The sequence below is a fragment of the Haemaphysalis longicornis genome, unplaced genomic scaffold, assembly GCF_048455015.1.
Source record: "Haemaphysalis longicornis isolate Haplotype H1 unplaced genomic scaffold, Haemaphysalis longicornis Haplotype H1 scaffold_7, whole genome shotgun sequence".
In the NCBI taxonomy this organism is placed as follows: domain Eukaryota; kingdom Metazoa; phylum Arthropoda; class Arachnida; order Ixodida; family Ixodidae; genus Haemaphysalis; species Haemaphysalis longicornis.
In genome coordinates, this window is record NW_027526422.1 from 193,284,812 (window position 1) to 193,411,115 (window position 126,304).

The 126,304-nt window shown below is 45.1% G+C and overlaps 1 protein-coding gene and 2 long non-coding RNA genes across 3 annotated transcripts; 2 read left to right on the forward strand and 1 right to left on the reverse strand.

The window, feature by feature from the left end:
* Positions 1-24,283: 24,283 nt before the first annotated feature.
* LOC144145664 (uncharacterized) lies at positions 24,284-27,571 on the reverse strand. The gene is made up of 3 exons (XR_013317564.1): positions 27,500-27,571; positions 26,286-26,351; positions 24,284-24,473 (listed from the first exon to the last, which is right to left on the reverse strand). It is a non-coding gene; the product is annotated as an uncharacterized LOC144145664 (long non-coding RNA).
* Positions 27,572-50,190: 22,619 nt separating this feature from the next.
* On the forward strand, positions 50,191-53,495 carry LOC144145665 (uncharacterized). Its single transcript, XR_013317565.1, has 3 exons — positions 50,191-50,322; positions 50,875-50,940; positions 53,305-53,495. It is a non-coding gene; the product is annotated as an uncharacterized LOC144145665 (long non-coding RNA).
* Positions 53,496-61,140: 7,645 nt separating this feature from the next.
* LOC144146730 (uncharacterized) lies at positions 61,141-77,899 on the forward strand. Its single transcript, XM_077678658.1, has 2 exons — positions 61,141-61,465; positions 77,696-77,899. The coding sequence occupies exons 1-2, from the start codon at positions 61,184-61,186 to the stop codon at positions 77,897-77,899; spliced, it is 486 nt and encodes a 161-aa protein (XP_077534784.1). The 5' UTR covers positions 61,141-61,183.
* The last annotated feature ends 48,405 nt before the right edge of the window (positions 77,900-126,304 follow it).

Consider the following 126,304-nt stretch of genomic DNA (forward strand, 5'->3'; position numbering starts at 1 on the left):
CTAGAGGGCACCCCGACCTTTCCACGTTCACGAATGCGGACCAAATCGTGGCGACAATGTTAAATTTTTATCTGTTTTTGTATCGTCTCTCGTTTGCTGCGTCACATTACCCATACTTCCAAAATTCCTCATCCGCCCCGCGTGGCTGCCCCGGCACCTGGCACGACCTTCGCAAAGTGGCGTTAGGAAAAAACTGAGTGCACCGGAGCGTGCGCCTCGTTAAGAGCAGGCGACGTCATCCAGCCTTTTGCCACCTGCGTATCAACTGCTTTTGTCGCCGTAGTCTTCGGCGTGGCGGAGCCGTTGGGGCCCGCCGGTTGCTTCTGCACTTTTCCAGTCGAACCGGGGGCCGTCATGTTTCCGCGTTACGCTCAGGATCCATTGTGCTTGAGAATTCCGGGAAGAAGTCTGACACGTGAATCCCTGGGTGGGTCGGACGGAGGCGATGCAAGCGTGCTTGACTCGGGCGGCGGCGGCGACGTCTTGGCGCCCACAAATGTCGAGGGTGACAGTCTTGGGTTGCCTCTCGCCGTCGGAGCAATGTGCATAGACTCGCTATTCGTGCTACCTCTTTCCTGATATCCAAACCGACCCTGTTAAGTCACAACATGGCCTTTTACAGCACCCATACTAAATCTCTATAGTGCATTTGTTTTTGCTAACCAAATTTATATTCACTCTTCCCTGTTAGCTTACCATTTTCAATTCGCGGTTTTTCCAAGTTACAACCTAACTTTAAAATCTAACCACCATCATCATCATCAATGAAGAATGAAAAGGCCGCTGCTGCTGCACTACGGAACATAGTTGGCATAACAACCGTACGCTACACTAACCCCAAACCACTCGTCCGACAAACTCTTCATAGTACATGGCAAGCAGACTAGAGTCAAGAAATATACGGCAAGCTGCATGTAACGAAGCCACGCTTAGGACGATACCACACTGGTATGCGCTATTGATACACGGCAGTCGCCTTAGTCAAATTACGGACAGGCCACACACGTGCCGCACACTGCCTCACAGGTTTTTCAAACCACTGTAGAGCGCATGTAGAATCCACCTACCCGTAATCCTTATCATCATTCACTGCAAGTCAAACACACCCCATAACTATACAGACAACACATTCCACTACATGCTACATCCATCATCCTTTTCAGGTGACGACCCCATGGCTTCGCGTATGAGTACTTTTATTTCCTTAGCCATGTTAAATGTCTACCTCTCATTTCTTACTACGCATAGGAACAACCAAGTTCTCTACACCGGCACTCTTCACTGTTTGTAATTTATTTTACTTTCCTTTTTTCAGGCTGATTTCAAAGTTTCAGTCTCTTTTTTTAAAAAGTTTTGTTTTGCTGCTCTTAGCTCTTCTTGGTCTTGAGCCATGAAGCAGCAACCATCATCATCATTATCGTCATCATCATTTTCGAGATTACATTTTGAGGGTCAATTTTTGTACAAGTCGCAAAGATATGATCCCATGGTTGTCGTTCGAAGACCAGTATACGCCTCGAGCGCGGCCTGTAGGGGCGCACCTGAAATCCCCCTAGCGGCCCGTTTCTAGAGCAGCCGCAGGAGGCTCCGGCCCGCTCCCCCCCTTCGCCGTTGATTGGAGGCTCGTTCAAGACTGCGATTTACCTTTTGTACGCTTTCTAAATACAGACTAATGTAAAGCAGGCACTCTGTTTGCAAGCGTGGTGTGTTTAGGAGAGTATAAACGTTTAGAGAGAGTAAATGTTTATTGAAAAAGGAGAAGAGGTCGGCCTGAGAAATTGATCTTGGGCCTGCTACTTCCCTCTGGGGGGAGGGTACTGGGGACAGAAAGAGAAAGGAATGAATATGGAAGGTATGGGGAATGACAATGAAAGCTACAAATGAACTATGTACAAGCAGTAACCCAATCCTCATAAACGTCAATAAACGTCTCACGTACAACGGGGCGCTGAATCAGATGACAACAGTTCACTTTTAAGGACATGACTATCATCCATAAAAAAAAACTGCTCAGACATTATTTCGCAGTCTGTTCAATTTTGTCACAACCTAGAGGCGAGAATCCAAAGAGGAGTCACCAAGAAATGTTAGCAGGGCTTTAACGGCTAGGCTTTGGTTCCTGTTGTCAGCCACGTGCCCAAAATCTTTTGTTCGGACAGAGGGCGAGTGTCCAAGCGTAGTAAAGCTGTCTCAAGGTTCATTCGCTCCCTCGAGTACTTTGGACAAGCACTAAGCAAATGTTCGATAGTCTCAGGACAACCGCACAGAAGGCAGTCTGGGCTGTCCTCTCGCCCGATTGTGTGAAGATACTTCCGAGTCAATGCTACTCCAAGACGCAGCCTGTGTAGCAATGTCTCTTGACTTCGACGAAGACGAGGAGCATGACTGACCCAGAACGTCCGCTCTGGATCGAGCTTGTGAAGGCGTTCATGTCGATTCTGCGGGTCCGACGAATGCAAGGCTGCGGCTTGTTTACGCGCTCCGTAGAGTATCGCGTTAGCATCCTGCCTTGTGATGGGTATAGACAGGAGAGTTCCATTGTGGTGTGCCTGCTGTGCTTCTGCATCCGCCAACTCATTTCCAGCGATGCCACAGTGACTTGGTATCCACTGAAACACCACCGTGTGGCCCTTTTCATTCAACTCTTTAAACAGGATAGCGACATCAGTGGTCAGCTGATCGTACGCGCCTCTCTTCATTGGGTACCTTAGTACCTGCAGCGCTGGTTTGCAGTCGCAAAAGATAATCCACTGCTGTGGCCTTTCACAAGAAATGGTGCGGAGCGCTTCGCGTAAGCCGACCAGTTCTGCTGCGGTAGACGACGTCCTGTAAGCAATCTTGAAACGTTTGGTCAGGTCCTTCCCAGGCATACCCACTGCCGCTGCCGACGAAGACGCCGTGACCGAGCCGTCAACAAAAACATGCGACGCCTCTCCGTACATTTCACTGATGTAAAATAGTGAAAGTTGTCTTAGGACCGAAGACGCCATGTGGGATTTTTTACCGATTCCAGGAAGCGACAACCGCACCTGTAGATCAGGTACAATCCATAGAGGCACTTCTGATATTTTGGCGACTGCAAATCTGAAGGGAATCAAATGTTGCTGTGCCGAAATACTTCGGGAGTAGTTTGAATTCGGCCGGTACCTGAAAACACTCGACAGTGGATGGCACTCATGTCTTGTCAGATGTCGGAGGTGCACACGAAGCGGTTCTTGCGCGAGGTAGACTTGAATTGGGCAGACTCGCGCTTCTGCGATCGTTCCACGTGTTGATGTGCATCGAGGCAACCCCAAACAGATTCGTAGGGCTTGTGCCTGTAGAGCGCCTGGTAAAGGCGCAACAGCGATGAAACCGATGGGCCCCATGATTTCCCTGCCATGTGTTGAAGGACGTGGGTGAAACTTTGTAATTTCCTTCTTAGTGCCGAGACATGTTTTGACCATGACAGATCTCTATCAATTGTCACGCCGAGAAATTTATGATGCGTGACACATGGAATAACAGCTCCTTCGATCTTTACAGGGTAGCATATCATGGGTTTTCGGTTAAATGCCAATGTTGCACTTTTTGACGTTGAAATTTCAAGTCCTTGGCGACGTAGGTACGTCAAAGTGGGAGATACTGCTTTCTGAAGCCGTGCTTGCACGTGAAGTCGCGTTACACCTGATGTCCAAATGCAAATATCATCCGCATAGGCAGATACTGATACTGTTTTAGGGAGCACTTTAGTGATTCCTATGAGAGCCATGGTAAATAGCGTAGGGCTGAGGACTCCTCCTTGTGGCACGCCGCGCGTGACGGGGTGATCGGATGTCACTCCATCAAGTGTGGACATAAAAACCATCCGTCCGCGGAGATAGCTTGCTATCCACTGATGCAACCGTCCTCCAATACCAATGGACTCAAGGGCATCCAGAATGGCATCATGGGACACATTATCAAATGCTCCCTTAATGTCCAGGAACACGGCAGCTGTAAGACGACGGCGGTGTTTCTCGTTCTCGACGGTAGTCACAAGGTCAATAACGCTGTCCATTGAGGAACGTCCTTTGCGAAAGCCTGTCATGGCGTCTGGGTACAAGCCACGCTTCTCCAGAAACCATTCCAGACGAGCGAGCACCATACGCTCCATCACTTTGCTGACACAGCTAGCCAATGCCACTGGCCTGTAGGACGAAATGTCTCGTGGAGACTTGCCACGTTTAGGACACGATTTTAGTGTGGTACATTCGGTCTGTAAGAGCGCCAGGTGTGTGTCACAGGCCAGCGTCCCGAAGCCCGCATATGCAAGGAGCTGATTGCAATTCCGCTGCCCTGAAATTTAGTGGCAGTCTCTGCGTAAGCAGTGTTTCCTCCGATGGTCATGTTGCGGTCATACACTATGATGTAAATCGGCTTTATGCGCTTACATATTCTAGCGGAAGTTACGATTGCCAATAGCACATATCAGATATTGATCAGTACCCTGGATAAGCCAATGCAGCATAAATTTTCCAAACATTCTACGAAATACGTACGATAGATAATGTAAAATTGTACTAGGGAGTCAGTAAATGGCGGCAAATTTAATGCTGGGTCGTCTTGTTGCGAGGTCAGCGCTGGCAGGTCATGTTACATTGGTCCTCCACGAGAAGCGCGGAGGTGGGCTTATAGAGTAATCCGCGTCCGCGACTACACTCTTCGAAACATTGTCATATGACACAAAGAGACAAAAGAATCCAACATAAACCGAAATCAGGGCCTCATCAGACACCACACTCTTCCAACGAGCCCGTGTGTGCGAGATTTTGGCGCACGTTAAGGAACTCCAGGTGGTCAAAATTAACGTGGAGGTCTTCATTACGGCAGCGCCTAATCGCCTCCGTTGCGTCGGCCAGTTAAACCTTACAATCAATCAATCAACTCTTCCAACGACACCTTCTATCGCTGCTGAACTGCCTACCTTGTATTCTTCAAAAAATCCGTCCGCCAAGTGATCAGCCGTTGGATGAAGGCGAAAAGCAAACGGAAAGTGAATATGCAGCTGGTGTCATTGATTGATAAAAAGTTCACTCATTTATTTCGCTCCGCATATTTGTAAACAATCAATACTTGAGCGCCCCCCCCCCTCCTACAGCCCCCCACCACCCCCTGTGTCCCAAAATATCTGCGAATTTCGTATCTAGTTGGTCTGGTAAATACTAACTTGCTTAAACAAACGTCTTTAGCATTTCCGAAGCTCTGCTAGTTTTCTCTATTTTTTCATTTCCGTACGACTATTCAATTTATTTTTTACTTGCAGACCATTATTTTTACGTGGTTTGTTAACTTGTATTTTGGTTCTTGCGAGTGGACACATATTTAACTATGGACAGCCCCTGAGTGTACTTAACATTTTCGCGTTGCTTATATTACTAGAAAATGCTCAAGTTATTGTCAGTTATTGGGTTATCACATCCCGGAAGCGCATTTTTCTACGACGTACATATTTGAAGCAAAGCCGTATTTGTTCTCTGCGCTGCAAAACGAACCAACCTCTCACTACGCCAATATCAGGTCTAAACGAGGCGACAATAAATAGAATTCAGTTGTGCTGACACCTTCGTAGGTGACAATGTTGATATGTTGCTCCCGTCGCCGACGCCCGCAAGAGCGTCCAAGAAGCGCACAAAACCTCCTCCCCGGGTTTTTTGGCGTTCGAGCGCTCTACCAAGAGGCAGCTGTTTTTTTAGTGCCCTAAAAGTGCAATTTGCTTACAGACGTCACCATAACAAGTTGTTTGGTGCGCGGAAATGCAAAGAAGAGCGAAAGAGAACCAAAACGTTTGATGAACACCTATCAGCTACGTAGCGCTAATCCCGATAACGCCACGGAGAAGCGGCGACAGGCGGCGCAGCGATCGCGAAGCTCGAGGCGTACAGGTTGGATATTTCATCTGTTGTTATTTTTTGCAGCAGCAGCAGCAGCTGTTTGGAGTGTAAGATTACCCAGCTTTAATCTCCATTCTTTCTTAATGGTTTTTGTTTTTTGTTTTAAATTAGTTATTGTGTCCTTGCGTGGGTTATGGTGTGGTTTTATATTGGATTTCTATAGAATTATCAGTTCCGATAAATATTATACCCCTTTAATCACGTGACCGATTAACCCTTCGCCTTGGGGGATCTTCCGTCTGTTGAATCCCCAAGCCATTAGTGAGGATATACCCTACATGAAACGTCCACTCATAAAAACCCTTGTATCCACGAATCAAACCCACAATTCATTCGGACTGCGCAGGAATAACCACAATGAAACATTCACGAGACACAAAATTACAAATTTGTGCACCTTGTTTGAGGCATCCCTCATTCTCCACAAGGGGACACAAAAAAAGGCTTGTGAGCTTTATTCAAGGCCAACTAATCACCCGCACCACTGGAGTTCCAATAAACTGCCTAATAATAGATTTGTAATGGATCCTAAGAAAACTTCCAACGACGTTTTTCATGCTCGCGTAGTACTAAAAATTTTTTCAAATAAGGCACAGAATATAGAAAAATACGCTTCTGTACTAGACAAATAGAAACAGGACGTTATCACGTACTGTGTCATTCTAGCAAAAATGTTAATAAGACCTCTTCTGCTAGAATTTGCAAATGCAACAATTTTTATTTAAACTTGTTCTTAGGACCTCCAATCATTGCCGAACATTTTATTTTAGCAGTCAGCCCTCTGTACACTGCTACTCCGAGGGAGTGTCTTCGGCGCGTGCCATGGCTTCTTCTGCGCGGCCACCACCGACTGCACCTCCAAGAGCAGCACCAGGGGCTGCCAACATGGCTGCAATCGTAAGAGAAGAAAATTGAGAGGCAGCTCGTTAAGTACACTTTCCTTTTACAATTGGAGTTTTCACTTTCGCTTCCTAGTTTCTACTTTGTTGTATCGGCGTAGATGTGCTCAACCTTCGCAACCACTGAAAATGCCAGTTTGCGGCATCAGCACCTCACATGGAGCACTGGCATCCCGCCCATATCTACTAAATTCAGCCTCATGAAGTCGTTCTCTTTCGGACTGCATTGTTCTTGCTGCCAATTCCTATGTCTAATTTCAACTGCTTATAACAAAAATACGTGGCTTTAAAACGGCATAGTTGTCGATTAAAAACTCTAAACTAGGACATTGTTTAAAATGTTTAGGTCCGTCTGTGCTTTCGAGAGCAGCTGACCGAAATTTCTTTGTGCTCAATTACGAAAAAACATCATGGATTGAAAACCACGTCCCCCGGATTCATGTCCATGCGAAGCCGCCAAGGCCATGGTACCCTAATATTTTGCGGAGCCTACCAACGGTTGTTTGCGTGGCGACCACTGGGACCTCTTCTTGCAATTGGTATATATGTTTCGCCCACCTACGGGAATGCTACCGTCTGTCAAACACCCAAAACAGATGTTTTCCTAGGATTACCTACGTTAAATTTTCTGCATAAATGGAAGAACGTTTTGTAAACGTGTACACATTAAACCGACTAAAAAAAACACGAGAGCTACAACATCACATCGCTGACTAACACATCCCTCTCCCGCAGCCCCCACACGTCAAGAATGCCCATTTCATTTTTGTCTTCACATGTGATCCCTTTCTTAATATTTCGCTGCTACGAAAATGAAGTGTGCCACAAACGCTACTAGTCATCATCACTGCGCCCGACGGCACTACACGGCGAAGGCCCCTCCCACTGACCTCCAAGAGATGCTTTGCTGCGGTGCTTCACTCCACGGGTTACCCTGAATTTCTTTCACGCACTGTGGGTATGTATACCCATCTGAGTACTAAGGCACACAGATGAAAATTTTAAGATTATAAAAACACTGTGTAATTACCCAGAATGGTTGCAACCACGACAACAATGTGGACTCCAAAGTTGTGGAACATGTCGGTACTAGTTGCTGAAATAAAAATTGAGTTAACGGCATTAAACCCGATTTGGCGATGTTGTGAAGTGCAGCCTGTTTGAAAGGTGCTGCGCACATACCTCTATAAACCGGAATATTTAGCTTCAAATCTTCGATTACGGTTGCACAGTGAGGAAATCATCAAAATAAAGGTGGTGCTAATATTGGAGCACATACTAGAGATTCTGGTCCGGCCGTTTAAACAATCGTATAGAAAAATTGCGTCCATACTGCTAGGCTAACATGGCCTTTCTTACGATCTGGCTGGTATTTCAAGGGCTCAAGGACCTAGACCGCTGAAGAGTCGGTATATTCGCAATTATCTAACAAAAATACCACAAACACAGAAACTTTAAATATCAGGATAAATAATTTCAATTACAAACAAAACAAAGAAGGTAGGTAAAATAGCTACATATTAAATTCAATACTATTGAAATATTGGGTATATGAGTTGCTATGTGAGGCATGTCGGGAAATAATTACCATAAAGCCAATATTTCATAGCAGTAACTATCACTACCACATCAAGTCATAGCTTACCGCAAGAACTTCAAGGAGAAGGCTCAGCGCGTCTTCGAAATGAAGGCTCGGAGTTGAAAAAGAGTTAGTCACTCCACCGTCCTTTTATATGACGCAAAGCAATGTCTATGTGTCTTTTCCTTTCATTCTGACTGACAGCGTGTATCTCTTTGTGGGCACAACGCTGTATAGTTTCAATTAAATTGCTACAAAAAAACAATGGAGGGTTAGCAGACTAATAAAAAGCCAAAAGTACACGACGTAGTTTACATAATAATATATTTATAAAAAGCTGCACGTACGTCCATTGTCGCAAAAAGTTAATATTGGCTACGGATAACAGAAAAACCATGTATCTGAATCATCTTCAAACGATCATTCTGCAATATGCCCTGCTATAACAAGATGGCCCTTCAGCGATATTCAAGAAATTCAGCCGCAGTTCAGAACCTTTTGGCAAATACAGCGTATCACGTATCATTTTTTTTATTTTCCGCTGGGTATCCGGAACTTCGGGGTCTAATTTAGTGTCTACGAGAACACTACTTGAAGAAAGACAGTGTTGTGCACCTGAACTTTATTCCTTCTTCAAATGGCATATAAGGTAAACAGGAAGAACACGCGTTCCTAAAATTCGCAGCTTTATTGAACCTGTATCAGCAATTTTGAAATTCCGATCCCATTGTTCTTTCGCGCAACAGGAGGACTTCCTGTAGCTGAGACGGCTGCCCTGCGACATCCTCTAATAATATGTAAAACTCTGTTACCTGAATAAAGAAGCGAAATGTATATTACATTGCATTAGTGATTCCTCAGAAAAACAGAGTTTGAACAAATTCACAGTAATGATTCATAGGATAAAAGATTGAGCAAGAAATTGCTCACCTTCAATAACGTATCCGAAGAATCCCTCACTCGTTGACTAAAATAATTTTGGTCGTTTGAAATCATTCCTAGATTTCAGGGGCCAGCCTATAGACAATTCGGTATTCCGTATCGGGGAGGAGGAATTGTCTACTCGCATATCTTCATGAGCCCAGAATGCATCATACGAAACAAAGCAGCAAAGGACGTCCAGAAACCGCTTGCAGTATGGCGTAAGCAAGCTGATATCACATGTACCTTGAAAGTAGGTGGTCCTCATTTGTTGGTGTGAGTAGTGTTTACGTCAGTTAACCCAAGACGCGCGCCGCAGGAATAGATTTGGGTCGCGGCCGCGGTTGATACATTTTTGAATTAAAAGCGTGTAGAATTTTTTGGGTATCCTCTCGTTCCAATGTCGCGCTTTGACCCTCATGGTCCTTATAATGCTTTCGGTTTTTAATGGCAACATATTGCGTAGAGCGGCTTGTCCGCAATTCACTAGCAGAAAACACATCCTAGCACTGGTTTTTATTTTACAAGACATCTGAATTTTGTATATCATAGCAGATGTCTGAATAATGCAGTTATGGGGATATTTAAGATAGGCTTCCGCACCAGTACTACAGCTTTTTCAATGCCTAAGCAGTATACTGGCGCGTGTCAACGTTGGCATTGTTCCGTAACATCTATTCAGCGCGCACGGGTTTTTCTATAATTCGTATGCTAAAGAGGAGTGTTCAAATGTTGTAATGAAGTTTTAAAACAAATTGGAAGTGATTCGTGGAACAAAAAGTGCCCCGAGAAAGAAGATCCAGCCAGAAAATAGATCAGCAAAGCTGCATGTGTAAAACATCGTAGTAGGTTAGTTGCGTTTTATACAGTTGCATTTTTTTGTTTATTGTACTGCAAATCCGAATTATGGACTTATAGATGCCGGTAAGGTTCGATGTGCAGGGAAATGCAGAAATCTTATACAGTCAACCTTACCATAATTACAACCTCAAAATGACGCAGTATCCAAATGGCCCCGTGAGAGACAAACCGTGGTATGAATACTAAACCGTGGTATGAATACTAAATATGAATACTAAAAGACTAGCGAACACTATCGTCTGGTATGCTGAACAACTGTACATCAGTATTTTTTTTGTTTTCAGAATATCGGAGAACACATGACTGATACTACGTTTTATACATAGTCCAGATTTGCGATCAGAAAACTGTAGCTACATTGCTCTACAATACACATCATTATCTAGGCTCAAAGCTTGGGTTATGTATAATGCAGTTCGTTCACGTTTCGATTGGTCTAGTTATTTGATACCGACAAGATGGGAGTTTTCCAACGCTCCTGTAACTTTTGCGGCACTCTCATGTTCGACTTTAGGCCTCTGGAATGTGGCGCCCGCTTCGTCTTCTGATATTTGCAGATTTGTTAAAAAAGCAGTCGTTGCAGAAAAGAAGACAGATATACTCAAGCTTACCCTAAATAAACCTCAGCTACTTTCAGTGGTCCGATCACGACAGCAAAAGAAACAATTCGACGAATTTATGATTCTGACACCCTATATTTGTCATGGTGTTTTTATGCGTTTTAGAGTTTAATAATTAATACAAAAACACAAGTGGTTCTATATGTCAACATCCTTCTGAATACCAAAAAAACTAAAAAATGTGAACTATATAGTTACGATTCAGTGTAAAATGAATAAATATTTAAGGTACACGCGATATTGAGAAGCATTATCGTCGCCTTTGTAAGCAGAAAACTTAAACGTATGAACTCAAACACCCTTGGTAATTTTATTATTGTTTATCTGCTGTTTGTTTATTACCTTCACCATCAGCCAAAGGTTGACTGCGGACATGTGCGATCACGTTAGAATTTGGTATACCGTAGTAGTTGTTCAAATCTTGGCAAGAGCAATAAATGCATCACAAAATATTCCATTTGAAAATCAATCGCCTGTTTCTCTCTGTGTGGCTAGTGAGAAGTTTTGAATTTCGAACTTCTTAATAAAACAGGTGTACCACAAGAGTGCATGCATGCACATGATTGCAAGAAATTCACTCAGTTTGCATTGAAGCAGGAAAATGTTAAAATAATTCTTTATAAATTTATATTGTTTTCTATATTTAATCACGTATATATTCCTTATCTTTTATTTCTCAGAACGAAATACTTGGTTGCATAAAATGGTTTAAAATTCTTGGATATTTATGGCAATATAAAATGTGACATTTGCTCCAAAGTGACTTTAAATGTACAAATCTCAGAGGTCCAATCCAATAATTTTATGCGTTTTTTTGTGGGAACATAACGGTTCTTGGAATTGGGTTCTTCATGGCCTAATAATGCGACCGGCGGAGTAGGCACAAGGTTCGTAAGGGAGACTTCGTAGCTAAAACTGAACCGTGGTTCCAACTGTGAACTTTTTGTTTTAACTATAGCTACAACTGATACTGCCTGGGTTGGGAGACAGAGCGTTGTGCTATAGTTCTATCACTTGAATGTTTCGTTTTTAATAAAAGAGGCTCCAATGTGAAAATCTTTTGTTAGCAATATACGTTTGGGGCTTAGAGTACTACGCAATTACGTGCGCAATTTCTTGCATTGTTTAGGACTTTTTTAAAACATGTAAGTACAGCTTGCGTTCACTGGACTTTCTGAAGGTTATGTTGCAGAGCCTTTTATTTTAGTGTCACTTTTCAGTTCAGAAAAAGGTTTTCTAGATAAAACGCGCGAAATGGGGCATATATAAAAATTAGTCATTACGACATTGTATCTCTGAATCTCTGAGATGCGGAAGTATTTGCAGGTTTCAAAATGATAGTTCGGTGACTAGAATCCAAATATAGGACCCCGAAACACGTTTTCTATGAAACCAAACGTTAGGTGCCATTTTAAAATTGCCAATGTACGCTTAGGTACTAAAAGCGGCACAGTGGAGTTCCTGGAGTTCATTCGCAATAGCCCGATTATTACAAAATTACACCATCTTCCTGTGGGGAACCCTGATAAGGATGCGAAGCATCATGGGGGTTCCGTGTGGTTCCATTGTGTTGCTGTTGTTGAGTGATCCGGCGTTTAGTAGCGCCAGAGTGAATTCCGCGTCCGGGTCCACAACGGTGGCAAAGGGACGCATGTACTGTTGCGTGACGGTGAGTAGGCGGTGATTCTCGAGGCGCCCAAACTCGTCCATCATGTTCTTGTCGATGTTGTCGTCTCTGTGGTAGAATCGGTAGTCTCTGTCACCGTTGTTGAGGAAAAGGTTGTTGACGTTGGTGCACCACCTGAGAGTAACGTACACGCCCTCCTCGTCGCAGCTTTGTCTTCTTGTTCTTCTTCTTCAGCGGTTCCCCTACGGGACGATGACGAGGGTGGTTTAACGCGAAGCTATCTTGTGATGGATTCTTTCGTTGGCCAATTTCTAGGGGCATCCTGCCAAATTCGTCATCACCGGTGATTGGCCAGGCATGCGCAGGGGGGGTGCGGACGGCGGACAACAACGACAACGATATAGACGGAGGCACACAGCACAGCCCCGACCATGAGATGCTCCACATTTAATAAAATATCACTCAGGTCATTGAATTGTCGCCTCTATTTCAAAAGATTGGTCAACAGCCGGGGCCGGGCCTGTGTTGTCTAGAATTGTAGTGAACGTTGTGTACGACTGCGCTCCCACAGATTCTAAAGACGATGGCAGGGCAAGTTTCCCTTTCAAGGTGGCATTGAAGAGCGATCATGGGTACTGGGCCTTCACAAAATTCAATTTCAGGTGTAACCTGGCGTTGACAATTTTTTTATTCGGCATTCGTTTAATTGAAATTCCAAAGTTGATTGAAAAGCCAGAAAAAGTTCACGGGATAATGAGAAGTGTCAGACCAGTCCTTTCTTTTTGCTGATACAAAACATTCATTTAAGTCGGTAAAGTATTACATCATTTATTGTCTGGACAGGAAACAGCGGCTGCATTTTTTTACTTTTATTTTACACTAAGATCCAGCCAGAGGTACTCTTAAAGGGTTTTTTTCAGGGCACACAACGCCATCTCTGTGACCTGCAATGGCGGGTAAACGTAACTCCTATCTTCACGCTGGTACCACACAAATTATATTTCAGTGTTAAATGGCGAGTAATATATGTTAAGCTCAAAATCCTTCGTCCAAGGCACAAAAAATTTGGGAGGCCGACAGACAATAGCCGACGGACGGCCCACCAACAATGGCCGACGCCTGAAAAGCTCGATGCTGCCTTCTTGAACGGCTAGAGAAGCGTAGTATTGACATGTACACCGCGCGTCGAAAAAACGCTCATAGTGCGGCCGGTAACGAGGTGCAAAACCAGACGGGAATGCTGAAAACTCAATGTACGTTTGTCACACATTTACATGTCTTCGCTGAATGCCACTATTGCTTGGGGATGCTTACACGGGTGTCTGTTGGTCATACTAAAAGAAACAAAAAAGTCATGAAAGGAGAGTAGCGCGTGGGAAAATCGGACACTCATAATTTTTTCATCCCTACATCCCATAAAGTGCGAAACTTGACGTTGATTGCACAAAATTGGTATACTTAAAAGTACGCATACAGGTTAGTGTTCCGGATGAAATTGAAGAATAAAAACAGGCAAGAAGTTTAGGGAAATAACTGAACTTTTACAGATTTTTTTAACACAATATTGTTTCCTTTGGGAGTGAATTGGACAGAAATAAAGGTGGAAGAATATACGAGGAAATAATAGTGACGAAACCTAAAGAAATGAGGGGGACATAACATATCTCTTAAAATGGGAAATCCATAACACCGCTTATGTGGAACAAGAAAACCCCTAGTGCGAGACGTTTGTTTAAAGAAGGAAACAGTTGGCTTCAACTTATATTCCCAGGCATTCTGCCTAGCTGTGTTTTTATTATTTGCACTCTACTTTCCTCGGCATGTTGAAGACTTACGCAACCTTCCGTAGGGTGCAACTGTTAACAAGTAGTTCAATGACTGATTGATTTGTGATTTGATTGTAGGGTTTAACGCGCCGACGGAACGCAGGCGATGAGGCGCGCCGTAGTGGAGGGCTCCGGATTAATTTTGACCGCCTGGGGATCTTTAACGTGCGCCGAAATCTCGTACACACGGGCGTTTTTGCTTTTCGCCTCCACCAGAAAAGCGACCGCCACGGCCGGGAATCGAACCCGCGACCTCGTGCTCAGCAGCGCAACGCCTTAGCCACTGAGCCACCGCGGCGGGTATTCAATGACTGGTCGTAAACTGGAAACGTTTCCAATAGATGCGACACCTAAGAGTGTCGGGCCCACTTTTCTAACTAGTTTATTACATTTGCACAATTTGCATTATAGATGCATGTACGCATTATTCAGACTTGAAGCCAGTTGTCTCCAGGTTATGTTTCTTTGCTGTATCCAAGAAGCAGCTCAGTGGCTAATGAGCCGCACCACTGAGCATTAAGTTGCAGTTTTACTCCAGGCAATGACAGGGGCTGTTTTATAAACACCAAAAAGCTGTTCAGCAAGATTTTTGACGGGCTTGTTGGTCTTATCTTAAAGTGTGGTCTGTAGGGTTGACGCTGAATATGTTCTTTCTTGGCGTTTCGCACATGTATGTTGGGCGCCTGCGCCAATTTGTCTTATATTTGGGGGTGTAAGCCCTTGAATAAATTAGTTGTTATTTGCGCTCGTCCTGTTGTGTACTATTCGTGTCGTCGTTCCGCGCAATCCTCACGGCTTGTCAAAAAGCTGTGGCCATGGGGTTATGTAAAAACCAAATTCAGAGAGATACAATTATGCCCAGTTGCGTGAAATATTTCGCACGCACGACATTCTTTTGAAGCTGGGTAATTCTCGACATCGCATGCTCTGTTATGATCATGCGCTCATATTTAGCCCCAATGTTGCTATCAGGACAGGGGTGTATGTGTGCCGGGTTATCTTCGAGTTATAAGCATGCGGGGATGTCGGCTGGTGGTGGGTATAACTGAAGCGTGCGCGTGCCTTTAAACTCACAGTGCGGCACTTTTGTCTTTCTTTGCGTCTCCTTTTGAAGCGTACTTCCGTAAGCGACCATGAAGCACAGCTGCCGCAGGGCTACATCTTCATATTGAACGGCAGTAGAAAGCACATGCAGGTCCCTGTCATGTGAATGATTATTCCCTATTTCCCATTGTCAATGAGCATCGACTCTTCTGGTTGCAACTTTTTTGCTTTGCATTGGTGACTCTCAGAGACATGGCAAGTGGCCATTTCAGCAATATATATATGCACTCCACTCTGGGTCATCATCATAATCATCATCACAACCTATCTGCGCCCACTGCAGGGCAAAGGCCTCTCCCATTATTCTCCAATCACCCCGGTCCTGTGCCAACTGTGACCAAATTATCCCTGCAAATTTCTTGATCTCATCCACCCATCGAACTTTCTACCGCCCCCTGCTACGCTTGCCTTCTCTAGGGACCCACTCCGTTACCATTAATAACCAACGGTTGTTTTGCCTGCGCATTACATGCCCTGTCCACGTACATTTCTTCTTATTAATTTTTACTAGTATGTCCTTAACACACGTTTGTTCCCTGACCCACTCCGCTCTCTTTTTGTCCCTTAATGTTACACCTATCATTTTCCGCTCCACTGCCCTCTGAGTCGTTCTCAATTTAAGTTGAACCCTCTTGTGAGCCTCTAGGTTTCTGCCCCGTAGGTGAGTACCGGTAAGATGCAGCTGTCATACACTTTCTTCTTCAGGGACAATGGTAGGCTGCTATTCATTATCTGAGAATGTCTGCCGTATACACTCCACCCTTTTCTGGTCCTTCTAATTATCTCTGCTTCATGGTTGGGGTCCGGGGTCACAACTTGGCCTAAGTAGATATATTCTTTTACCACTTCCACTACCTTGCCCCCTATCCCAAACTGTTGTGCAGTCTCGAGGTTATTATTCTTTACTTTATTTTTCTGGATATTAATTTTCAGGCCGACGTTTCTACTCCGTTCGACTAGTGCGGAAAGCATGCTTTGCAATTTGTCGCATTGCAAAGCATGCCTTAACCCTTACTCCCACCTGTTCCCAATCCAACGTTCTGAATACTTCTTGTAAACATGCTCTGAATAACATTGAAGAGATTGTGTCTCCTTGTCTGACGCCCTTCCTTATAGGTATTTTACTGCTCTCCTTATGGAGGATAATGGTAGCTGTGGACCCATTGTAGATATTCTCTAGTATTTTTATTTATTGCTCATCTACCCCCTGGTTCCCTAATGCCTGAATAACTTCTAGTATTTCCACCGAGTAAAATGCTTTCTCATAATCTATGAAGGCTATATATAGGGGTTCAGAATACTCAGCGCACTTCTCTATCACCTGATTGATCGTGTGAGTGTGGTCCATTCTTAAATAACATTTACGGAACCTTACTTGTTCTTTAGGTTGATTGAAATCTAAGGTTACAGAAATTCTGTTAGCGATTACCTTGGTAAGTACGTCGTAGACGACTGACAGTAAGCTGATCGGCCTGTAATTTTTCAGGTCCTTCAAGTCACCTTCCTTATGGATTAGGATGATGTTCGCGTACTTCCAAGATTCCTGTACGCTTGCGGTAATTAGGCATTGCGTATACAGGTTTGCCAGTTTTTCAAGTACGATTTCTCCGCCATCGTTCAAGAGGTCGTCCGGTCTCTGATCCTTACCAGGTGCTTTGCCCCCTTATTTTTCCCCACGCCAAGACACCTCTTTACTGGTTTCAGGCTACCTCCGTTCTTTACAGCGTATTCGATCATCTCCATATTTTACTTCCGTATATCAGCTGTCTTACACTTATTGATTAATTTCGAAAGCTCCGCTAGTTCTATTCTGTCAGCTGGGTTGGAGATTGTCATGGTTTCCCTTTCCTAATTAGATCTTTCGTCTCCCGGGAAAGTTTACCAGTATCCTGTCCAGCCATCGTGCCCCCGACTTCTACTGCACACTCCGTGACAATACGTGTGAGGTTGTCGCTGGCTTCCTGTGTCGTAAGCTCGGCTTCCTCGGTAAGAGCTGAGGACCAGTTCTGCAGCGCGATCCTGAATTTTTCTAGTTTACGCCTGACTGTTAGATCATTATTCGGCTTCTTTCGTACTAGCTTGTTCTAGCTTAATTCGAGATCTTACCATACGATGGTCACTACACCTTAACCTTCCGAGCACTTCCACATCCTTCACGACGACAGGGTTATCGGATATTATGAAGTCTATTTCATTTTTATGGTCCCCACTCGGGCTCCCCCACGTCCACTTAGGGCTCTCCCGTTTACAGAAGAAGGTATTCATTATGCGTAGGTTATTCCGTTCTGCAAACTCAACTATCAGGTACCCCCTGCTATTTCTACACCCCAGACCATAGTTTCCAACTGCCTTGTCTCCAGCCTGATGCCTGCCTACGTTAGCATTGAAATCTCCCTTAACTACAGTATACTTTGTTTTCACTTTAGCCATTGCCGATTCCACATCTTCATAGAAGCGTTCCACTACCACGTCGTCATGACTTGATGTGGGGGCATAGCCCTGTACCACCTTGAGCTTGTACCTCTTATTGAGCCTAATTACAAGATCTGCTGCTCTTTCTTTAATGTTATAGTATTTTTCTATGTTGCCAGCTATGCTTTTACTGACTGGAAATTACACGCCCAGTTATCTCTTGTCCTTTCGACCACGGTAACTTAAAACGTGTCCATTTTTCAGCAACATAAAGGCTTCACCTGTTCTCCTAACCTCACTAAGCCCTATTACATCCCATGTAATGCCCGTTTAATTCCTCGAACAACACCTCTAGACTTGCTTCACTAGATAAGGTTCCGGTGTTAAAAGTTGCCAGGTTCACATTCCAATGGCAGCCCGTCCGGGTCCAGGTATTGTTAGCACCCGTTGCTGCGTCACAGGTTTGAACGCCGCCGTGGTCAGTTGCTTCGCAGCCGCTGGAGACTGGTGGCCGTGGGTTAATTGGCGTATTCATGGTTGCTTGTGGCCGTTACTGCGCCAGGGTGGCCAATCCTGCTCTGGTGAGGGAGTGCGTTACCGGCAATGGTCGCCAGGGTCAGGCCGCACTCCAAGCCCCAACTGCAATTCCATAATTGCGCGTTTTTTTTTAGGGAATTGTCCGGCACAGGGATTCGAACCACGGTCTTTCTACTCGCGAGGCGGATACTATAACTCTACTCTCTACCTCTACGCCACCGCTGCAACGCGCGGCGGTGCAGAGGTAAATCAAAAGTTGCCCGGTGGCACATATTGTAACAAAACACGAGTTTAATTTCTTCCCGCGGCGGAGACTGAGCTGGGTCCCGGGAATCTGTGCGAACGCGAATGTGCTCGTGCTTCTGAGTCGGCTTTTAAATACACGTCAGGGGATTAACGCGCTCTAGAAGTTTCGGGATTAGAATTCCTTCGCGCAGGGGCCAGTGGTCTACTAAGAAAGAGAAAAATAAAAAGTTGCCCGGGGCACATACCGTAACGTTGTTCACTAAACACGCAGCGTATTTGTCTCCACGCGGCGGAGACCGAGCTGGGTTGTGGGCGTCTGTGCGAAAGCTGGGTACAGGGGATTTTATTCGTTTGCGATTGCAGGTCTGACATTCTTCTCTACGCTTCCACAGGTGGACGTTTATCATCCTATTGTTACGCTTCAGATACATTTACATTTGTTTCCTTCCTTTGGGTTTCTGTGTCTGCAAGGCTTCGCAATCGAACAGTTAGCAGTACATACAGAATGGTGCTAGAATGGGCGATTCTCCAAAAAATGTTTTCTTGAGCAAACCGCTTTATTAATGTCACATTTAGGTATAGATTGTGGGGTTTAACACGTTAGAGCTACACGTGGGCTATGAGGAGCACCGCAGTGCCCGGTTGCATATTAAACTTGAACCCATCGGGATCTTTTATGTGCATCAAAATCTCCACACATGAGCGTTCTCGCTATGCACTTCCACTTGAAAATGAGCCACCAGGGCCGGGATCGATCACCGGTCCTAGTGCTGAGCTCCTTAACTTTAACACGGAGCCCGAATATTTTATTCGGTTTTCTTTATTACCAAGAACCGCGATAGAACTTACGTCCGTGCTTAAAATCGAATAAAAAACTCTTCCAATTTGGAAAATCGGCGCCCATTTTGGACCACCCAGGATCAGCCGGAAATTCGGCACAACTTGGGTTGTGAGACTAAACTGCCTATGCCGTTTCGCGGAAGGAAGGAGCCAAACTAGGGACAAAAAATCCTCATTAGAAGCTAGTTTATTTCGGTGACAAAATTTTCAAAAACGTTTGTAGATATCGCAGCCAAACGCTTCCATGGTTTTCTCGTTTCCAATAACATTGTTTTATTTTTACTTGTTTTTTGTATCATCTGTCGTTTGCTGCGTCACATTACCCATCTGCTCCGCGTGGCTGCTCCGGCGCCCGGCACCACCTTCGCATAGTGGCGTTAAGAAAGAAACTGAGCGCACCGGAGCGTGCGCCTCGTGAAGGGCGGGCGACGTCGTCCAGCCTTTCGCCACGTGTGTATCACCTGCTTTTGTCGTCGTCGTCTTCGGCGTGGCGGAACCGTCGGTGCCAGCTGGTTGCTACTGCACTTTTGCAGTCGAGCCGGAGGCCGTTCTGTTTCCTCGTGATGCTTATTGTCCATTGAGCTTGAGAATTCCGTGAAGGAGTCGTTCAGACGGTGAATCCCTGGGTGGGTCGGACGGGGGCGATACAAGCGGGCTTGACTCGGTCGGATGCGGCGACATTTTGGCGCCCACAAACGTCTAGGATGACAGTCGTGGGTTGCCTCTCGCTGTTGGAGCAACCTGCATAGACTCGGTCTTCGTGCGACCTCTCTCCTGATATACAAACCTATCCTGTTAAGTCAGAACCACCCTTTTAACAGCAGCCATACTGAATCTCTTAAATCAATATTGCATCTATTTTTCTAACCAATTGTATTATTCACTCTTCCCTGTTACCTTACCATTATTTATGCCCGCTTTTTGCCCCAGTTACAGCCTAAATGTACACTCTAACCATCATCATCATCACGTGGAGAATGAAAAGGCCGCTGGTGCTGCACTACGGAACACGGTTGACACAACAACCGTACGCTACACTGACCTCAAACCAAGTCTCCGACAAACTTTTCACAGTACATCACAAGCAAACTAGAGTCAAGAAACATACGGCAAGCTGCATCTAATTAAGCCACGCTTAGGACTACACCACACTGGTACGCGCAACTGACACACCGCAGTCGCCATAGTCAAATTACGGTAAGGCCACACACGTGCAACACACTGCCTTACAGGCCTTTCAAACCTCTGTAGAGCGGATCTAGAGTACGCCTACCCTTAATCCTTATCATCACTCAGTGCAAAGCAAACGCTTCCCATAGCTATACAGACAACACATTGCACTACATCCATCATCCTTCTTAGGTGACGACTCCAGGGCTTCGCGTATGCGTACTTTTAATTTCCTTACCCATGTTAAATATCTACCTCTGATTTCTTACTACGCATATGAACAACGCAGTTCAATACACCGGCAATTTTCATTGTTTTTTAATTTATTTTACTTTCTTATTTTTCAGGCAGATTGCAAAGTTTCCGTCTCTTTTATAAGATGCGACGCTGAGAGGAGCATCCATTGCAGGCGGCCCTGTCCTTCCTGCGTCGTCGTCTTCCGCATCCGCACAGCTGCGTCTCTCCTTCGCCCACCCCTCTCCTCTCTCCGATAGCGAACACTCTCGCCCAACATCTTCGGGCGCGTGGCGCAGCGCACTCTCACTCCGCCGCTGGGCGGCGCTGCGCGCGGCGCAACCACGCTGTGCGCATGTGCAGGGCCCTCTCTTTCCGCGGTCTCCTCTCGTTCGGGCGCGCTGCGCATATAAGCGGAGTGCCCCGCTCCAGCCGGTCTCTCAGTCGACGGTCGTCCACGCTACGCCTATTCTCTCTCGCCTATTCTCTCTCTCTCTCTCTCTCTCTCTCTCTCTCTCTCTCTCTCTCTCTCTCTCTCTCTCTCTCTCTCTCTCTCTCTCTCTCTCTCTCAAATTACCCGACCATTGCTCAAGCAATTCGAGTAATCGACCCAACGGAAACGCACAATGGAACACCCATCAGCGTCGCATCACGCCAGGGTTCCCGCGAGGGGAGGTGGGCGTAATTTTTTAAACCGCTTTGTTTTGGTGCTCTTTGCTCTTCTGGCTGTTGAGCCATGAAGCAGTAACCATGAACATCACTATCGTCATCATCATTTTCTAGATTACATATTGAGGATAAATTTTTGTACAAGTCGCAAAGATATGATCCAATGTTGTCGTTCGACTACCAGTATACGCCTCGAGCGTGGCCTGTAGGTGCGCCACTGAAATCCCCCTAGCGGCCCACTTCGAAAGCAGCCGCGGGAGTCTCCGGCCCGCACCCCCCTGTCGCCGTCGATTTGAGGCTCGTTCAAGACTGCGATTTACAGATTGTACGCTTTCTAAATACAGAATAATGTAAAGCAAGCACTCTGTTTGCAAGCGTGGTGTGTTTGGGAGAGTATAAACGTTTATGAAACGATCTTAGTGTAGTACATTCGGTCTGTAAGAACGCCAGTTGTGTGTCACAGGCCAGCGTCCCGAAGCCGCCATATGCAAGGAGCTGATTGCGATTCCGCTGCCCTAAAATTTATTGGCAGTATCTCCGTAAGCAGCGTTTCCTCTGATGGTCATGTTGCGGACATACACTATGATGCAAATCGGCTTTGTGCGCTTACATAATCTAGCGGAGCACTCATACCTAAAAGCACGCAAGCTACGCTTGCCAATATGCCAATATCACATATCAGATATTGATCAGTACCCTGGACAAGCCAATGCAGCATACATTTCACAAACATTCTACGAAATAAGTACGATGGATAATGTAAAAGTATACTAGAGAGTCAGTACAAGACGACAAATTTAATTCTGGGTCGTCTTGTTGCGAGGTAAGCGCTGGCAGGTCATGTTACATTGATCCTCCTCGACAAGCGCGCAGGTGGGCTAATAGAGTAATCCGCATCCGCGACTGAACTTTTGAAACATCGTCATATGACACAAATAGACTACAGAATCCAACATAAACCGAAATCCGGGCCACATTAGATACCACACTCTTCCAACGAGCCCATGTGTGCGAAATTTTGGCGAACGTTAAGGAACTCCAGGTGGTCAAAATTATTCCGGAGCCCTCCATTACGTCGCGCCTAATTGATTCCGTTGTGTCGGCCTGTTAAACCTTACAATCAATCAATCAACTCTTTCAACGGCACCTCCTATCGCTGCTGAACTGCCTAAATTGTATTCTTCAAAAAATCCGTTCGCCGGGTGATCAGCCGTTGGTTGAAGGCAAAAAGCAAACGGGAAGTGAATATGCAGCTTGCGTGAGTGATTGCTAAAAAGTTCACTCGTCCATTTCTCTCCGCAAATTTGTAAACAACCGATACTTGAGCGCCCCCGTGCCTTCCCCCCTCCCCCCTGTGTCCCGAAATATAAGCGAATTTCGTATCTAGTTGGTCTGGTAAATACTAACTTGCCTAAATAAACGTCTTTAGCATTTCGGAAGCTTCACTAGTTTTCTTTTTTTCATTTCCGTACCACTATTCTATTTATTTTTAAGTTGCAGACCATTCATTTTTCCATGTTTGTTAACTTGTACTTTGGTTCTTGCGAGTGGACAGATATTTAACAACGGACAGCCCCTGAGTGTACCTAACATTTTCGCGTGGCTTGTATTGCCATAAAAGGCTCAAGTTATTGTCAGCTATTGGGTTATCACTTCCTGGTAGCGCATTTTTCTACGACGTAAGTATTTCAAGCAAAGGCGCATTTGTTCTGTTCGCTGCAAAATGAAACAACCTCTCACTATGCCAATATCAGGACTAAACAAGTCGACAATAAATAGAATTCAGTTGTGCTGACATCTTCGTAGGTGACAATGTTGATATGTTGCTCCCGTCGCCGACGCCCGCAAGAGCGGCCAAGAAGCGCACAGAACCTCCTCCCCGGGTGTTTTGGCGTTCGAGCGCTCGACCAAGAGGCAGCTGTTTTTTTAGTGCCCTAAAAGTGCAATTTGCTTACAGACGTTACTATAACAAGTTGTTTGGTGGGCGGAAATGCAAAGAAAAGCGAAAGAGAACCAAAACATTGGATGAACACCTATCAGCTACGTAGCGCTAATCCCGTAAACGCCACGGAGAAGCGGCGACAGGCGGCGCAGCGATCGCGAAGCTCGAGGCGTATAGGTTGGATATTTCATCTGTTGTTATTTTGTTTTTGCAGTAGCTGCTGTTTGGACTGTAAGGTTACCCAGCTTTTTTCGCCATTCTTTCTCAATGTTTTTTTTATTTTTTATTCCAAGTTTGTTATTGTGTCCTTGCGTGGTTTTGGTGTGATTTTTTATAGGATTTCTTTAGAACAATCATTTCCGATAGTTATTTCTCCCCTCTAATCACGTGACCGATTAACCCTTCCCCTTGGAGGATCTTCCGTCTGTTGAATCCCCAAGCCATTAGTGAGGATATACCTTACATGAAACTTCCACTCATAAAACCCCTTGTATCCACGAATTAAACGCACAGTTCATTCGGACTGCGCAGGAATAACCACAATGCAACATTTACGAGACGCAAAATTACAAATTTGTGCCCGTTGTTTGAGGCATCCCTCATTCTCCACAACGGGACACAAAAAAAGGCTTGTGAGCTTTATTCAAGGCCAACTAATCACCCGCACCACTGGAGTTGCAGTAGACTGCCTAATAATAGATTTTTAATGGATCCTAAGAAAACCTCCAACGAAGCTTTTCATGCTCGCGTGGTACTAAAAAAATTCTCAAATAAGGCACTGTATATCGAAAAATACGTTTCTGTACTAGATAAATAGAGGGAGGACGTTGTCACGTACTGTGTCATTCTAGGAAAAATGTGAATAAAATCACTTCTGCTACAAGTTTCAAATGCAATAATTCTTATTTAATCTTGTTCATAGGATCTCCTATCATTGCCGAACGTTTTATTTTAGCAGTGAGCCCTCTGTACACTGCTACTGCGAGGGAGTGTCTTCGGCGCGTGCCATGGCTTCTTCTGAGCGGCCACCACCGACTGCACCTCCAAGAGCAGCACCAGGGGCTGCCAACATGGCTGCAATCGTAAAAGAAGAAAATTGAGAGGCAGCTCGTTAAGCACACTTTCCTTTTACAATTGGAGTTTTCACTTTCGCTTCCTAGTTTCTACTTTGTTGTATCGGCGTAGATGTGCTCAACCTTCGCAACCACTGAAAATGCCAGTTTGCGGCATCAGCACCTCACATGGAGCACTGGCATCCCGCCCATATCTACTAAATTTAGCCTGATGCAGTCGTGCTCGTTCCGACTGCATTGTTCTCGCTGTCAACCCCTTTGTCTAATTTCAACTGCTTATAACAATATTACGTGGCTTTAAAACGGCATAGTTGTCGATTAATAACTCCAAACTAGGACATTGTTTAAAATGTTTTAGTCCGTCTGTGCCCTCGAGAGCAGCTGACCGAAACTTCTTTGTGCTCAATTACAAAAAAATATTATGGATTGAAAACCACGTCCCCCGGATTCATGTCCATGGCAAGCCGCAAAGGCCATGGTACCCCAAGATTTTGCGGAGGCAACCAAGGGTTGTTTGCGTGGCGACCGCTGGGACCCCTTCTTGCAATTGGTATAAATGTTTCGCCAACCTACGGGAATGCTACCGTCTTTCAAAACGCCCAATACAGATGTTTTCCTAGGATGACCTGCGTTAAATTTTCTGCGTAAATGGCAGGACGTTTTGCAAACGTGTAACCAATAACCCACTCAAAAACAAAAACACGACAGCAACTACATCACATCGCTGACTAACACATCCCTCTCCCGCAGCCCCCACACGTCAAAAATGCCCATTTCATGTTTGTCTTCATATGTGATCCCTTTCCTAATATTTCACTGCTACGAAAATGAAGTGTGCCACGAACGCTACTAGTCATCCCCACTGCACCCGACGGCAATGAACTAATGTAGCATCCCTGTGCTAGACCTAATTTCAGTTATTATTAAATGCTAATATTGCGGTTTTAAATCAAGTTTTGGTAAGTATGTTGTGGCAGGATCAATTTAAATGCCTCAATTTCCAGACACGACTCACAAATGCAATAATACTGTACAATGAAAGTCCTGGGCCTACCTGAGACTAAAGTACTACACAAACAAGTATTAGAGCGGTTTATAATGAAACTAGAAGCGTGAACTCATTCTGACCAAAACAAATGAAAACAAGGAATAAGGATTGCCAAATCAATATTGATCGCCTGAACGCCCCTTAATGTATCTGGTAAGATAAATACGGAAGTAATGCTTTTGAGCTTTGCAGTGGGTTGTTTCCTATGAAGTGGCCTGAGCGGTCCTTCTTTGCAAATGCAGAGGCTGCGTCCGGGGACGATATGCCTTATGCTTCTGAGCGGTGATGTACACTATACTTCACTGAGCATTCCTCTCCGTTGGTGACTCTGAAGCGTCTAGATCAAGCCCACATTGTCTATCGGGCCACTTTTATGTACTTCATTAGTGCTGACTGTCTACTTTTGAATCCATTCCAACTAACGAGACGTATTACGACGGATTTGCTCTTGCAGACACCAGCCCCTTGCATACTGGCTGACTTGGCTACGTAACTTTGCGGAACGCTATATCAAATACACAGATGCATAATCGTGGCGTCGTGCTCATCTCATTGTCACCACCAGCCTAATTAGGTCCACTACACGGCGAACGCCCCCCCCCCCCCCCCCCCCCACTGACCTCCAAGAGATGCTGTGCTGCGCCGCTTCACTCCACGGGTTACCCTGAATTTCTTTATTAACGCGCACTGTGGGTATGTATACCATTCTGAGTACTAAGGCACACAGATGAAAATTTTAAGATTATCAAAACACTGTGTAATTACCCAGAATGGTTGCAACCACGACAACAATCTGGACTCCAAGGTTGCGGAACATGTCGGTACTAGTTGCTGAAATAAAAATTGAGTTAACGGCGTTAACCACGATTTGGCGATGTTGTGAAGTGCATCCTGTTTGAAAGGTGCGGCTGACATACCTCTATAAACCGGAATATTTAGCTTCAAATCTTCGATTACGGTGGCACAGTGAGAAAATCGTCAAACTAAAAGGGGTGCTAACATTGGAGCACATAATAGAGATTCTGGTCCGGCCGTTTAAACGACCGTATAGAAAAATTGCGTTCACACTGCTAGGCTAACATGGCCTTTCTATACCCCTGCTACACTAGGGTCCTAATGTCATTTGAGCCAAATGTCATTTGACTCAAATGAGTTGCGTCGAATGCCATTCAGAATCCGCTGTGCTACACTACAATTTCGATGGCATTTGAATACTTTCACAACTGCTCGCTGTGCTGTAGGGGCGCTGTTGTTGCTCCGTTCCGTTTTTGTACACTAATACAACAATCAAACTTAGCAGCAGTCTGAGGAAGTAAAATGATATCAAATTAGAAGAGACACCAGTTTTGACTCTAACGCGGTGGCTGTTTGCGTTGTTGTTTCTTTTTTTTTTTGCAACTGACCCACTAGTTTTGATACTATGAAAATTAATACTGTTGATTTCGTATTTTAAGTAAATAAAAAGTGACCAAAGCTCCACAAACAACAATATTTTGTTTGTTTTATATACGGAAGTATTATATTTTTATTGCCGATCGAAGACGCTGCGTATCTCTTGGTGCTCATTTGGCTCGAATGTCATTTGAACCAGATGGCATTTGAAAACCTAGTGTAGCAGCACAACTTGGCATTTGAGTCAAATGAAATTTGGTTCAAATGACATTTGGACCCTAGTGTAGCGGGGGTATTACAATCTAATTGATATTTAAAGGGCTCAAGAACCTAGACCGATGAAGAGTAGACATATTCGCAATTATTCAACAAAAATACCACAAACTTAGAAACTATAAATTTCAGGATAAATAATTTCAATTACAAAAAAAAACAACGAAGGTAGGTTTAATAGCTACATAATAAATTTAATACTGTTGAAATATTGGATATATGAGTTGCTAAGTGAGGCATGTCGGGAAATATTTACCATAAAGCCAAATATTTCGCAGAAGCAAATATCACTACCACATCAAGTCATAGCTTACCAAAAGAACTTCAAAGAGAAGGCTCAGTGCGTCTTCGAAATGAAGGTTCGGAGTTGACAAAGAGTTAGTCACTTCACCGTCCTTTTATATGACGCAAAGCAATGTCGATGTGTCTTTTCTTTTCATTCTGACTGACAGCGTGTATCTCTTTGTGGGCACAACGCTGTATAGTTTTCAATTGAATTGCTACGAAAAATTGAAATGTCGGACAGTCTCCGTTCCAATGGAGGGTTAGCAGACTAATTAAAAAGCCAGAAGTAAATGACGTAGTTTACTTAATAATGTATTTACAAAAAGCTTCACGTACGTCCATTGTCGCAAAAAGTTATTATTGGCTACGGATAACAGAAAAAAAACGTTGTATCTGAATATTCTTCAAACGATCATTCTGCGATATTCCCTGCTATAACAAGATGGCCCTTCAGCGATATTCAAGAAATTCAGCCGCAGTTCAGAACCTTTTGGCAATTACAGCATATCACGTATCCTTGTTATTGCTTTTCTACTTTCTGCTGGGTAGCCTCAACTTCATGGTATGCTATAGTGTCTACGAGTACACTACTTGAAAAAAGACAGTACAGTGTTCCAGAACTTTATTCCCTCTTAGACTGGATCTAAGGTAAAGAGGAAGAACACGCATTCCTGAAATTTCCATCTTTATTGACCCTGTTTCGCCAATTTTGAAATTCGGATAATATTTTTCATACGCGCAACAGAAAGACTTCCTATAGCTAAGACGGCTCCCCGGGGACTTCATCTAATAATATATAAAACACCGCAACCTGTATACAGGAGATAAATGTATACATTTAGAGAATAAAAAAATTAGATTGCATTAGTGATTTCGCAGGAAGAAAGATTTTGAACAAATGAACAGAAACAATTCATAAAACAAAATATTTTGCAAGAAATTGGTCACCTGCAATAAGGTATCCGAAGAATCATTCGCTCATTTGCTAAAATAATTTATGTCGTTTAAAATCATTCTGAGATTTTGGGGCCAGCCTGGAGGACACCATTCGGTTTTCCATATCGGGGAACAGGAATTGTGTACTCGCATATCTTCATGGCCCCAGAATGCATATTGCAGAAACACAGCAGCAAAGGACCTTCAGAAACCACTTGCATTACATCGTAAACAAGCTTATACGACAGGTACCTCGAATGTAGGCATTCCTCTTTCGTTGGTATGAGTAGTCTTTATATCAGTTACCCAAGACGCGCGGTGCAGAAATGAATTAGGGTCACTTCCGCGGTTGGTGTATTTTTACATTGAAAGCGTGTAAACTTTTGCGGTTATCTGCTCCTCCCAATGTCGTGCTTTGACTCTCGTGGTCCATATAATACTTTCGAATTGTAATGGCCACCTAATGTGTAGAAACTGCTTGTCGGGCCTTCAGTAGCAGCGAAAAACAGCCCAGCCTTGTTTTTTTTATTTTACAAGACCTCTGAATTTTGTATATCATAGCAGATGTCTGAATATTGTAGCTATAGGAACATTTAGGATTGTTTTCCGCAGCAGTACTACAAGCTTCTTCGACGCCTAAGCGCGTTGAACGTTGGGATTGTTCTGTAATTTCTAAGCAGTGTGCAAGGTTTTTCTATAAATCGTATGCTAAAGAGGAGTGTTCGGAGGCTCCAATGAAGTTTTAAAACCAACAGGAAGTGATTGGTTGGACAAAAATGCCCACTGAAAAGAGAACCAGCCAGAAAATAGATGAGCAAAGCTGCTTGTGTGCAACATCGTAAGAGGTTGGGTGCATTTTAAACAGTTGCACTTTTGTGCGGGAAATTTAATTCCCATTGAAAAGCTCGACAATCGATTGTACTGCAAATCTGCATTGTGAACCTATAGATGCCAGTAAGGTTGGATGCGCAAGGAAATTTAAAACTCTTAAAAAGCGAACCTTAGCACAATTACCACCTCAAAAGGAGGCAGTAACCAAACGTCCCCGTGAGAGACAAACTGTGGTATGACTAATACACCATCAATACACTAGCGAGCAATTGTCTGGTATGCTGAACAAAGGTACATCCCTATTTTTTGATATTTTTAGCATATAGGAGAACAAATGGCTTATACTACATTTTATACTTAGTCCAGATTTGAGATCATAAAACTGTAGCTACAGTGTTGTACAGTATACATCATCATCTAGGCTCAAAGCTTTGTTAATGTATAATGCACTTCGTTGATGTTTCCATTGCTTTAGTTATTTATATCGACGCAATTGGAGTTTTCTGCCGCTCTTATAGCTTTTGCGGTGCTCTCATTTTCGACTGTGGGCTGCTGAAGTGTGGCGTCCGCGTCGTCTTCTGATATTTGCGGATTTGTTACAAGAAGCAGTCGTTACAGAAAAGAAGACAGATATACTCAAACTTACCCTAAATAAGCCTCAGCTACTTACAGTGGTCTGATGACGACAGAAAAGGAAACAATTCGACGAATTTATGACTCTGACAACCAATATTGGATAGGGTGCTTTTATGCCTTTTAGAAATTATTAGTAATACAAAAACACAAGAGGTTTTAAATGACAACCTACGTCTGAGTACCAAGAAAACTCGAAAATATGAACTATAATTCCGATTCAGTGTAAAATTATTAAATATCAAAAGCACACACGAGGTTGAGAAGCATAGTCTACGGGTTGGTGAGCAGAAAACTTGAATGTATGAACTAAACTGCGTAGTTAATTGTATTTTTAATCTTTATCAGCTGTTCGTGTATTACATTGACCATATGCCAAAGGTTGACTCCGGACATGTGCGATCACGTAAAAATGAGGTATGCCGTAGTAGTGGTTCAAATATTAGCAAGAATAATGAGTGCACCACAAAATATTGCATTTGCAAATCATTCGCGTGTTTCTCTATGTGTGGCTAGTGAGAAGTTTTAATTATTCAACCACCTAATTAAAACAGGTGGACCGGAATAGTGCATGCATGCACATGATTGCAAAAAACTTACTCAGTTTGGATTGAATCTGAAAAATTTGAAAATAATTGTTTTTTAAATTTAGATGGCTTTCAATATTTATTCAATATCTATTCAATATTTTTTATTTCACAGAACGGAATATCTCGTAGCCTAAAGTGGTTCAAAATATGCCCAGGTATTTATGGCAATCATACAATGTGATATTTGGGTCAATCACATGTGATTAAAAATTTACGAACCTCAGAGGTCCAATACCATGATAATTATGCATGTTTTTTGGTAACATAGGGGTTCGAATTGTGTTCTTCATTGACTAATAATGCGATCGCGAGAGTATGCGAAGGTTGGCAAGGGCGACTTTGTAGCTAAAACTGGACTCTTGGTCAAACTGTGAGCTTTTTGTTTTGACTAAACCTGTGCTTACCATCACACATTTCTGACATTAGAGAAGGGAGCAACAGAGTGTAACTACAACTGATACTTCTGGGGTTGGGAGACACAGCACTATGCTATCGCTCTAAAAAGATAGAATATTTCGTTTTTTTAAAAAAAGGCCTAATGTGAACTCATCCGTTACCAATATATGTTTGGGGCTTAGAGTACCACGCAAAGACGTGCGCAATTTTGTGTACTGTTTAGGATTTTTTTATGAAACATGTCAGCACAGCTTGCTTTCACTGGACTTTCTGAAGATTTTTTGGGAGTGCTTTATATTTCAGTTCTAGTCCAGGCCCAGTTTCTTATAGTTTCAGGTTTCAGTTCCAAAAAAGGTTTTCTAACTCAAACACGCGAAATGGTGAATATTGGGAAATTAGTCATTATGATATTTTGCCTCTGAATCTCTGAGATGCGGAAATGTTTGCAGGATTCAAGAGCAGGATTTCGTGATGAGAAACCAAATATAAGTCCCCGAAACACGTTTTCGACGAAACGAAACGCTAGGGTTTTAGGGCCATTTTTCAATTTCAGTACTAAATGCGTCACAGTTGAGTTTCTAGAGTTCATTCGCAATAGCCTGATCACTGAAAAAATCACTCAGGTGTTTCAATTGTTGCCTTCATGTTAAAAGTATGAGCAACAGCTGGTGCCGGGCCTGCGTTGTCTGGCATTGTAGTGAACGTTCTGTACCACTTCGCCCCCACGAATTCTAAAGAGGATTGATGGGCAAGTTTCACTTTCAAGGTGGCATTGGAGAGCCATCGTGTTTACTGGGGCTTGACAAAATTCAATCTCGGGTGTAAGCTGGCGCTGACAATTTTTTTTATTGTCGGCATTCGTTTAATTGAAATTCCAATGTATATTGAAAAGCCAGCGGTAAGAAGGTCACGGGATAATGAGAAGTGTCAGACCCGTCCTCTGTTTTTTTTATACAAAGTATTCAATTAAGGGGGTAAAGTATTACGTCATATAATGTCTGGACAAGAAACACCGGCTCGTTTAGGAATTCTGTATTTGTAATTTACACCAACATCCGCCCAGAGCTACCCTCAATGGGTTTTTCTACAGGGCACACAACGCCATCTCTGTGGCCTGTAAAGGCGGTCAAAAGTAACTCGTAACTTGACGCTGGTACCACCCAAATGACATTTTATGCATTAAGTGGCTAGTCATGCACAGGGTGTTCCGACAATAATTGGAACACCTAAAAACATTCTCCTGAGCGAACCGCCGCTCTCTTCGTGCTCAAAATAGCCACAAGGGTCGCATTTTGTCGTTTATTTTGTTTGACACCGAGAACAACGATGGTACTGACTTGTGTATTCTGAAAATAAATAAACACGATTTGCGCCCATGGGAAAAGGCGGCTGATTTGGATGTGCGAGACAGCGTAAGTTGATGTTGGAACGACTGAACCACCCGGGGTATGGAGAACGAAACGCACGTTTGTGATTCATGGTAGGAAGGAGCCAAATGGTGCAGCAGACGATCAGAAAATTCACCTAGGAATGACCTAGCAGGCGACCAGAAAGCCACTTTTTCGGGCTCGCACGTTCAAATAAGCCGCCATTTCCCGTAAGTAAAAATCGTTTTTATTTACTTTCAGAATAAATAGGTAAGTAAGTACCTTAGTAGGACTTGATTGCTGGCTAGATGATTCATGATGTACGAAAGAATATGTACGAAATGATGTACGAAAGGTAAGTACCGTCGTTGCTCCCGGTCTCAAACAAAATAGACCACAAAATGCTACCTTCGTGCCAAGTTTGAGGAAAAAGTGTAAAGTGTTCCATTTATCGTCGCAACACCGTGTATGTTAAGGCAAAAATGCTTTGTCCAAGCCACAACAAATTAGGGGGCAGACGTGAAAACAAAGCTCGGACGGACAGCCCACCAAAGATGGCCAACGCCGGAAAGGCTCGGTGCTGCCTTCTTGAAGGGCTAGAGGAGCGCAGTTTTGACATGTGCAACGCTAGTCGCTAAAACGCTCATAGTGCGGCCGGTCACGTAGTGCAAAACCACACGGGCATGCTGAAAACACAATGTGCGTTTTTTGCGCAGTTACGTATGTGCTGAATGTGCGGTATTGCTTGGAATTGCTTATATGGGTGTCTGTCTGCCATAGTAACAGAAACAACAGTCATGAAACGACACTAGCGCATTGTAAAATTGGAAACTAATAATTTCCCCATCCCTACATCACATAATGGGCTTTGGTGCCCTCGCACCTTTTACTAAGGACGTTGATTGCACCAAATTGTTATACCTAAGAGTACGCAGAGAGGTTTGTAGTCCGGATAAAAGTGGCGGAATAAAAACAGGCAAGAAGTTTAGGGAAATAATTGAACTTTCTAGCTTTATTTTAGCACAATTTTGTTTGGTTTGGGAGTGAACCGCTCAGATATAAGTGTGGAAGATAATATGAGGAAATTTAGGAACGAAAATCACAGAAATGAGGGGGACATCAAAATTTTTTTAAATGCGAATGCACTTTATAAGCGACCCCAAACCATCCACCGCCGGCGGCGGCGGCGGCGGCGTCGGCGCCCGCAGTGCTCCTCTATATTTAAAAAAGAAACAGCATCCGGCGCCAGGTTTCGATCCGAGGACTTTGCGTCCGCAGCGCGACGCTCTACCGACCAAGCCACGGACGCGACGTGATATCAGCGTTAGTGACGCGCCTTATATCTTTAACGCATTCAAACTACGTCGTCAGCGGCGTGCGTTGGCGACTCAGCGGCGTTATAGCGGCTTGATAACTGCGTGGTGTACACGTGATACTACAAACCCGATGGATGAGATGGAAGAGAAGGCGGCGAGGCGGTGGGCTGCGGGGGCCGAGCGCAAGCGCCGCAAGCGGGCCGACAACCGTGCATTCGCACTTTCACATTCTCCCCCTCGGGGAAATGCGGGGGAATTTTTCTTACAGTGGAATATCTATAACACAGCTTATGTGAAGCAAAAGAAGCCCTAGTGCGAGGTGTTTGTTTTAAGACAGAAACAGTTGGCTTCAACTTCTCGTCCCAGGCATTATGTCTGGCTGTGACTTTAACGTCTGCACTCTTCTTTCCTCTGTGTGTTCAAGACTTACGCAACATTCTGTAGGGTGCAACTGTCAACAATTAGTTCAATGACTGGCCGTAAACTGTGAACGTTCCCGGTTGGTGTGACACCTACTAGTGAAGGACCCAGTTGAGTGACTAGTTTATTTCATTTTCACAATTTGTAACATAGATGAATGTACGCAATAAAAGAACTTGAAGCCAGTTATCTCCAGGTTATCTTTTTTAGCTGTATCCAAGCAGCAGCTCAGTGGCTCATGAGCTGAGCCACTGAGCTTGAAGTTGCAGTTTAGACTCCAGGCAATATACAGCCATTGTTTTATGAAGTGAACACAGCGGGGCAGTTTTAGGGGCGATGATACATGAAATGCTTGGTTTGTCTTTTTCCAATACCAAGGCATGCAATCATATACTTCATTCTCAATTAGAAGAATGCCAAAACTGTTAAGAGTAACACAAGTTTTCTGGATCACTACTTTACAAGAGCATCCATGTATAAAATAGTTAAATACTGTAAAACATAAGTAGTAACGTATCAAACCATGTTCTAAGGAGCATTCTTGTATCCTCGTTAGGTCAAGGCCAGACTACAGTAGTTCTATTTCAATCGACACCTTTTGCAGCATTGGAAATATTTGACTGCGTCCTTAATCCAGAGCTCCATCTGTCGACGAGTAAATTCTATAAAAGCTTGAATCTATGTGCACAGTCAAACGCCACCGCAAGGAACGCTTGTACAACGAAAAAGCCCGCACAACAAAGCATGCTGTATGGCCTGGCCAGATTCCTATGTTTTTTGTGTATTGTGAACGCCACTATACGAAGAACACTCTAGCTAATTTGACAGTTTAATTAAGAAATTTATGCGGTCGCCGTTGCTGAATTGTTGATTGATAACGAATGCGCCTAGTCGCAAACGTGGTAAGATGTGGCTGACAGGTGTACCGACGACCGCGAATCCTCCAGTTTTGCCACCAAGCTGCAGGAATCAATTAAAACGTATAGTGCGTGTTGTGGCACAGCATAGCTTGCGACGGCCCACGATTATGTTGTTTTGGATCACCAGGTGCGGGTTTGCTCTGACATGACAACTAACGACATCGTGGAGGACATCATAGAAAAAATGGGGGCGAGCAGTGCTGAAGAGCTTGCAGAGTACCAAGCGTTGCGACTACCCCTGGAGCAGTAGCGGCGGTTGGCGCTCTGCAGACAGATATCTCGCTCATCTCGGCCATATATTTCGAAATACCACAATTAAGTGCATCTTCTAAATGAAACGTATGTGTCAGCAGTTGTTGCAATGTTGTATTGAACCTTGAAATGAATACCCCAATGAGTCTCTAAATGGTGATCTCTGTACATAATTCAGAGTAAAGTGTTAATTTAGTTCGTTGCAATTATCAATCCCCGCAAAGTCATCCCTTACCAAAAGATCCCCAAGGCGAACTCTCGTAATACGCCTAGACGCAGGATGACAATAACCCGAGCTCTGTGACGGGTTTCTATCGTACGCAAACCAAGGAGGTTATTTCTTTATTTTAACATTGGCTAAAACTCACGCACGAAAAACACCAACGCAATTATCTGTTTTCTTTTTTGTTGCCACGAAAGTAGTTGTCATGGCAGATTTGCGTCAAATGGAAAGGAAGCAGCTTAAGTGGAAATTCAAACCCTAGAGACAATGTATTACGGAAAATTGATTTTTTTGAATACTTATAATTGAATTGCCTTGTTTCAAAAACATAATGTCAACAATATACACAAAACTCAATTATCTGAGTGCTCTTCCAATTTTTACTCTGCTACGTGTCTGTCTCGAACTGGCCACACAGCCTCTACCAATGTCGCAATATCCTGCATCACGTAAGAACCGTCGAACCAATTAAATCATGCGGCTTACCATTTCCTATTCCGTTGTTATTCCTGGTGCACAGCCACAGGGTAGAATAAAAATACATCTGCACCAAGAGTTTTAGCTGCAGCCAGGCACCTTTTTACCACGAAACGTTATTCCTTGTTGAAATTTGCGTTACAGATAATAAGAGTTTCTAGAAAGTATAACAACTATTATCAATACGGCAGTTTTTTTTGCACATTCTGAAACTTCCAGTACATTTTTTATGCGCATATAAAAGGAAATCTTGAAATTTGAGGAACTGGTTGCACATTTCACACTAACTGATGAGAATATATTGTTACATAAAAGACGCGCGAAAGGGGTTCATTGACTTCATAAAAGATATCATTTTTTCACATTGCGTAATTATGCGTAGGTTATTCCGTTCTGCGAACTCAACTTGTAGGTTCCCCTGCTGTTTCTACAGCCCAGACAGTAGTTCCCATCTGCCTTGTCTTCAGCCTGATTCTTGCCTACTTTAGCATTGAAGTCCCCCATAACTATGGTATCCTCTGTTTTTACTCTAGCCATTGCCGATTCCACATCTTCATAGATGTGTTCCACTACCTGGTCGTCGTGGCTGGATGTAGGCGCATAGCCCTGTAACACCTTGAGCTTGTACGTCTTATTGAGCCTAATTACAAGACCTGCTGTCCTTTCATTAATGATATAGTATTCTTCTATGTAGCCAACTATGCATTTATTTACTAGAAACCCCACTCCCTGTTTTTTTCTGTCCACTAGACCATGGTAACATAGGACGTGTCCATTTTTCAGCACCGTAAAGGCTTCACCTGTCCTCCAAACCTCACTAAGCTTTATGACATGCCATTTAATGCCCTTTAATTCCTCGAAAAACACCTCTAGACTCGTTTCACTAGATAAGGTTCTTGTGTTAAACCTGTCCAGGTTCATATTCCAACGGCGGCCTGTCCGGGTACAGGGATTTTTAGCACCCTCTGCTGCGTCACAGGTGTGACCGCCGCCGTGGTCAGTTGCTTCGCAGCCACTCAAAACAGAGGGCCGTTGGTTAATTGGTGTAACCATGGCGTATTCGTGTGAACATACCCACGAGATAACTGGCTTCATGTGTGGCGGTTGCGTACTTGCATCTATTTTACAAATAGTGCAAATGCAATAACGTAGTTCCTCAACTGGGCCTTCACGGCGAGGTGTCGCACCAATCGGGTACGTTCAGTTTTCGGGCAATCATTGAACGGTTTGTTGACAGTTGCACACTAGGGAATGTTGCACAATTCTTCAACACGGACGATAAAAGAATGCCAATAATAAAAACGCAGCCAAAAATATTGCCAAGGGGTGCTATGTTGAAGCCAACAGTTAAAACAAATGACGCGCTCCACAGATTTTCTTGCTTCACATAAGCTTTGTTATATATATGCGGTTTTATTATGTAAATTGCGATGTCCCCCTCATTTACCTGACTATCGTTTTATTTATTCTCTTGAATATGCTTCCGCACATATTTCTGTCTGGTTCACACGGAAACCCAATATTTTCTTTATTAGAGATAGAAAAGTGAAGTTCTTCCACGTCCTTTCTTGCCTGTTTTGATTCATCCCGTTTTATTCGGAGTAAAAACCAGTATTCGTACTTTCAAATAGCACAATTTTGAGCAGGCAACGTAAATAATAAAATTTCGAGCGTACCTAAGCATTTTATTTTAATGTAGTGATGGGGAAAGTATGACTGTCCAATTTGACACCGCGCTAGTGTTCTTTATTGTCTTTTTTTGTCTCTGTTACTATGACTTACACACACCTGAATAAGCATCGCCAAGCAATGATGATCATTCAGCGGGGACGCCTGTAACTACTCGAAAAACGCCATGTTTTCAGCATGCCCCTGTGCTGTTTCATCGTGCGTCGCCAATGCGCACATTTTCTTCGATAGACCGTACATCCAGCTCCGAAGCTGAGTTCGCACACATGGCGCGATCATCCGCAACAGACCAGTTGAAGAAATCGGGGATGTTATTTCTTCCAGATGCACCTTCCTTCGAAGTGGCCCGGGGATTCACTGTGTATGGATTGCGGGATGACACCAAACCGTCGCAAAATAACGTGGAACCAAACGAATGCTGCTTCTACGTCTATCGGGTAGAAGTGTCATGGTGCGTTCGGGTAGAAGCGGCATTGTGCGACCTGTCACATATCCATGTAAAAGATCGCACAATGCGCGTTTCATCAACCAGTGGTGCACAGGTCAAACCGACACTCTAGTAGCCCTTCACGAAGGCAACACCAAGCCTTTCACCAGTCGGCCGTCTTTGGTTGGCCGTCCGTCAGCCATTTTTTGCAAGCATGCCGGCTATATATATTTTTGTTACCTGGACGAAGAATTTTAGGCTAAGCATAAATGACTAGCAATTTCACACTAAAATTTCATTGGTGTAGTGCCAACGGAAAGTTACGAGTTACGCATAACCGCCGTTACAGGCCACAGAGATGGCGTTACGTGCCTTGAAGAAGAACGCATCTACAGTAGCACTGGCCGGATGTCAGCTCTCAGTTAAAACCCAAAATGCTTAAACCAGCTGTTCTTTTATATCCAGACATTAAATGGCGTAATATTTATACCAGTAAATAAATGTTTTGTTTCAACAAAAAGAAACGGCTGACCCGCCCCTTCTCATTATCCCGTGACCTTCTGTCCGCTTGCTTTTCAATTAGCAAAGGAATTTCAATTATCCGTGTTCCACAAGAAAAAAATTCTCAACACCAGTTTACAGCTGGAATTGAACGTTCTGAAGACCCAGTTACAATGATGCCTCTTTTCAACGCAATTTTGAAAGTAAAAGTGCCACTTTAGAGGTCATGATGGAGGAGTGGCATAGAACGTTCGCTACAGTGCCAGACACTACAGGCCAGGCCCACCTGTTGCTCAATTTTTGAATTGAAACAATTGAAACATCTGCGCGACGACATTTTATTAATAATCGGTCTACTCCGAATTAACTGAAGAGAGCCCACTGAGCCACTTTTAATAACTAAAGCCTACATTGGCACGCAAATCCCCAACGCTTTCTTTCATCAAATTAGTGCTTCGGGGAGCTTACCTTTGGCTGCTAGACACCAAAGCCTGCATTTCAAACGTTGGAAACTTATCCTGTGACCACAGGAAGAATACCTGCATCTCCAAGACTAAGAGACAAAATGTCATAATTGCAGAGTTGAGAAGAATCACTCCACTTGGCGTGTTTGGCTTAGTAACCCTTTTTTCACTTATATATATATATATATATATATATATATATATATATATATATATATATATATATATATATATACCCCAGAAAGTGAAGCAGAACACAGTCGCCCAGATAGCCGAATTGGTAAGGCATTCGAGATCTAATCGAAAGGCGTGGGTTCGGTCCCCACTCTGGGCGCGTGTTTTTCTTTCTTTCTTTCTCACGTAATTAATAAAAATTAATAATAATGTAACGTCACTAACGGTAAAAAATAAGTCTAACCACTCCCCTATGCCTTCTTTGGTGTTGTAGACTGCCGGCGTTTCTTTCTGTATATATATATATATATATATATATATATATATATATATATATATATATATATATATATATGTATATATATATACATACAGGGTGTCCCAGCTATCATGCACCAAGATTTAAAAAAAGAGTAGTCGCGTAACTCGAAGAAAACCTAGTGCATAATGTTTGCAGTACTGTGAAGAAGCGGAGAGTAATTTTTTCGTTAAATGAGACTTAATTAATTAATTGTAATTAAATATCTAACTCGAAAAATGCTGTCCTGATCACTAAAGTGTCAATGAGGCACTTGTAGGTAACCATGAGGGGCATCTAACTGCGCTATTTTCAGTGACGAACTAATTGCGTACTCATTTATTCTGACTGATAAAGGAAACCCGCGAAATATGAAAAATACCATGTGACGACGCTTACGCGCGCATTGTGAAGCAGCGTCTCCAAACAAAGCTGATTGAAAGCAACTGCTTCGCGAGTTACCCGCCCGAAGAGACCGCGCATCACCTTGATAATAGCATGCATGGAAGGAGCAGCAGCAGCAAGATTCGCGGGACGCGTGTGCAGATAAGGAACAAACTCGGTCGCGATTTCTTCTTTCTCTCTTTTGTCTATTTCATTCTGGCTAACTCAGAGGCAGCCTGTTTGAGGGCGTTGCTTTACGGTGCGCGCGGAGGCGCCGTCACGTGGTATTTTTCATATTTCGCGGGTTTTCTTTATCAGTCAGAATAAATGTGTACGCAATTAGTTCATCGCTGAAAATACCGCAGTTAGATGCCCCTCATGGTTACCTACAAGTGCCTCATTGACACTTTAGTGATTAGGACAGTATTTCTCGAGTTAGATAATTAATTACAATTAGTTAATTACGTCTCGTTAACGAAAAAATTACTCTCCGCTTCTTCACAGTACTGCGAACATTATGCACTAGGTTTTCTTCGAGTTACGCCTTTACTCTTTTTTTAAATCTTGGTGCATGATAGCTGGGACACCCTGTATATATATATATATGTAGCTTTCACCAAAAACTACAACTACATCGAAAGCCTTCAGAGAGTCCACAAAACGCAAGCCATTCATTTATGTTCTTTAAAAACTCCTAAGCAATATACAAAATTTTGCACAATCTATGTGTGCTACTGTAAGCCCCAAAGATACCTCGGTAACAGTTACAAAATTTTTACATTGGAGGCTCTGTTTTAAAAAGCCAAGGTTTCAAGCTTCAGAATGATAGAATGGCACTCTGTCTTTTAACACAAGCAGTATGCGTTGTAGCTACGGCGTATTTCTCGGTTTTGAAATGTCAATGGTGTCATGGTAATCCCAGTTCTAGCTAAACAAAAAAGCTCATAGTTGGACCTAGGGTTCAGTTTTAGCTGTGAAGTCACCTTTGCTAACGTTTTGCGAACTAATCGCATAATTATAAACGAAGAACACAATATCATGTACCGCTATGCTCACACCTAATTGCCTAAGCTATATTGCTTTTGACCTGGGAGATCTGTAAATTTTTGAATCAGATTTTGGTCAAGGGCACCAAACCTTATCATTGCCACAAATATCGAGGCATCTTTTGAACCATTTTATGCTACGAGCTATCTCGCCGGCAGAAATATTATATATTGTCACGAAGAGAAGACGAAGATTACGAAGCTCTGTGCGTTACCCGTGGCTTTGCTTCGTGCTGTCCTCGACGACATCATGTAAATATATCGCTTAGCATTCAACCATTGTTCTTGTCATTCGTCCTGCCGCCATGTAACATTTTGCTGGAGTTTCCGGGGTACATCCCCATAGCGACATTCAAGCATTTGCCGCATCTGCTCCTGATGCATTTTTTTGGGGGTTCCTGGATTGCATCGGCTTGCCCCAGCCCAGGATGGACACGTCCACGTCCCCAGCCCCGTGTTCCCAGCCGATGATCCGGCGCGACCAGCCGAGAAGTAACTCGCCCTGACCAGAACTGACGACGATGCCGCTCCCCCGCCCAGTACACCGGCGCATCCCCAGGGGCCTTCGGCGCCTCAGCTGCATTGACGGGCATCGGTGTTCGTGGGTCGTCGTTCATCGAGCTCGACCCCTTCATCCGTGGCGGCATGGACTTCGTCACTGTTTATAGTCATCTCATTTTTCATTCCACGCACTCGCCCGTTCACTGCTCCTTCGACCTGGATAGTCGGCGCTTCCACGAGGGGGCAATGTCACGAAGAGAAGACGAAGATGACGAAGTTCTGTGCGTTGCGCGTGGTTTTGCTTCGTGCTATCCTGGACGACATCATGTAAAAATATCGCTTCGCATTCAACCATTGTTCCTGTCATTCGTCCTGCCGCCACGTAACAATATTGAATAAACTATTGCTTAATAATGAATACAATAAAAATTGCATAAATTAATAATTTACAATTCTTCTCTGCTTCAATGCAAACTGAGTGCGTTTCTTGCAATCATGGGAATGTACGCCCTCATGCTCTTCACATCTTTAAATGAAGACGTTCGGAATTATAGCACGTCTTTCTAGCTACACCTAGAGAAACATGCGAACGTGTCGCAAAGGAATATTTACTCGTCACAAATTTTGTACAACTGCTACGGTATTCTCAATTCTAACATTATCGAACATGCCCGGAGTCAACCTTCGACATATGATGGTCAACGTAGTAGACAAACAGCGGATAAACATTGAAAATACAATTAACAACGCACATGGAGTTCATACGTTGAGCGTTTTTGTGTACCAAGGTGAACACAATCCTTCTAAAACTCACGCGTGTTTTTATATTTATTCATCTTCCAATAAACCGTAATTGGCCATTTCGGTTCACATGTTATAGTTTTGCTATTACCACAACGTACGTTTTCGTATAGAACAACTTGTGTTTTTCTATGATTTATTATTTTCAGAAACGCACAAAAATCCGTATGTCCAATATACGATGACAGAATAAAACAATTGGCCGTTCTTTCCTCTGCTCCCGTGATATGACCCCTAAAAGTAGCTGAAGTTTCGTTAAAGTAAGTTAGAGTAGATCGGTCTTGTCTTCTCCCACGACTGCTTCTTGTAACAAATCCGCAAATATCAGAAGACAACGCGGACCCTCATTGAAACTGCATACCGTTAAAAACGAGAGCGCCGCAACACTTGTGAAAGCGGCGAAAAACGTCCATTTTGTCAATATCAAATAACTAGCGTAATAGAAACATCAATCAACTGCATTTTACACGACGCTACCTTTGAGCCAAGATGATTATGTATATTGCACAGCAATGTAACTGCAGTTGTATGGTCACAAATCTGGACTATGCAAAAAAGGTTGTTGATGATGATGTTTGGAGTTTAATGGCGCAATGCCGACTAAGGGCAAAGAGCGCCAAACAATAGTGATTACATGAAAGTGGCATGGAAGTAAAAGTAGAACATTTCAGTAAAACCAAACAAAGTAAAACACAACGTAATGAAGATGACTGGTGTAAAGGGCAAGGTTGTCAACATGCATCATGAGAAATGAGGTGTAAAAATTTTACTTCGGTAAGAAACTAGAAAACGCGTTTGAATGAAAACATGGCTTCGTCTTCTAAGAAGTATGACGGGTGTGGTGGAATTTGTCCGTGTGTAGTAGTGGGAAGTATTTGTGTCGTGTTGTGTCAAGTGCCTTACATTGTATAAGGATGTGGATCACGGATAGGGCCTCTCCGCACCTGCTGCACAGAGGTCTTGGAGACCCCGTGAGAAGGTGCGAGTGCGTTGCATGAGTGCGCCCTATCCGTAATCTAGACAAGGCGACTTCAGTGTATCTATTACGTGTGTCGGTGGTGTATGGTCCCAAGTGTGGTTTTATTACGTGTAACGTGTTGTCTGTTTGTTCACTCCAGTGTGATTGCCATGTTTTGCGAAGTTGTTGTCTGTTGTGTGGCTTCACGTCGGTGTAGGGTAATGTGGTGATGTCTACTGCACTCGAGAGTGCAGCAGCAGCAGTTATTCGATCCGCGGCTTCGTTCCCGGCTATACCACAGTGGCCAGGGATCCAGCAAAGGACCAGTTCAAATTAATGGACATACACAGACATAATACCTTTGATGATAAGATTTACAACGTGATTTTTGAAGACTTTGTTGACGACAATGCCCGCACAAGACTGAGTGAATCTGTATAGATAATGGATTGTGGGATGTGGCTTTGAAGTATACCATTAACAACAAGAAGCACACCATAAACCTCAGCCATAAAGATGCTAGTATAACTGTTCAGAGTTTTAGTGACATTAAGGCCGGGTCCATGCGCAGCGCATGACACACAGGTGGAAGTCTTAGAGGCATCCGTATAAAATTCAGAACACTGATACTTCTGCAAATACAAGAAGTGCTGCTGAATTGCACATGTGGGAGCTCGGTTTTTATCTACATGTGTGAAAGATGTGTCGCATGATACAGGGCGGAGATGCCATGGTGCTATGAAATCTGTTACAGAACTTTGGGTGGTGTCTAAAAAGGAGTCAGCAAGCTCTGACGCTTCCTCTCTAACTCTGTAAGGGAAGGGCGCAGAGAACAATGGTCGATTTAAAAGGAGTTTAGTCATGGAGGTATCATGGAAAACTGATTTAAAAGGATGGTGAGGCATGAATAAAATGTTAAAGCATAAAGGAGGTTTGTGTATGCTCGCTGACGTTGTAGGTTCCATTTGTTGCACTCTACATACAGGCTTTCAACTGGACTAGTTCGTAAGGCAACACACGCCAAGCGGAGCCCTAGATGAAGCAGAGGGTCCAGCATTCTGAGGGATGTTTTAGTGGCTGACCCATAGACAATGCTACCATAGTCCAATCGTGAACCTATTAGGCTGGTAAAAACACGTAAGAGAAGTTGTTTGTCAGCACCAAAAGAAATGTGCGAGAGAACCTTCAGGATAGTCAGTGTTTTTAAGCAGTTATGTTTTAATTGTTCTGTGTGTGGGATAAATGTGAGCTTTTCGTCAAAGATAATACCTAGGAACTTGTGTTCAATCTTTACAGGAATAGAGACACCGCGGAGTTGAATGTCTGGATCCGGCCGAATGCCACGCCTCTTGGAAAACAAAACACAAGAGCACTTTCCTGGATTAAATTTAAAACCGTTGCTATCTGCCCAGCCGGCAAGCTTGTTCCCACCAAGCTGGACTTGCCGCTTGCAGATAGACAAGTTACACGATTAGAAGAAGAGTTGAATGTCGTCGACATAAATTGAACAGGAAATAAATGGTGGTAGCGCCTTCCGAAGACAATTCATTTTTACCACAAACAAAGTGCAACTTAAAACTCCACCTTGCGGCACGCCGTTTCCCTGCACATGAACCCTAGAAAGTGCAGTTCCAACTCGCACGCGAAACGTTCTTTCAGACAGGTAACTGGCAACTGTGTTCATCATGTTACCCGACATGCCAAAGGACTTCAAATCGCAAAGCATGCCGTACCGCCAACCAGTATCGTACACCTTTTCAAGATCAAAGAAGACTGTCATACAGTACTGCTTGTGGAGGAAAGCGTGTTTGATATAAGACTCTAATGTAACGAGTTGATCGTTGGTAGACCGCCACGCCCTGAAGCCTGCCTAGCAGCTCTCTAGAAGACCATTTCACTCTAAACAGTACACAAGTCTCCTGTTTATCATCTTCTCGAAGAGCTTACACAGGCAGCTTGTCAGGGCAATGGGACGATAACTGGCAGGAGAGGAAGGGTCCTTCCCTTCCTTTAGGAAAGCCACTACTATGGCCTCCCTCCAAGAGCGTGGAAAGTGCCCCGAAAGAAATATTTTATTGTAGCGGTGAAGAAGTGTTTCAAGCGTGTTTGCATGTAAGTGTTGTATCATTGTGTATGAAATCCTGTCTGCACCTGGAGCTGAAGGTTTACAAGTACCGAGGGCGACATTCAGCTCATGAAGTGAAAAGGGGGTGTTATAAGATGAGTTCGACTTATTACTTTCTCGCAAAGACTTCTTCTCACATGATGCTTTCTCACATGATGAAAGTGTGGGTGTAGTGTGCTGAGCTGGACGCGTGTTCGAAGTGTTGTGCAAGCGTGTTGGCCTGGTCTTAGAGTGTGTCCCCTGTTGTGCTGACTAGGGGCAGGCTGTGTGTCTGTTGTCCTTTTAGTTTGCGTTTTCGTGTCCAGACTTTGTGAGTGTCGGTGTATGAGTTGATGGAAGTCAGGAAGGCGCGCCAACTCTCCCTTTTAGCCTCACGATGCATACGCTTCCCAAGAGCCTTTGCCCGTTTAAAGGAAATGAGATTATCTGGCGTGGGGTACCGGCGACGCCCACCCCACGCCTTGTTCTGGGCCTCTCGCGCCCGCCTACAGTCCTCGTTCCACCAGGGCCTCCTTAGGTTGCGCGACGCACTGGAGGCCTGGGGCATGGAGTTTTCGTTGGCATCGAGTATGTGTGCCGTGACGAGTTGGGCTGCTTCCTCCGCGTGTAGGTGTTTTATGCTTGTGTGGTGTAGTTTCGATTTTTCTGTGAATGTACTCCAGTTTGCTTTTGATTCATTAAACCTTTTATGGGAAAATGGACTGCATGGGCCTTTACCTATGTACGTTAAGGAAGTGGGGAAGTGGTCACTACCAAATGGGTCCGTGCCCACGCCCCACTCAACAAATGGAAAGATAATTGCAGAACCAATAGCCAAGTCAAGATTCGAGTATGTATTGTGTGCTAAGTTATGGTATGCAGGCTGTATTTTGTTGAAAAGGCATGCTCCTGAAGATGTAAGAAATTTCTCTATCAGGCGACCTCGGGCATGCATTCTGGATGAGCCCCAAAGAGAGTTGTGCGCATTAAGGTCGCCTGTTAGGATGTATGGTTCGGGCAGCTGGTCGACCAGCGCCTCGAAGTCGGAGCTCGAAAGTGCGTGATCAGGAGCAATGTAAATGTAGCATACCGTTATCAACCAATTAAATATTATCGTACGGATTGCTACAGCCTCAAGGACAGTGTTCAGAGTGACAGAGTGGCAGGCTAAGGATTTCCGGGCGACAATTGCCACACCTCCTGAAGAGAGTGTGCAGCCAACCCTGTCCTTTCTGAATACCATGTGCCTATTTAGGAAATTTGTTTGTTTCCAGGTGTCTCCAGGTAGGTTTCCTGGAGGCACATGATACTTGGCTGATTGGCATGCAGCATCTCATACACATCGTCAAGATTTTTAAGGAGGCCTCTGCAGTTTCATTGCATGATGTTTTCTGTTCCCATTATTTGAATTTAAGAATAACTGGAGTGTGTGTGTGTGTGTGTGTTTGTTCATGTGTCGTCTTCCGGGGCTGTTATTCAAAAATTTTTAGGCCTTTCTACCAGCTTGGACATGGGAGGCCGCTCCTTGCGCTGCGTTGCAGGTAGGAACGGCGTGACATCCATCTCGTCGGATGCCAGAAGGGTGTCCGGCGGCTCGGGCCCCCCGGACTTGGCCCCCTTTCGGGAGCCCTTCGTTTGAGCCGCCACTCCGAAGGCGTCCGGGGCCCCAGAGGTGGCAAGGGAGGTGCAGTGGCGGGGGTAGCCGATGCGGGGCCCGCGGTGTCCATCCCCTCAGCATCCTCCTACGCACTGGAGGACGCGGAGGCAGAGGCGGGAGCGGCACCGGTCTCTACAGAAGAGGTTGTCACTGCTGCCTCAGCAAGCGGCATGACGGCGGGTAGGGCTTCCTGAGGCACCCCAGGGGGGGGGGGGGGGCGGAGGCGGGAACAGGTCAGACTCGCTGAACTGGGTCCCTGTGGACACGAGACGCCGCTCTGCCCCCCGGCGGGCCGCGTCGGCGTACCTCCCCAGGGGGAAAGAGGCGAACCACTTCCGCGCCTCTGGGAAGGTGATGTTCTCAGTGACCTTCACATTTATGATCGCCTTCTCCTGATTAAACTTCTCGCATTTTCGAGAGTAGGCAGCGTGGGGTCCCTGGCAGTTGGCGCAAGTGAGGGTTGATGATGAACAATTGTCAGATGAATGATCGTGCTGGGCGCAATATGCGCACGCAGGTCAGACGGCCACGGCGGGAGTTGGTTCCGTGCCCTAACCGCTGGCGCTTAAAGTAGCGGTGCGGGTTCGGAATGTGAGGATGAATGGAGCATCGGATGAACCCTGCGTTGATATGGTCAGGAAGTGAGGAGCAGTTGAAGGTCAGGATAATATGTTTCGTGGGGATTATCTTGTCATCTCTGCGCATCGTGATGCGGCGCACGGCTGTGACACCCTGATCCTTTAAACCTTCAAGAATGTTGGCAGCTGTCTCGTTAAGGAGATCTGCCTCAGTGATCACACCCTGCGAGCTATTCAGCCTGCAGTGGGGTGTGACCCTGATGTCCAGATCGACCATTTTCGTCTGACCAAGAAGTGTGGTTGCCTGCTGCTGGTTTTTTACTTCAACAAGGACTTCACCTGTGCGTTGTTTTTTGGCCTTATAGGTTTTCCCAATTATTCCATCAAGGTATTTTGTAATCAAAAATACTGATTGTGAAGCAAGAGGGCGGGCTGTGTCAAGAGATTCGATAACAAGGAAACGAGAGTAGTCTGGTTTTGGGAAGCTCAAGTGGAGGAAAAAATACTTCGTTGCGGCCCCTTTTCAGGGGCCGATCACGTTTGGAGGGGGGTTTTAATTTTCCATACAGCATAGAAAAAAGCAGGGGACGGGGGTACTTTCTTCTCAAACCTTACCCTGATAGCCTGAGAGGTCCCGGAGCTCCCTTCCTGGTAAACCGACAGGGAGCCCATCCGCTGGAGCTTGACCTGGGCTCCGACGGCCACCGTTTGCGGCTTCTACCCTTCACCTTTAAACACATCACCACGGTAGGTTATAGCTTATGTTGGGGGCTCGGCGTCCGCGGTGTCGCCAACACCGTCACCAAGATTGCTCAAGGGGCCCCGTGCGGGGATGAAAAAAAAGATCGTATCAGTCTGGTGTTCTCCGACATCCTGAAAATATAAAAAAAACCACTGATGTACCTTTGTTCAGCGTAAACAGACGATTATGTTCACTAGTTTAGTGATGGTGCATTACTCATCCCACCGTTGTCTCTCAGTGAGCCGTTTGGTGAGTGCCTCTTTTTGAATCTGTTGATCTACTAAGGTTTGTTCTATAAGATATTTACATTTTCGCTGCACATCCAACCTTACTGGCATTGATAAATTCATAACTGGGATCTGCAGTACAATTGATTCATGAGCCTTTCAATGGCAACATAAATTTTCCAAACATAAGTGTACTGCATAAAACGCAGCCAACCTACTACGATATTGCACACATGCAGCTTTGTTCATTTATTTTCCGAGTAGCTTTTCTTTGACTTCACATTAGTTTTGAAGCCTCATTAGAGTTTTCGAAACACCTCTCCTTAGCATAACAGCTACAGAAAAACCCACCCGCACTGCTTATATTTTACAGAACAATCCCAACGTTCATACGCGCCAGTATGCTGCTTAGGAATTGATGAAGCTTGTAGTACTGCCCCGGAAGATAATCTGAATTGTCCCCACAACTACATTTTTCAGACACCTGCTATGATATAAATTATTCAAATGTCTTGCAAAATAAAAATTGTTGTCTCATGTGTAACACACAACAAGCCTCGGGTATTTCTCGCTGCTACCAATGTGCACACAAACAGTCTCTAGAGATTATGTTGGCATTGCCATACTAACCACTTATATGGGCCACAAGAGTTAAAGCCGGACGTTGCGAGGAGCAGACACCCGCAAAATTCCACACGTTTTCAAGTAAACTCCCATAAACACTACTTACACTAACGAAACAGGATTATTTACTTTCGAGGTACGTGTCATATAAGTTTGCTTACAACATTGAGTAAGACTGCCTAGGAGCATCTCCTGACGATCCCTTACTGCTGTTTTGTAAGTGCCATTCTGGGTTCTTGAAAATATCCCAGTAGAGAATTCCTGATCCTCCATGCGGAATTCCAAATGGTCTCCAGGCTAGCCTCCGAAATCTCCGAATGATTCTAAACAACTTTTAATATTTAGGCAACGAGTGAACGATTCTTGGGATACGTTATTGGCGGAGTCAATTTTTTTCCTGAACATTTTATTTTATGGATCTGTTCTGCGCATTTGTTCAAAATGCTTCTTTCCGTAAAATTACTAATGGGATATAAGGAGGGTATATTATTCTTAAAATGTATACATGTAGCTTCTTTATTCAGCTAGCGGTGTTTGATATCTCATTAAATGAAGTCCCCTGGGAGCCCTCTCAGCTACAGGACGTCGTCCTGTAGTGGTTATGAAAAATAGGATCCGAATTTCAAAAGTGACAAAGCAGGTTCACTAAAAATGCTAATTTTAGGAACGCGTATTCTGCCTCATTTTCTTTTATGCAATTTGGAAAAAGGAATAAAGTTTGCTGGTAGACTGTACTGTCTTTGTGCATGTGCTGTTCTCGGTGACACCATATTAAATACCGAAGTTCTAGCTACCCAGGGGAAAGTTAAAAACAATAAAAATAATACGTCATACGCCGTAACTGCCGAATGGGTCTGCACTGCGGCAGCGTTATTTGACTGTGACGGACGGGACATATATTTTAAGGAAGAGATGCCGCAGAATGTCCGTTTGCAGCTGATTCAGAGAGCAAGCGTTTTTGCTGGTATACGCAGCCAATATTAACATTTTGCAACAGTGGAGGTACATTTAGCTTTTTATAAATACATTTTTGGGAAAGGTACGTTGGATGCTTCAGGCTTTTTTAATTAGTCTGCTAACCCTCCAATGTAACGGAGACTTCCCATGACGTTTCCATTTTTCATAGCAAATAAATAGAAAACCGCAAATAGCGTTGTTGCCCGCAGTTAAATACGTGGCTGTCAGTCAAAATGAAAGGAAAAGACCCATCGACATCGGTTTGCTTCATATAAAAGGACGCTAGAGCGACTTGCTCTTTGTCAACTTCGAGCCTTCATTTCGAAGACGAACTGAGCCATCTTCTTCAAGTTTTTTTGGTAAGCTATGACTTGATGTGCTGCTGGTATTTGCGCCTAACAAATTGTTCTTCATAATAAAACATTCCCTAGATGTGTCACTTAGCAATTCACATGCATTATTTCAATTGTTATTCAATTAAAATGTTACTATTAGACATAGCTCTTTCGCATTGTTTAAAATTTAAAGTATTTATCCAGAAATTTATAGTTACCGGTGTTGGTGTTATTTTTGTTACATAATTGATAATAAGAATACGTCGCACTCTATCGAAGTAGCTCCTTGTGCCCTTGGAATATCAGCATGGGCGTAAGAAAGGCCATGTTAGCCTTCCAGTGTGAAGCCAATTTTTTTCCACGGTCGTTTAAATGGCCGAACGAAAATCTCTAATATGTGCTCCAATGTTCCCACTAACTTTAGTTTTTTCACGATTTCACTGTGCAACAGTACCGGAAGACTTGAAGCTAGATATTCCCGTTTATATATGTATGGCAGCAGCACCTTTAAAACAGGAGGCTCGTCACAACGTCGCCATATCATGTGTAACGCCATAAACCCATTTTTTATTTCAGCAACCAGTACCATCATGTACCGCAACTTTGGAGGCCAGATTGTAATCGTGGTTGGAACCATTCTGGGTAATTACACCTACAATTTTAAAATCTTAAAATTTTCATCAGTTTGCCTTTATACTCGGACGGGTATACATACCCACCGAGGATGAAATAAAGAAATTCTGGGGTAAGCCGTGGAGTCGAGCAGCGCATCACAGGAGCTGTTGGAGGTCAATGGGAGAGGCATTCGTCGTGCAGTGGACCTGAGTAGGCTGGTGATGACAATCAAAGCAGCACATAGCCGCAAGTATGCAATATATGAATATGCTATTCCGGACCGCATGTTACAAGGCCAGCTCAGCAAGAATGCAGAGGGCTGTTCTTTTCAAGAGCAAATTGGTCGCGAAACGTCTCGTTAGTTGTGATAAATCTAATACCAGATCGTCAGCAGTAATAAAGGATGTAAAACTGCCCCCCATAGACAACGTTGGCTTCATCTAGAGACTTCAGAGTCACCTACGAGAGGGATTGGTCTGTGAAGTATTACGTACATTACTGCTCCGAAGTATAAACCGTCTATATCGTACCCGGCCGCAGCCCCTGCATTTGCGCCGTGTTACCTTTCAGCCCCGCGCATGACAGGCACCCCGCCACATAGCTCCAAACCATTACTTCCGCATTTATCTTCAGGTAGCCATTAGTAACGTTCAGGCGACCTTTATTGATTTACCAATACTTTTTCCGGGTTTTGATTTGTTTTGGTAAGAATCACTACACGCTTCAAGTTGGAATATAAACAGCTTTTTACTCGAATTTGTCTCAAAGTTTGTCTCGAAGTCTCGAAGTTCGAATATAAACAGCTTTTGTCTGGAGGTACTTTTGTCTCGAGTATGCCCAGGATTTCGATTGTACCGTTTCCTTGGGAATTTTGTGAGTCGTTCCCAGAGATTTAGTCCTTTAAACTGATCCTGCCACAATATACTTACCAAACCTAATTTATTACCGTAATAATAACGTTTAATAACAACTAAAACTCATGTCTAGGACGGGGATGCTATCTTATTTTATTTGTGAGCAACAATGCTCATATCGTAGGGCGCAGTCATGACTAGTGGCGGTCGTGGCACACTTCATTTTCGTAGAGGTAAAATATTGCGAAACGACTCAGATGTGAAAACAAATATGAAATGGGCATTCCTAACGTCTGGGAGCTGCGGGAGGGGCAGGTGAGAACCATCACGGCTAGTCAGCGGTATGGTACAGGAGCTGTCGTGTTTTTTTTTTATTTTTTATTTTTAAGGGGTGGGTGGGCGGGTTACAAGTTTCCAAAATGTTCTGGCATTAACCGGCAAATTTAACCCAGGTCATCGAAGGAAAACTTCCCTTTAGATCATTTTAAGAAACGGGAGCACACCCGTATGCGAAATATTTCTTCCAATTTCAAATTTCAAGGAGAGGTCATAGTGGTCGCCAGGCAAGAAACCGTAGGTAGCTCCGGAAAAGGTTAAGGTACCACGGCCTTCAGGCGTTGCCGTGGACACGAATTCGGGGGATGTGGTTTTCAATCTATGATATTTTTTTGTGCTTGAGCACAAAGACGTTTCGGTCACCTATTCTCGAAGGTGCAGATGGACTAAACTAAGTCAAACAATGTCCAAGTTTGGAGTTATTAATCGGCAAGTATGCCGTTTTAAAGCCACGTATTATTGTTCTAGGCAGTTGAAATCATACAAAGCGATTGACAGAAAAAACAATGCAGTCCGTAAGACCACGAGTGCATGACGCTGAATTTAGTGGATATGTGAAGAATGAAGGAGCCCAATCTGTGGTGTTGATGCCACGAGCTGGCATTTTCAGTGGTTGCGAAGGTTGAGCATGAGGCTATGTATACAACTATTTGGATTATGGTGAGGAACTACAGAAGTTCTCCATAGTAACATGGTGGTAATTGGCCTCCTGGCACAGAGTTTCGAGGTAGAAAAGTGCGAGGTTAAATTTGAGGGGAGAATTCAAAGCTCGTCAGTTAAAACTGGTCCAGGGCCGAAAACACACGTGCCCGCTGGTCAGTGACATATGCGGGAAAACGCCATGACCCCGGAAAGCCGAAGAGTTATTCCTGATCGGCAAAAGAAGCACAGCATGCCTTAGACACAAACTTTCAAACTTTAAGATCGTCCTCAATTTCTTAGAAGATCTTCAAAAGTAAAAGCTTTGTTACAATTGCTCCAAAATACGGCTACAATGGCAGTTAAAACAAATGTGTAACTAATAAGAAACACGAAAACACAATTTAAAAATAGGTAATAATAAAGAGTGAGCGGTTACGCATCTCTGCCGATACAAAATGAGCAGAAACTAGAAATCGAAAGTGTAAAACGCCAATTGCAAAAGCAAAGCATGCTTGCTATACCGACCTGCCGTTCAATTTTTATTCTCTTACGATTGCAGCCATGTTGGCAGCCCCTGGTGCTGCTCTAGGAGGTGCAGTCGGTGGTGGCCGTGCAGAAGAAGCCATGGCACGTGCCGAAGACGCTGCCTCGCAGTAGCAGTATACGCTTGGCTCACTGCTAAAGTAAATAATTCGGCGATGATAGGAGATACTATGAACGCGATACAATAAAAATTGTTGCATCTGAAAATTGTAGCGGAAGATATTTTATTCACCTTTTGCCTAGAATGACATAGTACCTGATAAGGCCCTCCCTATATTTTGTCTAGGACAGAAATTATCTCGTTTCCATATACAATGCCGTCTTTTAGAACTTCACGGAGTTGACTTCACGCAATTACTCCTGAGTAAACAGTTAAAGCAATCGGAGGGTCGAAATGCCGAGACACAGCTGTGCACAGTTGACTAAAATGCTTTAAGTGCTGTAGTGTTGTGCAACGCAACGTGAGCGTGTTTGGATAACATCATACCGGTGTGCATTGCACACACAATAATGTTCGGGAGAATTTCGCCAAATGTGACTGCAAAATCTTTATAAGGAAAAAAGTTGTGAATGTTCGCGTGAGGAGAAATCGCCAAAAAACAGGTTCGGAGAAAATCAACAGAAAAGCCTTCAAGCAAGAGCAGCGCCCACATGAAATGTTCAGGAGGGCAAATATTCCCCACATTTGTAGCTACTTTTTTTTCTAGCTCTGACAGAATGCTTCTGCTATACGGGGCTGATCATTCGTTGCTCACATTTGGTTTTTCGTTTTGTGAGTTTTTGCACTTTAACCTAAATAATTAATTATTGGTAGGACTTTAGCTGACTTTCGCGGTAAAATTGGAAATATTGATTGGACTTCGCTCCTTCATTGTCAATGCGCTAATGAAGCCTACGATGCCTTTATGCGTATTTTTATAACTGTATATGAGGAATGTTTTCGGTTCAAGAAGGTTAGAACGTCCAACAAGAAACGGAAGCCATGGCTTTCGGATGAATGTCTGAGAGCGATTCGCGAGAAAAACGCGTTGTATCGTAAGTTTCTTAAAACAAGAAATTCCGCTCACTTCTCTGCTTTTAAAAATATAGAAATGAAGTGCCAAAGTTATTGAGAAATACAAAAAATGCATACTTCGAAGGTCTGTTCTCAGAAGTGAGCCGTCGCAGTGATTTATTATGGCGTGAAATAAACAAGTTATTATAACCTAACGCTTACAATAACGATGAGCTTGAGTTAACGCTACGTAATAAACTACACAAAGGAAAAGAATTAGCCGATAAGTTTAATGATTACTTCAACTCCTTAGTAACAAGCCATCACAATGAAGAAGCAATTTCGTTTTTAAACACACCCAACGCGCACACGGCCTTTTTTCAACCAACCGCCCCCGGAGAAGTTTATACTGCGTTTATGTCATTCAAAAACAGTAAGGCACGTGATATAAACGGGATCTAAATAAGACCGATTAAGTTCGTGCTTGATCTTTTGTTACCGGTTCTTATTCACATTTTTAATCTTAGTTTATCAACAGGTGTATTTCCTTAAAAAAGGCAGCATGCAAAAGTAGTAGTGTTATTTAGATCTGGAAACAAAAACGAGCTATCAAATTACCGTCCAATTTCGGTGCTACCTGCTATATCGAAAGGATTAGAAAAAATTATTTGTGAGCGCATTACCTCATTTTGTTAAAAAGACTGCGTTATATCTGCGCAACAATTTGGATTCAGGCAAGGAATGTCGACAGAGCTAGCTTTTTTGGCGCAAAAAGAAATAATTTTGAACGGCTTTGAGGATAAAAAACTGACGTTAGGTATCTTTGTGAATTTGTCAAAAGCGTTTGACCGGATCAACCATTTAACTCTATTTGCTAAACTGCAACACTACGAATTTCGTGGCGTTTCACTCGACCTTTTACGGTCGTATCTAATGCATAGAAAGCAATGCATTTTAATTAAATCTGAACAATCGGCGATGCAAAGAGTAATGCAAGGTGTTCCGCACGGAAGCATTCTTGGTCCAATTTTGTTTAATACTTACATAAAAGATATTGTCAATATTACTGAGCCTGCTCATTTCATAGTTTATGCAGATGATACAAGTATGTTTCTACAGTCTAGCGATATTAATTATCTAAAAAATCTAGCAAATGATGCCTTTAGTAAATTATTAAAATGGATAAAAACCAATTCCTTGGAAATAAATGCAGTAAAAACAAAATCTCTCTTATTTACGCCACCGAAAAAATGTATTAACCAAGATATCGCAATTTATCTTGGATCCGAGAAAATACAGTTGTCGACAGAAGTTAAAACTTTGGGGTTTATTTTTAATAAGCATTTAACTTGGGATGACCATATTGAGCGCACCGCTAGCTTTTTGGCCAGGAGGTGTGATGTATTGGGCATATTACGACAGGTGTTACCGTGCAAGATTAAGCATTTTATTTATTATGCATTATTTTCCTCTCACTTAAGTTTTTGTTCTCTTGTATGGGGAACAACATCACGAACCAACATAGACAAGCTAGGTGTACTGGAGAAAAGTGCAATCCGAAATATAGCTAACGTACCATATGATGCGCATACCTACGAAATTTTTTGCAGCCCTTATGTAGTACCGATTCAGCATTTATATAAAACTAACCTCATGCTCAAATGCAAACAATTTTTTCCAATATAACAACAAAGCCTTTATAGGCCTATGTAACCTAAATAAGCCAACTCTAGTACCGTATAGCTTTAGGGAGAGAAACATGTGGTCACAACCTTTCTCGCGTACGAACTACGGATTTTCAAGATTGTGGTATCGTGTACCGTGTTTATTAAACAAATTACACAGAATTGGCCTAAATTTAAGTAGTATCTCGAGGAGCGATTCAAATCGCATATGATTAAAAATGGAGGCCTTGCGTAAAACTAGCAAAATGTTATCTTTTGTGTGTTTGTAATTGGCTTGTATTTCTGCGTTTCAAGCCTATATACCTGTGACTCGGGCTGCAGTCTATGTAACTTTGTCTAATTTCAAACACCCAATTTTCTCTGGTTGACATTTTGTGAAATATTGCTGTGCATTATATATAATGTATGTGGTTTTCAATTCTGCCCTTAGTGTGCAAAGCCTAGCATCGATGCAACAAGCTACATGCATATAGTAATGATATTATGCTCGTAACACCATTGTGTTTTGTGCCACAACAGCTATAATATGAATAAGCTACTATTCGTGCGGTAGTATCCGTTACACGTTTGTTGCAGTTTTACTGTAGTTTTTTGTATCTATGAAAAACAGTTCACACGCTGTACCTCTACACGTTTGTTGTTTTTACTGTATTTTCTGTATCTATGAAAGAGAGTCTATACGCCTGCACCCGTTGCGAAGACAACGGGGCAAGGACCTCGTCAAGCGGCTGTACTTTTTGTCCCAGCACTCTTTTATGAAAAGAAGGCTAAATAAAAGGCTGATGAGGATGACGAAAAAGGCAAGAACACATCGTTCAGAGTGTACAATTATTCATTTAATTGCAATACAGTGCGAATACTATGCCAGATACAGAATAACAGTTGCAGTGAACCTCCAATGCCTCTATTCAAGAATTTAAGACAGCTGCAGAAAGACAAGCGACAGCAACATGAAAAGACAGGCTGCAGCATGTCTTTCCGCAGCAGCGATTTTAAGCCGTCTCAAATACGAAGGCTTAAAAAAAGATTAACACGGATTTTCTCACTGGCGACAATAAAAGAGGAGAACCCAGTCCAGAGCAAACGCTACGAATTTATTTCTTGTGTTATTCTTGGCAGCACGAAGCAAAAAAAAAGGATTTCGAAAGGGAGAGCACAAAATCACATACAAACCTTGTTTTACACGCCAGCGGGGGCAGAAGGCTGCGCAATTTCTCAAGCAGGTAAATGAACCACAGCTTCGGCTTTGCTGACCTGGCGAAATCGGGAATTTAGTTAGGTAGTTTTGAATATACCCGCCGGAGTGGCTCAGTGGGTAAGGCGTTGCGCTGCTGAGCACGAGGTCGCGGGTTCGATTCCCGGCCGCGGCGGCCGCTTTTCTGATGGAGGCGAAAAGCACAAACGCCCGTGTGTACGAGATTTCGGCGCACGTTAAAGATCCCCAGGTAGTCAAAATAATTCCGAAGCCCTCCACTACGGCGCGCCTCATCGCCTGCGTTGCTTAGGCGCATTAAACCCTACAATCAATAAATCAATCATCAAGTTTTGGATGCGACACATTCAGGCCCCTTGCAAAAGGGCACATTTGTTTGATCACAGCTGTATCTCTGTAAGGTTGACTTCATCCTTCCACACGTAAAGCACGTTGTTCACTTCATCACAAGCTACTGATATTTTTTTGCTTGTGTAGGAAAGTCCAGGTGGCAAAAAAGAAAAAAAAAGTGAATCACCTCCGCCGATATTCTTACAAAGTGTTTACAGCAGCCGAAATCTGTCTGAACTGTTCGGCATGCAGGGATAACTTGTTCGACTTTATATGCCAATGTAGACACGAGCGCAAAGAATTTTGTGGCGGTTAATTCTGTACTGAGCTATTGGACAATTTCTAGCACGCTTGGAGACGTTTATGAGGCGGTTTATTGCAAGAGCCCGAGATCACCGCTTGTACGCTGGAAACAGGCTGGAACAGTGCTAGGCACAGCGTGAGGATTGTCGCGCGGCAGTGACACCGCATACAATTTGACCGCGAATTATTCGGCACTGATGATATCAGGGTCGTGAAAATGCTTCTTGTGTACATGAGTATGCTTGGAGTAGAAGCTGGAGTCGCCTGTTTCTTACCACCGGATGGCTTAGTTCCGTTTCGCATGGTGCTGTCCAGCGGTGGGTCAACACAACACTGAAGCTCTTACCGTTGCGCTTCTGCCATAACTCAGCACTCAATACGAGATTGATATATTGATTTATACACACCTATTTTAAGTCGCATAATAAACACCGTGAGAAGGTTGCAGCGCGTCATTCTCGCAACAAAAAGAACACTGACAGCGTCCGCGTCGCTCCGGCCAGCAAAGACCGCCGGTGGAGTGCCATCATGAAACCGCGCGGCAGCTAAGGGTAGCATAGGCAGCTGGGCCATTGATTTACAGTTCAGTTTCTTCACCAGTAAGGCACTGAATGACTGTAGGATTATGAAGCCGGCGGAGCTCGTGTAAGCAGCACTATTTTTAGCGGCGCCATCCCCATCCTACCCCCAGAAGAAAATTTTCCCTGGAAAGCGAGGAACATTTTATATCTCTGATACATTATTTTGGCCTGGTCTTATCCCCTAAACTGTACCTGTACTGGGTACCGGTATTCGGTTGCAAGAATATGGCATTTGTATTCAGTCAAACACGTTTTTGAACAACTGTTTTGCGCGTACATTTCCATTATTTAGGAATAAGGCTGTAAATGAAGCACTTCGAATAATGAACTGTTGGTGTACATGTTTTATTCCGATCAAAACCTTTTTACTATCTTTGTTGTGCCTTCTAAAAAAAGTGTATTGCACTCACCGAAACTGCGCTGCGTCACCTGACGAGTGGAGTTGATATAGCGCGTAAACGTATGCGGGGGAGAGATTTTAAATGTAGCCCAAATTTCTGGGAGGCGCACTGATGAAAGGGAAAAATCTACTGTAATTCGGATAATTGTCGAATAATGCTTAGTATTGATGTACCGCTTGTCTACATTGTCAGTTTTTTTACAACCAGTTTTGGCTATGAGTACTAAAGACCTAAATTGTTTTATCGCTGGTAAGTTTTCTTCCGGTTATTTTCTTCAATAATTTCAGTTTATACCATTATAGCACTTAGGTGCCTTTACTTCGCCACTTATGAAGTTCACCGCCGATACGAGGTACCGTGCACGGTCGGTGTGTTTTCGCTATCTTTGAATCTCATTTTGTCTTCGTCGTGGGCAGGGGCCAAGCACTGTGAGCCGCTATGCATTTCTAGTGGCACATCCCTCGTTTCTAGGACGACCGTCCTGGTCACAATAGGTAGACGATTCTGGTGACTGCGAGAAGTGATATCATAATATACAGCGATGTCTTTCTCACCACTCATCACGATGATGATAACTTTATGAATAGCAGCCCCGGAAGAGCAGTGTTTGCCGAAGACATTACGTGACATTCAAAGCCTTCGGGACACGCTCCGTAACCCTGGGCAACGCCGTTGGCTACTAGTCGGGTCATGGCCAGTCAGGCCGGCTGGTCTTTTCGTTCAGAGGTGCACTAGGGGCTTCAGAATAATCGCGTTCTTGGCTCACGGGGCTGGAGCGGGAGAGCACAATCCAACAGGCTTGGAGCGACGGCTTCACGAGACGAGAAGGGGCGAAGCTGAGAAAGAGGAGGGGCGGGTTGAACGCCTCACCCTCTACACGCCGAGCTGTGGGTAACAAACATCTTTGTCGTAGGAAAGGAAAAGTGCTACGAGCTACTGCTTACTTCGTCATAATCTCGAAACAATATATTGGGCTGTTGAAACACTGCGAGAATCGTTTGAAAGATCGACTTTCTGTACGCACCAAAGGTGCTCGCTTCCTATTTGGTGTTGATAATGAACCGACGGATTTGGTGTCCCAGTAAACCCTTTATTCGACTCTTTAGAGTGCTTAGACGCCATTTCGGCATCTATTCAGAGTTCCGCTCCTTCCGTCCCTAAAAAACTTCAAATGTGGCTCTGGTACTACTCTTCATTAAATTCCGTTCTGGATGGCTGCTGTGTTCGATAAGGAATTACATCAGGTATACCAGACTGAATTCAAAGCATTTGTGCACCGTATTGCCAAGGCTCCCAGGGAGACAAATACAATCCTGTGTCACAAAAACGCAACACCACAAGTAGCTTTTCCGGTGAAGTACTCCGCCGAAATCTCTTAGCGCAAAGGCGTTAGACTATTCAGTGAACCAAAATACGCTGCTAAGTAAATATGCATGCCATGAGCATTTTCTTACAATAGGTTTCTACAACAGGGTAGACTCCTTCTTTATTATCTGCTGCACGGATACACATTTGTGCAAGCCATACCTCTCCTTTGGACGCCATAATTAATTACTGCAGGCAGTCCCTTACTGTTCTCATCTTAAATTAACACACCATGAACTCCGAGCGCACTGCTGCATACGCGAATCCCGACCGAACACGTGGAAGCGCGCCCACACTCTCAATCTGGAAACGTCACCCAGTGCACCGATCACACCTACTAGAGGACACTGCACGCGGCCGGAGGCGCGCTCGCCGGCGTTTCCTGGCGCCCCGCCATCAGCCAGCTGCGCTCTGACGAAAAAAGAAATCCGCTCCGTCGTCGACATCACTGCCGCCACCGCAGCCCCACCGTCAGCTGCGATTGCAATAACGTAAAGGTATGGCGGCGTCGCGACTCCTTCGAGAGCGTTCCAGTTGACGGATTCGACAAGGGAACAACGCGAGTGGAACTACTCTCCTGTCGTCATCACTGACCAAGCAGACCCTTAGATGTTAAATGCAGAGCATTTCAGTAACTCATGATGTCACCCGCGTTGACGTCCGTAGTCGTAGTCCGCACCCCTCCCCCTACACTATATAAAAAAAATACTATCCGGCGCCTGGTTTCGATCCCTCGACCCTGCGGGCGGAACGCAATGTACATGGTGCTCTACCCACTGCGCCACAAAGCCGACACAGAATGGGAGGCTACGAACGCGCCTTATATCCTTGACTCATTCAAACTACGTCAAGAAGCTGCTGATACGACGCATTCACTACCGCCAACTCCCCATACACTAAACGTTAACGCAATACACCCACCCCCTATGCGACGCATTTACTCGAGTCCCCTTCGCGGGGAGATGGGCCCAATTTTTTTAGGTTACGTGGAGGAGATTTGTCTGTGTTTCCCAAATCACAAACATGTCGGCCTCGGTGCATTCCGACAAGTGCGACGTGTACCTCTGCAACAGCCCCATTCAGCAGGGCGAAGGGATCCGCTTGGCCTCCGGCGCGCTCTCGTTCTTCGCCTGGTCGGGACGCTCCGCGAGCGGCGACTCGTGGAACAAGCACTGGCTGCTCGTCTTCGACTACGGGGACGATGAGGTGCTCATCTGTGACGCTGACATGGACGCCGTCGGGGACCTGATGGGGAGGAGGTACTGGAAGAAAAGGGCCGCCTTCGAAAAGTGCTATCCGAAAAGGGTAAGTGGATCGTTTTTCTCATTGTAGCATGTTATTGGGCTAGTTGTTTGTGCATTTTGAAACGAAGGCACGTGCGCGTAAAGGACGGGACTATGACGTAAGGCAGGGCTGCGTCCGTCTTGTGTTTCGTCACAGTCGCGTCTTCTAGCCGCACTTTTTTTTTGTCGTTTGGCACTCCGTGCCTATTTGTTTGTTTTTTCATTGACGTTTGACGGCAATTTGTAACACATCCTATTCACCGGGGAAGCTCACTGGGGATTACCCAACCCGCTTTGGACAATAAAAGTCCGAAAAGAACTTTGTACACAACACAAAGTTTGCAGCAGTTTTAAGCCTATGTTACGTCTTTGATGCCGAAATAGCCATTGACAGCCGCAGTCTTCATTCTTTCAACAAAGGAGGAACGCTCACCCCTTCTGCACTTGTTTCGTTTTTTTAGGGGCGCAGCTCCTAAAGCCATGGGTCTATCCATCCCTTGTGTCTCGTGGTACGTGACCGCCGCATGCTTTCGGAGATGTCGTAAAGTGGGCCGCGTTGTACGCGCAAGAACCGGCTGCAACCGGCAGCGCAAACTCGGCACCGGGAGCGCGAGCTTGTCTGTGTTCGCCAACGGAGGCGCGAGCGCACGTGCACTGCGAGGGGGAGATCACGCAAGAGATCACGCCACGAACGCAGGCAGTCGTTCTCGGAGATCGAACGAGACGCAAGGACCTTTGCTCGTTTCCTCTCGTCTTGTTCGGGCACAAGCTCGCCCTAAATAAAATTTATTTCTTCAAATACGCACTCAGATGTATCCATATGAACCCTACCACGATCCGAGGAACGTGTATAGACTTAGTGTTTGCAAACTTCCCATTGCAGCCACTACAAGAACCTCTCTCGCTTCATTTCACAGATCATAAAGCCGTCGTAATGAAGGGACCTCGCAATCCAGTCATGAAAACGACGAAATGAAAAGAACAAACGAAGAAACGAAACAACAAACGAACAAGAACAAAATAAAAGAACAAAATTAAATTTGATTTCTACAATGTACGCACACAGTCTTACGTCTTTCTTAATGATGTAATGGGCGACCTTTCATGGGAGAGTTACGGTTACCGATGATCTCCCCCTCTCGAGCTTCGCCCCACTTATCATCATTCATTCCGTGGATATGGCGTGATTTTTTCGTTTTTCGTATTTTGCGTATTTTGTTTTTGCGACCACTGCTTCCGCTATTTCTCTCTCACGCTCAACAACATGGCACGAAGCGTAAGTGTTCCATAGAAGCCAGGCCAACTGCACCCAGTATTTTATGTGTACGGCTGTTTTCGTTATCGGCTCTGTAGTTGCGAAGTTACTTTCAAGTGGCTGTCCATTAGTGCCAGTTGAGGTTATTAAAATTGGGATCACAGTACTGTATTGTTACCTTAAGTATTGCGCTTTTATTTCCTCGAAGTAGGAAATTTTTCCTTCGCCAAAAACGTTATTATCGCTCTCCCCAGTTCTCACTGTATATTATTCCGGCTATCTTGTAAATCAGCAGAGTTGTCGAGCAGAGTTATGGTTGCCGATATTTTAATTTAGGAGTCGGTCTACATTGCGCAGCTGATCGGCCTTGTAGTTTAGGATTCGGTCTACATTCTTCGGCTTTTTTGTGACGATCATTTAGATAGAAGAGGAAGAAGGTATTTGCGCTACAAAAGTTCTACCCGGCACAATGGAACGTTTCTTTCATTGCTATTGATATTTTTCCTGTTAAGAACGTCCCTCCAACATGGTCATTTCCGGCTTCTTATCTGGGCTCCTCGCTTCTGCAGTTGCGCGTTCCGGGACAATTCGCCGGCCGGGCCCATAGGAGGGCCTAAGTTTCAAAACGTGTTGCAACCTACAATTTTTATACGCTAGTCACAACGTTTTCGCTGCTAAAAAATTTTTATTGCGCTTTTTTTGTTTCTTCTACGTCTCCGGTGCTAGGATTAGCTACCTGAATGGCTGCTTAGTTACGAGCGACATCACCGACGTACAGAGAGGCGCACAGAAACGCGAGCATGGTGTATAAAATGCCTAAACGTGCAGGAACAGCTGAAGGATGAACGGGGCCACAGCGCTGAACTCACAAATGAAAGTTTATGACGAAGCAACATATATTTTTGCAAGAATCCAAAAAAAATCCCGTGATCGCATATTATGAGAAAATTGGACAATAAAATGTTTTCATCTAAACAAACTAGCGCAAATTGCCGTCTTTTTACCGCATGGTCGCCGCATGGTCTGACCTTATCAAGGCGTAGTATCACGCATGCGCTATGGGGCATGCCGCAATACCCCGAGATTTTGAATGCAAAAGGAATGAATGCTCATCTTTATGTTTTCCATCATTTGGAAGGCGCGTTAACTTGTAAACATAAGATCCAAAAGGCTGTTCGTATCTACGGTATATATCGCAAAAACGGTGGCGCCCTATTTTAGCTGTTTTTCTGACAGGTATGAACAATATAAGTTATTGTGTTTTTAATGATTTTAGCATTCTCGCATCTGGTTTGAAAGCTGATGCAATATAGGCTTCTTGCACGTACTTGGCTCCCTTCAACGTGTGTATACATTTCCAAATACAATGCAACCAAAGCTTGATCTTCGATATCTTTGCTTCCCTATATTTGTTGTGCTTGTTGGGATGTATACTAACGTGTTCCGACATTGCTTTATAACTCAGAACTATGCATGGCTAGTCCATACCAAAATCGGCTGTCCTGTGTAGGCCGAAACTTTCCCGCGCAACCCTATCCGCTTGCGTGAAAGACAGATTGGCTGGGTTTATAGCGGACAAGCACCCGCACAGCGAGACACTGCCTCAACCAAAGCTACGCAGTAAGGGGGGGGGGGGGCTGTGAAACACCAGGCGCAGGTTACTTCGAAATGATTAGGCCATATGACACGCGGAACACACTGGCCGCACGTGATTCACACCTTCGCTGGTTAACCATATGTGGACAGAGTGCATGGGGGCAGTTTTTAAAAAATTAGGTGCGCGCATACTTTCCCTACTCGGTATTGCCCAATTTTGAAAAAAATCCACCTCGGTGCTGCCTTTGCGCTGCTATATTTCCGCATTCATTCGGCAGTGAATGCGGAACTAGGCCTACGGTACTTGTTCTTCATTTATCTCTCCTCGTATTTGCCGTGCTATTCTTTCCTTTTGCCACCACACCTTGCCGCACCTTTCAGCTCCACTGGAGCCGTATCGCCCTCAACGCAAGAGCACTGCATATTGCATTGCGATTGCAGTTCATTGCTATATCCTATGTAGAGATGTTTTGTGTGCGGAACACTTTAAGGGACCGACCCGCCGCGGTGGCTCAGTGGCTAAGGCGATCTGCTGCTGAGCACTAGGACGCGGGTTCGGTTCCCGGCTGCGGTGGCCGGTTTTCTGATGGAGGCGAAAAATAAAAACGCCCGTGTGTACGAGATTTGGACACACATTAAAAATCCCCAGGTGGTCAAAATTTTTCCGGAGCCCTCCATTGCAGCGCGCCTCATCGCCTGCGTTGCGTCGGCGCGTTAAAGCCACAATCAATCAATCAACATTACTGGAGCGGCTTGTCGTCATAGCTCGACCGCTGAACCACCGTAGTCACGCCACATTACGCACCCAACCAGGTGCACCCAAACACAGACCCGCTTGTCCCTCGATTCATCTTTCCGGTAAACAGGCTAATTGAACGAGAGATTTACATAGGCAAAACCATTCGAAACTCCTGAAACCGCTGGCACTGGTCATACATGTTCCCATTATTCAGCGCAAAGAAAAGGGCAGGTACATTTGAGGCAAAATTCATGTATTTAACCGGGATTCCCTGCGTTCATTTCGTGAAGAATGCTCGTTGGGTTGGTTTTTACGAGAGTCAGCAACAAAAAGGGGCCGGGAAAGAAAAAAACGACGGGTTCAAAATGGTGCGCCGAAAGGCTCAAGCGCGTTCGAGATGAAAGCAAGCAGAAGCAGAACGAAATTTATGTTTGGGCTGTTCCAGACACAAAAATAAACCGACGACAAAAGATTAAAAGTGTTCCAACTGTTCTAGGAGAATAGGCGCAAACACTGCGAAGGCCAAACATTGAATGCATTGAACAAAAATCGGTTAAATTGATCAAAGGAGGAGTGAAACAGGGGGAAGAATGGCGTGAAGGGTGGTTGGTAAGAGCGGAGAACGGCGCCACCGCCCCTCTGGCGAACCACTGATCCGCACTTGACAGCTTTCACGTTCAGTGAAGCTGCTTCAAATGTTTCCCTCCTAGCCTTGTAGTTTTGGGTTAGCTTTTTTACAGCTCTTCAGCTATTCACGCTCCCGTGTTGGGGTAATAGATAGGACCACGAAATAGGCCTATCACGTGGTGATCCCATGTACTTGCACAGCAATTTGTTTCCCAGTAGAGATAATTGCGCTTGCACGAACATAATTCCGGCGACGTAATTGACTGGCCTGGTCTACTGTTCCGTTACGTACAGTTCAGCGCAAAAATAGACAGATACATAATACAAGAGCGCTAGTACAATTTAAGTTAATTGAAAAAGGGCACTCCCTTGTATACACGCTAAGAAAAATAAAACTGAAAAATAGGAAAGAAAGAAAGAATAAGTGAGGTGAAGTCACACGACATAAAATTTTGCACACTCAGACACACAACGCATACGCCAGAAAACTCAAGAAATTCACTTTCTCTGGGTGAACCAGGGCGGGTGTGGACGTCCTTTTCTCTGCGCTTCACCAGTTGTCAAGGTTAAGCGAGCGTACCGGCTCAGTCTCAAAAGAGAACAAACAATGCAACACCCAGCATCGGAGTAGGTATGTAAGATGTGTTGAAGTTGTTTATCACCTTCCTCTGAAATGTGGAAAGACTTAATTAGGCAGAAAAGGACGCTGTCTTAGTGTTCGATTGCGGGAATATGCAAATAACGTACGCCGTGGCAATGAGGAACACTTGACTGCCCTCTGCAAAGATTGTGATGATGGTGCTAGCGGTCCCTTATAGGAAAACTGTGAAGTGCTTTTTAGGGCGAGATACCAGCGCGTCAGGAAAATAATGGAAGCAGGGGATATTCAGACAGCGCATGACAAGTGTATTAGTGTGCCATCTTTGCACCTTTCAGCCAAAGAAATTGAATTTCTTGAGGTTTCTGGTGCATGCGTTCTTGGCCAGCGTGTCTGAGTGTGCGAAATTTTATGTCGTGTGACATCACCTAAGTTCTTGGGTTCCTTTCTGTTCTATTTTTCAGTTTTAGCTGTTCTTGGCGTGCACATAGCGGATGTCTTTTTTCCATACACTTCAGTTGTAGTAGCGCTCTCGTGATGTGTCTTTTCTTGTCTCTGCATATTTTTGCGCTGAAATGTACGTAATACTATTCCGATGTTTCTGGATTTTTCGCCGTGTTTCTCATTCATATTGCTGCTTTATGGTTTTGTAACCAGCGGTTTCAAGAGGCCGGTCGCCCTTGCAGTTCGGTATTTTTTTAGCGTTGCTCGTGTTCTTTGTTTCCCAAGTAGCCATGGAATCCAGCGCTGGTACTGTCTTTTTTCCGTTCGGTCGTTTGCATCCGTGTGCTCTTTGATGCAAAGGATGTACAGCCAACTAGCCCAATCCCAAGCCTTAATTAGAAACATGGAATCCAATATAAGAGAAAGCTTTCGCAGTGACAAATTTTACCTATGTAGTTCTGAATTAGTTTTCCATTTCCAATGTTTTCCTCGCTTTAGAACCATTCTGTCTGGTATAAATATTCTTTGCATAACTCGGCACTTCACTCCCTACAGTTGTTCTGATAGCAGTCGCAGTATAGCGGCCGGTCCTGTGTTTTGCTGCGCCGACGTTCTAAATTACTGCGTCCCTGGCCCAGTGTTTTGCCCATTGAAATATTCCTGACCGAGAAAAATTAGTGTTACCCGGTTATTGCTCGTATATTTGAATAACTATTGCTTCAACTGCAAACTTAGTTTTATGGATTGTAGTGGGATTCACAGTTCCTTTCATGAAGTTCTATAAAACTTTTTATTTCGTAAAGGGCCTCGTGTATACTTAACACATGTGTGAATGTTTCCCGAAGCTGATCTCACCGAAAGTGATAACGCAGCCACTTAAAGGAAAATTTGTGGTTGTGTTCTGGCACCAACAAAATTAGCCGGCAGAAAAAAAATGGCGCAGCTTGTACTAGTGGCGAAAGGCTCGAAAAACAGCACAGCAAGCGTCCCCCCTCTCACTTCGTTGGAGACCCAGTATTTGCACCTCACATGGATTTCCGAACTTGCCGCTAAAAGTTCTCCGTAACTTACAGGCCGGGATCATTTCATCCGCAGGCTTTCACATCTGTGCCAAAGTGGACCGCGTTAGCAGGCGCCTGGACCCGCGGCCAAGTCCAAAGCCGATGCCCGCGCTACGAACCCAAAGGAAACGTTGCACCCTTAGAATGCGATCATAGTGCAATTGGATAGACACCCGTTTTATAACGCCAGGCACGCAGGTTTGACTACGACTACGGAAAGGCTTTCACATCTGTGCCAAAGTGGACCGCGTTAGCAGGCGCCTGGACCCGCGGCCAAGTCCAAAGCCGATGCCCGCGCTACGAACCCAAAGGAAACGTTGCACCCTTAGAATGCGATCATAGTGCAATTGGATAGACACCCGTTTTATAACGCCAGGCACGCAGGTTTGACTACGACTACGGAAAGCGTATTTTTTCTTTCCATTGCGATTCACATGTTACTCTCGCCAGCCGCAGCTAACCCGTACACCTCGAGCCTTTGGCTGGCCCAGTGGTTACTTTGCCGGTTCACAGCGAAAGGTCCTGGGTTCGATTCCCAGGACCTCCGTAACCACGATTTTTCCTTTAGGCGCGCACTCCAAACATCTGCTCGTGGGCTCGATCTTGCCTCCTCGCAACTTCTCCTCATACTTGAAGGTATTCTGGGGATAAATATAGGTCGGCATTAACACCGGTTTTATTAAGGTGAACAACGAAATTGTTTGTTTGTTTGTTTGTCTTTATTCGCATCTCGCACAACGTACCTGACGCTGGGAGCGAGCAGTAAAAGCTGTCAGAAATCGACAGCTTGACAGAGCTGCAAGCCCCCAAGCACTGGATGGCGTAACGGCAACATCAAATGCAACTTGTATATTGAAAAGAAAAGAAGAACAAAAAAGTGAGACAGAGAGAAAAAAGAAAGAAAATGGACCAAAAATTAACTGCCAACAAGTAAATACGCAGAAGCCGTACTGTGGTAGTAAACGTACTTCGGCATTACAAAAACTGCACATGCTATCATGTATTATACAAAGAATAACAAAGAATAATAATATCATGTATCCTACAAAGAATAACACAGGCAAAGAGAGGGCTATACACTGGAGAAAAAGAAAAAAAAATGAAAATAAAAAGAATACAATTTTTGTAGGGACATCAATACGAGGCAATCGATAGAGGAAAGAGTAGTCTTTTTGACATCGTGTGTACCGATGCGCAACAAACAATCAGCACATTCAACATTCTTTAAAATACTCTCGTAGTTCTCGGAAAGTCGTTTCGGGAAGTCTAATGTCCTGGCGATTTAGTTCATTTAGAAGTCTTGGAAGTTTATTTTGTAGGGTTTGCAGTCCATATGAAGTTTTGTACGTTTTGACAGAGAACGGTTCAACATGCCTTGTTCGGTATGTTTTGGTGCTCTCTTGAAGTTTTGCTAATTTATAAAAAAGGGGGAGTTGTTAAGCGTAGCCTGCTTTACAGCTTTACACAGTAGGTAATCGAACGTTTTTGCAATGGGCATTATATTATATTTCGGGAATAAATGCTGCGTAGGTGAACGCTAGGAACGTTTTCGAAAACTCTAATAAACTTTTTTTTGTAATCTGTGTATACTCTGTAGATTCGTTTGCGTAGTTGATGCCCATACTAAGTGGCAACAATTAATTCGGGATAAAAATAAAGTAGTATATACTAACAACATAATGTTACGTGGTAATATGTGATGGTGGCGGTACATTAAGCCAACTACCTGCGATAACTTCACGATTAGGGAAGTTACGTGACTATCCCATAAAAGGTTTTCGTGAAAAATTACCCCTAAAGTTTTATTTCTTGGTACAATTTCCACAGCGGTTGATCCTAAAGATATTGTGTTGTTCATTATTACGGTTTTATTTCTGGCCCGGGAAAGTACAGCTTTAGTCTTAGCAATGTTTATTCTCAAACAATTTCTTTCGTCCATGCATCTAGTTTAAGTAAAATTAGGTTTGCATCATCAATTAAATCATCGGCTACGCTACCAGTTAAGAATATAGTGGTTTCGTCTGCGTAAATGACGAATTTAGCATGCGGCCCGATACTGACTATGTCATTCACAAATATATTAAATAAAAAAGGTCCTAAAATGCTGCCCTGGGGTACTCCTGCTAGAACTGGCAAAGGATCAGAGGGAGAACCGTCCACAGTAACTATTTGGCTTCGGTGTTCCAGATAAGATCGCACCATTGATCTGGCCTTTCCCCGAATACCATACCGCGCGATCTTTTCAAGTTACAGATTGTGATTAATGTAGTCGAATGCCTTTGACATGTCGATGAAGATTCTAAAACAAGCTTTCCTTGCTGAAGTTGTGTGATTAGATGTTCTTTTTGTGTCAGCAAAGCGTGTTGTGTACTGGAACCCTTGCGAAACCCAAATTGGCACTCTGATATTATGTTATGTTTTTGTTCAAATTGCGATAGTCGCTTTAGTATTACTTTTTCGAGAATCTTAGAGAAGACGGGAAGTATCGATAATGGCCGATAGTTTCCCATATCATTTTGGTCACCTTTTTTAAAGACAACTGCCACTCTTGCAATCTGCATCCTTTCAGGAAAGATAGCCTGACTTATACAAAGATTGAAAATATGCGCAATACATGTGCCGAGTAGATGAGCGACGTGCTTTATTGGTTTAACTTCGTAACCATCAAAATCTTTGGCGTTGCTGTTATTTAAACTCAATATTGTGGTACTTATCTCACAGTGATTTACCAGATCAAGAAAAATGGTGCTGTAAATGTGAGGTATATCCCTAAGGTCATTACGCGCTGTAGTGTGGGAAGCAATATTAACAAAGTGCTGATTGAAGGCGTTTGCAAGCGCCTTTCCCGTGACCTACACGTCGTTTATTTTTAGGCGGTGTATTCTTTCAGCTGGAATCTTTTGGTTTATTATTGTGTTTAGTTTTTGCCACATCACGTCTACACGGCCAGCAGTTGAATTAAATGAAGCAGTGAAATAGTCTCACCTCGCCTTTTTGAGGTCTTCATCCAAACGATTACGAAATACCTTGTAAGTTTTAAATACTTCTTGGCTTCTATTTTTGAGAAATTCGTTGTACAGCGCATTCTTTCTAGTGATTCTTGCTGTTAACTCAGCCGTAACCCAAGGTTTTCTTGATTTTTTTCTTTTCCTAAAAGATGTACACGGAAAACTAGCGTCGTATATACATTTCAATATTTTACAAAATTCATCATAGGCGCTGTTCGCGTTTTTTTTTTCCTAAATACACTGTCCCAACGGGTTCTGGCTACTTTATCATAGAAAGTAGCAAGAGTTCTTTCTGTAATGTGCTGCACCTGATGAGTTGTATTTGTTCACTTAATGCGGACGTGTTCCTTAGAGCATAAAAATATAGGGAGATGGTCACTTAAATCTGATACAAGTACTCCGGTTCGAATGTTTTCCGAGTGTAAATTTGTGACGAATATATCAATGAGTGATGATGAGTTGACCGCGAGTCTCGTGGGTAGTGTAATTACGTTCCGGCAACCATTTGACTTTAGCAAAACCTCTAGCTTAACCTGTGAGGTATCACATTTCAGCACGTTAATATTAACATCGCCACCACAAATTACATTAAGCTGATTATTATTCACAAAATCAAGAAGTGTCTCAAGATATTCTAAAAAAGGTGTCAGAGAACCGCTTGGGGGACGGTAGCATACAACAAGAAGAGTGCCTTGAAGTTTTATGGTAAATATTTCATGGGACAATCGCGATAGCAATGAACGCTTTTGAACTTCACGGCTTCTGCAGAAAATAATACGGCCTTTTTTGTGGCGCTCACTACGATTTTCTTGGAAGGTGTAAATTGCTGTATTTATCGTCTTTATGACCGTAAATTGGCCATGCACTGCCTCCGTGCTCTTCCGTCTTGCCCTGCCATGCTCACAACATCCGCTTTCATGCGAGACTCGGTAACTTTTCCCAGGCTTGAGGCGCGCTGCACATATTCATTGTGCGCCGAAGGTGTCGGTTTACAGAACCACGGGGTACATGATCCGCAGTGGGATCACATTTCGAGCGGTTTTCATCTCACGCTCACTGCACTGTGTCTAGCATGCGAGGGGCACACAACACGTAGGCGCTGCCTCCATACACATCTGCAATTGTAACTAACAAACGCACAGATTGTGCCTAGCAGTGAAATGTAAAACGCCAACAGCAAACAGCACCAAACTGTGGCAAACAATTATTCGATTAGGTAAGCGCAGGCTCCTTCACTGGTACTAAACCAACACCGAAAGCTAGAACCAACCCGGTATTTTGCTGCAATAAAACCTGTACCGAAACCGTTAGTTTTTCTACCACGCTGAAACCGAGCAGCGAAAAAACCGTAAAGACAAATTTAAGCCGTTCTACTCCATGAGGAAGCAGTCGGAAGTGCAGAGCAGTGATTCGCCGTAATGGGCTGTGGCGCCGTTATCCGCTCACTGCTACCACCCAATGTAATTCAAATTTCCCGCCTTCGCAGTGCTCGCACACCGCCTTCCTGAAACTGCGCCAGCGGGAGTTTTGTTATTTTAGATGCGACGCTGAGAGGAGCATCTCTTGCCCGCGGCCCTGTCCAGCGTCCGTCGTCGTTGTCGTCCGCGTCCGCACAGCTGCGTCTCTCCTCAGCTCACCCCCTCTCCTCTCTCCGATAGCGAACACTCTCGCCCAACATCTGGGGGCGCGGGGCGCAGCGCACTCTCACTTCGCCGGTGGGCGGCGCTGCGCGTGGCGCTGCGCACTTTGCGCATGTGCAGTCCCCCCTCACTCTGCGGTCTCCTATCCTTCTGGTGCGTGCCGCACTCCAGCCGGTCTCTCAGTCAATGGTCGCCCGCGCATGCGCTTGCTCTCTCGCAGTACCGACGATTGCTTGATGCGACGGTTCCTTTAATAAAGCCTCCGTCTAAACGACAACAATAACAACGTCTGTCATTATGCTCAAAATTACACCCGCATCCCCTCAACTGAAACCCAACGATGTGATTGAAACGCAATTCACGTTCACTACGCGTTTCACGCAATTCGACTACTTGACCCAACAGAAACACCCAACGGAGCCCCCTTCAGCGACGCATCACACCAGGGTTCCCGCAGGGTAGGTGGGCGTACTTTTTGGGCTGGCTTTTCCTTCTGCGCGTGCCGGTGTTGCACTGCCACTTTTTGTAAAAAGTGGCAATTCATGGATGATTGATTTTTGCGATAGCAAATCTACTGCATCCACTGCAGAAAAAAAAAATCCCTCCATCGCCTGCTGTCGCACGCGCCGCTGAAGCTTCTGGCGGCATTTTAAGAAATCAAACGGCAACATTTAAAAATGTTCTACTAGAAAAGTTTCACGTTCTGCTTGGAACGCACGTAAAGAAGGCAACGTGGTTCTGTAAACGTTGAAGTAGGGCGCCTGGATTCACGCTCGTCTTCACCGTACGGCAGCGCTGGCATGGAGGATCCCGGCCTGGAGCAGTGGAACGCGGTAAATTGGAATTGAAAACCTTTAACGTGTTTCCCGTTGGATGAGCGCGACGGGAGCGGAACAGGATGACAGGTGAGCGGGAAAGCGAAGGGACACATTTACGTGGCAAATGCGGGCAGAAGACTATCATCGTTTATCAAAAGTTGCAACAAAAGGAGCAGATGCAATGGAATTTTTTTTCGGTTGACATCGACGGCCGGTTTGGTATCGTTCGTGTTGACTCCGGCGATGACAATAATTACGGTCACTTTCGAGCTTCATGAGACATCTCAGGCTGTCACCTTATTAACCGCTTCCCAATGAACTTTATATCTTTATATTGTCACGTGACAACGCAGAGATAGGTTGCCAGAAGGAAGGTGTATTCATAAAAGACACGGTGGCAGGTTTGTGGCGGAAACCCAGTACAGCCGCAACTCCAACTTCGCCTCCCTTTTCTTCCGTTCCGTCGGTCCTTGAACACCAGCACATACTCAGATGAAAAGATTGATGGATTGATTGTAGGGTTTAACGCGCCGACGCAACGCAGGCGATGAGGCGCGCCGTAGTGGAGGGATCCGGATTAATTTGACCACCTGGGGATCTTTAACGTGCGCCGAAATCTCGCACACACTCAGATGGAAAGAGATAGGACGTAGCTGTATATGCAGCGCTGATTAGCGTTAGTTCCGGGCGATGCTGGCCAAGGTCTGCGTTATTTATTATTGTTGGTAGTGTGCGGTCGATCTCATGGCGTTGTTTGTCCTACAAGTATTGCGAACTTCGTAATCGGTCACACATATCACCTCTCCTAGTCAAGCACAAAAAAGTAACTGCTCTATTGGCGGTTACAAATGAGGGCAAGGGTACTCACCAATATTGCAAAAGTGTTTTCTGCTTTTCGCGCGCTCGGCAAAAAAGAACGCCTTGCCTATTCTGGGGACCGAATGGCAGAAGAATGCTCAGCTTTATTTTGCTGTACAGACCAGACTTTTATGGTCTGCTTTGAGCTACTGCTAAAGGCACTCCGCTTATCGGCTTCCGTGGAGCATAGGTAGAGAATTGGGGTTTGGCGCTGACATCCTGGGTTCGAGTCCCTGCAGTTACGTAGTTTTTATTTCTCTTTTCCTATAACCTGTTCTCTTAAGTCAATTCTATGCATTATTTATGTAAATAAGCGTGGATTAGTATTTTTTAGCTTGTTTCAGGCGAATAAAGGTCACGTTTACCTCACGTTTACCTTACCCTTACATTACCCTGTTGTCTAGCCCACAAAATAATGCTGCTCATTATTTTGTCTTTATGACCATCATCACCCACTGGTCTGCAGAAAAGGCACTGCCAAGAGGGAAAATGGCCCTAGTCATCCTGCAGTTCAATGCTGAAGTCGTTGGAGATGGTGCGGCCGATCGAAGAGCCCAACACGAAGTCGATACGACGATGAGAATGTAACTATTTACACTACTATTTACGTTACTTACTGAGTAGAAGAACAATCAAAGAAAAACTTCAAACTGCATACCCTAGCTACAAGTGCGCACAGGTCTCTTGACTGGGTCAAACAAGGTTTCTTTTATGCTTTGTGTACATAAACCCCATCAGCTCGTCGGGTGGCACTCTCTCCCCGCCACGGGATCCGTTTAGCTACCTAGTGCCCAGCGGCACCCACAATTTGCGACGCCAACATTTGTTCTCCAAGTCTAGCTCTAGCTACTGGTGCGCATCAATTCCCGAGAAATATTATTCGACACCCCACGTGCCTCCGGGATCTCCGTATCTGCAACGTCATAACGAGAACGCCCCTTTTTACCAAAGTTCAGCTGAAAAAAATTCGGCAGCTCATTTCTCTCTCTCTCTCTCTCTCTCTCTCTCTCTCTCTCTCTCTCTCTCTCTCTCTCTCTCTCTCTCTCTATCTATCTATCTATCTATCTATCTATCAATCTATCTATCTATCTATCTATCTATCTCTCTCCCTCTCTCTCAGGGACTCCCGTCGTGTTTCTGTACCAGGACACGGGAGGGCCGAGGGATCGTATACATACAGCTGTAACTCAAAGTCCCGGATTAATAAGCTGCCACAGCATGCGCGCTGCATGTTGAGATAGTGAATCTTTCACGGTCAGCACACCAGCGCCCTTAAAAACAAACGTTGGATTCTCGGCTAGGACCCGCCCGCTCGCCGCGTTGTTGCCGTCGTGAACATTGCGGCTACGCGGCTACACTAGTGGTCCGAGCCAATAATTAGCCGCCTCCTGTGTACTCGCCCTCCCGCAATTTTAACAAGTTGCATCAATTTGCCTGCGACAAGAGTCGTGTTCCCTCGCGTTCCTGGCCATCTCTCTGGATGTCGCGTTCGAGCCAGACGTAGCTTGAGAAACTCGTTAGTTTCCAGTTTCACCAATGCATGCTCGTCCCAACAGTATAACGGTTTTGTTAGTCCTCACGCAATGCGGGGCGACCGGTGACTAACCTAATGTGTGGCCTTACATTTCCCAGGTATACCGCGGTTGTAGGAAGGAGCAGCGGCGCCATGCGTAGGAGACACATCGATGCCATTCGAAAGCGTTAAGGAGGATGGCAAGGCAAAGCGTCTCTGCTGGAGTGATGATTGCAATACCCTTCGACGACGCGAGGTTGAAAGAATGCGTGCAGGCGTTCAACTAGACAGCCATGCTTTCACATTCACAATCCATAAGAAGACATTTGGTGACATCAGAATTCACTCTGCACCTGAACACCTGAATAATGAATACATTTTTATTTGTCAAGCTGGTGCAGAATTTAGGCCACCCGCCCGGTGGGGGGCTTCCCTACTCTGGGATACCCTGAGCTCGGCTGACGTTCAAGCCCTCTTCACCAGTTCACGCTGGATCCCAAGGTCCGGGCTCGTCAGGCGGTTCGCCCACTGCTTGTAGAAGGGGGAGGTTATTGTGGCAAGGCCTAGGGTCTTCTGGCACTCCCAAATCTGGTGGTACAGTGTAGCGGGCGTTGGACAGAAATTGAAGGTAGACGGTATTTGGTGGTGCATATCGCATGGATTAGGGTTCTGTGGAGGTACGTATTTGTCTGTAGTCTTCGATGGGTGGTGGCTTCTGCTCTTGTTAACTGGGAATGCAGAGTCGAGAAGGTTCTTCGGACCTGACGGTTGTATCGATTACGAACTTGAGTGACCAAGCGCGGGCGAAGCAGCCGGTAAACACTCGCAGTCACGTGATTCGCCTGCGTTGAAGCGTACCCGCAGACGGCCCGGCCGGATGAGCTATTAATCGCAGGCGGAGCAGCTGTTTCCCCTCTGCCTAGTCACGTGGTGCAGCAGCAGCGAGACTCCAGGTGAGACGAGCGATAGAGAAAAAGGGCCCAGCTTCTGCGGCGCCGGCTGAATGGCACTTACGACGCGATGAATGATCTTGACTGCAACGTAGTAGAGTGTAAGCTCTAAAATAGGCTGCGGCATTTCGAAACCAAATCTGACGTGAAATACGTTGTAAGCTGAGAACGACGTCAAGAAAACGAAGAGGAAATTTTTGCACAGACTGTTAAGATTTCTTACAGGGAACAGTGTTAAAGTATCTAGTGAGACAGCTACTGGCCGGCTTTCTTTTAGTTTAGGCAATGAACACATTCGATAGCCACTTTAAAAGGAAAGCAGCGAAAGCAAAGCAGGAACGGAAGACGTATCTGCTGCGACGAACAAATCACGCAGTGGCGCTCCTTGCTGCCGATAACGATAGCTTTGGCAGTGTTTTCAGACGCGAAGGAAACAGTGAAAACATGTATTGGAAGTGTTTCAGAGTCCCTTTAAAAGAAAAAAGATGGCACCGCTCATATTTCTGGACAAGCATGTGATACTGGTCCGCATATAAATGTACTGCTCCGCAGTAAAAACGCTTCAGTTGCCGTAATAGAACCTCAGTCCCTCGCTTTATGAAGCCGGCGTCTATCCGAATGCTGCATTTCGACATGGTCGAAACTTGTCTCTCCGTGGTTCGTAAGTCCCAATTTCACTGTTCACTCGTAATTTTTATTTTGACATGAATTTCTGGTTTCTTGGCACCGTTTACCATTCGTTGGTTTTTTACACCGCATCGATTGCCGTTTGTTTTATAGTTGTGTCTTTAAAATTTACTTCCTTAGCACTATTGTCTCGCTGTACACTACTGTGCGGTTAAATAGCTTAATGCTTCCCATTATGTATGCTGCCCCCCCGTCTGTTTCTTCGCATTTTATTCTCATGGCAATCGTGGGAAGGTGGTTTATGTAGTACATACGCGCTTGATTTTGTAATTCAGTTTTCATATTTGTCTTTTCTTTATTTTTTTAAAATACTTGATCCGATTTTGTGTATTTATAGGAATATAACGAATAAATGCGCTAACACTGCCAGTTCATTGGTTTTTGTTCAAATGCAGGGCGTTACAGTATCCTTACGTATTAAACATGGGAACCATGGGTCAATTTTTGTGTACTTACAGAAGTACCTGGGAAAGCACCGTGTTCCCGAAGGGCGCCTGGAAAAGATCTTGAAGAAAATGTGTGACTCCAGCCGGTACCATCTGACGAGCAACAACTGTCAGACGTGGGCCTTGGACCTTCTCCGCGAGCTCGGCATCAAAGCGCCAGAGGAGGAACATCATGCCGAGAAAGTCGTGAAGGAAGTCACCGTTCCTTCACGGTAACAACGGGACCGGCGGAGGGAGCACACAGAGTGCTAAAACTCGGTATGTTTATTGTTTTGCCGACTACGTTCGCCGCTGGCTTTGTCTTTATTATAGGAGAGAAAGCGCAGGAGGGAGCGTGACGTGGCAATCGTAAGGGTAAATCAAAACTAAAAAGAGCTCAGTGTCAACGCACACAAGTTACGTGACAGGCCAGCGGTAGTACAAGTCAATGTAGGAAATGATATTTTCAACACATGTTTGCAACTATGTTCACGTACAGATTACTTAAATACAAGTTACCAACAAAATAAAACTAATGAACACTTGGGCAGATTTCGTTAAATACAGGGGAACATGGAATAACTAATAAGCTTTGGATGCCAGTCAGAGCGGGAATCATTTTGGTCAAATACATTTTTAAGATTAATAATAATTTGGCAAAAGGGTGACCTGGAAAATAACAATAGGTTGGGCTTGTCTATCCAGCATTCGCGTTTTCCGTGCACTATGCTGAGCGATTAAAAAAAATAAAGCCGTTACACTCAATCTGAACGCTGCCGGAAGTGCAGAGCAGTGATTCGGCATAATGGGCTGTAGCGCCGTTTTCCGCTCACCGCTACAACCCAATGTAAATCAAATTTCCCGCCTTCGCAATGCTCGCGCGCCCCCGGCCTGAAACTGCGCCGGCAGGAGTTTTCTTTTTTTCCTTGATTTTCCTCCTGCACGTGCCGGCGTTTCACTGCCATTTTTTGCGCATACTATGGTAAAAACAAATCCAACGAGCGTTCCTAAATGAACCCGGGCGCTGCCAGTTAATTGCGTATATTTTGCCTGAAATGTACCTCTAGTTGCTTTGCGCTCAACAACGGGAAGATGTATGACAAGCGCCAGCGGTTCATGAGTTTCGAACACTTATGACTATATAAACCGCTCGGATTTCGAAGCCTCTGGGTTACGCGGCGACGACAGCGGCTACGGCGGAACGCCGTGCACGTGGCTCTACTTCGGTCCAGCGAGCGAACTGCGGCGGCAAGGTGCGGGCATAAAGTGCTCTGCACATTTAAAAAAACAATCATATGAAACATCACCGTCTCCTGGTGATACAAGGCACCTTACACTGTTTGGAGTAAATTCAAAGTCCTTCTTAAGAGTTGCTTAAAGGACATCCGAAAACAGTATGGTATCCTTACCATTTTTAAAGCAGTGCATTTTTACAGCTCAATAAATGGTTGATCTCTCTCTCTCTCTCTCTCTCTCTCTCTCTCACAACTGTTTCCGGTATATCGCACAGTCGAAAGTTTACAGAAGACGCCAAATTGTTCCGGTTGGGCAGCCACGTCTTAACAGGCAAAGTTTCAGTATGCAGTTTAAATACGAACATTTCGGTCGAGCGTTTGGTCGCGGGCTCGGTCGAGGGCATTTTGCGGCACGTAAGAGCCCATCTTGTCCAGGCCAGTTATAATAAACAGTTCTATACAGCGGTGTTTCGAAAAGCATAAAAATTAGGTTCTTGTAGAGTTTAACACGAGACACATATATTATGTGGTCAAAAGAGAACCAACAAAAAGCGCATTTACGTGTACATTTCATACATAAACCCCCACAATTAAGGTCCAGGCGGAAATGATGATGACGCAATAGGAATAGGTAAAATATTGGCCAAGTAACTTTAAGCGCCTAATTAAAAAAAAAATCTGTCGACTTCATTTTGATCACCCGGTATAATGAGAGTTTTGGTTGATTTTATTTACTTTGTACTTCGCTGACTCTTCGCTCGCCTTTATTGGCTTTAGATTTTTCTACTAGCGCACCAGCCTACAATGCGTCGCATGTGTGCTTATGTAGAGCTGCTTGGACCCAAACATTATACTAACTTTGATACCGTCTACAAACTAACAAATTAAAGGCGCAATGTTCCATGTACAAATCGCGCCGAGCGAACAAATTGTGTTGACATGCCGGCAACCGGCCGGCTACCTTTTCCGAGGGTCGGTCAGCCAAGCCAAGCCATCTCGAATGAGCGTCACTGGAAACTTTATAGAGGAGGAGGAGGAGGAATAACTTTATTGTTTGCCCAGGATGGGGTCAGGGGTGGGGTAGGCTAGAAGTCCCTTCTCCCCCTCTTCAGCCATCGGCCAGGAGCCCCTGCTCCTTGGCGGCGGCCTCGGCCATCCGGACAGCCCAAGATTGCGACTCGGCGTCCGAGCTGAGCAGTATCGTCTCCCACTGCTCCGGTGTACTTATCATTCTTCTTGCTTTATCTGTGGAGGTGATGGCAGGGCAGGCCCATAACATGTGTTTAAGGTCAGCCCTTCCTGTGCAGTTTTTACATCTGTCGCTGTGCAGATCTGGGTAATAGTGATTGTACAGTACGGGGTTGGGGTACATCCCCGTCTGCAGTAATCTCCACGCAACTGATTGCTTCTTATCTAGTGTTTTGTGCGCCTCTGGGTATTTTAGCCTCCCCAGTCGGTAATGATCGATAATTTCTCTATATGTGACCATGCGTTCACTGCCGTTTCTGGGCGAGGGCTGCTCCGTGGTGCTTCTTGCGCTAGCTCGGCCGGTTAGTCCTCGAGCTAGGTTGTGAGCATCCTCGTTGCCGGGTAGGGCTGTGTGACCTGGTGCCCATATTAGTTGTACTCTTCTGAGCCTTTCTCCCCTATATCCATTCATAATTTTCAGCGCTTCAGCGGATATGCGTCCTCTCGAGAAGTTTCTGACTGCCGTCTTGGAGTCGCTGATTATATATCTTGCTCGGGTTGATGCTAGCGCCAAGGCAATGGCAGCTTCTTCCCCAGTCTCAGGTGGGCTTGCGCGGACTGAACCTGAGGTTATCAAATGGCCGTGCTGGTTAACCGCCGTTATTGCCATGGCAGTGCGGTCCGAGTATTCAGCAGCATCGACGTATATCGCCTCCCTGATTTTTTCAAAGCGCTTGTGGATAGCTTTGGCCCTTTCTTGCCTGCGTGCTTGGTTATGCACTGGGTGCATATTCCTGGGTAAAGGAGGAATGTGCAAATGTGCTCGTGCTTCGGGGGAAATGTCAACTTTATTTCCATGTTGCGAATCATAACCAATGCTTAGGGATCGCAACACATGTCTTCCAGTCTGACTTTTTGTGAGCCGCTCCAACTGGGAGATTTGTTGGGCTTCGATTAGCTCGTCGAGCGAATTGTGCAGCCCTAATGCATCGAATTTGTTGGTCGGCGTTGTTATGGGTATGCCTAAGGCTTGTTTGTATACTTTTCTAATCATATTGTTGATCTTTGTTCTTTCGTATGTCTTGAGTGAGAGGAATGGTGCTACGTAGACCACCCTACTGAGGACGAAGGCCTGAACCAGTCTGATTAAATTGGCTTCTTTGATTCCTTGGTGTCTATTGGCGACTCTGGAAATCAATCTGGTCGTTTGGAGTACGCTTTTTTCTAGCATCCTGAGCGCTTCGGTGTTGTGGCCATTCGCTTGTATTCGCAGTCCCAGGACTTTGATCATCGGCACTATTGGTATGAGCCCACCTTTTGCTTGTAGTTCGATCGTAGATTTATATGAGCCTTTTCTTCTCCCCCTGTTTGCCTGATATAGTAGTATTTCTGATTTTTCTGGCGAACATACGAGACCCCTTGGTTCGATATACGTCTCTATAGTATTGATAGCTTCCTGTAAGGTGTCTTGTATTGCTCCATCACTGCCGCCGGTTACCCAGAGCGTGAGGTCATCTGCGTAGATGCTGTGGTGTAGGGCTTCTATTTTCTTCAATTCCGCGGGCAGTCCGATCATAGCTATGTTGAACAGGAAGGGGGAGAGTACAGACCCCTGCGGTGTTCCCCTCGCCCCCAGTTCGAGTTCGTTCGATTCAATGCTGCCGATTTTTATTTTTGCCGTTCTGTCAGAGAGGAAATCCCTCACGTAACTGTACGTCCTAGACCCGATTCCTAGCATCCCGAGGTTTTCCAGGATGGCACTGTGGCGCACGTTATCGAATGCCTTCGTCAGGTCTAGGCCTAGGATGGCTTTTGTGTCTCTCGATGATGTGCCACTTCCGTCTACGATCTGATGTTTGAGCTGTAATAGGACGTCTTGAGTTGATAACTTTGGCCTAAAGCCGATCATAGTGTGCGGGTATAAATCCTTGTCTTCCATGTATTTATTGAGTCTTCTGAGTACGACGTGCTCCATAAGCTTTCCCAAGCACGAAGTCAGGGAAATGGGTCTTAGGTTCTCTAGCCCTAACTTCTTTCCTGGCTTGGGAATCATGATGATGGTGGCCGTTTTCCATTGCTTCGGGATGCTTCCCATTTGCCATCTTAGATTCAAATACTGTGCTAGTGCTTCTACGGAATCGTCATCGAGATTTCTTATAATTTTGTTTGTAATCCCATCCTGGCCCGGTGCAGATTTTGTACGAAGGTCCTGGATGGCTTCCCAGACCTCCGCTGTTGTAATGGGGCGGTCGAGTTCGGGGTTTGGAGTTCCCTCGTACGGTTTGAGGTTCTCCTTTGGGTTTGATCCTATGTATCTGTTTTTGATTTCTTCTAAGAGGTCCTTGTCCGATCTTGGATAATCATGTATGATCTTGCTCAGGTTGTGTCTCTGGGTGGTCTTGCATTCCTGGGAATCTATAAGGTAGCGAAGTATATTCCAGGTTTTCCCAAGTCCCATTTCCGAGTCCATTCTATTGCATGTGCTGTACCAATTCTGGCGGGTCAGTTCGTTTGCATACTCTTCTATTTCCCTATTTAAATACGCTATTCGCCTTCGTAGGTTGCGGTTTAGCTTCTGTTTGCTTAACCGTCTCTGAAGGCTTTGTTTCGCCTCTCACATATGCAAGAGTTTGGTGTCGGCTTGCTGGAGCTCAGCTTCTTCGGGTATCGTTTTCGTCGCCTTTCTTGCATGTGTGTGCAGCTGCTCTACAAATTCCTCAATGTCTGTTATACATCCTGCCTCTTCCGATATCTCCCGTTCGGCTGCCCTGATTCTTCTGAATTCATCCCAATTTGTAATCTTGATTAGGTTTCCTCTTTTGTGATTGGGTGGGCCCGCTGTCAGCCGTGTGGCCACTATGAAGTGGTCACTGCCCAAGTTTTCCAGCAGGTTGATCCACTGTGGATCGTTAACCAAATTTTTTGTGAAGGTCAAGTCCGGTGTCGTGTCCATGCTGACGCTGTTGCCTAGTCTAGTGGGGTACGTTGGGTCGGTGGCTAGAGAGAGGCCAGCTATTTGGGCGTCTTGCCATAGGTTCCTTCCCTTGGTCGTCTCCCGTTTGTAGCCCCAGGCGGAGTGGTGCGCATTAAAGTCCCCCGTTATGATCAGGGCATTTCTCTTGGTTATGTCTATCACCTTGCGGAATAGCTTTGCAAACTTGTGGTTATTACGGGGGCTGCTGTACACGTTGAGTATAAACATACTTCCTTCCCCTCTTTTTTTGGTTGAAATGATTTCGGTGAGGACATGGTCGATTGCTTCTATGCCTGTGTCGTGCTGTATTACTGGTAGATTGCGCTTGATGAGGGTGGCGACCACCGGTTTCTTACCGCTATCGCTACGGGAGTGTTCATTTTCCGGACCGAAGGTTTTATAATTTGGTAGTTTGGCTGGGCATCCCGTTTCTTGCAAGCAGATTACATCGGGTCTTTCCTCTATGTGGCTATTAAGTATAAATTGATTTAGGTTTCCTCTCTTCCTCCGGAAGCCCCTGCAATTCCATTGCCATATAACGTATGTGTTGTAGCGATTATTGGACATAAGTGATGGGTTGAGCGGTTTCAAGGTTGATTCTGGTACTTTCTGCCACGGGTGGCCTGGCGTAGGGCTTGGTCGTTTTGATGGGACCGATTTGTCCGCTGCCTCCTTCACTGAAGCGGGCATTTTCTAGAGCGAAAATTCTCGCTGTTATGCTTCCCTCAAATTTTGTAAGCATGTTCTCAAACTTTTCCTCAAACTGTCGTAGTCTACTGTTTAACAGTTCCTCGTCAACAGTCTTTGCTTGAAGGGTAATGTCTGTTTCTTCTGCTTGCTTGCTAAGGGTTGTGGCCCTCCTCTTCGGAGGGGGAGATTCCGTACCTGGGTTCCCTTCTGTCGTATTTATCGGCATGTGTCTATCAGGTTGCGTTGCAACTTCCATCTTTGTTCCCTCCTCGACAGACTCAGTTGATGAATGATTCTTGTTGGCTTGTTTAAGGCTTAGTATCTCTGCTTTGAGTGCCCTGTTTTCTGCCATCACTATCTCTAACATTTGTCGAATTTTAGTGATTTCCGACTGGTTATCTGACTGGCTTTGATTATTGATGTGTGTGTGCTGTGTGGAGCCGTGGGAGATGACACCAGCCCAGCTCACCTTATTTTGTTGGGGCTCTTCTTTTTGTTGACATCCCTTCCGCGCCTCGCTGGTCCCGAGCCTGGTCTTGGATTTCGACCTTGACCTCGACCTTGATCTCGAATCGCTCCTCTGCCGGGTCCGGTCGTCATCTCTCCGCTGTCTGGACGTCGACCTCGAGCTGCGCCGATCAGGAGCCGCGTCGTTGTGTGTGCCGCCTGCGCTGCTTCTCTTCTCCGTGTTCCCGTGGCCTCCATTGCCGCTTGCGTTTTCTCGGGAGGGTAGACGTGGGAAAGAGCCAGACCGGTCTCTTCCGTGGTCTTCTGTAATTCCCTTCCAGGCACCGTGTCTGAGAATTCCCAAAACGCTGTCGCCTGCGCTGGGCTGGTTGTGCGGGTTGACTTTCTCTTCCAAGAGTTTCTTCCTCTCCCACTGTCGCTTCTTGAGTAAAAACGGCATTTGGTAGCGTTGGTGACATTTTTTGTCGCCAGTTCGGTGGTCTCTGCCGCAAAGCGCGCACTTGGGGTCACACTTGTGCTTTTCTTGCGGGTTCTTGGCTCCACAGTCCCTGCAGATCTTGTTTTCCGGAGCGGGGCACACGTCAGTCCTGTGGCCGAGTCTTCCGCACGTCTCGCATACCTCGTGCTTCTTCTTATGCAGATAGCACCGATATTCTGCGCCTCTGTAGTAGACGTAGTATGGCACAGCCTCTCCCTCAAACACGATGACTGCCGAATTTGTTCGGCCCATTCTTCTAGCCTGAAGAATCTTCGGGTTTCGTTTATTAACCAAGCTTCGAGTAATGTCGTCGTCACTGTCGCTCTCCGGTATATTGTGGATTACGCCCTTGGAGGTGTCTTCAGGCGGAGCTGCGTATGCCATAACTTCGTGAAGGTGTTCGCCGATCTGGATTGCCTTGATTGCGTTGAAATTCATAGCCCTCTCCATGCTTGGGGTGCTTGCGACGATTATGTTTTTTAGCGCGTTGATTCGAAGAGTATCTTCCTCCGCTCCTTCCGCCGTTAGTTTCGTGGCGCGAAGTATTCCGTCGCGGAGTATCGCTTGGCTGATCTTAGAAACATCTAGGCCTTCCCTCGGTCGAAGCACGATCTTGATGTCTTCACGCGGTAACTGCGGCTGCCGCACAGGGCGAGGCGGATTGCGTTGTCGTTGTCGAGAACGCGAAGCCCCGCTGGAGGATTCGGGTTCGGCGCCCTCCTGTCCCTTGCCTGTCCCTTGCGTTGGGCTCAACTGGAGTAGAGCTCGAGCGCTTCGTTGTCGGTGGCTCGTCAGCCAGCCCGCCTCACTTGTAAGGTCTTCGGGTGAAATTGACTCACCCTCTACTTCGACGACTTCCATTGGCCTTCCGGTTCCCGGGGGATGAGTTCCAAAGAACGCTGAAGTCGTCGACGACACTCGCAAAGGCGAGCGGCAGCCGCGGTGGCCGCCACCCTCCTCGTGCGGAGCCGATGTTCCAAATAGGCGTAGCGAGCTCCGGCTCGCCCGGGGTGAAACTCCCTCGCAAATGTCCAGCACACGGCTCAACCTTCACGAAACATGTATCCACGGGTAGCATTTACCTTCAGGACACACTATTCAGAGGATGTTTGCAGGTAGATTCCCGATTTACGCCACGCAAATGCAAAAAACTGCAGAGCCCATGTGAGTTGCGTTCGCTCCACTCGGCCCCCTGGTGGCGACCGAAACTTTATAGAAAATCGGAAAGGAAGATGCAGAGAGGAGGACAGCGCTTTACGCCGCCCGGGGGCTCCAGATTACAATGAGCACACGCAATACCACAATGTTTACAAATTACTTCAAGGTCCCTTTAATGAAGTGAGGTAAGCTATGAGGGGGAAGGAGGCAAGTATTACGGTCTTCAATTTTTATAACTATACAGGGAAGAAAGACTTCGGAGCACTTAAAGGAGCCATGAAGAGAAAACAAAAGTTTGTTTTATTCGAAAGATTAGGTGTTTCATAGTACCCCAAGCGCTTTCCCGGAAGCAAATGATGCTTTATTCACTGAGAAATAAGGCAATTTAAGCCAAAATTTTAAATCTCCCGCTAAAATTGAACATTCCGTGATGTGTACAATGCCGTCCATGAAACAGATACTTAGTATGTCGACTCCATATAGCACCCACACGCGGGAGTCGATCGAGACGGCGGCCATTTTAAAAATACTAGTAAAACCTAGTGCACCCGCAGACCTAGTCATGGAATCGCCTGATCCGGAGAACAAAACTCTCGCCGAGGAGCTCGGGCTTGCATTTAACAACCTCACACCACAAAAACGCTCAATGCTTCTAAGTGCACGAGCGGCAAGAGTTGTGGGATACGCGGTGGACGGGAAAGCGACCATTCCGCGATAGCCACAACAGACGAACGCCCAGCCGTCGGCACCGCTGCCTCGTCAGCCCCGTCGCGACGGACGAGTATAGACTGGTACGGATGTGCCGTATTTTGATTACGGTTAATAATAGTTCAATTTCAGTAGCAGTATCACTCATGCCAGTTGGCCGGTGTCGTGTATGGAAAGCCGTTCGCGCGAGCTCTCTGCTTCGACCAGAAAGATACGAGCGTCAATGCGCGGTGTTTACGGCATTTTTCCCCAAGGTCAGAGTGATTTGACGAAGTCGGCGACGAGCGCCAGCATGTCCCAGGAGTGAGCTAAAGTAAGGGTCCCTGCCGTAACTGAACAAACTGAAGTTTTCAGTGGTTGTAAACTGCAAACGAGCTCGTAACGACAGCACCAAGCCAACACCATTCGAAACTTACGCGACGACTGGCACTATCTCGTCGCTTCTTGCTGTTCCTTACTCCCCTCGTTTCTATTTTTACCTTTGCTGGTTGGCGATATGACGGCCAACCTCCTGTGAAGGGATTACGATACGAAGCAAGGTCGCGGCTGTGCGTGCTGGAACGGTTCGTTGGCCCCGAAGAGCCTCGAACCCGAAAATTCGTCTGCGCGACGGCGAGATGTCGCGCTCGGCCGGCGCTAGTTTCGTACGCATTGGCGCACACGCTTGCGAGTTCGTTCGGACCTTCAACCGTTTACTCCACCGTTCTTTGTCATAAAAAAATTGCCCCCACCTCCCCGAAGGGAATCGTGAGGAAGTACGAATGCATTTCTTGCGCCGAGAGTACACGGCGTAGTAATTCTGACATCGCCTTGAGAGGCGCCCAGCCAGCGAACGGTCTAAACTGGAGCAGAGCGAGCAGGATACTGTAGCGAGAGAGCGCGCGCGAGCCGACCCACGGAGGTCTGGCGGTTTATCGCTGCATATAAAGGGGGTACGCCGCGCTGAGCGCGCCGAGCCAGGTGGCTGAGAGAGAAGGCAGGCGCGCGAGAGAGAGGGGTGCGCGCGCAGCTGCAGCCAGCGAGGAGAGAGGAGGAGCGAGCGAAGGGGGAGGGGGACGCGCACAGCGGCGCACGGCAGCTGCCGGGAGAGGAGGTGGTGCGTGACGTCACGGCGCGGGTGAGGAGAGGGATGCGCGCGGCGCACACCACCGCGCCGCGAGGGAGCGGTGAGGGCGTGGCGTCACCTGGTGAGTGACGTCACTGCGCCGTTGCTATCGACGCTCCTCTCCGCTCTGCGCCGTTGCTAGGGAGAGCAGGGCTGCGGACGTCGCCGCCGCCGGCGGTGGATGGTTTGGGGTCGCTTGTAAAGTGCATCACACTTAAAAGAATGTGCAGTATGTTTCACGGGCATTTAGCTCGCTATGCAAGCTGTAAGCCCTGCCTAACATGCGTTTGCTTTTGCCGGCCTCCGCCAATCGCAGAGCATTCCCAAGTGACATCACAGGTTCTGGTGCGGAAAATGAGCTGGTGGGTCGCATGGTCATTTCCTTTTTTCCTAATTATGTAGCTTATTTGAGCGAAGTTTGCGTTATAAGTGGTGTTGTTATGGTTCTAACGAGGCAATCTTTCGAATGAACCAAACTTGTGTTTTCTCTTCATGGCTCCTTTAAGAGTTCTGATTTCGAAGATGAAAACCTAGAATTTCTTGTCAGACATTCTTTTACAGCTGCCCATGTGCTCATCTTTTTCTTCGCTTTCGTTTGTTAAATCTTTGCCGCTAAATACTTTGACGGGCTTCATTTTTTGCTGCATCAAGTTTGCATGTGTGTGTTCCGTTTCATTGTTTTGTCTTTGAGGGCACTTTAGTGCAACAGCCGTCCTGGAGAAACTTCATACACCGCTTACCCGACTGAGATTTCTTTGAGTCAGGGGTGGACCTGCGCATTTCACGCACCGTCACGTTCAGTTGTCACGAATTACGACGTCTGCGCTTACCACTCTGGTACCACTCGGGATTCTCGTGCTTGATTTTGGTACAGACTGATACGTGTTTTTATTCACTATTTTCAGTGACCCGATTTTTCTGTACTGTACAAACATAAAAGCGCACTTTCATCACGCAACGCGTGCTGAAAGATCTCAATAGAGATAAAGGGCTCTTAAAGATAAGGGCACTTGAAGATCTCACGTAAAACACATGCTGCCAAAACATTGTTGCCGCAGCTGGCCAGAGACAGCGGTTTCACGTGCACGGAAGAACAGCGCTGGAACAACACGGTCAATGCGAGAAAATTTTCCAGCCATATAAGAACATCTACCGCCCTAATGAAGCAATACAAAGCAGGGCACTTGCACGTGCAGGGTAATTCCATAACGCGCTGCCTGTCGCATCTTACAACCAGTGACTTATTTTAGATGCATAGCATCTCTTGCTTGGGGCTATGTCCGTCGGCGACCTCTCCGCACCAGTTGTGCGATAACGCCGCTCTCCTCCTCTCCCTCTCCACACCAGCTATGCGATAGCACGCGCGCTGCTCCTCTCCTCCCCCTCTCTCCACCAGCTGTGTGACAGCGCGCGCGCTGCTCCTCATCTCCTCCTTTCCGCGCGCCGCACCCTCAGTTGCTGCTTGTCCGATTAACTGAATGGACGCCAACAATTCTGTCAGCGAACTGACTGGTACAACTTCAACCAGCGCCAGCCAGCTCACTCCCATAACCGTGAGCACCTCTGAAGAAAAGGCTGCGCAGAGGAGAGCTCGAGATGCAGAACGCAAACGTCGACGCCGAGCAGCGGATCCAGATGCCGTTTGGCAACGCGACACCGCTTCGAAACGTCGACGTCGAGCAGCGGATGCCAAAATTCGAGAAAGTGAAGCCGCTTCGAAACGCCAGCGTCGAGCACCGGATCCCACACTGCGTGAAAGCGAAGCCGCTTCGGCACGCCAACGTCTCCAAGCGGATCCGGATGCTGCTCGTCAAAGCATGCTTTGCATCACCACAAAGTTCCCTTCGGGGAGACGGTGTAATTTTTTTAGATGCAAAGCATCTCTTGCTCGGGACTATGTCCGTCGGCGTCTATCCGCGCCTCACCCCCTCTCCCCACCAGTTGTGCGATAACGCCGTTCTCCCCCTCTCTCTCTCTCCACGCCAGCTGTGCGATAGCGCGCTCGCTGCTCCTCTTCCCCTCTCCCCACCAGCTGTGCGATAGCACGCGCGCTGCTCCTTCTCTCCTCTCCGCGAGCAGCTCCCTCAGTTGCTGCTTGTCCGATGAACTCAATGGACGCCAACAATTCTGTCAGCGAACTGGCTGGAACACCTTCAACCAGCGCCAGCCAGCTCACTCCCAGAACCGCGAGCACCTCTGAAGACAAGGCTGCGCAGAGGACAGCTCGAGATGCAGAACAGCAAACGTCGACGCCTAGCAGCGGATCCAGATGGCGTTCGGCGACGCGACGCCGCTTCTAAACGTCGACGTCGAGCAGGCGATGCCAAACTTAGAGAAAGTGGAGCCGCTTCTAAAGGCCAGCGTCGAGCAGCGGATCCCACACTGCGAGAAAGCGAAGCCGCTTCGGCACGCCAACGTCGCCAAGCGGATCCGGATGCCACTCGTCAACGCATGCTTTGCATCACCACAGTTCCCTTCGGGGAGATGGTGTAATTTTTTTCACCGATTCTTTTCCCCGGCCCTTATCATGGCATCGTGCCTCCATTATTCTATCCTAGAATTCAGTGTTCTTGTAGCGCCGTAAAACACTTTATAAGCCGGTTATTAAAGATAGTGCCAAAAAGGCGTGCTTGGGCTGTTTTTTTTTGGGTAATGCACTAATGCCTAATATGAAATTCAAAGTATCGCGCCCGGAAGCCGTGACTCACTTGAGGGTAGAGGATAAGGCAAAATATGAAAAAAATTACCTTTTTTTCTTTGCATTTAAGGAAGTTCAGTTCGTTGCGAACATTTTCCAGTTTCACACTTTTCTTAAAAAGTCGTATTTCTTGCTCAAAAACAGTTTTTCCGTAAGCAAGAAGTAAGTGACCACACCCTCTTTGGGAAAATTATCCGGTTTTTTTGTCATTTTTGTTATCAAGAAACTTCCAGTTCTATATCAACATGCTTTCTGGAACCAGCTGTGTAGACAAATTCCTTTGCAACAATTGCATAGCTGATTTTTCAGCGAGGGCAGCCCAAAGACACTGTTGCACGTTTTTTTTTACATTTGTCCTTCGGAGCCGCGCACGAAGAAACGTCCTTTTTGGGTTTCACACTCTCAATATTCCAGCACTGGATACTGTTCTTTAATTCAATAATGATAGCAACAGACGAGCAAGCATTTTGAAATCATTCAGATCAAAACCTGTGCGCTACACCACCATCAAGTGGCTGAAAAAGTTAACTACAAGCGAAAAGATTTGCGAACAGAGCTCTACAATGGTGCACAAAACAGACAAGGATGGACAGACGACAGGCTGAAAATCGGGAAAAAGTATTCGACGGCGATCACAAAGCTGGTGTTTTTTAAAAAAATGGCTCCAGTGGTGTTTTTGGCAAAGAAATATTGTTTTCACCTCTCTTTTTATTATAACCTCAATTATCTCAAAACAATGTTTTTTTACAGGTACCATGATTTCCTATATTTTCCAGGAGAACGAGCTGATTTTTTCCCTGTTATCTATATAACTTGCATTACCTACTGTACTAGAATCAAAAATATTCACGCAACCGTTTTTTGTTACACGGCTTTTATACTAAAACAATGACAATATTTAGGTACTAACGGACAAAAAATTATAAAACTTGAATTTTTGATGGATGTTCTTACTTCCATTACAGTTAAAAAAGCGTGCAATTTGAAAGAAAAGGATAAATACGTTATGTTAAGATACGTTATGATAAACACCTTTATTAGATGCCGGCAAAAATGTACCTCAGAATGGCCAAAAATGCATGGGAAGTGTAGGGCTTAAACTGTGCCCTTAAAAGCCCTGCTGCCCAAAATTATCATGATGGTCATGATGCTTTACATCCACTGTGATAAAGTCTGGTCACAGTTGAATCCAATTTCGCTGCATGTTTTTTCCTAACGCACTGATGCAACACTGATGCAACTATGCCAAATCTGAGCATGCAAGTATTCCTACTGAGTTTTCTGCGGAGCGCAGCAGAATCCCACAAAAATATTGTCGTGATGAGCGGAGTGGAGAATACCCTTTTTATTGTTCCAACTCGTTTGTTAACGGCTAATTTTGCCTTATGACTCACAGTAAAAAACATCGTACACCATTTGGCACCTGTCTATTGTCTTTGAGCTTTCGTCGTTATTGTGCTGGTGTTCACAAAACACTGCGAAGAATTTTCCGGCATAAAGTACCGTCAAATCATGAGGCTGAAATTAGCCGCAACTGATTGGTACACTTCTGAAGTGGTGATTGTCAATCCAAATTACCTTTCCCGTTGGCAAGTGCTACTGCAATGTAAGCGTAGAAACCAGTACGGACATGTACCCTACTCGCTTCATATATTGGTTGATTGAATGCAGGGTTCAAGCGCCGATGCAAGGAAGGTGAAGAGACGCGCCGTAATGAATGGCTCCGGATTAATTTTGACCGCCTGGGCACCTCTAACATGGGCCGAAGTCTCGAACACACGGGTGTTTTTGCTTTTCGCCTCCGTCAGAAGAGCAGCCATCACGGCCGGGAATCGAACACCCGCCTTCGTGCCCAGCAGCACAACGCTCGTGTCATACCAGCATTTAACAGTAATTTTTTTGTACGGTTAACTTGCGATCACCATTGAATAGCTGTTTCACTGTTCGGGCCTTTTGTGGAGAAACATCAGCATGCGGAGATAGTTCTCCAACAAAACATTTTTAATAAAACAAATACATGTAAAATAGGTACCCAAACATTTTTATTTGCATATAAAAGTTTTACTACTTAATATTTCAGGACTGTAACCACTCATTGAATAAAATAGCGCTATAGATAACACGGCTGAAGTACTTTTCCTAGAGGGAATTCTCATAAAACATGTCAGCTTTTGCATCTATACTTGCCACAAATTGACGCCTAAAGTGAACACAGCTTCAAATAGTACGACAAGGAACGATATAAATCACGCTAGAAATTGTCTTTCAGCCAGTGCAACTACCCGGCAGACTTTCACCAAAGTTTCTAATAAAAAATAAACATGTTCAATATACATATTTCTCCCATGAACTGACAAAAAGAGAGCTTCAAGCCATTACCTAAACATTGGTGAAATCGGGAGCTACATCAATCTAAAATCTGAAATTAAAATGTATCGGGAAACAAACAATCTCGACTGGACACGTCTAAAATTCCTGGACATTTGTAAATGTAGTTTTATTAACTCCACACACATTTCGAAGTTTGTGTGAGTATAACCACTAGTGAGTTCGTATATATTCGAATTTCATACATATGTTTCACTTAGTGTTTCTTTAAGCACGTTCAGCACTAATCACATCAAAGAACAAGATGTCTTATGAGGTTCAAGTAGCTTTTAAAGCGGGAATCCTCCTAGGTGATGTTAACCTTGTGCATCCTTAGCACTCCACGCATTCAAGCAAACATGGCGTCGTCCCACTCTATAGTCAAGTCACTACATATCGAAGGGGTTAATAGCACAGCGTAATACGAAGGACAGGTACGACGCACAAGTGCAAAGAGCTATCGTCTTACGCCGCGCAATGCAGCCCCTATATGCTCGAACAACTTCACTAGCATCGAAACGTATAGTGCATATCATTGAGTATCAGTCATAGCACGAGGCAGAAATGGTCAGCGGGAATTATAAAGCAATGTAGGTTGGTAAAGACAAAACGAATTCCGGGGCAATGTTGAATGCCTAGTTGAGTAACTCGAGTAAAACGGCGAGTACATGCAAATAAAAGAAACGTAACACACAGACTACTCTTTGTAGTTACGTTTTCGCAAGCTCGAAATTTCTATGCACACGAGAGTTCTGTTGATAGACAGTTACTTGCGAGATAAAAGTCCTGGAGTCGCATACCCAGTGTACTTCGCGGTTTTCTGTCTTGAGTTGCCTGTGATACACAACCAATTCGGATTGCATTGATGCCAAATTCTGAGCTTCCTAATTATGAGATTTCTCACTATTACCCCTTTCAAGGCATTGTAAGTTTACGTGAGGCACCTGGCTGATCAAAAAGTGGGTTTTTCTAGTAGCCTCTAATCTCTGCGCACATTCGATAGTAAATTTCACCTATCCTCGATTAACAGGCCAGTTTGCTTCAATGGCGATCAGTAACAAACGCCAAAATTTAGGCTTCCTTCATTTTTGTATGTGTTGCGTTATGTTAACCAGGTTACAGGGGCTGTCTTAAGTCTCCAACGTCCCGTTTAATGGATAGCTCAAAGGTTGGTAACCGTTCGGTTCAAGTGTCGCTGTCTTGTGAGTGAAGTGACAACGCTATTAGCTTATAAGCATATTACCTATCAGTTTGCGTACCTTGAAGGTTGCAATCGCGATCCTTTTAATGTGGTTGGCGACTCACTGGCGGTCGGCTTGTGTCTCATCCTCCGATCTTTATTTGCCACTGCTGAGGTGAGGATTTTTTAGCCACGTGCCTTAATCACCTTGTGGCAGCACACTTGCAAGGACGTTTTTCGCTTCACGCTTTCTCAACTGAAACATGTGTCCTTGGGCCAATGGTACTTTCTCTGGGACTGCGTTTCAAAGGACGACTATACAGGCTCGGCCCCCATACAATATAAAATATTAAGCCATCGCAATTACTGCACATGAACACAGGTTCTGCATTTTGTGAGAAATTGAAAAGACAAGAGCGATGTAATCACACACATACACATTACAAGCCATATTGTTTGTACACAAGCATCTGACCTATTTAGTTACAGTGATACTCGTCCAGAGCAGGTACCCGGATTTCCAGCCGGTGCAGCAACTCGAGCGCCCACTTGCGACAATTGTAGCTCGCCGGATCATGCATGTTTCTGCTGTCAGACATCTCATTGAGGATATTCTGTACACGCTCGTGGGGGATGTGGAGACTGCCGAGTTTTATCTGCAGGGACATAATGAAACAATAATTTGCGTTGTTCTACAGAAATAACTGGGCGTTCTAGGAAGTTGAAATGGTTGTGTTTGTGCTTCCTAGGTAACCAGGTACTTTGTTGTTGTGGTAGAAATCTGTATACCGGTAGTTCTACACTGTTTTTAACTGTACTGGCTATGTTGGAATTTCTTTAGGATTAGCTGAATCAGCCAGATGCTGATACCATCGGCGTATACAGTTCATTCAGTACAAGGGAGGATTATAGGTACATTTTATATGCTGGCCATTGCAACGTTGAAGGGTGCAGAGGAGATGATCACACCTTAGAGCACTGCAATTTCTGCGAGTGAGAATTTCGTGCTATTTCGATTCTGCGACGGAGGGAGATATTTAAAGCTATTCCTAACGAGAAACGGGAATGTTGGAATAATTGTTTGTACATGTACACTGGCGCATGTTCGGGGAACTTCTTATATTAGGTAAGCACGCTTGTTTCGGTTGAAAGTTCGTCGTTGGTCTACAGACGCCAACAGCCCTGGCACGCGTCTGACGAGGCTTGAGCATCATTCAAAGGACCGTTGTTTCAGAGGCAGACAGTCCTGATGTATGAGCCGGTTCTTAAACTTTTGGGCTAGGATATTTAGGTTATTGTTGTCGGTGTGGTACAAGCTCATAAGGGCTATCCGGTTCGCCACCTACAAATATGGTTTGACACATACTTCCGTGGTTTTGGAGATGCATATTCGACACGTATTCTGGAGTTAGAGGGTTGGATATTTATCCAGTCCTGATATTGCTAATTTCCTGTGCAGCTTATTACTTCGCCTTTATTCTCGCACCATCAGTCAATGTAGAACCTACTTATATGCTGCAGATAATATATAGCAGCTTTGTGGCTCCATAGGACATTTATCGCGCGAGGAACTATTGAGACCCGCCGCCAAAACTGTTTTAGGCCGAATGGGCCACCTATAAAGATGGCCCTTAGATGCCGATGTTACACAACAAATGCGGCCAATGTATACAGGCTTTTCACATTAAAAGGACTCTACAACTATTCTGATGGACGCTTTCACTTTTTTCTTCATGTCTTGAAACACTGCAAAAGCTATAGTTTTCGCTTTCGCCAGCACTCAGCGGCACTGCGTGATTTGCAGGAGAGCCGCCTACCGTTTCTTCTTTGCTCTTGTGGCTTTGTTGTTAAAGTGCCCATCGACTGCGTTTCTTGCTTTAGCTGAATGAAAGCCTGCCAATAGCCGCTATAGCGCTGCAATGACGTGATTCCTGCTGTCGAAGAACGCCAATACCGGGACAGATAGAAAAATCATTTCAGCAAGTTTTTAAGTTATCTGATGGGCATTGAGCTAAAATGACGGGCTGAGGTACTTTATTATTATGACGGGCTGAGGTACATTATTCTCAGTACTGCTTGGGTTAGTTAACTACGTTTTGAAAGAATTAAGTATGTAGAAAAAAAGTTTATAGAGTTTTCCAGGGTTCCTTTAAGGCTGAAACACCGGAACATTTCATAAGCGCTCTCATCAGCCACACTCTACTAGCCTCCTACGTATACTATTGACTACTTTCACGCAACAGGAGTTTTGTTTTATCGAAGACCCTGATGAGCGCGTACAAAATAAACTTTGTCGAAACGAGGGCATGGTGCAAACTACGTCTTAAAACGGACCGTGCGAGGACTTTGGTTTCAGCAATAGAAACCTTTTTATATAGCGTACTGGCTAGCAACAGAAGAACTTGAAGCCAAACTAAAGGTTCCACCTAGTCATTTTCTGCCACCACATATTTACCCTGGCCATTTTGAAAAAGGTATAAGCGCGCAATGCATTGATATCTCTGTGCATATTGAGATCTGTTTTATTACCTTTTTGGTCCCGTTCACGAAGAAAGAATCCGTCGCCCAGTAAGACATGAATACGGTGAGGTTCCCAGTAACACTTTGCTTACTGGCTTGAAGAACCACAACCTTGCCTCCACGGCGCACGAAAGCCACAGACCAGTGCCTGTACGTCGAGTCAGCGCATGGTGCAGGACGATTTGATCCCGGAGGTGACGACAAACTCAATAATCGAGCCGCCCAGGCGGCTAACCAACTGAGTCCTTCCGGAACTGGTGTTACACACAGATATACTACGCACGGAGGCTGCAGAGCTGCCTCGTTGTAGATGATGCAGTCGGTGTGACTTTTCGGCATAGTTGCCTAAAACGTGCGTTCTCTTGCAGTCTTTGAAATAGACAAGCTAACAGAAATCCGCTGCGCCAAGGTGGACGAGCCTGTTATCAAATATTGACAAAACAAGATCAACACGATGGAAGGAGAGGCTGCCTGAGGCAGAGAAACATCCTTCCACGTCGGAAGAAAGATGCAACAAACTTATCCGTCCGCCTCTTGAGCATGGACAGAGCGATATGGCTACAACGAGGTGAGTATAGAACTTGCCGCCGCACTGCACCAAGTTGCCGGGCGGCGATAGCGGCTTGCTTTGCTCGGAAACTGGATATGCGCTCGCTTGTCCTTGAGAAAGTGTCACCTGCCCTAAAAAATATGCTTTCTATTTAACAGTTTCTATAGGACAAGGATGCAATTAAGAAAAAAGCGCATGTTTTACACAGTGGAAACTGCACAGACAAACTGTGCAGTTTCACAAAAAAATTCTGTATTGAGAGTGAGATTGTTAGGGATATTTTAACTGAGATAATTTTTAAGGCTTCGTTTGAAAGTGAAAGCTCTATAATTAAACGCTGAAAGCCATCTCGCAAAACAAATTGATATCCCTGCGAAGTACAATAAAGATCTGAATGTCAATGTCTCTGCCGTATCCGCTGCGGCATCTGTACTCGACTTCGCAAGTACAGATATGTTTTGATCAAATATTTGCGATATTAAAAAGACATTGGGGGCACTTCATATCCGGACGTTATGTGAATGTATGTTACAATGCTCGTTAGATGCCAGTGGTACTTTCTTTGTGAACGCTATTTCGACTTTTGCTACGGACGTACTTTAAGCATATTTGATATTTTAGTGTTGGTTTTGTACAAAGGTACAGTCCTTGTCAAACTTTTATTGGCCAAACCGCAAACCTGCAGGCCGCAAAAATATAATGTACAAGCTTACCTCCTGAGCGATGCTGAAACATTTATGCCGGAAAGCTAGAGAAAACACCTTTCTTTCTCCCTTTCATAAAATATTTTTGTCACATTTAAAGGCAAATCTTCGTACCTAAATTCTGTAGGGTCGAGAACTCTCAGGAATGGCCTAGCAAATTTTGAAAAAGGGTGTAGCTCATTACGCTAGCTGTTTCTGCTATATTTTATTTACCAACCTCCGTACACGTACATTTCTAAGAATTACATAGAGATTGTTACGTAAATATAAGAGTTTTCCGACCTGCGAGGGCTGTTGTTTTCGGACGTTTAAATGTGGAGAACATAATAAAAATAATTGTACTTAATTACACATAGAAGAAAAAATTTAGGTTCATAGCTGCCTCTCTTTATTAAAGCACTTCTTACGTGGTCGTTCCCCGGGCGCATTGCAACAGAGCCGGTTGACTTATGGAACACTTGGAATAGTTTGTATCTATAGATTCATAATCAATCAATCAACCTTTATTCAATCAATCAATCAATCAATCAACCTTTATTTTCGGTGCCCAGGAACAACCCTAGGGTCTTGGTACTGGTACACCATATACAAAACATACATTAAAACAAACTAAAGACAACACAACACACAAAACCGTATGCATGAAAGAAACAATAAAATAAAGATAGTTACAGTAATCTCAGAAAGCAAAACAGCAAAAAAAAGAAAAGAAAAGAAACAGGAGACCTAGCGTTGCAAGCCATGACACTCGGACAGCGAAATGTTCAAGGCACGTGAGAAACAGGAAACACTCACTGAGCATTACAGAGATACGTTATACGCATAAAACGAAGGTTTTATAACAAAATGTTCGGAAGTTTCAACTTTGAAAGAAGCTCAGCATTACAAGCACTGGCACTCAAACCTACGGAAATTCAAGCAACGCAAAACCAGAAAATGTGAAAAACAAACAAACAAGAACATGACTTGCCTAAAATAAATACGGCACATAAATTTGCAATGACATAAAGGCACTTAAGCTACAACAGTTTTCAATTCGTTTGAGAACAAAGAAAAAGAGCTCTGGAATATATCCAGACGATCAGAATATTCATTATATGCACATTGTATTCTGCAGATGGACGAGCGTCTTCTACTTAAAGCATCTGCTCTAAAAGTTCGAAATGTTCGGAAAAGTTTGTTCGGCAAGTTGACATTGATAAGTGTAACCAAGTCGTCACACAAAATATCCCCATGAAGAAGTTTATTAAGAAAGATAAATTCAGCTCGCATTCGTCGACACCGAAGGGAAGGAAGACTTTTCAGAAAAGGCACACTGCCGTTAGCGTCTTCTTGCACATTACGGAAGCGGTGCTTAAAGATAAAGAGGAACTTATTTTGAACTCTTTCGATACGGTCACTATTGGACTTGCAAGTTCCATTCCAAACAACAGAGCCGTATTCAAGAAGAGGTAAGCAGAGAGGCGAATACAACTTGAAGAAAGGAAGAGGACCTTTAAACTCTCTAGAATATCTGCAAACAGCACCCAGACATCGAAGAGAGCGACGGGTAATTTGTGTAACGTGGAAAGAGAAAGTCAGAGAAGAATCAAATAGTACTCCCAAGTCTCGAATTTCAGTCACCCTCGGCAATGCAGTGCTTGCAATTTTATAAGAGTATTGCAGCTGTTGAGTTTTTCTACTATAGGAGACAACTTTCGTTTTTGAGGGGTTCAAAATTAGGTCGTTTTTGGTGCACCAACGATGTAATGACGCAATATCAGCCTGAAGATAATTACAGTCATGAATATTAAGCACTTCTCTAAAGATTTTCATATCATCAGCATACAACGAAAAAAGAAGAATTTTGAATGACAGAAGCAACGTCGTTAATGAAAATGGAGAAAAGAAGGGGACCCAGAACAGAGCCCTGGGGAACACCACTGGTTGCTTTGTACCTAATTGAAGTTTGACTGTTAACACTTACATAGCAATATCGCTGCTGGAGATAGCAACGTATAAGACCCACCAAAGAAGCGTGGACATCTAACAGAATGAGCTTGGCAAGCAATAACGAGTGGTTGACTACATCAAAGGCCTTGCTCATGTCACAGTAGACCATATCAAGCTGGCTTCTACCAACGATTGCTGGGACGGCCTGCTCCATAAAGCACGCGAGGTTTGTGGAAGTTGAACGACCACGCATAAATCCATGTTGATTAGGAATGAGGACGTGTTTAAGTGAGAAAGACAAGACCATATGAAGAGATAACTCGAATATTTTAGAGGCAGAACAAAGGAGCGAGACTGGTCTATAGTTTATGGCGTCAGTTTTTGGGCCTGACTTGAATACAGGGAATACGCGAGAGATTTTCCATGAGCGAGGGAACGTGCCAGACCGGAGGCAGTTATTAAACTTTGAAGTGAACACAGGAACGAATATGTTTGCATACGTTTTTATAATGGCGGCAGGAATACCATCTGGTCCACAAGAAAGCGAGGGCCTTAGCCGCTTGATACTGGTCCGCACGATGTTCTCATCCAGTTGGAAACAACCAGAGTTACCGCCCTGGTGACAAGGGGCGCTACTGTTATCACTGCCACCGCTAATTCCAAAAAAAGAAGAAAACTGACGAGCAAAGCAGTTGGCCACCTCCGCAACCTCATTGCCGTTGGAGTCTAGTAAACGAATAGATTCTTTAGTTTTACTAGATCTTGAATGAATGTACTTCCAGAAGGCTCCCGGTTGATGGGTTGCTTTAGCTTCTACTGACGCCAGGTACGAAGCATGATCACGCTTGTGCAATATTTTGCATAAGGCACGTAGGCGCAGAAACTCCTGAGCGAACTGGTTCGCACCAGAGCGCTTCATCTTTCTGTGCGCACGTTCTTTGAGTTTAAGGGCATCCCGCAATTCAGAAGAAAACCAGTGTGGGAATTTGAACTTCTTTGGTAAATATTGCGGGATGTATTTCTTCATACCCAAAAGTACAGTCTCAGTAAAACGGTCAACTTGTTCATTGACATCAGTTTCGTCAATGACTGTCGACCAAGGGGCAGCAGAAAAGTAATCATACAGCCCAACGTAATCTCCCCGGGCGAAAGCGTAGCGAGGTTGCGTGTTGCAGGAACTTACGGAATGGTAGAGCATTGTGGGAAGGGAACACGAAACAGAAAGAGGAGGATGAAATCTGTCAGGTCTAACTAAAGGACAAGCAGAGCGTGACACACTTACATCATCAAAATTCGAGAAACACAGGTCCAAAATGTTTCCACTGCAGTTTTCTATGTGATTATGCTGTGCCATGGAAGTGAACGACGAAAAATCTAGTAACCTATTACCCTTCTGTTCAATGTGGTGGTTATGGTGGGAACATGATAGATGGCTCCACTGAACGCCAGGAGTGTTAAAATCTCCAAGAAGGAGGACCTTGCGGTTGCAATGAGTAATAAGCTCCTGTTCAATGGAGGAGACTAACTGATTGAATGCGTCAGGAGCTACATCAGGGGGAATGTAAAAAAACCCCAACAAGAAGTTTTTTCAGTTTTAGAGATAAGAATTTCAACCCATACAGACTCATCTGCATTCTGAATATCACTAAAAAGCAGACTCGGGAGAGATTTTTTGACGGCAAGAAGGCCCCACCCCCTTTTTGTTTGCTTCCCGTCAAGGCACGATCACTACGATATACATGGTAATTTTGAGGGAAATAACCACTAGACAGGATATCAGGGCACAACCAAGTTTCAGAGATAGCTATTAACGGAAAACAAGAAGCCAGAACATTACCAAAGAAGTCAGTTGCCTTGGTACGAAGACCGCGCACATTCTGATAAAACACATCCTAAGTACTAGTCATCATTGCTTTTCTTATGTGATGCGCCCAGAGCTGTGCAGCATGCCTTCACGAAACATGCCTCGAAACTCCTTAAAGAGGCAGTCTTTCGGCCAAACAGCGGGGTCATTCAAGCGCTCGAAAAACTCTTCACTGACGGATATATAAAAGGATGCGTAATCAATCAATCAATCAATCAATCAACCTTTATTTTTGGTGCCCAGGAACAACCCTAGGGTCTTGGTACTGGTACACCATATACAAGCATTCATAAAAACAAACTAAAATCAAGACAACACAACACATAAAACCACATATATGAAAGAAACAATAAAGTAAAAATAGTTACAGAGATCCCAGAAAGCAAAACAGCAAAAAAAAAAGGAAGCCTAGTGTTAGAAGCCATGACACCCGGCCAGCAAAACGTTGAGGGCCCGTGAAAAATAGAAAATACACAAGCAAATACTCAATGAACATGACGGAGATAGATTATACACATAAAACAAAGTTTTTGTAACAAGATCTTAGGAAGTTTCCAAATGGAAAAACGAAGTTCAGCGTTACAAGCACTGACACTTAAACCGACAGAAATTCAAGCAACACAAAATCAGGAAAAGTGAAAAACAAACAAGCAAGATGATGATTTGCATAGAATAAATACGGAACAGAAATACGCCACATAAATGACATAAAGGCACTTAAGCTACAACAGTTTTCAATTCATTAGAATAATAATCAATCAATCAATCATGTTTATTTACGTGCCCAGGAACAGCCAGAGGCCTGAGTGCTGGCGCACGGGTAGTTACATGAAAACAAAATACAAGAAACATATAGCAAGAAACAAACAAGCGACAAGACACACAAATTGAAGTAGTGAAAATGACAAATAAAGCACAGGCGGAGCCTGGCTACAGGTAAAAAAAAAAAAGAAGATGCCTATGTTGCTCTGCCCGTCGTAAAGGCCACACGACAGGCAGAGCAACAAAGTTTGACAGTAATACAACAAAAACAACGGAGTGTAGAGACAAATGATAATACGAACAAATGACAGTAAACAGTTTCAAAAATAGGCAACTATCAGTTGGATAGACACAACCGCAGAGAAACCAAATTCCAGAAAAAAAGGGCGACAGACATATCATAGGTGTTTAACATACTGTATTCAACAGCGCTGTACGGTTAATTGTAAAGGATTTCTGAAAGATGTCAAGGCGTTCAAAGAAGCGGTTGTAACAATTCTGTATTCTCCGCACAGGAGAATGATTGGAGTTGCGCGCAGCGGTCAAGAACGGGCGATGCGACCTGGTGGGCTTTTGTGGTACACTAAACTCTAAACAGTTAAGCAGGTCTTCGCAAGAAAGATCGCCATGAACAATTTTGTGAATAAATGTAAGGTCTGCACGCATACGTCTGCAGTTCAAGGAAGGGATGGAAGGGACTATGGGTAAGTCATAATCAGGATAAAAACTGTGATTGTGATGACGGTGCTTAACTATGGATAAAAACTTCTTCTGCACACGTTCTATTAATTCACTACTAGATTTGGAGATGCCGTTCCAGGCAACAGAAGCATATTCTAACTGTGGTATACATATTGCATTGTATAGCATTAGAAATGGATCTGGAGAAGAGAACTCCTTTGTAATCCGACACACATTTCCAAGGCTTCGGAGTGCTCGCCGGGTGATGAGCCTAATATGAGGAGAAAAAGAGAGGGTACTGTCGAAAAGCACCCCTAGGTCCCTAATCTCATCAACCCTTTGCAGAGGAGCTCCCTCAATACTGTAGGAAAACAGCAGATGGTGGGTTTTCCGGCTGTAGGTGACAACCTTTGTTTTAGTGGGGTTTAAAATTAGGCAGTTTTTCCTGCACCAGACCGATAATTCCGACACATCCCTCTGCAAGGCACAGCAGCCCTGAAAACTGCTAATGTGCCTAAATAGTTTTACATCATCAGCATAGAGAAGAAATGAAGAGTTTGTTAACACTGTTGAAACATCATTGATAAAGACAGAAAACAATAATGGACCCAGCACGGAACCTTGGGTACACCACTTGTTGCAGGGTAAACACTAGACTTTTTGTAGTTAACATCTACATAAAAGGACCGGTCAAGGAGAATAATAATAATAATAATCAATCAATCAATCAATATTTATCAATAATAATATTAATAATAATAATAATAATCAATCAATCAATCAATCAATCAACCTTTATTTTTGGTGCCCAGGAACAACCCTAGGGTCTTGGTACTGGTACACCATATACAAGCATTCATAAAAACAAACTAAAATCAAGACAACACAACACAGAAAACCATATATATGAAAGAAACAATAAGGCAAAAATAGTTACACAGATCCCAGAATGCAAAACAGCAAAAAAAAAGGAAGCCTAGTGTTAGAAGCCATGACACCCGGCCAGCAGAAACGTTAAAGGCACGTGAAAAATTGAAAATACACAAGCAAATGCTCAATGAACATGACGGAGATAGATTATACACATAAAACAAAGGTTTCGTAACAAAATGTTAGGAAGTTTCAAAATGGAAAAACGAAGTTCAGCATTACAAGCACTGACACCTAAACAGACAGAAATTCAAGCAACACAAAATCAGGAAAAGTGAAAAACAAACAAGCAAGATGATGATTTGCATAAAATAAATATGGAACAGAAATACGGCACATAAATGACATAAAGGCACTTAAGCTACAACAGTTTTCAATTCATTAGAGAACAAAGACAAAGAGCTCTGGAGTATATCAAGACGATCGGAATATTCATTATATGCACATTGTATTCTGCAGATGGACGAGCGTCGTCTACTTAAAGCATCTGTTCTGAAAGTTCGAAATCTTCGGAAAAGTTTGTTCGGCAAGTTGACATTGATAAGTGCAACCAAGTCATCACACAAAATATCACCATGAAGAAGTTTATAAAGAAAGATAATGTCAGCTCTCATTCGTCGACACCAAAGGGAAGGAATAATAATAATAATAATCAATCGATCAATCAGTCAATCAATCAATCAATCAATCAATCAATCAATCAATCAATCAATCAATCAACCTTTAGTTTCGGTGCCCAGGAACAACCATAAGGTCTTTGTACTGGTACACCATACAAAAAAAACACTACAATTAAGACAAGACAACACACAAAAACTATATGTATGACATAAACAATAAAGTAAAAATAGTTACAGAAATCTTAGAAAGCAAAAAAGGAAAAAAAAAGAACAGAAAGTCAAAAAAGAAAAGGCAGGCTTAGTGTTGCAAGCCATGCCACTCGGCCAGCGAAACGTTCAGTAGATGTGAAAAATAGGAACTATACAAGCAAATATTGAATCAACATGACATAGAGTATACGTATATAACCAAGGTTTTCTAACAACATGTTAGGAAGTTCCAAAAAAAGGGGGGGAAAGCTTCAGCATTACCAACACTGACACTAAAACGTACAAATATTCAAGCAACACAAAACAAGAAAAAGTGAAAAGCAAGCAAGAACAGTTTGCACATAATACATAGGGTACATAAATTTGGAATGACATAAAGGACTTAAGCTACAACAGTTTTCAACTCATTAGAGAACAAAGTAAAGGAACTCTGGAATATATCAAGCTGAACGGAATATTCATTATATGCACATTGTATTCGGCAGATGGACGAGCGTCGGCTATTTAAAGCAACTGGTCTGAAAGCTGGAAATTTTCTGAAAAGTTTATTTGGCAAATTGACATTGATAAGTGTAACCAAATCGTCACACAAAATATTACCATGAAGAAGTTTATAGAGAAAGATAATATCAGCTCGCATTCATCGACACCGAAGGGAAGGAATGCTTATCATAAGAGACATGATGCCGTTTGCGTCGTCTTACACATGACGGAAGCGGTGCTTAAAGATAGAAAGGAACTTATTTTGAACCCTTTCGATACGGTCACTATTGGACTTGCAAGTTCCATTCCAGACAACAGACCCGTATTCAAGAAGAGGTAAGCAGAGGGCCGAATACAACTTTAAGAAAGGAAGCGGACCTTTAAACTCTCTAGAATACATGCAAACAGCACCCAGACAACGAAGAGACCGACGGGTAATTTGTGCAATGTGGGCAGAGAAAGTCAGAGGAGAATCAAAAAGTACTCCCAAGTCCCGAATTTCGGTCACCCTCGGCAGTGTGGTGCCTGCAATTTCATAAGGGTATTGCAGTTGTTGAGTTTTTCTACTATAGGAGACAAGTTTAGTTTTTGAAGGGTTCAAAATAAGGTCGTTTTTGGTGCACCAACGATGGAATGACACAATATCAACCTGAAGAGAATTACAGTCCTGAACACTATGCACTTCTCTAAAGATTTTTATATCGTCAGCGTACAACAAAGAAGAAGAATTTTGAATGGCAGAAGCAACATCGTTAATGAAAATGGAAAAAAGAAGGGGACCCAGACCGGAGCCTTGGGGTGCACCACTGGTTGCTTTGTACCTAAATGATGTTTGACCGTTAACACTTACATAGCAATATCGCTCCTTGAGATAACAACGTATAAGACCCACCAAAGAAGCGTGTACATCTAACAGAGCAAGCTTTGCAAGCAATAACGAGTGGTTGACAACATCAAAGGCTTTGCTCATGTCACAGTAGACCACATCCAGTTGACTTCTACCAACGATTGCTGGGACAGCCTGCTCCATGAAGCATACAAGGTTTGTGGAAGTTGAGCGACCACGCATAAATCCATGTTGATTAGGAATGAGGACATGTTTAAATGAGAAAGACAAGACCATATGAAGAGATAACTCGAAAATTTTAGAGGCAGAACAAAGCAGCGAGACAGGCCTATAGTTTATAGCATCAGTTTTTAGGCCGGACTTGAAAACAGGGAATACACGAGAGATTTTCCATGAGCGAGGAAACGCTCCCGACCGGAGACAGTTATTAAATATTGAAGTGAACACAGGAACGAATATATTTGCATATGTTTTTAGGATTGCAGCAGGAATACCATCAGGCCCACAAGAAAGCGAGGGCTTGAGCCGCTTGATGCTGGTCCGAATGATGTTCTCGTCCAGTTGTAAACAACCGGAGTTCTCGCCCTGGTGACAAGGGGCGCTGCTGTTGTCACTACCACCGCTAATCCCAAAAAAAGAAGAAAATTGACGAGCAAAGCAGTCGGCCACCTTGACAACCTCATCGCCGTTGGAGTCTAGAAGACGAATAGAATCTTTAGTTGTACTAGATCTAGAATGAATGTATTTCCAGAAGGCTCCCGGTTGGTGAGTTGCTTTAGTTTCTACCGACGCCAGGTACGAAGTATGATCACGTTTGTGCAATATTTTACATAGGGCACGTAGGCGCCGGAATTCCTGAGCAAACTGGTTGGCACCAGAGCGCTTCTTCTTTCTGTGCGCACGTTCCTTGAGTTTCAGGGCATCCCGCAATTCAAAAGAAAACCAGTGTGGAAACTTGAACCTCTTCGGTAAATATTGCGGGATGTATTCCTTCATACCCGAAAGCACAATCTCTGTGAAACGGTCGACTTGTTCATTGACATCAGTGTGGTCAATGACGGTCGACCAAGGGGCAGCGGAAAAATAGCCATACAGCCCAGCATAATCTCCCCTGGCGAAAGCATAATGAGGTTGCGTGTTGTTGGAATTTACGGAACGGTGGAGCAATGAAGGGAGGCAACAGGAAATAGAAAGAGGAGGATGAAATCTGTCCGGTATTACTAAAGAACAATCAGAGTGCAACACACTAACGCCATCAAAGTTCGAAAAGCACAGGTCCAGAATATTTCCACTGCAATTTTTTATGCGATTACACTGTGCCATAGAAGTGAAAGCCAAAAAATCTAGCAACCTATTACCCTTCTGTTCAATGTGGTGGTTGTAGTGGGAACAAGTTAGCTGGCTCCACTCCACGCCAGGAGCATTAAAATCTCCAAGCAGGAGGACTTTGCGGTTGCCATGAGTGATAAGCACCTGTTCAATGGAGGAGATCAACTTATTGAACGCCTCAGGAGCTAAATTAGGAGGAATGTAAAAAACACCAACTAGAAGTTTTTCAGTTTTAGAGAAATTAATTCCGACCCATAAAGACTCATCTGCGTTATCAATATCGTTACGTAGCACACACGGGAGAGATTTGTCAACGGCGAGAAGGACCCCGCCCCCTTTTTGTTTGCATCCCGCTAAAGCACAATCATTACGATATACATAGTAATTTTGAGGAAAATAATCACTGGATAGGATATCAGGGCACAACCAAGTTTCAGATATAGCTATTAACGGAAAGCAAGAAGCCAGAACGTTACCAAAAAATTCAGTCGCCTTAGTTCGAAGACCTCGCACATTCTGATAAAAAACATATAAACTAGTCATGGTTGTTTTTCTTACGTGATGCGCTCAGAGCTGTGAAGCATGCCTTCGCGAAACATGCCTCGAAACTCCTTAAAGAGGCAGTCTTTCGGCCAAACAGCGGGGTCATTTAGGCGCTCGAAATACTCTTCATTCAAGGAAATATAAAAGGATGCATAGGTGTCGAATTTAGTCTTCAGTCGTCGGCAGCTCAAGGGCGAGACACCTAAAGTTGACAGATGAGCATTGAGACTGGCAGGGGTGGTGGTCGGAGAAAGCTTGGAAACAAACATGGCTTTGGGGCGCTTCGGCTGCGAAACGACGACCAGTCCAGAATAATAATATAAAAATAATAATAATAATAATAATAATAATAATAATAATAATAATAATAATAATAATAATAATAATAATAATAATAATAATCAATCAATCATTTATTTGCGTGCCCAGGAACAGCCGGGGGGGCCTTTGTGCTGGCGCACAGAAACAGAAACACACGAAACATAATGTACACATCTCTCAAATACAAAATAAAATACAAAATACAAAAAAACGAAAGGATAGCTTATGTTGAAGTTACGGAATGAAAGTAATAATAATAATCCTTTCTCCGTCCAGTGCAGGGTGGAAGCTTCACCCATAGATCTCAAATTATTCCGCTGCTGTGCTAACGGCGACCAATTTATACCGGCAAACGTCTTGATCTCACCTGCCCACCTAATTTTCCGTCTCCCCGTGCCACGCTTCCCTTCTCTAGGGATCCACCATGTTCTAGGTTCACTTATCGTTCTTTTTTTAAAAAAAAAGATTGGTTTCAAGTTGTGGGTGTTTAACGCGGCGAAGCTACATTCATCCTGATTCGTGCCCGAGTAGGGGGCCCACGATTGATTTTGACCGCCTGGGAATGTTTAAGGTGGGCAGAAATCTCGATTCACTGATGTTTTCGATTAGTGCCCCAATCTTAAAACCAGTCACCACTGACGAAATCGACATCGCGTCCTTGTACTCCCCAGCACAACGCCTTAGACTTTTTTGCTTCTGCACATGTGCAAAAACGCTTTAAGCGCTTTTTCCCACATGTCTGATTGTATGATTTTCACGATTAAACTTCTTGTTCCCTTTGGAAAGCTTGCAGTTATTTCCTGATAAAAACGCAAAGCACACTCGTAACAGAACCTTATGTACCAGGCTACTTTGGCGCTAACTATCTCGAATATTAGCGAGACCAACACTTGGTCGGGAATAATAAACTGTGAGCGGTTCTCCAATTCACACAAAGCCTAAAATGCCTGGGTATAAAAACCTTATCACGTCCTTGGCAAATTTTGTGGTGATGCACGGTCTGAGGTGTTCAACAGACTCAACGTTTAGCAATATATGCCTAAGCTGCACTGTGGGTTTACACCATCACTCCAAAATAAATAAAATAAATAAATAAATAAAACAAAATACTGCAAAACTCTACATCTTCGGGAGTGACGCCAAAATTGAACAGCTGGCGAAGAGGGCCAACGAGCTCATTTACACTGCTAACTACGTACGCTGCTTGCGGGACTTACGCTGACACTACGTGAAGGTTGGAATTCTTATGAGTCCTTTTACCTTCTATGGTCTCGATAGAGAGTTTCTGGTTCGGAATTTAAAAGATTGAGTTTCACCCCAAAAGGTTGTACTAATGTCTTGCTATTCCTTGCGAAAATCTGTCCGTTCATGTCCGCGCACTGCTTTCCTAAGTGGTTTCGCAAGATTTGGGTCAGTTTGGTTTCGAGGCGCAGAAAGTCACTGTGATTGATTGATTGATTGATTGATTGATTGATTGATTGATTGATTGATTGATTGGTTGTTCGATTGATCGATCGATTGATTGATTGATTGATTGATTGATTGATTGATTGATTGATTGATTGATTGATTGATTGATTGATTGATTGATTGATTGATTGATTGATTGATTGATTGATTGCGGGGTTTAACACGCCGACGCTACACATGTGATGCGGCGCGCCCTAGTGGAGCGCTCCGGATTAATTTTGAACGCTTGGGGATCTCTAACATGCGCCAAAATATCGAACACACGGGCGTTTTCGCTCTTCACCTCCATCAGAAAAGCGGCCGCCGCAGCCGGGAATCGAACCCGCGTCTTTGAGTTTCGCAGCACAAACCCATAGCCCCTGAGCCACCGCGGCGGGTAGCAAGTCACTTTGTTTATCAACTTCTTGCATGGCGAATGAAGCGCCGAGCTTGCACATACCTGGGGGCGGGATGTCACCTTGCCGAGGTACACTTTCAAGACATTCGGACGGTGAATTGTCAATGTGGATGATAGTGGCGATCATCGCATTATAATACCCACCTAAAATAGAATGGAATAGAATGTTATTTCATGTTCTTTATAAGACATGGCGGGGCGAGAAAAAAAGCTGCTGTGGACAGCTTGACGAGCTCTTGCCCTGTACCGGTGTATGGGCAGCAGATGACACCTGACGGTATACATCCTAGAGGGCTTGCGTGTAATTAATACAATGCAATTCAACAAGCCACTGTTTTCCTGTAAAATTCAGTAAACTATTATTAAAGAAAATGTTTTTACAATAAATGTCGTTAAATAAACAGAAATGAGAAAACAAACAACTTTATACAATGTCTAGCGGAACATTGCTTGCATACATAGCCCGAACTGGTACTCTTCGTGAGAAAAAAGAGAGAGAAAAAATAAAAGAGAAATCATTATTACAGGTACATATGTAAAAGCTCAGAAATCCTTAAAGAATGAAAGTCAAAGCCACGTTCTATAAATTGATTTAGAAGATTGGGGACAGTGTAGGACAACATTTGATTAGAATAGTTAGTTCTGCAACAGTGTACCGTCCAATGTTCAGTATGTCGAGTTGAGTTTTTTTAGGAGAGGACCGGCTGCAGTGTCGAAAGGGAAATTTGAAATCATGCGAACCGTTTTATTTTGAAGACGTGCGAGTTTGGTGATGTTTGAAGATGTTGTGGTGCCCCTTACGAGGAAGCAATAACGTAGGTAAGACAAGAACAGCGAACTATATAATATAAGCTTCGTTTTCATAGGAAGCAAGAGCCGAGTTTGATAAAAAATTCCAACCGTACGGGCTAGCTTTGCCATTACATTCACAATCTGAAAATCCCGAAGCATATGTTCAGTGAAAATTATACCCACCGTTTTGATCCTGTCTACTACATCGATTGTAGTCCCGTTCAGAGCACTTTAGGGGCTCGCCTTGTCGTCGTAGCTCGTTCGCTGTCCCGCTTTTCGATGTAAAGCGACTGCCGGAATCAGGCGGCGCAGCAACATTACGGACCCATGTAGAGCCCCATGGCGTAGCCGTAACGGCGCACAGCGCAAGCTTCGAAAACGCAGTGGTTTAGTTATTCATAACCATTCGCAACTCGTGAACCGTTGCCGCTTGTCATACATCTCCCCGTTGTTTACTGCAACGAAAACGGCAGGTACATTTCAGGCAAAATTTATGTAATTAACCCCCCCCCCCCCGTTCATTCAGTTAGGAACTCTCGTTGAGTTGGTTTTTACGAGAGTAAGCGAAAAACGTAGCCCCCAGAAAGCAAGAATAAAATGCTTTACGGCAGCTTTAAAAACATTTGTTTTTCTTGGAGAGCCTTTCAGTTTGATCATATGCAAATGTCGTTTCAAATCGCGCGCCATCAGCCGCAAATGGTTCGCACAACATCCGACAGATGGCGACGAGTGTACTGGCCAGTAGGAAGACGCATTGAAACATCCCCCTCGCGAGGGGCACGATCAAACGCAGAGCATTTCCGGGGGCGCACGACGTTAAGTAGTTTGCGTTACGGTAATGCTGTTGCACTTGTGGCAACTGCTGACGAGAGAGCGCTCGTCAGCAGTAATTTGAATGAGTCAAGGATATAAGGCGCGTCCGTAGCCTCCAATTCTGTGTTGGCTTTGTGGCGCAGTGGTTAGAGCACAATGTACATTGCGTTCCGCCCGCAGGGTCGAGGGATCGAAACCTGGCGCCAGATAGTATTTCTTTTTTTTATATAGTAGGTAGGGGTGCGGTGCGGACTACGGACGCCAACGCGGGTGACATCGTGAGTTACTGAAATGCTCTGCATTTAAAACAGAACTCGCGCTCGCGGTGTTCCAGGCACAGGGCGCACGAGCACCGCGAAGATAGGAAATTCGAAGTGCATTGGACAAACCTCCGTTCATTCATCAAGGGAGGAGTGAGGCAGGGAGGTGACGAGCTTCATGAGAGGTAGTAGTGAGCGAATAACGGCGCCACAGCCCATTATGGTGAATCACTGCTCTGCATTTCCGAGAGCTTTGACGTTGAGTGGAACGGCTTATTTTTTTATTTCTTCGCTGGCTTCCTTGCTTGAGGGTGTTCTCTATTGGAAAATCCGAACAACTATATGTCACGCTGTTTTGGTGAGCTCCTAGCATTTGCCTTTTTACACAGACCGTTTTCTTCTGGTGGCATGCTCTCCGCGGTATCACGGAAATCTGAAACGCTGCAAAGACTTCGCGCGAGCTGGTATTGTTGTGTTTCTTCCTAATAGCGCAGCTTCCCAGACAAAGCGAACATCCATCTGACGCCCAACGATCCGCAAGGTTGCTTCCCACGCGTGTCTTCAGTGTGCTTGCATGTGTTCACAGCTGGTCATTCACACACTTTTCTGTTTTCGCACTGTACAACATAGCAATAAAACCACCTGTACTGTTCCATTGTAGCATGTTGCATGCGAGTGCAGAAATAAGTGCGAATATAGTTGCTTCAGAAATTCGCTCCGCATTCTCGCAATAGTAACGAAAGGACGTAAGTGAGTTCCGATTATCTAAAGTGAAAAGGTGTATGCGAGCGACTGCATGACAATCGGATGTCATAACTGCCGTGTTGCACTCTTTAAAGCATGTGGCAGGTTTCTGTGTGCAAGCTTTTAACACAATAGCGTTATTTGGCTCTTGCTTCAATTTTTCGCGGCTGCTAACCCTCCGCGATCAGAGAAGCTCATCAATCGTACAGGGAAATACATCGTCTCTGGCAACCAGACGGTACGACTCAGGCCGGCAGATGCAGAGGCTCACCTTAATAGCACTAACTGATATGTGAAAGAAATGACAATGATACTACGGTCGTGAAGAAAGTAAAGATACGTGAATTAAGCAGTCGCCATGCCTGCTCCATGCTTGCGCATTGAAAGGCGTTCTGCGCTCTTTTGGTGGTACAATGCTCGGCCGACCGTCACCACCCGTGCCCGCAAATGACGCCATCGCACTAAAGCGGCTCTTCTGATGTCACTGATGCCGGCACCAACAGATCGTTACGTAACTAAAACATGGACAGATAATAATTGCTAGTGTCTCAAAAATAAGGAAAGCGTAGAATATGAGCCGAGATGAACTAAAATGTCTCCCTGTAAGAAGATGCACTCGGTATGTAGCGCTTAATTACACTAATACGTGATTTATTTTTCAAATTTTTGCGTCTCCGGGTGTGTGGGAAAAGCGAGTGGTGGCACTACGCGGCTAAGTTTAAAAAAATATTAAGAAAATATTTAAGTAAGTCATCCCAGCGAACACTAACTCAAGGATCCTCGGCATGGTTCCACCAAGGAGCGGCAGTGCCGTCCTCACAATAGGCATAATAGAAGAAAAAAAAGTCCCCGAATAAAGCCACATCGTAAAATGCCTAATTAGGGGTACAGCAATATTGACTGGAGAAACGATAAGACTGATGCAGGCACTGATTTTGAGCCAGATATCGTACAGCCTGCCGTAATAGAACTTACCGTCACCGAAGAAAATCAAATACACACCTTTATCAGAACAGCATACAACGCAGCCCTCAACCTCCAAATTTTCACGGTCGGTGAAAAGGTCCTCTAATTGTGTCTTTACAACACCTTTGAAGACGTCTAGGAAGCTACTCCCCGACAGCACAGGGAGCGGCTTTGCAATAATCCGGACATGCTATGGTACGCAAGATATGCACCGCCCTGCCCCTCAATAAATAACTTGACGCCATGATGAACATGTCACCAATCCAACGTTTTCTCATAAAAACCCTTCGCTACCGGAATAATTGGACCCATTCTTAGAGAGGAATCACGGGAAACCAGAAGAAATAAAAGCTTTGTGGCTACGGCGACAGAGAGATGAGAAGACACACGTCTGCACGCTACAGCGCCGTGGACCCAAACTGGGGTCCCCGCTTTATTCCACGCTCGTGCCCAGCGCGCACCGCAAGCCCGCGGTCAGCACTCGCCACTCGTGGCTCAGCCCCAGCGTCATCGTTCCTGGAGCGTGCCCGTTTGCGGCCGCAGACGACGCAAGCTGCTGGGGCGCCGCCACATAGCCCCCGCCCCCCCCCCCCCCCCTCTTCAGACGGAGTGTCGGCAAAACGGACAGTCTTTGCGCTGGGATGTTCACGGGTGGGGCTGCGAACGTAGGGGAGAGTGGTGGTGTTCAGGGTGGAGTGGTGGATGGTGGTGTCGAAGGCAGGCGGTTCGGCCTCGGTGAAAGCGGGCTTGAGGCGATCGATGGAAACGACACTATCGCGACCGTTAACGCTAACTGTAAACGTCTTTTCGCCGCGTGAAATGACGAGATGAGGGCCGGTGTAGGGCGGTTGAAGTGGCCGGCGGGCACTGTCGACACAGATGAAAACTTATTGGCTGACAGAAAGACTTGGGTGAATAAAAGTGGGTTTTGTGGAACACGGCCGTGGCGGTTGGGGACGGATATAGCTGAAAAACCGGGTTAAATCCTTTACGTAGGATGGGCCAGGAGAGGAAGGGTTATCTTGAGGCTGTGGAGGGACCAGGACGTCTGCCGGTAATCGCAAAGACGTACCGTAGACCATTTGGGATGCGGCACAACCAAGATCATCTTTGATGACAGTGCGTAATCCTAGCAGCACAAGAGGAAGGTGAACTGCCCACTGCTCAGGTGATTCGTGAGCCATCAGCGAGGCCTTGAGCTGACGATGAAACCTCTCGACCATGCCGTTGGCTTGAGGATGATAGGCCGTTGTTTTTAGCTGAGTAACACCGAGTAGGCATGTCAAGCGGCGAAAGAGTGTGGACTCAAATTGGCGGCCACGGTCTGTGATAATCTCTGACGGCACGCCAAAACGGGCGATCCACGTCGACATAAGCGTGGAAGCAACAGTCTCGGCCATAATATCGTCGATTGGAGAAGCCTTCGGCCAGCGGGTAAAACGGTCGATCACTGTCAAGATGTAGCGGCAGCCCTTAGATGGTGGTAGTGGGCCAACAAGGTCCACGTGAATTGTGCAGAACCTTGAGTCCGGTAGTGGGAAAGTAGCCAGAGGAGATGTGGTATGCCGAGAGACCTTGCATTGTTGGCAGGCGAGGCAGGAACGGGCCCAGGCGCGTACGTCAGTATTCATGCCCGGCCAGACGTATCTCTCGGCAATCAAACACCGAGAGGCACGAACTCCAGGATGAGAGAGACGGTGAATAGAGTTGAAGGCAATGCGCCTCAGAGACGCAGGAAGGTACGGCCTTCTGCGGCCTGAGACCGGGTCAATGTCGCAAACGATGCTGATTCCCGAATCAGGGCATAGAATGTCCTCGAGTTGCAGAGAGGAGCTGTTTGAAGAACGTAGAGTTCGGAGCTCCTCGTCATCGGTTTGGGCTTGGGCCAACTCCTGAGAACTGAAATCGGAGCGCTGTATGGCGGAAATACGGCTAAGGGCGTCAGCTGGAATGTTGTTAACTCCCTTGACATGCCGAATGTCTGTCGTCAACTCTGCAAGATAAGCCAAATTTCGCGTCTCTCGGGGAGAATATGTAGTCTTCGATGACTTGAAGGCGTTCGTAAGAGGCTTGTGATCGGTGAAGATCACGAAGCTGCGGCCTTTGAGGAAAAAGCGGAAATGCTTCACAGCGAGGTATGCCGCCAGGAGTTTCCGTCCGAAAGTGCTGTACCGTTGCTCAGCGGGAGAAAGCTTCTTCGAAAAGAAACCGAGCGGGTGCCAGCTGCCGCGGATGTGCTGCTGAAGTACACCTCCAATCGCACAGTGGGAAGCATCTACCATCAGGCTTGTGGGAGCGTTGTGGCGCGGGTGCACGAGGAGGGTAGAAGAGGCCAGGCGCTCCTTGGTGGTAGTGAATGCGCGATCAGCAGCTTCAGGCCATTCAACACTGCACTCGGGAGACTTGGAAGTTTGAAGGAAAGTTTCGAGAGGTTGAACAATGGCCGCACATTCCGGGATGAACCGTCGGTAATAATTCACCAGCCCTAGGAAACGGCGCAGTTGGCGCAAGGACTCAGGTCGGGGAAAGTCGATTATGGCCTTTACTTTGTCTGGCAGAGGGCGAATTCCATTGCAGTCAACGAAATGACCGAGAAACTCCAACGACGGCAACCCGAACGCACACTTTTCGCTATTAAGGATGAGGCCATGCTCTGCTAGGCGTTCGAAAACTATCCGCAGATGGTGCAGGTGCTCAGATAGCGATGAACTGGCGACCAGAACGTCATCTATGTAGGCGAAAACAAAAGGTAGACCACGGAGGACGACGTCTATGAAGCGCTGAAAAGTCTGAGCTGCGTTGCGTAACCCGAAAGGCATCCGAGTGAATTCGAAGAGGCCAAACGGTGTAATGATGGCAGTTTTCTTGACGTCATCCGGGGCTACGGGGATTTGGTGGTAGGCTTTTTGGAGGTCAAGCTTTGAAAAGATGGTACATCCACTGAGGTTATTGGTGAAGTCCTGTATATTAGGTAGGGGGTACCTGTCGGGTACAGTGGCCACGTTCAAGGAGCGGTAATCACCACAGGGTCGCCAGTCTCCTGATTTCTTCGGGACCATGTGCAACGACGAGGACCAGTTGCTCGATGACGGGCGAGCAATGCCGATTTCAACCATGTGGTGAAGTTCCTGTTCCGCGATTTTATGTTTCTCTGGAGCCAGTCGACGCGCCACGGCGTGCGTAGGTGGACCGGTGGTGATGATCTGATGAACGACGTCATGCTTCACTGGCTTTGTCCAGTCTGGAGGGGCAGTCAGAGAAGGAAACTCGTTCAGCAATTCCCGGTACGGAGAAGGTAGGTCGCAAAGAAGCGTACATGCGAACGGATGGACTGGAGACAATTTGCCGATGATAGAAAGGCCGGTTGTGGCGTCCAGGATTCTTTTTCGGGCCATGTCAACCAGGAGGCCGAAGTGCGAAAGGAAATCGGCTCCTAGAATGGCGTGACTCACGTTGGCCATGAGGAAAATCCAGCGGAACACACGGCGTAGGCCGATGTTTACCATCAGGGATTTTTTTCGGTACACGGGAATGCTGGACTTGTTAATAGCTTGGAGATGGCACAGTGGTGCTTGGGTGCGGTCACAGGAATTAGCGGGGAGCACACTCACTTCAGCACCAGTGTCAACTAGGAAATGTTGACCACTGGATGCATCTGTGATGTAGAAGAGGCGACTGTCGCTGCCTTGGGAATCGGTCGCCGCCGCTAACGATCCCTCGTCCCGTTTCCCGGCCAGCCGCAAGGACGGGTGCAACGTTGCGCCGCTGCACCGAAGCGGCGATGGTACCAGCACGATGAATCAGGGTGTTGAGGTGGCTGGCGCGTTGTGCCTTCCTGGCGAAATACTTGCGGAGACGGGGTACGGCGAGAAGGGCAAAACCGGCGAGCTCGAGGGTTGCGAGGCGGCGGCGAGCTGTAACCAGCCGAGGCGACAAGTTCCTCCAAGTTTTGCATGCGCTCTCGGAGAGCGGCGAGGTCGTCGGATAGCGGTGAGGCCAAAGGAGTAGCAGGCGCCGCCACGGTGGTATAGTCGGAAGATTGAGCGGATGCCACCGTGGACAAAGGCGGATGCAACGTGGCGACTTCCATTATCTTGTCAGCATGCGCAGCCAACGCAGATAAGGGAAGGTCAGAAGCAGTCGCGAGGATCATATGCACAGAAGAGGGGAGCCGTCGCAGGAAAAGTTCCTTCAACAAACGGGAGTCCGTGGCAGAAGGTGCGTCGCCGAGCAGGGTTTGCAGTTCGTGAAGGAGCTGCGAAGGTCGACGGTCACCCAACTCCTCTGCAGAAAGCAGCCCCTGGAAACGCTGCCGTTCCGAAGGGCTCGTGCGGCTCAAGATGGCAGCCTTCAACGTGTCGTAAGGGTTCGTGGTAGGCGGGTTGGCAAGGATGTCACGAAGCTCAACCGCGATCTCAATAGGCAGTGACTGTTGTAGATGGTTGAAGCGGGTCTCTTGCGACGTGATGTGACTCACTCGGAAACTTGCCTCGGCTTGAAGGAACCACACGTCGGGGTGCTTAGCGCTGAAGGGGGGCAAACGGCAAGCGACGGCGGAGATGCCAGGTGAAGAGGCAGCGGAGGACACAGAAGGACCGCTGGCGTAGCGGGGAGGGTTCATTCTGAATACGTGGCTCCGCTGCAACGTCCGGGTCACCAATGTGGCGACGGCGACAGAGAGATGAGAAGACACACGTCTGCACGCTACAGCGCCGTGGACCCAAACTGGGGTCCCCGCTTTATTCCACGCTCGTGCCCAGCGCGCACCGCAAGCCCGTGGTCAGCACTCGCCACTCGTGGCTCAGCCCCAGCGTCATCGTTCCTGGAGCGTGCCCGTTTGCGGCCGCAGACGACGCAAGCTGCTGGGGCGCCGCCACAGCTTAAAAGCAGGGTACCCGCCGACGCCAGAATATGCGAGAATTCTGAGGCTACGGTTGTCACCGTAGACTACCCTTGCAATCTTCGTGATGCAAGAACGAAATAAGCGGAAGCTGGAGCCATCCTGCCCGCAATCCAGCATTCCAACTCACATTGCCTCCTGCTTGCGGCCACATTTGGCTCCACGAAATTCATGGAGAACATCTCCTCCATCTACACCTAGGAATACGAATCTTCGCGTGGCACAAGGGGCTCTCAATGCTGAATAATCGCAAACGCTGCGAAGGAAACAAACCAATCTCTGCAAATATAAATCTAGATCGGCGAAGATATTTGAAGGAAACATCCGCCGTTAACTCAAAACTGTGCTAAATTCTGAAAACATGCGCCCTCTCCACGCGAATTAGCGATGTGCGAGGTTATACGCTCAGAGGAGAACCATTCAAACATTACATGTTTTGTTTTGTGCAAAAAAGGAGAGGCAGCTTTGATAGCTGGTCACCCCAGTACCATAGAAGATGATTAAGAAGGCAGGGAATGAGCTGCTGCCTCCGGGGCTCTCGACATCGGGCCCACCTCCGCCCTAACTCCAACTACTTCTTATTACTTCAAGGTGTCCGCTTTCTATCTATCTCTCTAAGCAGAAGACAAACCATTCAGACCAGCCACAGTGTGAGGGAATAAGCACTTTGAAACAGTGACAGTGCTGCCTTCTCTCTGAAGCTGGCCAACTAAGGAAGCTGCAACCTTTCACGCTCGCTTATTAAGCCACACAGGCGTAGATGCTGTCTGTCTTTCCTGTGCCACGGTGATTTAAAACCACTGAAGCTAGCCCTGCCATCCTCCGTTAATTTGTGTGCTTGGAAAGCAGAAATCGTAAACACAGCAACTCCGCTCCAAACCGCTCCTTCGTCGTCGAAGTAACGCTATCGCATCGTACATCTTAAGATCAAGACGTACATGTCAATGCACTTTTTTTCTTCCTTTGACGACTCAACGTTGCTAGGCCACACGTAGCTTAAAATTACAAAATAATATTGCCAGTTTCATGCCTCCAATCATGGCATATTTTCATCGCGACAGGTAACAAAGCCATTAGAAAGGGTCTTCATATACGGCAACCTCGCATTTCATTTTAAAATGTTGAAAGCTGTAGTAATATGGTGCATCTATATTAACATTGTTTTTTAGAAAAAAAACAGCGTACTGTAAAATTAACCGGTGGTTTTAAGAAATTTATCACCTCGCAACAGATACAGGGATAGATATGGACCGTTTTTTGTTTCGAATGGCAACCAAGTCGTCTTTCAAACTGAAGCAAGCTGAGTCTGGTATTTACAGTTTTCTTGCGAAAACAGACTCCCATTGCATAACATACGTCTGCAGGGCGGACCCTTTCCGAGCAGAAGGCACCGCTCAGCAGTTTCAACAGGAGAAATTCCGCCTGTTGAGAAAAAATCAGGTGCCAGAGTCATAAAAATATTGACGAGTGACAGGAGGAAACACTTTTGGTGGGCCTCAACTTTATCTGCTACTAAAGTACTGTTCCCTTTGAATCACCGCTTGCAGTCCTTGTACAAGTTCTAAAAGCAGGAGACCGTATCAGGAAATAAACGGATAACGACCTATCGGGCTCACGTCAGCCTGGCCGTGAACTCTCGTGGCTATCGCTCTCAGGCGGGTGTAGTAGCGCGGGATTATCGCGATGTACGATATTGCAAAGTTGGTGCAAGCAGAGCACAACAAAAAAGTCAGGGTTCTCCTCGCTGACACTCAAGATGCTTCTTGTAGGCTTGCTTCCTTATGACTGTATTCACAGAGCCTTAGACGAGTATCATATCCTGGAATCTGTAGAGCTAACGCTACCGTTTCTCGGCGAACAAAAAATAAAGGTAAAAATTTGGGTAATGTGCGAGTAATGCGCCAGGTCGGCCTCTTCCCCACCTCATTACTGCGGTAGGAATTCAACCTATAAACTTATGGCTTTCACGAGCCGTCGAAGACCACTCGTGTCTCTGACAGTTTTGATACAGTTTGAAATACATTTTCTCTTCAAGCGAGCATGGTTACACGCACACTAGAAGGAATTTCACAATTAAAAGGAAAGGCTGTCGGTAAGCTTTGATGTCTTCAGCTGCGTTTACGCGGGTGGCAGCCTGTTCGGACGGCAGTTGGCCAAATCTATTGTGTACTCTTTAACGACAACCACGGTTGCTATTACGAGGACAGTTACTTGGAGCCGTCGGCGAAAATTCCGCGTCGATAACTCATTAAGAGAGCGAGCGACACAAAAGGGCAGAATGATCGAGCACAGGAAAGCCGTGAAGAGAGCAGTTTTTGACAGAGGTCAGAGCTGCCTTTGCAACGGCATCGACGCTGCCGGAGTGGCTGCCAGAGTGGCGAAACGCAGCTCGCCAACTGCCTCGGCTCTGTTTCGACGGGGCTCGCGACACCGGCGTAGCGCTCGCGCACGCTATAGAACGGCATGGGTAGCCAGTTCGGGCCAGCCAACTGGAAGCCAGAGAAAAAAGTTGTTGTGTAGCTTTAAATGTCTTAAAGAACATTTCGACCGTATCATTTTACTACTAAAATCAAACATCGCGTAGAGAGGCATTCTGTTAAAAGTTGCGGTAGTTAATGCAAACGCGAAAAGGTAAAATCGATGTGTTTCTTGCGGTTTTACTTCTTCTGATGCAGTGTATACAACAGCGCGCCATTTTCTTCTTTTGGTTAAATTTTTATACATACGAGCAGGCGAGGGTATCCCGGACGCGTATACGCATCCCGGACAAGAGAAAACCCCCCACTAGGCGAGTGACCAGACATAAGCACCTAAGTCTCGCATCAATAGAATTGGCTCCTCCTTCCGCTACGCACAACGAGAGTTTCTATTTGTTTTTGTATTTTTTGTTTCAGGCGCACCGCTCTGAAACGCGTGGAGTGCTATCGAACTCAGTGAATTGGTGGCTGCTGTGGACGCTTTCCGCGGACGATATCCGAGTGCGCATTCTGCGGACGCCGGAAGAGCTCGTCCTTTCGGCAACCTAGGCAAATGATGCTATCGCATTAAAGAAATATATTCAATCAAGGGGCCATACCCAGGTCACCATATCAAGCGCGGTAGCACTATATTACGTGTTCTTTTCTTTCCTTGATTACATGTGAATGCTCGTCCGCATTCAAGGGATAACTGACGTAGCTTTGCGCGTGTGACATAGCGTCGATGACGCAGCTGGCGCTGAACACTTCGGCCGCGCTATTGGTGGGTTTCATCAAAAGGTGCAGCCAATCAACACTTCCGGCTCGGGGGAAAACCGGCGGTGGTTTCGGCACTCCACACGGCGTCTATACGAGCGACTCTCGGGCTCAGTATATCTTTTTGTAGGAGCGAACGTTGCTTGTAGGCATCCGTCACACCAGGGTAGCTGCGTTTTTTGATATAGCGCATCGTTTACAAGGCGTGGATATCGCTGAAAAGCACGAGAATCTTCTGCAGGCGGAAACGTTTCGTGCGTGACCGCGGCAAGCATCCCGTGCGCTGTGGAAAAGGACCGCGCATGAATCGGGATACACCGAGCAGCTAAAACTCGTCGCCGCGTGGAAGTGCCGAAATATGGCTTAAAATCAGTTTAAAAATGCGTTAAACAGGCTGATAGTGCATTAAACATTGGGCAGGGGATTATTGTCGGCTCGGCTTCAGCAAGCGCTGACCGAATGATTGGAGCAATAGTAAGCCTTTTCTGCGTGAACCGGCCTCGCAGGGATCTTCTCGCCGCGACAGCGGCGCTTGCAAAAAAGGAAAGCGAGTCGCTAGTCGTACGTGGAACAATTCAATTATCGTCCTGTGCAGGCACTTGAGGAACTTTCTTTCGATGTGAAGCTCGTCTATGCACTAGCAAATTTCGCAGGAAATGCTAGAATTTTTAGAAACACCCACAAGATGGTTTTGTGCGGGAAAGAGCCGTCATTCCTGCGGTAAAACATTGTTTTTCCAGCGAAGGGAGCCCTGATCAACGGCAACCATTTCAGCAACAGTGGCAACTTCACCATAACTGAAGCGCCACGTGTGTCGGAATTTTGTCATGGTGGCTTACAAGCCCAACAAATGGCAAACTTGGTTATGGCAGCCATGTGTGCTCAATGCTTGCGGTGAGAACGACAATTATTTCGTTTTTTTGTGCGTCACGGCGCCCGTACCTAAGCGTTCGGAACCTGGTGAAAGCAAATTGGCTTTGCCGGGCGCTTTCCGGTCTTCCTTACCTGTACGCAATAAATATCATCGACATGCGTAGGATACGTTCACTTGAAGTACAATGCAAACGTATTGCAGGATCTCTCGGCATGTTCTTTCGTGAAAGCGTTTCTTGTTTTCTTTTGGCTAGGTATGCTGCCGCACCTCCTGCGTGAGTCGACTATAACCTGCAGCATAGCAGACTCACTGCAGCTCCTTTCCCAAGAATCACTGTTCACGCTGCTACAACACCGCCTCCACATATTCTCGGGCTATGCGTTGTAAGCCAATGGGAATCGTCCGCGCGCTGAGTGTTTCTGCGTGTTTTACCTTCCTCTTTTGATGCACTATATAAAACAGTGAACGAAAACTGCTTCTTCCTGATCATTTTTGTATTGCATGCCTTACAACAAAGCGCGGTGAATATTTTTGGGGGTTTTATTCTTTCGGTTGTACGCACGATATCAAACTCGTGGAAGGCCATGGAACCCATAAGGTAAGGGTTAGCAGCTGTGGACAGTTTTTTGCGGACGATATCCAAGTTCGTTGGACGCCGTTCGTGTTCGCGCTTTCACCATTCTAGCCAAGTTACTATACCGCGCTTAAAACTCTTATTTTAGCATACCGTCGAGCCCACAGAAGGTGTGCGCTTCCCTCAGTGTAAATCGGCAAAGCTGACTACAACAGACCGAAAGAAAGACAAAATAAGAACGATGACAGGCGGAGCAACCACGTGTACACCGGATAAATGAGGATTAAACGCAGCGCCACCAGGTGCGGTGTATCGGAAAGAGCTAAAAGAAACCAAACTAGCAATAACAATTTCGGCATGCGGAATCGGCGCGCATGGGCAGGTCGCTATCTGTAAAGCCGCTCGTGGTTTGCAGCTGCTCTCGAACGGGGACAGGGGTCGAAGTCATTCGAAAACTAGCGAATGCATCAGGGTAGGCAGCACCCGGCAGTTCACGCTGCAGAACGCCGAGCGCATGCGTTAGGCAGCGGAGTGGAAGCGACAAGCCGGTCAGGAAAGCGGGGAACATACATACGCCCTCCCGTCAGCATGTGTGCTAATTTACAACAGCTGCGACGGAGATCAAATTTCACAGGGCAGGATGGCATCCATTTTTTTCTCCGATCGATCCGTGCCGCCGCCATCATCATTGGTCGTTTCGAGTAACGTGACATTTGTTTACGTTGCTACGGGGAGTGGGCGCCGCCATTTTGTAGCTTATGCGTTTTAGTGCCCTATTCTTGACTGCACAAATTGCCGGAAATTCTGGCAATTTGCCGGAAGTCTTTTCTGATTGGCTTTCAATTTTAGTTACGTGCTTCCAATGACAAAGCGGTTGTGTGTGCTGCCGCCATTTTGACGTTTCATGTAGTTTACGGACACCGGTTCTAAATTTTGCCTTATTTCTCGTTACTAAAGGCGCATAATTCTTGGCCGGCATTGAAAAACCAGACTAAATGCAGCGGACATGACAACGTAAGCCTGTCTTTGCTATTAAACAAAAATAATGCCTGTAATACACGCCCTCTCTGTGATTGACTGAGAAGGCGTGACGTACTTTAAACAGTTGGAGGGAACAAATACGTCATGCATTGGCAACTTCAGCCTGCGTAAAAGTGACGTAATGCTACGTAACAGCTTGAAAATGGCGGCTGTTTTTGTCGCACAATACAAGCAAAATAGCGCAAAAAATTGCCCCGCCTTACGGCGCCGCGAAATGTGCGGCAATTTGCAGCGGGTGCAGTATGGCATGGGCGCTGTTTAAAGCATGTTTCCTACCGAAACAAATTATGGTTTCAACTGCTTCAAAGTCAGCGATCATGGAACATACAAATAACGTGGAGTATTTTGCCTTGATGTTTGGCAATAAAATAAAAATTATTTGTTTGGCGTAACCGCAGCATAACAGGGCAGTACAAGCCTCTCCATGAAAAAGAGAACCCAATGCATGGCATTTGTCCACACTCGTCCTAGTAAGCTGTTGGGTCACATAATCGAACTCAAGGGAAAAATAACAAAGAAAAGTGAATATTTGGTTCATTACAGCGCTGATTGAAAGAAATTGAAAGATTGAAAGAAATAAATAGATACGGTAAAAAAATTGTGTGATCTACTTCAGCTCGACATCCGCCTTTCGCTCGCTTTTGGATCAACTTACTCGATCGCCTTGTGGTGTTGACGCCAAATTCGACTATCAGAAATGTGTTTTTCTTGTCAGCCTCAGCTACCGTCTTAATTTTTATAGTACATGCCAAGTGTTTTTATATCTTTCTTGCATAATGTTTGATACCTTGGTAGCGATCTGTATGGGTGACTCGCCAAATTACACTGCATGTCGTTGTTGCATCTTCAGCAGTGTTGTTAACCAACGACCCCGTCGAAGTTAGCGGTGAGGCTGCAGAAACGACTAAATTCGCAACACGGATAAAGACCCAAATGACCGCCGTTCCTTACTTGCGTGCTTCAGTGGGGGTACGCTGATACCTTACCTAAAGTGACACTATGGTGAACTTCGCACAGGCTTAGCGGCCAATAATACGTGCAAAGGAGGCCGGAAAAAGACGAAAAACAATGATGGCAGGGAGAGGGTGCCCGTTTATAGCAGTAGACAAGTAGCAGACGACGCGGGATAAATAAGTATCAAAAGCAACACAAGCCAAGGCACTGCCGTCGAAAATAACTAATCAGAAAAAAGGGAAACCCAAAGTCAGAAAGCGGAATCGACTAGCATTGACAGCTGGCTATCGATAACGCCGGTCTTTTTGTGCTATAAGACTCTTGACCAAATAAGTTTGGGTGCAGTTGTATATATTTTAACAAAAATAAACCATGGTATACTCAGGGAAGCAGTGGAAAGCATATTACTCTGAATTAGTTTTTGGCTGTTTGAATACTACCTTCAAAAGATATCAAAAAAATTATCAAGCGGTGGAGACGACCCCTGACTTTAACTGTTTATTTTTTATAGAATATTATGCAGTCCTCAATGGAAGTATAAAATATTCCGCGTGGCTTTACCACACGCACACCTTTAGTGCCCGAAAAAAATGTATAAATAGTAATTCACCAATCAATGTTCCTCTCTCATATTTTCTTGCAGTCTATGTATAAGGCATTTTATCAATAAGTTGTGCGATCGTTACAACCTGTATAATCATTCTCAATGATTGGCTATTGTGTTCTATAATAATGGAGCGCACAAATTGGTCAGGGGCATGTTTGGCAAACTGTTATAAGTTCTGTTGTTAGCAACAATCCATTTGCTGCTCATCTTCGGAGTCTACCGTATTGCAAAATGGTTCGGACCAAATAGAAAACGTAAATAGCATTCAAATATAAAAGGTTATATTATAAAGTAATTGGGCGTAAGCAAGGTGCTAAATGTAAGTGTCACCATCACCGTTTTCGTCGACAGGAATGACGCGCCCGAAAACGTAGCAGTTGTTAGTGCTTTAGAGTTGTTGACAAAGCAAAGTTCCATCGCTGCATCAAAAACAGGAACGACCGACGGGCCGAGGCATCATGCGTAACTTGCT

Excerpts from the sequence above, each read along its gene's own strand:
- LOC144146730 (XM_077678658.1), top strand. The coding sequence starts at position 61,184 with ATGTCGGCCTCGGTGCATTCCGACAAGTGCGACGTGTACCTCTGCAAC. Across the intron at positions 61,466-77,695 it reads AAAAGTGCTATCCGAAAAGG|AAGTACCTGGGAAAGCACCG; the intron begins GTAAGTGGATCG and ends GTGTACTTACAG.